A 117,549-nucleotide genomic window follows, 5' to 3' on the forward strand; every position below is an offset into this window, starting at 1 on the left:
AAAAATCTTTTTTCTCTCAGCTACGAGAGATACGTAGAATTAAACCGGCCCAGAGCCGACCGTGTTGATACGAAGCCGCTTATTTGACATTGACACATAACTGAAGGTGAATAGGCCTACCCGTCCAGTTAATACAATGGGCAATCTCACATCGGTCCACTAAAGAGAGGCACATGCTAGTCGCCCCCTACTTCCCCAAGACATTTAGTCCAAACCTTGACTCTCATACATATAAACCATTTGGTACTACATGTACATGTATTTCGTACTTATATCATATTAAAATACAGATGTGACGTCACCCTTTGATGTTGGCGTACCATTATTTCAAATAATCGTACGGGCAACTTGCCAATAGTACTTTATTCATACCAGTGAGATATTGGACTAGTGTGACGTAAAAGCTCGTGCGGAGTGTCAGTATTTTAAGATGTTTAATGGTCTCGAGCTTACGACATTGCGTAATATATTGTAAAAACATTCGGGCCTACGGCCCTCATGTTGTTACAATATATTACTTAATGTCTCGCTCTCGACCATTAAACAATACTTAAACCCCTCGGCCGCCATGTTGAATCACACAGTATTTAACGTTCTATATCCTAACATCTTTATGAAATCAACGACAAATCTAAACTTGGGCACTCCAACCATTTTTATTTTTACATCATTCAGTTTTTTTTAAATAAGTAATTCTATCACAAATTATAGTGAAGACTGGACCACTAAACTAGTTACCCATCAGTTTTTCTTTGTGTTAATGCGTTCTACATTTTCAAAGCAATGATTCTTATAATGTGCGAGCCGCCATGACACCGGCGGATATTATAACTTCGATAGGTGAGAAACTTCAGGTAGCAGTTGGGTTTCATCAAATCATATAATTATGCGGTACGGCTTCACCTTTATTTCAATGGGAATTGGTTTATTATATGTGCAGTGCAGTTTTAGGTCAGTTTATGTGTAAATTAAGGGAGCTATACATAGGCCAGTAACCTTTTTGTAGTCATTTGACTAAAAAAAACTTGCGGAAAGGAACTCCGTAGGACAAGCCACTACTGTGGCAGGAGTAAGGCGGAAGACATCAGTAGTGGAACCATTTCTAAGTTAATCCCGAAGTGCGTTGCTATTGTAAGAATATATAAAATCGGGTTTCCGTTCCGCTTTTTTTTTGCTGTAGTTTGAGTAATGAGTTAGAACGTATATTTTGTAGTCAAAAAATCATTGCAAATAGAAGACCTCATCCCCACCACCACCAACCTGTAATACACTAGCTAGCTTGTGTATTTCCATATTCCATTTCCGAGAGATAGATAGAGAACACGCGAAATATAAAGTGATTTTTCTTACAATCAGGGACCATAATTCATGAAGTTACGATTCGATATGCGCAAATATCGAAAGGAACCATATCTTTGGGTTATAAACATGCATGTCAAGTTTCATCAAAATCTTTCACTGTGAAAAACCGGGGCTAAGTCATCTGAAATCAAACAAATTTTACAATGTAGGTAGTGAAAACAAAATGTTATGTTAAGCGTTGTTCGAGGGTGGGGTGGGTGCATAAAATTCCAAATGCAAAGGGTTATTTTTCGTGCACGCCAATATGCACACAGGATTTCGATTTTTCGTCCTACCTAAAAAAACTGCACGCAAAGTTAGTTGTCGGGCCTTCGGTCAAGAACCACAGACAAAGGGAGAGAACGGGGACCTCTGTTTTGCATACCATCCAAGCGACTAGGCACTAATCCTTGTACCATGGACGAGGGGACGGGCGTTTTTCGTCCCATCGAAACGACTAGACACAGATCCTTGCTAGGCCTTCCATACTTCACCACTGCCAACGGGGAACCACTTTGACCTCGGGTTTTCGTACCATCCAAACGACTAGACACTAATCCTTGCAAGGCCTTCCGTTCTGCAGCAAATGAGCCACGCTGGCCTCGTTTTGTCGTAACATACAAACGACTAGACAATGTTTCATAAATTAGTCATGTTCGCGTGGGTGGGTTGGCAGCAGAATTGATATGTACATGATAGTGACACGAGGAGGGGGGGGGGGGGAGCGGGGTGTACACAAATCACACAAATCAGAGCTTTGTAATACACGCATATACTTGATATACTAAATACACAAATGGCTGAATTTCGAGACATTTCTGGCACTCTTTTATCACATAATGAGAACACTGCATTAATTTCTATATATCAATAAAATATGCCTCAGACCCATTGTTTATTTTTAAATTTGAATTAGACTCGTAACAAAATATATTTTCTGGCAACAAATAGCATATAAATAAAACTAGATTTACTTTCTGATTATTTTTTTTAAATGAAATCATTCCAGGGCTTTTATTGACATTTCAGAAAATGTAGAGTTGGTCCCATGCTCTTGAGGCCAAGGTCCTTGAAGTTGTACAGCTGCACCCGGTGACCGATATTTATTTAACGGGGAATAAGTGATAATTCATATTATAACAGTAAATAATTAAAATATCCCATAGGGATTTTTATAATATGTATATCATGTAGGTGTGCATGTAGGTTAAAATTGTGACCTCTGTAAATAGGCCCGTTCCTTGCATTTAGTTTTAGAGTTAGGAGTGCTAAAATTGAGAGAGCGAAATGGGGTTGATCGACCACTCGACACAAACTAGGTCATTTCGGGACTAACGTATGGTTCAAATTTATTTCAATAATTCGCTTGCGCGTAGGGGTCTAGCAGTGGGGGGAAACCGGGTGATCCTGAAAAAATACACAGGTTGGACGGGCGACCTACTCCTTGTCACGTACGGAAAGATACCCCAGCAGTCAAAATAGGTCAAAATAGGCGATTTCGGTTTCTAGTGTCGATGCATCGTTACGGTCAGTTTAAAAAATTGTCTTTTAAGGATAATGTGTATAGTACCAATACCTATCACATACGGAAGAGGCGATAAAATCTCTTTGCATTTCCAATTTCAAAATTAATTAAAACCAATATTAAATTCCGAAAATCGTTTTTTTGCTAAAACTCTTTTCTTTTTAATGTGATCAAAATGGGGGTAAAGCACAGAGTCAGGGGTGGTAATGGGCGTATTGTGTCCTAATTTCATGGTTTTCGGACAATCGGTGCCGGTGTCACGGCGAAATTCCACTTTTTTCCCCTCATGGAAGCCGTAAATTGACGCAAGGAGTAGGGTCGCCTGTCCAACCTTGTGGGTTTTCTCCGGGTCCTCCCACTGCTAAAGACCCCTACGCGCAAGCGAATTATTGAAATAAAATTAAACCATATGTTGGTCCCGAAATGACCTAGTTTGTGTCGAGTGGACGTTAAACCCCATTTCTCTCTCTCTCTCTCTCTCTCTCTCTCTCTCTGTAAATTGACTTGAGGCCAGTGTCCTTTAAGTTGTACAGCGGCACCAGGTGACCGATATTTATTTAACGGGGAATAAGTGATAATTCATATTATAGCAGTAAATAATTAAAATATTTCATAGGGATTATAATAATATATCATGTCTGGGTATTACAGGGTTAAAACCAATATTAAATTCCGAAAATCGTTTTTTTGCTAAAACTCTTTTTTTTTTAATGGGATCAAAATGGGGGTAAAGCACAGAGTCCGGGGTGGTAATGGGCGTATTGTGTCCAAATTTCATGGTTTTCGGACAATCGGTGCCGGTGTCACGGCGAAATTCCACTTTTTTCCCCTCATGGAAGCCGTAAATTGACTTAGAAAAAAAAACGACGAAAGGCAGGTGACAAGAACAAACGACTTGAACGAATGCAGGTATCACCTTGAAATTTTCAGGGTGCCTAGGTACCAACGTGAAAAGTTGCTCGCCGGAATTTAGTACTCATGGTACCGTTGGTTCCTGTGTAGCGCATGCGCGAAATCAAAACCAGCTAAACTCGAAAACAACCTTGTCGGCACGGAAAACATCAAAGGAGAAATTCGAATTTTTGAAATATTCAAATACCAAACATTCGACCATGATCCAGGCTATCCTGAAATGTAATAATTTCGGTAATAGGAGACAGATTCTCTAAGCCACGACCAATTGTGTATGTTTTCAAGCCCATAAATGTGGATTTTTCACTAATTTTCATTTTCATTTCAAAATGGCGTCCATCAGTTGACCTAAATCAAAATTCTAAACCGATAGATTTTTAGGCTTTCCTTCAAGCATTCAGAAAATGTAACTCTTATGTCTTTAAGTAAAATATTGCAAAAGCCGTATGGACTTTTCACATTTTGAGATGGTGGCACTTCCGGTTTGCTCGACAAACTCCATATTTTGTGTACTCATCAGAACTGTCTTAGCTAGTACAGAAAAAAAATTTCAAGGCAATCTGACCTATATTTCGTCGATTTTTTTGAAAACTTTGATCCTTAATTTCACCAAGGGGAGATAATTTAGAAAATTTCCAAGGACATCATTGAAGTCGCATTGGCAAGATCTACTAACATTCTAAATTTCACGAAAATCGCACAACTATTAAAGAAGTTGTCAAATTGGTAATAACTTCCGGTTCGAAATGACAGCGACGAATTTTCGAAATGCCAAAATCCGAAATTGCAGATTTGAAGTAAATGTTTCAAGATACTCAAAGAAAAAAGAATTAGTAAAATAGGTCAAATAGTCACAGAGTTACAGCATTGTAGGTCAAATGCATTCCTTCGTAAAATTCGGTGATTTCGGATTCGTAAAACGTTTTGAAAATATATTTAATCAACAGCCACCACCCATTTTTGGGGGGATAGGTAAAAGTTTCAGAACGATCCTATGGTTAGATTCTGAGAAATCCGATTTGTGGACAAAACACAAAAAAAAAATAACAACTAGATCTGCATAGCAGATATCAAAGCTTTCATATAAACTTCAAAAGGGGTTATTATAATCTATGAATCAACAACCACTCTGACGGAATATATCCTCTGGGCTAAAAAATCTTTTTTCTCTCAGCTACGAGAGATACGTAGAATTAAACCGGCCCAGAGCCGACCGTGTTGATACGAAGCCGCTTATTTGACATTGACACATAACTGAAGGTGAATAGGCCTACCCGTCCAGTTAATACAATGGGCAATCTCACATCGGTCCACTAAAGAGAGGCACATGCTAGTCGCCCCCTACTTCCCCAAGACATTTAGTCCAAACCTTGACTCTCATACATATAAACCATTTGGTACTACATGTACATGTATTTCGTACTTATATCATATTAAACCCCTCGGCCGCCATGTTGAATCACACAGTATTTAACGTTCTATATCCTAACATCTTTATGAAATCAACGACAAATCTAAACTTGGGCACTCCAACCATTTTTATTTTTACATCATTCAGTTTTTTTTAAATAAGTAATTCTATCACAAATTATAGTGAAGACTGGACCACTAAACTAGTTACCCATCAGTTTTTCCTTGTGTTAATGCGTTCTACATTTTCAAAGCAATGATTCTTATAATGTGCGAGCCGCCATGACACCGGCGGATATTATAACTTCGATGGGCGAGAAACTTCAGGTAGTAGTTGGGTTTCATCAAATCATATAATTATGCGGTACGGCTTCACCTTTATTTCAATGGGAATTGGTTTATTATATGTGCAGTGCAGTTTTAGGTCAGTTTATGTGTAAATTAAGGGAGCTATACATAGGCCAGTAACCTTTTTGTAGTCATTTGACTAAAAAAAACTTGCGGAAAGGAACTCCGTAGGACAAGCCACTACTGTGGCAGGAGTAAGGCGGAAGACATCAGTAGTGGAACCATTTCTAAGTTAATCCCGAAGTGCGTTGCTATTGTAAGAATATATAAAATCGGGTTTCCGTTCCGCTTTTTTTTTGCTGTAGTTTGAGTAATGAGTTAGAGCGTATATTTTGTAGTCAAAAAATCATTGCAAATAGAAGACCTCATCCCCACCACCACCAACCTGTAATACACTAGCTAGCTTGTGTATTTCCATATTCCATTTCCGAGAGATAGATAGAGAACACGCGAAATATAAAGTGATTTTTCTTACAATCAGGGACCATAATTCATGAAGTTACGATTCGATATGCGCAAATATCGAAAGGAACCATATCTTTGGGTTATAAACATGCATGTCAAGTTTCATCAAAATCTTTCACTGTGAAAAACCGGGGCTAAGTCATCTGAAATCAAACAAATTTTACAATGTAGGTAGTGAAAACAAAATGTTATGTTAAGCGTTGTTCGAGGGTGGGGTGGGTGCATAAAATTCCAAATGCAAAGGGTTATTTTTCGTGCACGCCAATATGCACACAGGATTTCGATTTTTCGTCCTACCTAAAAAACTGCACGCAAAGTTAATTGTCGGGCCTTCGGTCAAGAACCACAGACAAAGGGAGAGAACGGGGACCTCTGTTTTGCATACCATCCAAGCGACTAGGCACTAATCCTTGTACCATGGACGAGGGGACGGGCGTTTTTCGTCCCATCGAAACGACTAGACACAGATCCTTGCTAGGCCTTCCATACTTCACCACTGCCAACGGGGAACCACTTTGACCTCGGGTTTTCGTACCATCCAAACGACTAGACACTAATCCTTGCAAGGCCTTCCGTTCTGCAGCAAATGAGCCACGCTGGCCTCGTTTTGTCGTAACATACAAACGACTAGACAATGTTTCATAATTTAGTCATGTTCGCGTGGGTGGGTTGGCAGCAGAATTGATATGTACATGATAGTGACACGAGGAGGGGGGGGGAGCGGTGTGTACACAAATCAGAGCTTTGTAATACACGCATATACTTGATATACTAAATACACAAATGGCTGAATTTCGAGACATTTCTGGCACTCTTTTATCACATAATGAGAACACTGCATTAATTTCTATATATCAATAAAATATGCCTCAGACCCATTGTTTAGTTTTAAATTTGAATTAGACTCGTAACAAAATATATTTTCTGGCAACAAATAGCATATAAATAAAACTAGATTTACTTTCTGATTATTTTTTTTAAATGAAATCATTCCAGGGCTTTTATTGACATTTCAGAAAATGTAGAGTTGGTCCCATGCACTTGAGGCCAAGGTCCTTGAAGTTGTACAGCTGCACCCGGTGACCGATATTTATTTAACGGGGAATAAGTGATAATTCATATTATAACAGTAAATAATTAAAATATCCCATAGGGATTATAATAATATGTATATCATGTAGGTGTGCATGTAGGTTAAAATTGTGACCTCTGTAAATAGGCCCGTTCCTTGCATTTAGTTTTAGAGTTAGGAGTGCTAAAATTGAGAGAGCGAAATGGGGTTGATCGACCACTCGACACAAACTAGGTCATTTCGGGACTAACGTATGGTTCAATTTCATTTCAATAATTCGCTTGCGCGTAGGGGTCTAGCAGTGGGGGGAAACCGGGTGATCCTGAAAAAATACACAGGTTGGACGGGCGACCTACTCCTTGTCACGTACGGAAAGATACCCCAGCAGTCAAAATAGGTCAAAATAGGCGATTTCGGTTTCTAGTGTCGATGCATCGTTACGGTCAGTTTAAAAAATTGTCTTTTAAGGATAATGTGTATAGTACCAATACCTATCACATACGGAAGAGGCGATAAAATCTCTTTGCATTTCCAATTTCAAAATTAATTAAAACCAATATTAAATTCCGAAAATCGTTTTTTTGCTAAAAGTCTTTTCTTTTTAATGTGATCAAAATGGGGGTAAAGCACAGAGTCAGGGGTGGTAATGGGCGTATTGTGTCCTAATTTCATGGTTTTCGGACAATCGGTGCCGGTGTCACGGCGAAATTCAACTTTTTTCCCCTCATGGAAGCCGTAAATTGACGCAAGGAGTAGGGTCGCCTGTCCAACCTTGTGGGTTTTCTCCGGGTCCTCCGGTTTCCTCCCACTGCTAAAGACCCCTACGCGCAAGCGAATTATTGAAATAAAATTAAACCATATGTTGGTCCCGAAATGACCTAGTTTGTGTCGAGTGGACGTTAAACCCCATTTCTCTCTCTCTCTCTCTCTCTCTCTCTCTCTCTCTCCGTAAATTGAAAAGAGGCCAGTGTCCTTTAAGATGTACAGCGGCACCAGGTGACCGATATTTATTTAACGGGGAATAAGTGATAATTCATATTATAGCAGTAAATAATTAAAATATTTCATAGGGATTATAATAATATATCATGTCTGGGTATTACAGGGTTAAAACCAATATTAAATTCCGAAAATCGTTTTTTTGCTAAAACTCTTTTTTTTTTAATGGGATCAAAATGGGGGTAAAGCACAGAGTCCGGGGTGGTAATGGGCGTATTGTGTCCAAATTTCATGGTTTTCGGACAATCGGTGCCGGTGTCACGGTGACAAGAACAAACGACTTGAACGAATGCAGGTATCACCTTGAAATTTTCAGGGTGCCTAGGTACCAACGTGAAAAGTTGTTCGCCGGAATTTAGTACTCATGGTACCGTTGGTTCCTGTGTAGCGCATGCGCGAAATCAAAACCAGCTAAACTCGAAAACAACCTTGTCGGCACGGAAAACATCAAAGGAGAAATTCGAATTTTTGAAATATTCAAATACCAAACATTCGACCATGATCCAGGCTATCCTCAAATGTATTAATTTCGGTAATAGGAGACAGATTCTCTAAGCCACGACCAATTGTGTATGTTTTCAAGCCCATAAATGTGGATTTTTCACTAATTTTCATTTTCATTTCAAAATGGCGTCCATCAGTTGACCTAAATCAAAATTCTAAACCGATAGATTTTTAGGCTTTCCTTCAAGCATTCAGAAAATGTAACTCTTATGTCTTTAAGTAAAATATTGCAAAAGCCGTATGGACTTTTCACATTTTGAGATGGTGGCACTTCCGGTTTGCTCGACAAACTCCATATTTTGTGTACTCATCAGTACTGTCTTAGCTAGTACAGAAAAAAAATTTCAAGGCAATCTGACCTATATTTCGTCGATTTTTTTGAAAACTTTGATCCTTAATTTCACCAAGGGGAGATAATTTAGAAAATTTCCAAGGACATCATTGAAGTCGCATTGGCAAGGTCTACTAACATTCTAAATTTCACGAAAATCGCACAACTATTAAAGAAGTTGTCAAATTGGTAATAACTTCCGGTTCGAAATGACAGCGACGAATTTTCGAAATGCCAAAATCCGAAATTGCAGATTTGAAGTAAATGTTTCAAGATACTCAAAGAAAAAAGAATTAGTAAAATAGGTCAAATAGTCACAGAGTTACAGCATTGTAGGTCAAATGCATTCCTTCGTAAAATTCGGTGATTTCGGATTCGTAAAACGTTTTGAAAATATATTTAATCAACAGCCACCACCCATTTTTGGGGGGATAGGTAAAAGTTTCAGAACGATCCTATGGTTAGATTCTGAGAAATCCGATTTGTGGACAAAACACAAAAAAAAAATAACAATAACTAGATCTGCATAGCAGATATCAAAGCTTTCATATAAACTTCAAAAGGGGTTATTAGAATCTATGAATCAACAACCACTCTGACGGAAGATATTCTCTGGGCTAAAAAATCTTTTTTCTCTCAGCTACGAGAGATACGTAGAATTAAACCGGCCCAGAGCCGACCGTGTTGATACGAAGCCGCTTATTTGACATTGACACATAACTGAAGGTGAATAGGCCTACCCGTCCAGTTAATACAATGGGCAATCTCACATCGGTCCACTAAAGAGAGGCACATGCTAGTCGCCCCCTACTTCCCCAAGACATTTAGTCCAAACCTTGACTCTCATACATATAAACCATTTGGTACTACATGTACATGTATTTCGTACTTATATCATATTAAACCCCTCGGCCGCCATGTTGAATCACACAGTATTTAACGTTCTATATCCTAACATCTTTATGAAATCAACGACAAATCTAAACTTGGGCACTCCAACCATTTTTATTTTTACATCATTCAGTTTTTTTTAAATAAGTAATTCTATCACAAATTATAGTGAAGACTGGACCACTAAACTAGTTACCCATCAGTTTTTCTTTGTGTTAATGCGTTCTACATTTTCAAAGCAATGATTCTTATAATGTGCGAGCCGCCATGACACCGGCGGATATTATAACTTCGATAGGCGAGAAACTTCAGGTAGCAGTTGGGTTTCATCAAATCATATAATTATGCGGTACGGCTTCACCTTTATTTCAATGGGAATTGGTTTATTATATGTGCAGTGCAGTTTTAGGTCAGTTTATGTGTAAATTAAGGGAGCTATACATAGGCCAGTAACCTTTTTGCAGTCATTTGACTAAAAAAAACTTGCGGAAAGGAACTCCGTAGGACAAGCCACTACTGTGGCAGGAGTAAGGCGGAAGACATCAGTAGTGGAACCATTTCTAAGTTAATCCCGAAGTGCGTTGCTATTGTAAGAATATATAAAATCGGGTTTCCGTTCCGCTTTTTTTTTGCTGTAGTTTGAGTAATGAGTTAGAGCGTATATTTTGTAGTCAAAAAATCATTGCAAATAGAAGACCTCATCCCCACCACCACCAACCTGTAATACACTAGCTAGCTTGTGTATTTCCATATTCCATTTCCGAGAGATAGATAGAGAACACGCGAAATATAAAGTGATTTTTCTTACAATCAGGGACCATAATTCATGAAGTTACGATTCGATATGCGCAAATATCGAAAGGAACCATATCTTTGGGTTATAAACATGCATGTCAAGTTTCATCAAAATCTTTCACTGTGAAAAACCGGGGCTAAGTCATCTGAAATCAAACAAATTTTACAATGTAGGTAGTGGGGTGGGTGCAAAAAATTCCAAATGCAAAGGGTTATTTTTCGTGCACGCCAATATGCACACAGGATTTCGATTTTTCGTCCTACCTAAAAAAACTGCACGCAAAGTTAGTTGTCGGGCCTTCGGTCAAGAACCACAGACAAAGGGAGAGAACGGGGACCTCTGTTTTGCATACCATCCAAGCGACTAGGCACTAATCCTTGTACCATGGACGAGGGGACGGGCGTTTTTCGTCCCATCGAAACGACTAGACACAGATCCTTGCTAGGCCTTCCATACTTCACCACTGCCAACGGGGAACCACTTTGACCTCGGGTTTTCGTACCATCCAAACGACTAGACACTAAACCTTGCAAGGCCTTCCGTTCTGCAGCAAATGAGCCACGCTGGCCTCGTTTTGTCGTAACATACAAACGACTAGACAATGTTTCATAATTTAGTCATGTTCGCGTGGGTGGGTTGGCAGCAGAATTGATATGTACATGATAGTGACACGAGGAGGGGGGGGGGGAGCGGGGTGTACACAAATCACACAAATCAGAGCTTTGTAATACACGCATATACTTGATATACTAAATACACAAATGGCTGAATTTCGAGACATTTCTGGCACTCTTTTATCACATAATGAGAACACTGCATTAATTTCTATATATCAATAAAATATGCCTCAGACCCATTGTTTATTTTTAAATTTGAATTAGACTCGTAACAAAATATATTTTCTGGCAACAAATAGCATATAAATAAAACTAGATTTACTTTCTGATTATTTTTTTTAAATGAAATCATTCCAGGGCTTTTATTGACATTTCAGAAAATGTAGAGTTGGTCCCATGCACTTGAGGCCAAGGTCCTTGAAGTTGTACAGCTGCACCCGGTGACCGATATTTATTCAACGGGGAATAAGTGATAATTCATATTATAACAGTAAATAATTAAAATATCCCATAGGGATTATAATAATATGTATATCATGTAGGTGTGCATGTAGGTTAAAATTGTGACCTCTGTAAATAGGCCCGTTCCTTGCATTTAGTTTTAGAGTTAGGAGTGCTAAAATTGAGAGAGCGAAATGGGGTTGATCGACCACTCGACACAAACTAGGTCATTTCGGGACTAACGTATGGTTCAATTTTATTTCAATAATTCGCTTGTAGGGGTCTTTAGCAGTGGGAGGAAACCGGAGGACCCGGAGAAAACCCACCAGGTTGGACAGGCGACCCTACTCCTTGCGTCAATTTACGGCTTCCATGAGGGGAAAAAGTGGAATTTCGCCGTGACACCGGCACCGATTGTCTAGCGTAGGGGTCTAGCAGTGGGGGGAAACCGGGTGATCCTGAAAAAATACACAGGTTCAAAAGGGGTTATTAGAATCTATGAATCATCAACCACTCTGACGGATGTAGAAAGGAATATATTGTTACTAAATCTGTTGTACTGTTTCTTGTTATGGTAAAGAAAACATGAATACAACTATGAGATTTGTATAGAATTGGCATTAATCAATATATTTATTGTTTAATACTACATGTATATTATAGATACAAAGTGAATTAAATGAACCCAATTACATGTACTTTATATAAGCAATGTTTTTTTATTCATCGTTACTTTGAAATCACATTATTTTCATTGATGATAAAAAGGTTGTATTTGTACCGAATCCAAAAAGTATGTTGTATGACATTGCATTATCTGCATTATTATGTTTTCATCAATCCAAGTATTTTTTTATTTGTATTACTTGATTTATACTGAATAAAGATTACACAAACATACAAAATGGTGTTGGCTGTGTGACGGAATTCCTCGTTGAGAAGTGGTATCGGGTGTCCCATAGAGAAGAAGCAAACCCTCCTTGTGATACACTTGTGAACATTTTAAAAGACCCATTTCGCTGTGTTCCAGAAAAATCCCCATTATAGCTAGTGCATTACATGGTTGTTGTTGGGGGAAAGGTGGGTCTTTTCTATTGGCAATGATTTACTTTTTATAGGCCCACATTGAAATGTGGTCGTATATTGTCGTCGCCTCCCTTTTACTGTTAATATCCGATTGACTTTAAATTTATACGCAGTGTTTAAGGTCATAAGACGAAGAAGCCTTTGATTTGCTCTGCCCAGGCAACGTTCCTGTGCTCCGATTGCCTTCAAATATGCACAGAATGTACCTTGGGATTCTAGCTATCACATATTAAAAATAGAAGAGTGTTGGATTCCGAGAACGTTCAAAATAAATTCAAAACCCGCCCCCAACAATCAAAGGTTTTTTGCTTAAAAAATTGCCGTATTTTATCGAATTTTTATTGTTCTTGATATCTGAGGATTTTTCTCAATTTAGTATGTGATAAATATCATCGCGGCGCAGCCAACCGCTAGAAATTCCAGAGATTTGGACCACCGGAATGATGCCTCAGCAGTCAAAAAAGGTCAAAATAGGCGATTTCGGTTTCTAGTGTCGATACATCGTTACGGTCATTTTAAAAAATTGTCTTTTAAGGATAATGTGTATAGTACCAGTACCTATCACATACGGAAGAGGCGATAAAATCTCTTTGCATTTGCAATTTCAAAATTAATTAAAACCAATATTAAATTCCGAAAATCGTTTTTTTGCTAAAACTTTTTTTTTTTTAATCGGATCAAAATGGGAGTAGGGCACAGAGTCCGGGGTGGTAATGGGCGTATTGTGTCCAAATTTCATGGTTTTCGGACAATCGGTGCCGGTGTCACGGCGAAATTCCACTTTTTTCCCCTCATGGAAGCCGTAAATTGACTTAGAAAAAAAACGACGAAAGGCAGGTGACAAGAACAAACGACTTGAACGAATGCAGGTATCACCTTGAAATTTTCAGGGTACCTAGGTACCAACGTGAAAAGTTGCTCGCCGGAATTTAGTACTCATGGTACCTTTGGTTCCAGCGTAGCGCATGCGCGAAGTCAAATCCAGCTAAACTCGAAAACAACCTTGTCGGCACCGAAAACATCAAAGGAGAAATTCGAATAAAAAATGATACAATGATTTCACACAACAGGCCAGCTATTAGCCTCTCGATTGACAAGAGTTTCATCGCCCTCCATTCATTATAACCAATGTCATCGTGCCCTAAAGAATCAACAAATCAGCTTGCTTATCTCTGCTTACCCTAGGCAAAAAATGCTCATCTTTGAACTCAATCATGACATTGACCTAGTGAACGCCTACACCAAGTTTGAACATTCTAGCTTAATTAGAAGGAGAGTTCTTGTGTTCCAAAGTCCCGGCCCTTCAAATTGCTTCTATTTTTCATTTTCAATTCAAAATGGTGACCATCACGTGACCGAAATCAAAATTCTGATCCGATAGATTTTTAGGTATTCCTTCCAGGATTCCGAAAATATGACGCCCGAGTCTGTAAGTAAAATAGCAAAAAAGCCTTTTTGATTTTTCACGTTTAAAGATGGTGGCACTTCCGGTTCGATCGACAAACTCCATATTTTGTGTACGAATCAGTAATTACTTGTCTAGTATCGAATTTTTTTTTTAGGTCATTCTGACCTATATTTCGACGATTTTTTTGAAAACTTTGATCCTTAATTTCACCAAGGGGAGATAATTTAGAAAATTTCCAAGGACATCATTGAAGTCGCATTGGCAAGATCTACTAACATTCTAAATTTCACGAAAATCGCACAACTATTAAAGAAGTTGTCAAATTGGTAATAACTTCCGGTTCGAAATGACAGCGACGAATTTTCGAAATGAAAAAATCCGAAATTGCAGATTTGAAGTAAATGTTTCAAGATACTCAAAGAAAAAAGAATTAGTAAAATAGGTCAAATAGTCACAGAGTTACAGCATTGTAGGTCAAATGCATTCCTTCGTAAAATTCGGTGATTTCGGATTCGTAAAACGTTTTGAAAATATATTTAATCAACAGCCACCACCCATTTTTGGGGGGATAGGTAAAAGTTTCAGAACGATCCTATGGTTAGATTCTGAGAAATCCGATTTGTGGACAAAACACAAAAAAAAAATAACAATAATAATCTTAACAGAAACAATAAGCTTTCATATGTAATATGAAAGCTTAACTAGATCTGCGAAGCAGATATTAAAGCTTTCATATTCACGGTCAGTTTCTGTCGCATCTCATGAGTTATATAAAGAATCTTAAAAAGGAAAAAGAATTATAACGAGAAACAATTCAACCGGTTCAAATTCTACCTTAATTAAAAACAGAGGTGTTATGTTCCAATGTGATCAGTCAAATTGCTTATTGCTCCTAAATCTACGCAGAAATTCTCAACATCAAACTTAGTCAAGGTAATGACATAATGAATCTATATTTGGAATTTTGTCATTCTCACTTCATTATAACCAAAGTTATCGTGCCCCAAAGAATCAATCAATCAGATTGCTTATCTCTGCTTACTGTAAGCAGACAATGCTCATCTTCGCACTCCTTCATGGCACTGACCTAATGAACGCCTTCACCAAGATTGAACATTCTGCCCCAATAAGAAGGAGAGTTATTTTGTTTCAAATTCTCGACCAATCAAATTGCTCATCGCTCTGCTTATCCAGGGCAGACAATGCTCATTGTCGAACGTATTCAAGGTATTGATGTAATGAAACTATACACCAAGTTTCATCACTCTGACTGAAGTGAAAGTGTCCGAAATCATCAACCAATCTAATTGCTTATCTCTGCTTACCCTAAGCATAAAATGCTCATCTACGAACTCCATGTTTTTAATGTATGGGGATCATGGTGGCTCAGTGATAAGAGACACTGATTAACTAACCAGTAGGTCTTGGGCTCTCTCCCGGGGTTTGACCAGAAAGTCAATTGTACGGGCTTGACTGCCCTTGTTAGCTGTACAGGACAGTAGGTCTGCCCGGTCTGACAGGGAATAGTGTCTAATTGTCAGGATGGGACGAAAAGCAATGTTCGGTGTACACATTGGCGTGCACGTAAAAGATTCCTTGATAGAGTATATCGTAATATAGATGTCCGGGCAAAATCTATCTCTTTGTCTTCAATGGTCCAGTCGGTGTATAAAGTAGGACTTTTGCCCTACTCCGTATAAGATTTCAAATCTTTGAAGTTTTAAGATAAGCATACCCGGTCCCTGAAATCTTAAATGGGACTTGCTTTTTCGCCCCTCTGTTCTGTACAGACTGGGCTAATACAGTAAAACATTGTAACAATCTACAGAGAGTAAATTTAACTTGTTGACTAAATAATCTTCAATACTTCCCATTAGCGGTATGTAGTGACAAGGATCGTGACCCAGATGGGATATACTTGAACTTTCTGGACAAGAAACCTGATATCTAATTTGGTATAGCACTAATAAGTTTCATTACATACTAAATTTTTATATGATTGCTTATCGCACTTGGCATTCATACCCATAGGTCCATCTTTAAATTTAAAACTGGTAGAAATCGAGGGTTGAACATGGTATTGCATCGTCACTGTTGTATTATTGCTTATCGCCCTTGACATTGTATTAAAGGCAGTTTTATATTCATAGGGCCAGAACGGTAAATTATAAAAAGTGTAAATTATTACCCAGAGTTGAACATTATTTGAGATTTTGCCTGGTAACGCCAAAACTCGATCATGTACTAAATAATGGCGGCACAGTAAAATTTCTTGATTGTCAAGTTTTTGGTTATAAATAAATAAACCCTCGCGATTTTTTTTTTAGTATGGAATCAAATCTACGGCTATTTCTGTAAAACACATGTTTTTTTTTTCTTTTTCAGGCTTTCGTCGCTTTCGCTGTCTGTTTGACAGTAGCTGCTTCCCAATACATCGATTCTAAAATCGGACACTGTTTCGGACATGGTGTTGGTGTCTTTGGAAACGGAAATGGTAAAGGATTTGGAAGAGGACATGCCGGTGTTGGACATGGTCTTGTTGGTGTAGGAGCTATTGGCAACGGACTCAACCATGGTATTAGACATGGTATCCAAGGAAACCGACTCAGACACGGAATAGTAGCTGTTGGCAAAGTCGGTGTTATTGGTAACGGAATTGGTCATGGTATTGTTGGTAACGGTATCGGACACGGTATTGTTGGAAACGGAATTGGTCATGGTATCGTTGGTAACGGTATCGGACATGGTATCATTGGAAACGGAATCGGACACGGACTTATTGGACATGGAAAGATTGGTAACGGCATTGGGCATGGCATCGTTGGTAACGGTATCGGACACGGTATTGTTGGAAACGGAATTGGTCATGGTATCTTTGGTAACGGTATCGGACATGGTATCATTGGAAACGGAATCGGACACGGACTTATTGGACATGGAAAGATTGGTAACGGCATTGGGCATGACATCGTTGGTAACGGTATCGGACACGGTATTGTTGGACACGGAATTGGTCATGGTATCGTTGGTAACGGTATCGGACACAGTATAATTGGAAACGGACTTGTTGGACATGGAAAGATTGGAGCTTACAAACAATCATACAACTACAACGGGTACAACAACGGGCCATACAACCGATACAACAACGGACTATACAAGTACAACCAATACAATAATAAAGGATACAATAGTTACAACGGCCCCTACAATTACAACAACGGTTACAACAATGGCCACAATAACAACGAATATGGGAAGGGATATAACAACTACAATAACAACGGATACGGTAACGGATACAACAACTACAACCGTTATCCTTCTTACAATAACTATCAAGGTTGCGGTTACAACAAATATTAAGACAATACGGCTATTTGATAGCATAATATTACCATAGCTTTAATACTTATAAATACTAGTATATAGTTTCTATTGTTCATGCATAATGTAAATCAGGGAGTTAAGGTATATATAAATTTAATAAAATAATATACATATAAACTCTTGTTATTTATCCGTTTATAGCTTACTACTAGTCCGGTCTATAGCTTGATAACCTCAATGTGCATATATACGTCACATCCTGTCTTCATTACGTTTGGTCAAAGGTCACGAGATGTAAATAGAGATATCGCTAATCCTAATCCTAACCCAAGACCTAACCTTAGCGCTTACCCTAACCCTAACCTACAATCTCGCCTGTCCAATCTCCTGGGTTTACCCCGGGACCTGCGGTTTCCTCCCACTGTTAATATGCGCAAGCAGATTATTGAAATAAAATTAAACCATATGTTAGTCCCAAAATGACCTAGTTTGCGTCGAGTGGACGTTAAACCCTCTCTCTCTCTCTCTCTCTCTCTCCGTGTCATGGTTATTCAGTGCAGAAACGAGTGAGTTACCATTACTGGAAAAAACGGTATTATGTCAATAGTACTGCTAGTTCAAAAGTGTTTTATAGCTGAGGCGCTGGAGGCGCCAGCCTCTCCGCGAAAAAAATCAAAGCAGTTGAAAAAATAAAACGGGAGAAAAATGCTACAACCGATGCGAAAAATGAAAATGTACCCTAGTTAGGGAGGGCTCTAAAGACAGACAAAAGGGTCCCACGAATGACAAAAGGGTCCCTAGGGCCAAGGGAAAGGGCCCCCGAGTCCAACTCAATCGTTTTCTATACACTGTTACTGTCGAATCCACTACTGAATGAGAATGCAGCCATTGTATTGGCATGACAATCATCAATCAAGAACCTCCCCTCGCGACAGAGGGCCCTCAAAATAGTACAGCCTCCGCCATGATAAACCTTAAAACGCCCCTATGCTAGTTCTGTAACTGAAAGTCAAAATGGTGAAAGATGTTATTTGGTCAACATTTATCTACACTAACACAGACATTTTCAGATGAGGCGTGTAATAAAGTGGCTTAAATATATGAAAATCTTGAAAGAACTGATCGCAACCTATACCCTGCATTTGTTAGGTGTGTGGTTGCGAATGGGATATAGCGTCTTGTGCCACCACCCCCACCCCACACATATACCACCCCGATTCTTCAATCCAAACTGATTAGAACCTGAATCACAATCGATCTAGTAGCAATCATACACAGTCGATATCAAAAATTGATTTCCAATCTCAAAGACGGCTTATCTCCCCTGAAACTGTTGAGTAATACCCGATTCCCAATTCACACAACTTTCATAGATTTAAGGAAATGGAATGAACTGAACAGAAATGGTTTTAACGACCTATCTGTCTGCGCCGACTGAATTAACTAAATTTTGATCGGACAGCGTCGTTACGGTCTTTTCTTTCGAATTCCAACTGTTAAGTAGTCTTTTACGGGCATGTAGATATTGTTCCTAGCCGGGCCATTTAGGTTTCAAATTTCACAGTGTATGGATAGCCTTCTGGTGGTTTCTGCTATGATTCGTTCATTGTTTCACTGTTTTTTCTACTATGAACTTGTCTACTATTAATTCGTTGATTGTTCCACTCTTATTTCGGCTATGATTTCGTTGAACGTTTCATTGTTATTTCTGCTACGAATTCGTTAATTGTTTCTCCGTTATTTCTGCTACGAATTCGTTAATTGTTGAAGTGTTATTACTGCTATAAATTCGTTGATCGTTTCATTGCTATTTATGGGAATCACGGTGGCTAAGTGGGCAAGGCGCTGGCTCGTTAGCCTGGAGGTCGGGTGTTCGATCCTTGCATTGGCCGAGAAAGCTCATCTCGATTTTCCGGCGTGGTTTCTTTTGTCAGTGATGCAGAAGGGGGGCCTGATAAGGACAGCTGCCTAGTCGTTCGGATGGGACGGAAAACCGAGGTCCCGTGTACACATTGGAATGCACATAAAAGATCCCTTGGCAGTTGGAATTCGATATAAGAGTAGACCGTAGCGCCGCTGCCCGGGCAAAAATTCCCTCATAGCACACTGTATGGCGTATGCCGCGTCTTCCATTAGCCCAGGTCAGGTGCAAAAGAGTAGGACGTAAAACCCCATTTCATTTCTGCTATTTATGCTATGAATTCGTTAAGTTTTCCACTGTTATTTCTGCTATGAGTTCGTTGATCGTTTCACTGTTATTTCTGCTGTGAACTCGATCAAGACAATGACCTAGTGAACGTCTACACCAAGTTTGCACATTCTAGCTGACCTACAGCGAGAAACATTTCAACCGGGCCAAATTTTCTATTTTAACAGTTTAATTTGCACGGTACCTTTAGTTATCAACCGAATATTACAAAACTTTTAAAAATAAGCTCCCCCTGAACAGCTTAATCGTTCGCAATAAACGGGGTTGGACATCATATTCCATGTCACGTGCAACCTGAAGATCGAAACGACGCCCGTTGACTCAATGACAGACGTTACGATACAGCGCGCACATGCTAACCATTCAGCCATTCAGCCTCCCTGAATTCGGAAAATTGCTGACTTATAGCAAGAAACATTTCAACCGGGCGAAATTTTCTGTGAACACCTCAATGACAAGTGGTATCAGATGCCTCAGAGAGAATATTCAAATGCTCCTTGTGATACGTTTGTAACACAATTATAACCTAATGTATTACACGGGAGTGGAGTGGGTGGGTCGGGGGGCTTTTCGATTGGCAGGGGACTATTAAAATGGGTAAGCAGAGATAAGCAATTTGATGAAACTTTGTGTATAGTTTCATTACATTAGTACCTTGACCATATTACCTTGACCAAGTTCGACAATGAGCATTCTCTTAGTCAGGATAAGCAAAGCAACTTGATTGGCCGGGACTTTGAATTGGTTGATGCTTTGGGGTATGATAACTTTGGTTATAATGAAGTACTGGTACATAACAACCCAGCTTTTAATTGAGCTAGAATGTTTAAACTTGGTGTAGATGTTCATCAGGTCTTGACTGAACATTTTGAGCTACAGCTTGGCAATTTCATTGGTCGATGCTTTGGGACAAGATAACCTTGATTTCTATCTGACAGAGAGGGATGAAATTTACAGTATAGTTGGATTGCTCGATACTTTTGAAAAAAATATGAAAGTGCGATTAATTAATGTGTCATCTTTTACTTTGGGGTTTTGGCGGGAGACATCAGCCATACTGTTTGCTTGTTTAATATCCCCTATACAATATACGCTCGACCTCATTACCCGAACTGGGGTAGAAAAGTGGGATCTTTGACAATGAGGCAATGAACTTGTACATTTTTTTGCAGCTGCACAAGAGGGAACATCAACGCCGGATTAACCATGGTGGTGGGGAGGGGGGCTGATACCGACCGTGAAGACCCGCAAGGGGGTCGGGTCAGGGGGTTCTCCCGCTAAGAAATTTTAATTGGAGGCCGAAAACGTGATTTCATGGCATTTCAGGCACTTGTGTCGGAGCCATTTAGAAGTACCTCCCCCAGAAAAATAAAATTCTGCCACAAAATTAGCCACAATCCATGCGGGTGCTGTGAAATTTCTAGAGGAGGGAGCTGGAACCCATGAGCCCGTTAAATTCGCCACTGTAAATGAGCAGAGCTACATCAAACCTAATTTTGAGTCCCTCAGTGATAAATAACTTGATTCAAAATCGTATTATAGCCCCAACGACGATTTGATGAATGGAGACCGTAACGTTACGACAAAGTCTAACACTGCAAGTACCAAATAGTCATACGAGATATGTGCATCTCATCAAATTCAGCTTATACCATACCCACAATAATGTTACGGAGTCAGTGAGTTCAAGTTAGACAATACGCTGACCTTCCACTGACCATGCTTATAATATAAAATCTGTCAATGACAGCTGATTCATTGTTTAGTTTTTTATATGATATATTTAATATCAATAATATATGTATATGCATGCATGTATATACGACTTTTTGGATTTCGATCTCTTTTTTTCGGCTACCCCGGACATTTTCAAAAAATGATACAATGATTTCACACAACAGGCCAGCTATTAGCCTCTCGATTGACAAGAGTTTCATCGCCCTCCATTCATTATAACCAATGTCATCGTGCCCTAAAGAATCAACAAATCAGCTTGCTTATCTCTGCTTACCCTAGGCAAAAAATGCTCATCTTTGAACTCAATCATGACATTGACCTAGTGAACGCCTACACCAAGTTTGAACATTCTAGCTTAATTAGAAGGAGAGTTCTTGTGTTCCAAAGTCCCGGCCCTTCAAATTGCTTCTATTTTTCATTTTCAATTCAAAATGGTGACCATCACGTGACCGAAATCAAAATTCTGATCCGATAGATTTTTAGGCATTCCTTCCAGGATTCCGAAAATATGACGCCCGAGTCTGTAAGTAAAATAGCAAAAAAGCCTTTTTGATTTTTCACGTTTAAAGATGGTGGCACTTCCGGTTCGATCGACAAACTCCATATTTTGTGTACGAATCAGTAATTACTTGTCTAGTATCGAATTTTTTTTTTAGGTCATTCTGACCTATATTTCGACGATTTTTTTGAAAACTTTGATCCTTAATTTCACCAAGGGGAGATAATTTAGAAAATTTCCAAGGACATCATTGAAGTCGCATTGGCAAGATCTACTAACATTCTAAATTTCACGAAAATCGCACAACTATTAAAGAAGTTGTCAAATTGGTAATAACTTCCGGTTCGAAATGACAGCGACGAATTTTCGAAATGCCAAAATCCGAAATTGCAGATTTGAAGTAAATGTTTCAAGATACTCAAAGAAAAAAGAATTAGTAAAATAGGTCAAATAGTCACAAAGTTACAGCATTGTAGGTCAAATGCATTCCTTCGTAAAATTCGGTGATTTCGGATTCGTAAAACGTTTTGAAAATATATTTAATCAACAGCCACCACCCATTTTTGGGGGGATAGGTAAAAGTTTCAGAACGATCCTATGGTTAGATTCTGAGAAATCCGATTTGTGGACAAAACACACAAAAAAAATAACAACTAGATCTGCATAGCAGATATCAAAGCTTTCATATAAACTTCAAAAGGGGTTATTAGAATCTATGAATCATCAACCACTCTGACGGATGTAGAGAGTAATATATTGTTACTAAATCTGTTGTACTGTTTCTTGTTATGGTAAAGAAAACATGAATACAACTATGAGATTTGTATAGAATTGGCATTAATCAATATATTTATTGTTTAATACTACATGTATATTATAGATACAAAGTGAATTAAATGAACCCAATTACATGTACTTTATATAAGCAATGTTTTTTTATTCATCGTTACTTTGAAATCACATTATTTTCATTGATGATAAAAAGGTTGTATTTGTACCGAATCCAAAAAGTATGTTGTATGACATTGCATTATCTGTACCAATTATTTATTTGCAAACCAATATACAATGTTTATTTCTACTCCAATATATTTGTTTCAACCCATGATAGTTTATTCACTCTTCTCACTTAAATACAAGAATAACACACGATTAAATTACTGAAACAAGTAATGCTGGTAGATTATAATTTGATATTGTATACCATTTACTCTCTGTTAGATAAGGCGACGTGGTAATCTGTTAGATAAACATACATGGAAGTATATGTTAGATAACTACAATTTATGATATATTTTAAACCAAGGAAGTGGCCTTTCTAAAAATAAAAAAAAATAAAGGAAAATATATTTCATACAATTGTTATACTGTTACTGTTATCGTGAAGAAACATGATTGTTTATTTAATGTTGTTTATGACAAACATGTAATCATGTACATTTTTTAAATAAGAACAATTATGCTACATGTATGAATAACTCTCAAAAATTATGTTTTCATCAATCCAAGTATTTTTTTATTTGTATTACTTGATTTATACTGAATAAAGATTACACAAACATACAAAATGGTGTTGGCTGTGTGACTGAATTCCTCGTTGAGAAGTGGTATCGGGTGTCCCATAGAGAAGAAGCAAACCCTCCTTGTGATACACTTGTGAACATTTTAAAAGACCCATTTCGCTGTGTTCCAGAAAAATCCCCATTATAGCTAGTGCATTACATGGTTGTTGTTGGGGGAAAGGTGGGTCTTTTCTATTGGCAATGATTTACTTTTTATAGGCCCACATTGAAATGTGGTCGTATATTGTCGTCGCCCCCCTTTTGCTGTTAATATCCGATTGACTTTAAATTTATACGCAGTGTTTAAGGTCATAAGACGAAGAAGCCTTTGATTTGCTCTGCCCAGGCAACGTTCCTGTTCTCCGATTGCCTTCAAATATGCACAGAATGTACCTTGGGATTCTAGCTATCACATATTAAAAATAGAAGAGTGTTGGATTCCGAGAACGTTCAAAATAAATTCAAAACCCGCCCCCAACAATCAAAGGTTTTTTGCTTAAAAAATTGCCGTATTTTATCGAATTTTTATTGTTCTTGATATCTGAGGATTTTTCTCAATTTAGTATGTGATAAATATCATCGCGGCGCAGCCAACCGCTAGAAATTCCAGAGATTTGGATGCCTCAGCAGTCAAAAAAGGTCAAAATAGGCGATTTCGGTTTCTAGTGTCGATACATCGTTACGGTCATTTTAAAAAATTGTCTTTTAAGGATAATGTGTATAGTACCAGTACCTATCACATACGGAAGAGGCGATAAAATCTCTTTGCATTTGCAATTTCAAAATTAATTAAAACCAATATTAAATTCCGAAAATCGTTTTTTTGCTAAAACTTTTTTTTTTTTAATCGGATCAAAATGGGAGTAAGGCACAGAGTCCGGGGTGGTAATGGGCGTATTGTGTCCAAATTTCATGGTTTTCGGACAATCGGTGCCGGTGTCACGGCGAAATTCCACTTTTTTCCCCTCATGGAAGCCGTAAATTGACTTGAAGCCAGGGTCCTTGAAGTTGTACAGCTGCACCCGGTGACCGATATTTATTTAACGGGGAATAAGTGATAATTCATATTATAGCAGTAAATAATTAAAATATTTCATAGGGATTATAATAATATCTATATCTTGTCTGGATACAGGGTTAAAACCAATATTAAATTCCGAAAATCGTTTTTTTGCTAAAACTCTTTTTTTTTAATGGGATCAAAATGGGGGTAAGGCACAGAGTCCGGGGTGGTAATGGACGTATTGTGTCCAAATTTCATGGTTTTCGGACAATCGGTGCCGGTGTCACGGCGAAATTCCACTTTTTTCCCCTCATGGAAGCCGTAAAAACGACGAAAGGCAGGTGACAAGAACAAACGACTTGAACGAATGCAGGTATCACCTTGAAATTTTCAGGGTGCCTAGGTACCAACGTGAAAAGTTGCTCGCCGGAATTTAGTACTCAAAAACGACGAAAGGCAGGTGACAAGAACAAACGACTTGAACGAATGCAGGTATCACCTTGAAATTTTCAGGGTACCTAGGTACCAACGTGAAAAGTTGCTCGCCGGAATTTAGTACTCATGGTACCTTTGGTTCCAGCGTAGCGCATGCGCGAAGTCAAATCCAGCTAAACCCGAAAACAACCTTGTCGGCACGGAAAACATCAAAGGAGAAATTCGAATAAAAAATGATACAATGATTTCACACAACAGGCCAGCTATTAGCCTCTCGATTGACAAGAGTTTCATCGCCCTCCATTCATTATAACCAATGTCATCGTGCCCTAAAGAATCAACAAATCAGCTTGCTTATCTCTGCTTACCCTAGGCAAAAAATGCTCATCTTTGAACTCAATCATGACATTGACCTAGTGAACGCCTACACCAAGTTTGAACATTCTAGCTTAATTAGAAGGAGAGTTCTTGTGTTCCAAAGTCCCGGCCCTTCAAATTGCTTCTATTTTTCATTTTCAATTCAAAATGGTGACCATCACGTGACCGAAATCAAAATTCTGATCCGATAGATTTTTAGGTATTCCTTCCAGGATTCCGAAAATATGACGCCCGAGTCTGTAAGTAAAATAGCAAAAAAGCCTTTTTGATTTTTCACGTTTAAAGATGGTGGCACTTCCGGTTCGATCGACAAACTCCATATTTTGTGTACGAATCAGTAATTACTTGTCTAGTATCGAATTTTTTTTTTAGGTCATTCTGACCTATATTTCGACGATTTTTTTGAAAACTTTGATCCTTAATTTCACCAAGGGGAGATAATTTAGAAAATTTCCAAGGACATCATTGAAGTCGCATTGGCAAGATCTACTAACATTCTAAATTTCACGAAAATCGCACAACTATTAAAGAAGTTGTCAAATTGGTAATAACTTCCGGTTCGAAATGACAGCGACGAATTTTCGAAATGCCAAAATCCGAAATTGCAGATTTGAAGTAAATGTTTCAAGATACTCAAAGAAAAAAGAATTAGTAAAATAGGTCAAATAGTCACAGAGTTACAGCATTGTAGGTCAAATGCATTCCTTCGTAAAATTCGGTGATTTCGGATTCGTAAAACGTTTTGAAAATATATTTAATCAACAGCCACCACCCATTTTTGGGGGGATAGGTAAAAGTTTCAGAACGATCCTATGGTTAGATTCTGAGAAATCCGATTTGTGGACAAAACACAAAAAAAAAATAACAATAACTAGATCTGCTAAGCAGATATTAAAGCTTTCATATTCACAGTCACTGTCACATGTCATAGAAATAATATGAACAGAAAAAAAAAAAATCATTATAATGAGTAAAAATTTGGTGAAGTTAATTCGATTTTTCACTGGTAAATAATTAAATAGACAAGTGGCATAACTTGACCCGCATCCCATCAGCTATCCTGAAAAATGCTGGAAAAATTAAACAAGTAAATTGTGTTTAGTACTGGGTTAATTAAGACAGGCATATGCCTTTGCTATACAGGATGACATGAGGGAAATTTAGCTTGGGAGGTGTAGGCCTGCAGCCAAAATTTCTAGCTAGCTTAGAAACACAACTCCGCTACACGGTCTTCCATAAAAGAAAAACTATACATTTTTGGAAAGCTTATGATGCCAGGAAGACAAAATCTGGGAGTTCCAAGCAAAATGTTTGCAATTTATTGATTTAGGGCCAGATGAAATTCGTCAAAATTGTCAAATAAATGCTATTTGTGTACTAACAATTCTGAAGTTGACATAAAATTAAATAGTTGGTAAAACACCTCATGCCTTCATCCTTGGCAATGAACAGTTTATTGGACAGATTTTGATGTAAATAAAAATGCTCAAAACACAAATGTCATGGGTGAATAAAGAATTGTGGAAATCCATTAACGGTAAAAAAGAATTATCTCCCTTTCTGTCAAATGCCTGTAATTGATAGACTATCAGGTCTTGTATGAATCATAAGACCAGGTGTGGGCAAACAAGCCCAATAATTATTTTGTTTGTTGGATCTCAAGGGCCTGTTAGGGTTGGTTGTTGGATGTTTGCTCAGAAATTATCGCTTGTATGGAACATGCTAGAGTCGATTTGTAGCATATTCTAGCCAGGGGATATGTTTGACAGTAGTTGAGTGATATGCTTTTGAAATAATGGAGATCAGTAGCACTTTATAAGCATTGAACCACATGATTTTTTTCCACTAAGATAAACATTCTAAACCCACATACATGTTCCCTTTCAATTAGCCACTACAGTATTTTTACAACTGTAATGTAGCTGTGAACTACTATTTCGGATATGATTAATGGTCAAATTACAAACATACATGTAGATATAAGTTAAAAAAAATAATTGTGTATCTGGGCTGGAATGAAGGGAAAGGTTAGAAAACAGGATGAACAGTTGTGAAATTATTTATTAAAGTGAAACAATCATTGAAAATCAAAATTAAACAGTTACTCTGCACATCAAATGTCATCAAAGTTAATGTTCATTATCATCATCACTGTTACTAAATGTATTAACATCAAATTCGGTCTCTTTAACAGTTTTTTTTTTCATTTTCACATTGACTACACATGCACAGGTCTGTACAAGAAAGGGGGTTTGGGATGGCCTAGAGTGCCGCGCTTCGACCTCTAGCTGGTCGGTCACCTCTGGCTTGTGGCTGTGGCTTTGATCCCAGGTGTGAGCGTATGTGGCATGGAGATAGAGGCGTCTTCTCAACCTCGTGGGTTTCCTCCGGTTTCCTCTCACTGCTTAAGACCCATACGCGCAAGCGAATTATTGAAATAAAATTGAAACCGTATGTTAGTCCCAAAATGACCTAGTTTGTATTGAGTGGACGTTAAACCCCATTTCTCTCTCTCTCTCTCTGTACAAGACAACTTTGCTGGCCATTTATGATTATTTCTCTTATGACATCTTCACAGAATATATTGTATGTGGTTTAATATTCGACGGAGGGCTAGTCATCTTTGCTGAAAAATATAAATAAACATATACATGTACACAATTAAAACAAAATTCTGGAGCTTGGTTTACTCTCATTAATTTCGTACAACAGAGGAAAAAGACACTTGCACAGGGGTTAACATCTTATTTTCATGCAGAAACCAGCTAATGAAGACAGGAAGGCATTAGCAGTACAAGGAGAGATAGAGAGGAGAATTGCGGTTTAACGTCCACTGGACAAAAACATAGTAATTTCAGGACTCACCCATGGTTCAGTTTTATTTGAATAATACCAGTGGCAAGAAGGCGGAGAATACAAATAAAAAAAACATCACAAATATTTACCTTTCTGATAACTGTCTAAGAAATTCAGTACATGTATATTGCCTATAACATTTTTGGTGATATCTGACCTCAATGGCCACACAATCTTGCCCTCTGATATGCCTTAAAATATCTTCATCCTCTTTCAATTCAGCAGCTTTCAACAGTTGGCCTACAAACAAATTTGCAAACAAATTATACACCATATAGCGTTGAATGTTGTTTGTGCTCAAGGGTGGGGGAGGGAATGTCACTTTGAGGCCTACATGTACATGTACCTGGCTGGTCAACTCTGGCATGCGGTTTAATTCAGATCCTTTGTGTGAGCGGAAATGGTCTAGAGACAGATCGTCTTAGCAAGGCACCTACAAGTGGGCCAAGAAAATAAAAAACAAGTTAACTTCTCTATGTTTCATCCCTTGTGCAAGCAAATGTGCAACACTTTAACCAATGACTGTGCCAAATCAACAAATGGGGTAAAGGGCTTTAATGGCTAGCTTCATAACAATTTTACAGTGATTGCAGTAGCACTTCTGATTCCATTTACAACAAAAACAACAACACAATAATTAAAAACTGTAGGATGAATATATTTAATATTTATTAGTAATAATTATAAATTTAGTAAGTAACATAATATTAACATTAGGCCTACCTGAGCCTGTTTGGGTCTGAGTCTGTGTTAATACATCCTTCTTCCTATTTTCTCCAACAGTGACAAATCTGTCACGTTTTTTACATATAATACACACAACAGGCAGCACCGATTTACTCTTTCTTTTTGCTTCAGGAGCGTAATTTGTTTGGAGAGCTAGGTCCCAGATCGTCTACACTCCCGCTATTCCCTGGTTGGATTGTAGCCGGGGATTTTAATTTTTCTTTATCTATACGATTACGGGCAGACCCAATTCGGAATTTGTCTGTAAAAGGCCTGTAGCATGTTGGGTGAAATCCAGTATCTTTTGGCGCGTCGATAAATTCCTTGTTTGATTATATCACCCGAAGTCGCCTGTTCAGCTATCCATTTCGCTCGCCCATCAAGTTTTAGCCATTCATGGGCACATTCACGGAATTTATCCCAGCGAGATTTTGTAAATAATTGTTCTCGTTCCTTTCTAAATCCTTGGTAATGAATAATACAGCGTAAATTTGATTTACGTTACGACAAAGTCTAACACTGTAAGTACCAAATAGTCATACGAGATATGTGCATCTCATCAAATTCAGCTTATACCATACCCACAATAATGTTACGGAGTCAGTGAGTTCAAGTTAGACAATACGCTGACCTTCCACTGACCATGCTTATAATATAAAATCTGTCAATGACAGCTGATTCATTGTTTAGTTTTTTATATGATATATTTAATATCAATAATATATGTATATGCATGCTTTATTTTACTTTACACGACCTCTAAAAATGCCCCAAATCGTAAAAATACGACTTTTTGGATTTCGATCTCCTTTTTTCGGCTACCCCGGACATTTTCAAAAAATGATACAATGATTCACACAACAGGCCAGCTATTAGCCTCTCGATTGACAAGAGTTTCATCGCCCTCCATTCATTATAACCAATGTCATCGTGCCCTAAAGAATCAACAAATCAGCTTGCTTATCTCTGCTTACCCTAGGCAAAAAATGCTCATCTTTGAACTCAATCATGACATTGACCTAGTGAACGCCTACACCAAGTTTGAACATTCTAGCTTAATTAGAAGGAGAGTTCTTGTGTTCCAAAGTCCCGGCCCTTCAAATTGCTTCTATTTTTCATTTTCAATTCAAAATGGTGACCATCACGTGACCGAAATCAAAATTCTGATCCGATAGATTTTTAGACATTCCTTCCAGGATTCCGAAAATATGACGCCCGAGTCTGTAAGTAAAATAGCAAAAAAGCCTTTTTGATTTTTCACGTTTAAAGATGGTGGCACTTCCGGTTCGATCGACAAACTCCATATTTTGTGTACGAATCAGTAATTACTTGTCTAGTATCGAATATTTTTTTTAGGTCATTCTGACCTATATTTCGACGATTTTTTTGAAAACTTTGATCCTTAATTTCACCAAGGGGAGATAATTTAGAAAATTTCCAAGGACATCATTGAAGTCGCATTGGCAAGATCTACTCACATTCTAAATTTCACGAAAATCGCACAACTATTAAAGAAGTTGTCAAATTGGTAATAACTTCCGGTTCGAAATGACAGCGACGAATTTTCGAAATGCCAAAATCCGAAATTGCAGATTTGAAGTAAATGTTTCAAGATACTCAAAGAAAAAAGAATTAGTAAAATAGGTCAAATAGTCACAAAGTTACAGCATTGTAGGTCAAATGCATTCCTTCGTAAAATTCGGTGATTTCGGATTCGTAAAACGTTTTGAAAATATATTTAATCAACAGCCACCACCCATTTTTGGGGGGACAGGTAAAAGTTTCAGAACGATCCTATGGTTAGATTCTGAGAAATCCGATTTGTGGACAAAACACAAAAAAAAAATAACAATAATAATCTTAACAGAAACAATAAGCTTTCATATGTAATATGAAAGCTTAATAATCTTAACAGAAACAATAAGCTTTCATATGTAATATGAAAGCTTAATAATAATCTTAACAGAAACAATAAGCTTTCATATGTAATATGAAACCTTAATAATAGGAAAAATGAGCAGAGCTACATCAAACCTAATTTTGAGTCCCTCAGTGATAAATAACTTGATTCAAAATCGTATTATAGCCCCAACGACGATTTGATGAATGGCGACCGTAACGTTACGACAAAGTCTAACACTGTAAGTACCAAATAGTCATACGAGATATGTGCATCTCATCAAATTCAGCTTATACCATACCCACAATAATGTTACGGAGTCAGTGAGTTCAAGTTAGACAATACGCTGACCTTCCACTGACCATGCTTATAATATAAAATCTGTCAATGACAGCTGATTCATTGTTTAGTTTTTTATATGATATATTTAATATCAATAATATATGTATATGCATGCTTTATTTTACTTTACACGACCTCTAAAAATGCCCCAAATCGTAAAAATACGACTTTTTGGATTTCGATCTCCTTTTTTCGGCTACCCTGGACATTTTCAAAAAATGATACAATGATTTCACACAACAGGCCAGCTATTAGCCTCTCGATTGACAAGAGTTTCATCGCCCTCCATTCATTATAACCAATGTCATCGTGCCCTAAAGAATCAACAAATCAGCTTGCTTACCTCTGCTTACCCTAGGCAAAAAATGCTCATCTTTGAACTCAATCATGACATTGACCTAGTGAACGCCTACACCAAGTTTGAACATTCTAGCTTAATTAGAAGGAGAGTTCTTGTGTTCCAAAGTCCCGGCCCTTCAAATTGCTTCTATTTTTCATTTTCAATTCAAAATGGTGACCATCACGTGACCGAAATCAAAATTCTGATCCGATAGATTTTTAGGCATTCCTTCCAGGATTCCGAAAATATGACGCCCGAGTCTGTAAGTAAAATAGCAAAAAAGCCTTTTTGATTTTTCACGTTTAAAGATGGTGGCACTTCCGGTTCGATCGACAAACTCCATATTTTGTGTACGAATCAGTAATTACTTGTCTAGTTTCGAATTTTTATTTTAGGTCATTCTGACCTATATTTCGACGATTTTTTTGAAAACTTTGATCCTTAATTTCACCAAGGGGAGATAATTTAGAAAATTTCCAAGGACATCATTGAAGTCGCATTGGCAAGATCTACTAACATTCTAAATTTCACGAAAATCGCACAACTATTAAAGAAGTTGTCAAATTGGTAATAACTTCCGGTTCGAAATGACAGCGACGAATTTTCGAAATGCCAAAATCCGAAATTGCAGATTTGAAGTAAATGTTTCAAGATACTCAAAGAAAAAAGAATTAGTAAAATAGGTCAAATAGTCACAAAGTTACAGCATTGTAGGTCAAATGCATTCCTTCGTAAAATTCGGTGATTTTGGATTCGTAAAACGTTTTGAAAATATATTTAATCAACAGCCACCACCCATTTTTGGGGGGATAGGTAAAAGTTTCAGAACGATCCTATGGTTAGATTCTGAGAAATCCGATTTGTGGACAAAACACAAAAAAAAAATAACAATAATAATCTTAACAGAAACAATAAGCTTTCATATGTAATATGAAAGCTTAATAATCTTAACAGAAACAATAAGCTTTCATATGTAATATGAAAGCTTAATAATAATCTTAACAGAAACAATAAGCTTTCATATGTAATATGAAAGCTTAATAATAATTTTAGTAAAAACAATAGTCTTTCCTAATAATTTTAGTAAAAACAATAGTCTTTCAGACAAAGCCTAATTAAAAGTCGTTATAAAGAAACTAAATATACTATTCAAAAAAAGTAGGGGATATTTGATTTTGGGGGCATAATACTAAAATATGCAAATGACTACGAAAAAAGTCACTATAGAACCTAACAGAAGAAACATTTCCAGTTACATGTGACGCCCAAACGCACCAATAGCTACCGCATGGAATGCAGGTGATGCTTGGGATCATCATGGGGGTCCAACGACTCTGACTTTGAATGTTACAGTCATTGTGGCATTGAATTCCAGGGTGGAAACATCAGTTTAATTGTTTTAGTGACCAGAAAACAAATTTTGATATGCGTCGGCTTACCCAAAATGAAAGGTTACGTGCCCTTGGCATGCTACAGATCGGCACAACACAGGCGGTTGTGGCGCGGACGATGAATGTTTCTCAGTCTGTCATAAGCAGGCTATGGTCCAGATACCGTGATACACAATCTGTACAGGACAGACCACGCTCAGGTCGACCAAGGGCGACAACTCAAGCCCAGGATCGATTTATCCGTACCTTGGCCTTGAGAAATCCTGTCATCACAGCAAATCAGATCAGCGCTCGTCTTCAAACAGACACTGGTGTGAGAGTGAGTGGCCAGACGATTCGGAATCGACTGCATAGGGGTCACCTTCGCGCCCGACGTCCTCGCGTGATCACTTGTTTGAGAGATCATCACATTCAGGCAAGACGTCGTTGGTGTAGGGATCGTCAACACTGGGATAATCGACGCTGGAGCAATGTGATGTTTTCAGATGAGTCAAGGTTCACTGTTGATTTTTTGGACAGACGTAGGAGGGTGTGGCGTCGTCGAAACGAGCGCTTCCAAGACGTTAACGTCATCAGACATGATCGATTTGGGGGTGGTTCTGTTATGGTTTGGGGAGGCATCACTGTTGCTGGAAGAACGGCTTTACATGTTGTTGCAGGGCGTGTTATAGGCCAGTACTACCGGGACAACATCTTGGCAGTCCATGTTGTGCCGTTCGCACGACGTTCATGGCCGCCGTTTCATCTTCCAGGATGACAACGCAAGATGTCACAGGGCCAGGATCGTTACAGGTTACCTCCAACAACAGAACATCACCACATTACCTTGGCCAGCACTGAGTCCCGACCTCTCCCCCATCGAGCATGTCTGGGACATGCTTGGACAGAGGTTACGTCAACGTCAACAACGTCCTGCCAATGTCCAAGAACTTGCTGCTGCGTTGCAACAGGAATGGGACAATCTGGACCAAAATGACCTTAGACGTCTCATTAGGTATATACCACGTCGGATCAATGCTTGTTTGGCAAACAGAGGAGGATTTACCCGTTACTGACTTGGTTGTGATGCTGTGGTAACTTTGCTGTTTGACCCCGGGTATCATTTTACCCTTATAATGGTCAGTCTGTGCCTTACTTAGTCTAACGATCATTTGGAATAAATCGATGAATGTGAACTTCATTTCATTTTGTCATTTGTTTCTTCGTCAGTTTCATTAGGTGACTTTAATAACACTTAAAAATCAAATATCCCCTACTTTTTTTGAATAGTATATATGGAGACTTGTCTGTATTTGTGTGCAAGCTTTGTTTCCATATTCCAGGCAAATTAAAAAGTGAATGCTAATGTGAATTATCGACTCTTATATAAAAATAACACCAACAGTTATATATCACGGTAATTGAACTCTTATTATTCAGCAGTTAAGAGGGCGGTATAATATTAGTGTTGGAGTTGTTAATTGCGAAGCTGACATTTCCAAACTATATCCGAGAAGTAGATAACTGACTGAACCAAGAAGAATCGTACAATACAAACAATACGAAATGTCAAACTTACATTATGACAACATTACGCTGGGTTTTATTTTTCATTTGTTTACTCCGCTTCATTTTGATCGACCCGAGATCAAGCTTTTTTTAATGGTTTGATTATCCATGATCGGATGTCTATCAAGCTCAAAGGTACTATATATCGTCGCGTGGCTAAAACCTCGATTTTCAAGATGTTACTCGAGTGGTCAATCGTAATCGTATAAGCAGAACGAAAATAACATCCAAGAGGATCAGGATCGGGATCAACATCACAACAATGTCTGCCATTATGCAGGTACTATCTCAAGAACTTCCAAACCGTTCAATATTTACAGATTTATTTTCATACAATGTGTGATTAATATCATTTCTGTGTTTTACAACAACAATAAATATCCTAGATAAAAAAAATAAAATAAACTAGATCTGCATAGCAGATATCAAAGCTTTCATATAAACTTCAAAAGGGGTTATTAGAATCTATGAATCATCAACCACTCTGACGGATGTAGAAAGGAATATATTGTTACTAAATCTGTTGTACTGTTTCTTGTTATGGTAAAGAAAACATGAATACAACTATGAGATTTGTATAGAATTGGCATTAATCAATATATTTATTGTTTAATACTACATGTATATTATAGATACAAAGTGAATTAAATGAACCCAATTACATGTACTTTATATAAGCAATGTTTTTTTATTCATCGTTACTTTGAAATCACATTATTTTCATTGATGATAAAAAGGTTGTATTTGTACCGAATCCAAAAAGTATGTTGTATGACATTGCATTATCTGTACCAATTATTTATTTACAAACCAATATACAATGTTTATTTCTACTCCAATATATTTGTTTCAACCCATGATAGTTTATTCACTCTTCTCACTTAAATACAAGAATAACACACGATTAAATTACTGAAACAAGTAATGCTGGTAGATTATAATTTGATATTGTATACCATTTACTCTCTGTTAGATAAGGCGACGTGGTAATCTGTTAGATAAACATACATGGAAGTATATGTTAGATAACTACAATTTATGATATATTTTAAACCAAGGAAGTGGCCTTTCTAAAAATAAAAAAAAAGAAAGGAAAATATATTTCATACAATTGTTATACTGTTACTGTTATCGTGAAGAAACATGATTGTTTATTTAATGTTGTTTATGACAAACATGTAATCATGTACATTTTTTAAATAAGAACAATTATGCTACATGTATGAATAACTCTCAAAAATTATGTTTTCATCAATCCAAGTATTTTTTTATTTGTATTACTTGATTTATACTGAATAAAGATTACACAAACATACAAAATGGTGTTGGCTGTGTGACTGAATTCCTCGTTGAGAAGTGGTATCGGGTGTCCCATAGAGAAGAAGCAAACCCTCCTTGTGATACACTTGTGAACATTTTAAAAGACCCATTTCGCTGTGTTCCAGAAAAATCCCCATTATAGCTAGTGCATTACATGGTTGTTGTTGGGGGAAAGGTGGGTCTTTTCTATTGGCAATGATTTACTTTTTATAGGCCCACATTGAAATGTGGTCGTATATTGTCGTCGCCCCCCTTTTGCTGTTAATATCCGATTGACTTTAAATTTATACGCAGTGTTTAAGGTCATAAGACGAAGAAGCCTTTGATTTGCTCTGCCCAGGCAACGTTCCTGTGCTCCGATTGCCTTCAAATATGCACAGAATGTACCTTGGGATTCTAGCTATCACATATTAAAAATAGAAGAGTGTTGGATTCCGAGAACGTTCAAAATAAATTCAAAACCCGCCCCCAACAATCAAAGGTTTTTTGCTTAAAAAATTGCCGTATTTTATCGAATTTTTATTGTTCTTGATATCTGAGGATTTTTCTCAATTAAGTATGTGATAAATATCATCGCGGCGCAGCCAACCGCTAGAAATTCCAGAGATTTGGACCACCGGAATGATGCCTCAGCAGTCAAAAAAGGTCAAAATAGGCGATTTCGGTTTCTAGTGTCGATACATCGTTACGGTCATTTTAAAAAATTGTCTTTTAAGGATAATGTGTATAGTACCAGTACCTATCACATACGGAAGAGGCGATAAAATCTCTTTGCATTTGCAATTTCAAAATTAATTAAAACCAATATTAAATTCCGAAAATCGTTTTTTTGCTAAAACTTTTTTTTTTTAATCGGATCAAAATGGGAGTAAGGCACAGAGTCCGGGGTGGTAATGGGCGTATTGTGTCCAAATTTCATGGTTTTCGGACAATCGGTGCCGGTGTCACGGCGAAATTCCACTTTTTTCCCCTCATGGAAGCCGTAAATTGACTTGAAGCCAGGGTCCTTGAAGTTGTACAGCTGCACCCGGTGACCGATATTTATTTAACGGGGAATAAGTGATAATTCATATTATAGCAGTAAATAATTAAAATATTTCATAGGGATTATAATAATATCTATATCTTGTCTGGGTACAGGGTTAAAACCAATATTAAATTCCGAAAATCGTTTTTTTGCTAAAACTCTTTTTTTTTAATGGGATCAAAATGGGGGTAAGGCACAGAGTCCGGGGTGGTAATGGACGTATTGTGTCCAAATTTCATGGTTTTCGGACAATCGGTGCCGGTGTCACGGCGAAATTCCACTTTTTTCCCCTCATGGAAGCCGTAAATTGACTTAGAAAAAAACCGACGAAAGGCAGGTGACAAGAACAAACGACTTGAACGAATGCAGGTATCACCTTGAAATTTTCAGGGTACCTAGGTACCAACGTGAAAAGTTGCCCGCCGGAATTTAGTACTCATGGTACCTTTGGTTCCAGCGTAGCGCATGCACGAAGTCAAATCCAGCTAAACTCGAAAACAACCTTGTCGGCACGGAAAACATCAAAGGAGAAATTCGAATAAAAAATGATACAATGATTTCACACAACAGGCCAGCTATTAGCCTCTCGATTGACAAGAGTTTCATCGCCCTCCATTCATTATAACCAATGTCATCGTGCCCTAAAGAATCAACAAATCAGCTTGCTTATCTCTGCTTACCCTAGGCAAAAAATGCTCATCTTTGAACTCAATCATGACATTGACCTAGTGAACGCCTACACCAAGTTTGAACATTCTAGCTTAATTAGAAGGAGAGTTCTTGTGTTCCAAAGTCCCGGCCCTTCAAATTGCTTCTATTTTTCATTTTCAATTCAAAATGGTGACCATCACGTGACCGAAATCAAAATTCTGATCCGATAGATTTTTAGGTATTCCTTCCAGGATTCCGAAAATATGACGCCCGAGTCTGTAAGTAAAATAGCAAAAAAGCCTTTTTGATTTTTCACGTTTAAAGATGGTGGCACTTCCGGTTCGATCGACAAACTCCATATTTTGTGTACGAATCAGTAATTACTTGTCTAGTATCTAATTTTTTTTTTAGGTCATTCTGACCTATATTTCGACGATTTTTTTGAAAACTTTGATCCTTAATTTCACCAAGGGGAGATAATTTAGAAAATTTCCAAGGACATCATTGAAATCGCATGGGCAAGATCTACTAACATTCTAAATTTCACGAAAATCGCACAACTATTAAAGAAGTTGTCAAATTGGTAATAACTTCCGGTTCGAAATGACAGCGACGAATTTTCGAAATGCCAAAATCCGAAATTGCAGATTTGAAGTAAATGTTTCAAGATACTCAAAGAAAAAAGAATTAGTAAAATAGGTCAAATAGTCACAAAGTTACAGCATTGTAGGTCAAATGCATTCCTTCGTAAAATTCGGTAATTTCGGATTCGTAAAACGTTTTGAAAATATATTTAATCAACAGCCACCACCCATTTTTGGGGGGATAGGTAAAAGTTTCAGAACGATCCTATGGTTAGATTCTGAGAAATCCGATTTGTGGACAAAACACAAAAAAAAAATAACAATAATAATCTTAACAGAAACAATAAGCTTTCATATGTAATATGAAAGCTTAATAAAATCAGTTCGTCCCGAGGGTGCAGTTAGCTCGTTGAATAAATCGATTCTATAATTATCATTTTGTTGCATAATAACATTTTGTTTTACAGAACTGAACTTCTATTACCTGACTGTCATGACGACACTAGCAGCAACCGGTAATTCCGATATCTACAATGTCTTAAATTGGCGGAAAATGAGTTCACGTTGATTTAAATGATTTTTTTCTTAGAGCTTGGTAAAAACATTACTTTTTAATTCCCCTGCACATCTCTAAATGTGTGTGTAAGGTTCCCATTGTATGGGACAAAATGTAATTTTGGGGACAGAAACCATTCAGTTCAAAATTGACCTGAAAAGTGTTTTCTCGTTAGCTTTTTCGTTCAATCTGATTAAAACACAGATGCTATTTCGTTTCGTTTTTTATAGTTCAAAATTTCGTTTTACTTGTCTTTACAACACTAGGATCCGGAGGAGTTGTAATATAATAGGCGGTCTAGTTGATGTGAGGAATTAGCCAATGAAACGGTCTGTTACGGCGAGTTCATGGCGTGCTATGCACGGAAGTGTGGGTAAACCCCTAGAAACGTCAACGCTGATTAACCAATGTCTGACGTCATAGGGTCAAAGGCCGCTGGTATGACCCCTGACGTGACCTCCCAGTACAACTGGTCAGATCTTTATGTAGTGTAGGCCATCGAAAGTATAAAAACACGAAACGAATTATACATCTGTAATCAGATTGCTTTTTCGTTCAGTACCAATTTCATCATTCCAAATAATAATATTAAATTATAATGGTACTTTTCAAGAGATCTGGAAATATTCTTAGTCTTCATCAGAAGATTCAAAATCAAAGTTCATAATATGAGCGGTATAGATATCTTCTTGGTGGCTAATCAACAGCCCGCATATATCCTTTGGATATGCTTCAGATACCCGCTCACATTGTAAATCTTCATTCCAGCCTTGTATCGCAAGGTCATCTTGTTCGATCATTGGTTTTGCAGCCTGTTTCCATATTGTTTCAACATAGTTGTTGCGTTTAATGTGCAGTCAACATGGTAATAAAAACAAAAAGGTTTGTTATTTTTCTTCACAATTAAAATTCCCCCAGAAAATCTTTTTTCCAATGTCATCTACTGATGTAAGTCGCCTTTCGTCGTACATGGTACAAACATTTTTTTTCTTAACCAGTAATTACGTCATTAGAAACATGATTTTTTGTCCCAGTTCTTTAAAAATTGTTAGAAAGTTGAAAAAAGAAAAGACAGATTATAGTCATAACCACTGAAAGCATGTAGGCCGAGATATTCTCGACACTTTCAATACTAATCTTGATTGGATCAAAAAATATATCAAGATTAGTATTGAAAGTGTCGAGGATATCCTAGAACTGACAACAAACCACCAGGACACCAACATAGCTTACCCACTCCTCTTCGCATTGCAAATTAATGGAAGCGCTGAAACAAATTGTATTTTGCATTCTTGCTCGGGCGAAATATACATCCCAATCATTCTCCCCACAGTGATCCAAATATACGTATACATTTTGATCGATAATGAGACGGGCAAAGGAAGAAAATCTCTTTATAACCGTGTCGTAGTGGTGTTTTGCTGCATAGCTGGAATGAAGATTTGCAATGTGAATTGGTATCTGAAGCATATCCAAAGGATATATGCGAGCTGTTGGTCAGCAACCACGAAGATATTTATCCTGCTTATATTATGAACTTTGATTTTGAATCTCCTGATAGTGATGAAGACTAAGAATAAACTAATATCTAAACACGTCTCTGATTTTCTGTGTTTTTATGTACATTTCCAGATCTCTTGAAAAGTACCATCATAATTTAATATATTGAATGACAAAATAGGTAATGAAAGTAAACGCTAACGAGAAACCACTTTTAAAGTCAATTTTGAACCAAATGATTTCTGTCCACAAAACACGTTACCCCTAACCCCAACACAGTGGGAATATTATAAACACATGTTTCATCAAGCTTTAGGAAAATCATCATTTAAATCGACGTGAACCCATTTCCCGCCAATTTTAACCTCCACCAACCCACACTTGAAATCACCCACCCCACCTTGTCACAAATCCAAACAGTTGTCCAGGGGCATCATTCATATACACTAATATAGGCAAGCAGTCCTAAAAATTTATGTTTTATTAATAATTATATAACATGATCATCATTTATGTCAACATAATCACATTTTCCCCCAATTGTAGACATTGGACCCCGACCCCCCCCCCCCCCCCCCGGTCCCCAGTTTCTCGAAAACGCCCCCTCAAACGCTTGATCACCACCCAGATTCGGAATCTACGCAAAATCTCATAAATTCACAGCTCGGGTGGCGATTCCCCCCCTTTAACCACCGGACTAGTACAATATATGTGCGGATGCTAAGTGTAAGAAACTTACAAAAGTTCAATTTCTTCGCCTGGGTAACGGCCTTATATGACTATAAATCTTGTTTTCATTTATTTACTTCGGTATTGCCATTTTGTTGCCGTCCGAGTGTACCTACTGATAGTTCAGCGTATTCCTGCATCCGTTCCAGTTAACATTTTTTTCGTCTTTTCTCGTTATCTAATACCCAATGGTTGTTCGACTAATTGAGTAAAGAAGTTTTATTTGAGATTGGCAACAATAGTAAACGGGTTAAATAAAATCGACTTCGGGTTATTGAGAGTAATGAGTTAGTTCTTTTCACTGATCCATGCTGAATGCTATACAATTTCAAAGTAAGATTTTATTTGGTCAAGCAACCCGATCTTTTAATTTCTTAGCAAAGAAATAAATAAAATAACGATGCCTTAAGGCATCTATTTTTTTTTAACCGAACAACGACCTAACATCTTATCCAAATGAATAATCAGTCACAATGTTAAACTTAAAAACAAATGTCCACTTTGTTAAAGCCCACATTCCCAAAACATTAAGCGGCAAAGACCTGCACATACCACTACGTAGTCAGTCGGACTGACGAGAACTTGCCGGGTAAACCATTCTGTGCACATTATACTAGTGTTTATTGGCGATATCTAATCTTAGACAATTCGTCGATCTTCGTACGTTCGACATCGCCAGGACCCTGGGAAATTATGAAATAGTTTAGGGTCGGCGATTTGGGCTACAAAATATATGGTCGGTCGGGTAATCTTAAACACGGGTATTTTTCCAAAGACTTCAGCAAACCGTCCTGTTGCATAATTTGACACAGCCAAATGACCACAAATGCTAAAATTATCGTTAACAATTTAACATTATTTTTTAAAAAATATTATAAACATTATATCTGCCCCAATAGTACCAGATATATGGTTTATTTTGAATTGGGCCGAGTTATTTTCAATGCCATATCTATGAACATGAACCAAAAAAGACAACTTAAGATTGATTATTTTCCAATGATCGCATGAAATTCCTCTTTTGTCATTGTCCGCATGACAGACAATTGCCAATCGACATCTTATAACGATTCTTAATAAAGTCCTGGTCACATGTACTAGTGGGTTTATCTTGAGGAAATCCATATTTGATGTGAACGGCCAAGTTTTACAATATGTTTAAACTACAGATCCCACTTCGTTTCGTTATTTAAAGTTCAAAATTTCGTTTTACTTGTCTTCACTAAACGGGATTCTGGAAGATTTGTTAAATAAGCCGCGTTCTGGGTGATTTGGGGAACTGGACAAACAGATGGTCTGTTGGATCGAGCTCATGACGTCCGGTGCTCGGAACTCTGGGTAGACATTCGCAGCGATAGAAAACATATCGTGCGAAGATTGATCACTTGATACCCGAGAACAGTTCGTGAAGGGGGCAATCTGCATTTGACCTATCCAATCAACGGACTCCATGAAAAAACATACTAAAGCCTTTATTTGAGCATTATACACAGTCATGTTAATTAGTAATGGTTTTAATAATTTCTAATCTCATACTATTGACAATCAAAGTCCGTGCATTACCATGTTTAAGTATAGAATGAATCAAAACAAGAGAATGAACGGGTTATTTCTGTTTTTCTCGGTTTCTCTTATCTAGTGTCATTCTTTTTTTTTTCTTGTTTGAATTGTTAGATATTCTCTCACAGTTTTATGTAACAATTTTAACTCTTCAACTGAATTACCAGTGAGCAGAAATTCGCCCGTATCTGTTATCACTCGTTACTTCAATCAGTTATAAAGAAAGATAACTCGTGTTTTCCTTTCGTCACTTCCTTTTCTTCAAATCTTCGTCACGCAGCTATCGTAGATATGATCTCTGAGTTAAAATTATATTTGGAACGTATTTAACCAGTCCTATATAATAATGGCTGACACCAAGTTGAATAGCCAGCCAGAAAAGTAAACCTGGTATTAATTCGAGGTCAGACCTATAATCCGAGATTTCTAGGGCGAATAAATGGTTTTGTTTTAAGTGTATGAAGATATAGAGGATATTTGTCGTTTTGTCGTGAATAACATATTTTATTTCATCTCTAAGCAAGAAAACTTATATTTTCTTGCTTAGAGATGAAATAAAATATGTTATTCACGACAAATGTTCTATTTATTTTATGATTTTACAATCATTTTAGGTAAAAACAACATAGACTACTGCTAGCCAGTGGAATAACACTTTTATTTCACTGATAAAATGCGATATTCCACTACTGATCATAAAATAATACATGTTATCCTTACTATCTTTACCGTTAGGCAGTGGTTGATTACCGAGCGGAATCTCTCACCCGTATTCCAGCACCCGGATTCGAGATCTAGTTAGCAGACATAATTCTCAGCGTACTACAGCATACCGATTCGAGATCAAGTTGGTAGACATAATATTCTTTCACCGTATTCCAGCACCCGCATTCGAGATCAAGTTAGCAGACATATTCTCCCGCCGTATTCCATTTCCAGCACTCGGATTCGAGATCAAGTAAGCGCACGTATTCCTAGCGCCAAGAAAAACCTAGATATAATTATCACGAAAATAATTGTTACCTTTATATTAGAAAATAAAATTTTAAAACATATTAATGCAAAATATTATGTAATAGATCCCCCGATCCCACCCCACACAATGTACTATTACCGTAAACATACTAAAATATCGCACACTAGGCTAACTGAGCATGCAAAAAAGGGGTACGTCCATTTTGCATCAAAAAGTATCCCAACCAGCTTTGGTGGGAAAATGTTTTTTGTTTCACGGAATCAAGAGATGAATAAACTACTAGAATTCAAAATTTCAGAAGGCTCCTATGCTGGCGTTTCGAGATATTACCGTAAACATACTAAACATATGGGGGAATCGGGTTGAGGTAGGCTGACTGCGCACGTATTAACTTCTAAACTAGCTTTGGTGGCTTCAAAATCTTTATTTCACCAACTAGACAGGTGCATAAGGCATGAACATGCCAAATTTCATTAACTTTCTATGTTGGCGTATCGAGTTATACCACCGCAAAGTTCCTAGCACCCGGATTCGAGGTGGAGTTTGTGGGTTCAATAAACAACGAGCACGCCCACGTTGCGTCAAAAAACGACCCAAACCAGCTTTGGTGGGAAAATGTTTTTTATTTCATCGAATCAAGGGATGAATAAACTACTAGAATACAAAATTTCAGAAGGTTCCTATGCTGGCGTTTCGAGATATATTACCGTAAACATACTAAACATATGGGGAGAATCAGGTTAGAGTAGGCTCACTACGCACGCAATAACTTTTAAACTAGCTTTGGTGGCTTCAATATCTTTACTTCACTAAATCGACAGATGAAAAAGGTATGCACATGCCTAATTTCATTAACTTTCTATGTTGGTGTATCGAGTTATACCACCACAAAGTTCCTAGCACCCGGATTCGAGGCGGAGTTTGTGGGTTCAATAAACAACGGGTACACCCACGCTGCATCAAAAAACGACCCAAACCAGCTTTGGTGGGAAAATGTTTTTTATTTCATGGAATCAAGGGATGAATAAACTATTAGAATACAAAATTTCAGAAGGTTCCTATGCTGGCGTTTCGAGATATATTACCGTAAACATACTAAACATATGGGTGAATTGGCTTGGGGTAGGCTGACTGCGCACGCAATAACTTCTAAACTAGCTTTGGTGGCTTCAATATTTTTTTTCACTAACTCGACAGATGAATAAGGTATGTACATGCCGAATTTCATTAACTTTCTATGTTGGCGTATCGAGTTATACCACCGCAAAGTTCCTAGCACCCGGATTCGAGGTGGAGTTTGTGGGTTCAATAAACAACGGAAACCAGCTTTGGTGGGAAAATGTTTTTTATTTCACGGAATCAAGGGATGAATAAACTACTAGAGATATATTACCGTAAACATACTAAACATATTGGAGAATCGGGTTAGAGTAGGCTGACTGCGCACGCAATAACTTCTAAACTAGGTTTGGTGTCTACAAGATCTTTATTGCACCAAATCGACAGATGGATAAGGTATGAACATGCCAAATTTCATTAACTTTCATTTATGGCCGTTAGCAACGTTCGTGGGATCTTGCAGTTACCAACAAACTTCATCACATTAAGACTCTGTTAGGGGATTGTTCAAACTCCTATAGAACGAACAGGGGAGATGAAGTTGTTTTGTGTCTCTCTCGTTGTTGTTTGTTAGTTGTATTTTACGTCCGCTTCCACCGAGGTGATATCGCAAACAATAACATGTTATTTGTACAAGGTGCAATAATTTACAATGTGTTTAGTGGAAAATAGGATGATTAGGTTTTTGTATATATGTACAAAAGACAATAGGTAACAGCAACAGACATGAATTAGTAGGTGAAAGTGGACTTTTACAAAACAGACGTGTTCGTGACAAAACAGACATAAATGTGGTCGAACATTGGGACAGACATGTAAACAAAGACATTATGACAGATCAGCCAATGAATAATAAGTGGAATAAAAGAAAATAAATTGTTACGTGAATTGCAAATAAATAATGAGAAAAATAAATTACTCATGAATTATATTGATGGTAAATTTATTGTATAATTTGATTTATTAATTTTATCGAAGTTTTATTAGTAGTGTAGGGCGGTTTACGCTTCCTTCTAGAGGACATTTTTACGTTCCGCCCTACTGTTAATTGATTAATTTTGTTAATTGATTTATTAATTTTATCGGAGGTTTATTAGTGGTGTAGGGCGGTTTACGCTTCCTTCTAGAGGACATTTTTACGTTCCGCCCTACTGTTAATTGAATAATTTTATTAATTGATTTATTAATTATATCGGAGTTTTATTAGTAGTGTAGGGCGGTTTACGCTTCCTTCTAGAGGACATTTTTACGTTCCGCCCTACTGTTTAATTGATTAATTTTATTATTTTATGTATTTGGTCATGCCTAATATTTATTAGAAGTGTAGGGCGGTTTACGCTTCCTTCTAGAGGACATTTTTACGTTCCGCCCTACTGTTTAATTTTATTATTTTATGTATTTGGTCATGCCTATATTTATTAGTAGTGTAGGGCGGTTTACGCTTCCTTCTAGAGGACATTTTTACGTTCCGCCCTACTGTTTAATTGATTAATTTTATTATTTTATGTATTTGGTCATGCCTATATTTATTAGTAGTGTAGGGCGGTTTACGCTTCCTTCTAGATGACATTTTTACGTTCCGCCCTACTGTTTAAATGATTATTTTATGTATTTTGACATCCCTATATTATCTATAAAATCCCAGACAAGTTGTGATGTCCAGTATCTATCGTCAGGTTGTGGAGAGAGGAGAGATTTGAGACAGAGAGTTTTTCCCCTCTCTGCTAGATTCCTAATTACGGATTGACGTTCTTTGTCTAATTGATTACAGGTGTGACGTTGTCGCAATTTGTCCACATAGGCATTTAATTGGTGTAAAGGTGAAGTCTTTTATTACATTTATCGTTTTTAGCCTCGTGATGAGCTTGCATATTTTGGTTGAGGGATGATTGATGTAAACCTTGTCTACAAGAGTGATATCAGTTTTATAGCGATGAGTATTCTCTTGTTTTAGACGTGTTTTCCATGCATTTTTAATTTTATCTTTAGCTATCCTTATGAATTCCTGACTGCTGTATTCTAAATTTTCTATATCATTTAACGACAACCCTTCCTTGGCTAGCTTGTCAGCTTGTTCATTGCCGAAGATATTGATGTGGGAGGGGATCCATGCAAGGACTACCTCCCTTCCGTTATTCTTGATTGTTTGATTAATATCCCTAATTTGGTGGTTTATGCCCTGTCTGCTTTTAGAGTAATCTGATTCGATGGATTTGATGCTACTTAGGGAGTCTGATAGGATAACGGCTTTTTGGTGTGTTTGGGTGGCTAGCCATTCTATTGCAGTTTTAATGGCCATCAGTTCTGCGGTGTACGCAGAACAATGTTCTGGTATCCTTTTCCTGATGTTTAGCTTTGCTTTAGGTATGAAAATGCCGTACCCTGTCAATCCCTGTGTATTATTTTTCGATCCATCTGTATAGATTTTGAGATAGTCTGCCCATTTGGTGTCTATTAGTTCTAATGCTAGTGCTCTAGCCTCAATGGGATTAGCGTGTTTGTTTGTAACGTTAATCAGGTTCGTATTGATGACTGGATCGCTTAGTTGCCAGGGTGGAGTGACGGGATAAGTTTTTGTTTCTATGATTGTTCCTTTTACACCGTGCTTATTTAAGACATCGTTTGACATTTGCCCGAATGTCATGGGACTCGTACAGGTCATACCTTTTTAACACACATTTTCATCTAAAAGCGAGAGCCTCAACCGGAATATGAACACCGCCATGTTCCTTTGACAGTTAAGCACATTTTGATTGAGTGCAAGCATTTTAAAGATACAAGATTACGGTATTACCGTTGCCAATCATTACATCAGTTGTTTGCCCAACCGGGTGGGTCTATATTGTAAAGCACTAGACTTTTTAAAAGAGACAAATTTTTATCGAAAATTTTAATTGTATATATCTGATTTTCTCTTTCATATTTTAAATATATATACGTAAAGTTTATATTTATTTTTATTAGATATTTTCTGAGATAATTATTTTTATTTATGTATATATAGATAGGCCCAACATTGTGATTATCTAGTTTGTCTAGAGAAACCTCATCATATGTTTGGCGCAATATAGCCCGGTTGGAGCTGGCGTGCCATTAAAGAACATTTTATTCATTCATTCATTAATTTACAAACTACATATGATCTTTGCACACGTTCCGTTTTACTTCAAAGAATATACGTACTGGTCAGTAAGTGGAGGTCGGGTGTTCGATCCCTGCATTGGCCGAGAAAGTTCATCCAGATTTTCCGGCGTGGTTTCCCCATGTCAGTGATGCAAAACGGAGGGCCTGACAAGGACAGCTTTCTAGTCGTTCGGATGGGACGAAAAACCTAGGTCCCGTATACATATTGGCGTGCACGTAAAATATCCCTTGGCAGTTGGAATTCGATATAAGAGTAGGCCGTAGCGCCGCTGCCCTGCAAAATTTCCGCCATAGCACACTGTATGGCGTATACCCGTCTTCATTAGTCCAGTTTAGGAGTAGGACGCCAGCATAGGAACCTTCTGAAATTTTGTATTCTAGTAGTTTATTTATCCCTTGATTCGGTGAAATAAAAAACATTTTCCAACCAAAGCTGGTTTGGGTCGTTTTTTGATGCAGCGTGGGCGTGCCCGTTGTTTATTGAACCCACAAACTCCACCTCGAATCCGGGTGCTAGGAACTTTGCGGTGGTATAACTCGATACGCCAACATAGAAAGTTAATGAAATTTGGCATGTTCATGGCCTATGCAACTGTCCGGTTGGTGAAATAAAAATATTGAAGCCACCAATGCTAGTTTAGAAGTTATAACGTGCGTAGTGAGCCTACCCTAACCCGATTCTCCAATATGTTTAGTATGTTTACGGTAATATCTCGAAACGCCAGCATAGGAGCCTTCTGAAATTTTGTAATCTAGTAGTTTATTCATCTCTTGATTCCGTGAAACAAAAAACATTTTCCCACCAAAGCTGGTTGGGGTACTTTTTGATGCAAAATGGACGTGCCTTTTTTTGCATGCTCAGTTAGCCTAGTGTGCGATATTTTAGTATGTTTACGGTAATAGTACATTTTGGGGATCGGGGGATCTATTACATAATATTTTGCATTAATATGTTTTAAAATTTTATTTTCTAATATAAAGGTAACAATTATTTTCGTGATAATTATATCTAGGTTTTTCTTGGCGCTAGGAATACGTGGGCTTACTTGATCTTGAATCCGAGTGCTGGAAATGGAATACGGTGGGAGAATATGTCTGCTAACTTGATCTCGAATGCGGTTGCTGGAATACGGTGAAAGAATATGTCTGCTAATTTGATCTCGAATCCGCGTGCTGGAATACGGTGAGAGAATATGTCTGCTAACTTGATCTCGAATCCGGGTGCTGGAATACGGTTAGAGAATATATGTCTGCCAACTTGATCTCGAATCGCTGAGAATTATGTCTGCTAACTAGATCTCGAATCCGGGTGCTGGAATACGGGTATCGTTATTATGGTATTCATATGTGCTTCTCTTCCTCCATCTCCAGGCCTAGTAAAAGCATTAGTCGCCAAGTAGACGATTCCTCTATTGAGTTACAGTAGGATATACACCTTTAAATCCTTAGCTGGAACCGTTGCGAGATTTGGAAACTGTTTACAAGCTTATATATAATTCAGATATGATTTGGCCGTTGATGAATAAGATCTCAGATATCACGGAGAAAAGAGTTATCGAAATATCAGCACCAGAGAAGATTTAAAAAATAAATAGTCATTTCTTCAACGCATTGTTAGTTCAAACACTTCATATTCTGATGACAATCAGGATAATATCTGGAGTGTGTATGTTCCCGCGAAAATAATTGTATGATAAATAATCTATTCACAACATCCCAAATGTTTCCTCTACAGTCTGTGTGGAGTACATTGAAGTTGAATAGCCAGCCAGAAAAGTATCTGATAAATTCGTCCAGACGATGTTAACTTTTGTGGGGATTCAAATGTTGCAAATACACTTGGATAGCCAAATCTACCTTGTCGACCTGAGCTATTTAGGCATCTAAATAATAAGACTCAATCTTTAATAACGTCGTCGTGGAGTTTTTGTTTCAGTTGTAACTGATTAACTGGGAGGAATTGTAAACCTGGTATTAATTCGAAGTCAGACCTATAATCCGAGATTTCTTGGTCCGAAACCCCATTATGGCGAATAAATGGTTTTGTTTTAAACTCTACAATGTTAGGTTTAAGTGTATGAAGATTACATGTTATCCCTACTATCTTTACCGTTAGGCAGTGGTTGATTTATGTAATATCACACACTTTGTCACTGTATTAATCTTGAATTGCACCATGTAACCGTCAGCGTATGGTCCTTTACAATGTATCTACCATGAAAAGGGCTCAAATATGTTGTGATTGTAAAACTAAACCAGACACAACTATAGGTCAAATGTCACGAATACGATAAAACAGCAAGTGAGATATTATCGACACTTTCGGCATATCCAATTGGCGTAAGTGAAATCTATTGCCAAGATTGAGTATATCCTGTCTCAGATTGACTTGTTACTATCAATTATGATGCTGAGCTCCTTTATCTTCCTATCTGGATAAATACAGTGTAAAACAGCCTATTTGAATAGGGCTATTTTATTTTATATTAAAATGTGTATATGCATAGGGTCTATTAAACTGTGAATTCATGATTTGGTTAGAATAATGAATAAAAAGTAGAGATATAACCTACTATTTCTTACCGACTCAACATTGTAATTATTTCGAACCACCAGACTTTAAGGGCTTTATGTAGCACCATGAGTCTATCTGTCTGACGTGGAGAGCGTCTATTGGAAACCGGTCGCCACATCCTACGTATGACCCATGCATCTTTTCTTACTACATATTTCTGTAGCCTTGTGATCGTCTAGGATTTGTCTCTAGCTGTCTTTATTTCTGCTTCACGTTGTGTATTTACTTCTTCCAGTTTCTTAAGACGTTTGTCTTACCAGGAATAATAATGCATAGTTCGCTTCTACATTTTATATATATAGCATATAACTAAATACAGGTATACAAGCATAGCACAAATTACAATACTATATAGGTAAAACCACTTTTCCACCCTATCCAGCCTCTCGGCTGTCTAGGAACTCAGATGTACCCTCGATCTCTGGAATCTAATGCAAGTCTGCCTTAAAACTTTACTATGATTTATTTTATAAGACTCCTGCAGATCACGCACAGAAAGCCTGTTCATGGCCCTGAACCTGTGCAATTAACGATATGATTGGTTACTTTAAACCAAATGATGCAATTAGAATAATTCCACTCACGTGTAATTCTGGTGGTAAATGAGTGACATATGTTTTCGATAAATAGCTCTTTTTTATGTGTCAACTGTCAATTACAGACTAAGTTGATTTAAGTATTTTAAGTACATATCACATATTATGCGAATATGTTATTTCTCGAGCAAAAATTCTACTAAAAGTATTACATTTGGCCCGAATTTTATCGCAACAACGGTGCTTTTGACCTGAGCTAGGTAATTGTCATTCAGTCTAAAGACTCCAAATCTCTGTGGGCTTAACGTTACATGTTAAACTGAAGCCTTAAGTCACATGGAATCTGTACAGTCATACCTTGTTAAAGAATAATCCCATTAATCTTAAAATTCACTGTGGTCAGTTGAGAAATGTGCAAATAAGGCATTTGAGGTTTTGAAAGTTCGCCTATGGTAATGGCAAGGTCTAAATATTAAAGCCACCTGTAGATTTCGACAAGATAAACAGGGCTAGCACTAACCCTAACCTATTGTAACCCGTCTACTAAGGGAGGTAATAAGTTAACCCGGTTAAGATCTAAATATTAAGGCCAATTGCAGATTTCGTCAAGGTCACCAGATGTAAACATGGGTAGGTCATGTCATTGTTGCCGAGGATTGTCGGTTAGTGTTAGAGAAAGGGTTGGCGCTAGCTCTGTTTACATCTCTTGGCCGTGACGAAATTTGGAGGGCCATAATATTTGGATGTAACCGTAAACGAGACACCCTTATCCTTTTCTGTTTAAAGCTACACTCCGATTACAAAACTACAGAAATAATTAAATAAAAAAAGTTAACGCCCTAAAATAACTGCCATAATTTGTAGAACAAACATGGCGATCGCTTAGGGGGTAACAAAAACACAGGCAGACCATGCCCACATCGAGTATATTATGCCGTGTCAAGAAAAGTGTCAACATCCGGTTAGCTAGTCCACTACCAGTTACCTCCAGACGGATTGATTAGTAATGTCCCTTTATTGTAATTTCCCGTTTGGAGCAGAGCAGTAGGACGTTAAACCCCATTTCATTTTATTGTAATGCCCAGAAAAATATAAGTGGACTAGCTAACCGGATGATATAATTTCTAAGTAGGGACCTACCGTGTTGAGTAGAACTATGCAATTTTTTATATGCATGCAATTTCCCATTTCCATTATCTAGACTTAGTTTTCCAGTGAAAAAAAATGATACAATTTCTATGTAGGGACCTACCGTGTCGAGTAGAAATATTTTATGTGACGGCATTTTAAGTGCTAGAATGATTCCTATGATTATATAATAGTGATTTGATAACCTATTAAGCAAATATGTAATTGCGAACTTAAATTAATTCCTCCCAGTCAATTGTAAAGCGAATGATCTTATCATACAGCAGAATTTTCACTGTTTAAATTTAACGATTAATTGTTTTATTGTTTTCGAGAGATATATTGTAGTCAGGTGGTTGATGTAACCTGTCAGGCTGTAATAGGCAAATCTGCTATAAAATAAAATGAAATGGATTATTTTTCTCTAGAAACCATAAAACTGCTGCCTTTTTGACAGCAGGAGACGTATTTTAACGAAGATTTATATTGAACTATGTGCACTCGCAAATGTGAAATGTTTTTCCAGAAAGCAAAAAGTCTTAGGATATATTTAAATGTATGTTAGACCGAGTCACTTTGTAACCTAACCAATAACTGATAGCGGCTAATCAGATTACAGTAACATATAACATATCATCTGAAGGTGGAAAGAAATAATTGATCAAATATTTGAAACTTGTCTGCATTACAGAAAACGATTAAAATCAAATAATGATGTTATTGGTCTTGTCATTCGATATTGTTGCACTATAATGTTTGCGATCATCGTTTTACTCTTGTTGGTATAAACCTATATAATAAAGGGCACCCAACTTTACAAACAATACATATTAGAATATTTTATACGTTGAGTAGTAGTAGTAATAGCTCGTGGTTTAACGCCTGCTTCCAAAGTAGTGTGATCGCTGACATGTTGGTGTTTGGCAAACCCTGTTTTTATGTTGCTACAATTGTAAAATATAATTCTAGGGAGAGAGCACTGGGGATCTCTAAGACTTCGTTACTAAAGTAAATAGACCGATCGCAGCTGTCAATGAAAATAATAAATCAACCAATCAGATCTATGGTCTGACTTAAATAAAGGTATGTCCATGAGACGTTAACCACCAACCTGTCATAATGGTAAAGATATGTGCTTGGGGTACGTGTAATTTGGACAGTTCGGAGAGACTGACAGGAGGGATAACTTTTATTCCTTTCCCAAAGCATGTAAGAACACGCGATGGATAGGTTGATGCGGACGATCAGTTAAACGAAGAGATAGGCTTTGTACAGGGTGAGCGGAGAAAGGCAAACATCTTTTTGTGTGCACTAACTTACTAAGGTTATTATTTATTTATATTCTTATAGACTTTTTTGCCTACTGTTTTTTCTTCTTCTTTTTTCAAACAAAATAGATCGATACTCGACCATGTGCATTATCATTTTTCTTATGTACCGGTAGGTCTTATCTTATAGGCTAATAAATGTGGCTGTTTTTACAATGTGACATTAAAATGTCAGTATTTCCTCTTAAACATTTAGAAATTCATTCCGTTATTGCACCAGGACAGAAGTGACAACCAGTGGAAACAATCTTTTTCATAATATAATTGATCTTATTTGACTGTAACTCATATATAGGCCTATATACGTACAGAAAAGGTCTGAAGGCTAAATAGTTCGGGCATGGGCGCAGGACAAAGGGCTTGCAAAGGACAGCTGCCTAGTCGTTTGGATGGTACGAAAACCCGATGCCCCGTGTACACATTGGCGTGCATGTAAAAGATCCCTTGACAGTTGGAAATCGATATAAGAGTAGGTTGTAGTGCCCCTGTCCGGGCAAAAATTCCCTCATAGCACACTGTATGGCGTATGCCCGTCTTCATTAGCCCAGTTGGTGTACCACCATGCGTCTTTTGTCAGACGTGGAGAGAGGACGTTGAACAAACCGGTCGCCACATCATACGTGTGACCCATGCATGGTTTCTTACTACCTATCTTAGAAGCCTTGTGATGGTGTAGAATTTGTCTCTAGTTGCCATTGCTTCTGTTTCACGTTGTGTATTTACTTCTTACTGTTTTCCCCAAGACGTTTGTCCTCTCAGTAGTTATAACAATGCAACAGTTTATTTTTACGTTTTATATATCATAGCTGCTTACATATGGATACAAGCATAGTATAGATTACAATAATAAAGTCATTCTCAAACACTAGCCAGGCAGACTGGGCGAGTCTGCTGATAGAAACTGTTACATGTTTCTCCTTCTGGAATCAAGCTGTTGTCCAGGAACTTCAGATCGTAATCTCTCCGGAATCTAATGAAAATCTGTCTTCAAAAAGTTTGCAATGATTTCTTTTATAGGACTCATGGATATCACGCACAGAATAAGCTACTCATGACCTCGAACCTGTGCAATTACTGATTATGATTGGTTAGTTTAGCCAAATGATGCAATTAGTAAATTTCCAAGCACATACGTGTGACCCATGCATCTTTTCTTACTACATATCTTAGTAGCCTTGTGATAGTCTAGAATTTGTCTCTAGCTGTCATTGCTTCTGCTTCACGTTGTGTATTAACTTCTTACTGTTTTCCTTAAGACATTTGTCTTCTCAGTAGTTATAACAATGCAACAGTTTATTTTTACGTTTTATATATCACTAGCAGGATACCCGGCTTCGCTCGGGGGTCATAACTCCGAAACCGGAAGTGGTAGACTAACGCCACCTGGCCTATGTTACTCCCCGGTCCGAGCTACCCCTATACCCCAAATTTCAGACTCGGGGCAGACCTAGTGTGGCCGCCAACCCCGAACAGGCAGACAAACAGACAAACGACAGTCACAAATATTAGTATAGATAGACAGATAGCTGCTTATATATGGATACAAGCATAGTATTGAATACAATAATAAGTCATTCTCAAACACTAGCCAGGCAGACTGGGCGAGCCTGCTGATAGAAACTGTTACATCTTTCCCCTTCTGGAATCAAGATGTTGTCCAGGAACTCAGATCGTAATCTCTCCGGAATCTAATGCATATCTGTCTTAAAAGTTTACCATGATTTCTTTTATAGGACTCATGGATATCACGCACAGCATAAGCTACTCATGACCCTGAACCTGTGCAATCACTGATTATGATTGGTTACTTTAGCCAAATGATGCAATTAGTAAATTTCCAAGCACGTGTAATCTCGTGTTATTTTATTGACACAGCTATGTTTTGGTTCTATAACTCTTTTTATGTGTCGACCTGTCATTCATTCACTAAATTGATGTAAGTACATACTACATATATATGAATCTACTAACTTGCCAAAGATATTAATTTATGAAATATAATGCCATCATTAATTTCAAGAGCAAAAATTCCACAATATTAATACATTGGAGCATAACAGTAGGACGTTAAACCCCATTTCATTTCATTTCGGGCACGGGCCTTAATTTCAAGTTTGCATAAGAAGTTAACAAAAAAAGAGAAGGCGGAAGACAGACAAAGCAAATCAAGTTGATAGTAATTATCCACAAGAACGAAATGGTCACGTAATAATAATATTAATATTCTTATTATTCTTTTCATTTTTCAGCCAGATCCCATTGCTGCACTGCATTATGATCATATTGCTCAACCAAGACCACCACACAAACCCAGTTCAAGTAATTCTTTTGAGAAACATGCAGTAGTTGAATCAAAGGTTTTAAGGTTAAAAAGAAATCATTCAGTTTATTACATGCTTCTGTAAGTGTCATATCTCGAACTAAAAAGGGACATTTAATTTCAATGGGCTCAGTCTCGCCTTTATCACAAACAATTGGATCTGGTGTAGCACCTAAAACTGGAAAAGCTTGATTTATTAGTCCAATGTCATGAATATGATTCTCAGTCTGTTTGATATACATTTGTTTAGCAATTCTGGGAACAGAATAAAAATTACTTTTGTCAAATGTGGTTTTTTTCAAAATGAATCGTTTATTTCTTTCTTTTCATAACAGCTCCAAAATTTGAGGCAGTAACACCACACTTTCTTTCGTTCATCCAGGTGTTATTATTATTTCTTATGGATTTTATGGCTTCATCTTGCTTTACATCTATCTATTTCCACTCAACTTTCATTTTTTTATCTGATTTAAATCTAAAGGTACGTCACAACTGGTTTTGGAAAAACTATTTCAACACATTTATCAGAGTTCTCTGTTCTCGGTTGAGTTGTCAATTGCATAAGGGGTGCCTGAAATACATATTATCTATTTACTGTTTATAATTTTCAGGATGTCAACCGATCGACATCGTGGCCCTTGCTGCAGACAATATGAAAATGAAGAAGAATATGCAAAGTTAATTGTGGAAAATGAAAATCTTAAACGCAGTCAAGTTCATCAAGTAGATAAAGGAAATAGTATGAACCTATCAGCGCAATGTTCAACTTTAAAAGATTCATCTCAATATTATACTTGCTTTCCTTATGTCTGTTTTCTATAAGTTACCGTTTGAATTTTCTAAGAATAGTAGCAGCTTAGTGTTTATCTAGACGATCAACTTCTATTAGTGCTAATAAAATTAAGACAGGACTTTGATTTTAAACGCATATCAAATATGTTTGGAATTTCTTCTCAAGATTATAGCTGTTTCTTTAAAATTGGACCAATTATATGTTTTATAGACTTTGCTCTCTTGTTATATGGCCACACAGGAATATTATCATTGAAAATATGGCAGAACAATTTAAAACTGAGTATGGCTGACTTGTCTGTTGCATTTTAACAAATTTTATGCGCTTCCTTATTGAGAAATAAAAATGGAATATGTCTTTGTTACAGAAAATACAGAGGGATAACTAATGATATTGCTTTTATTACGGTTTTGCATCTGCGGTTTTGCTGAAAAACTTATACAGGCCCAAATCAAGTACATGCTATGCAAGTGGGGATCCAGTAAGTTGAGGGGCCAATGGGTGTTGGTATGGAGTCTGCTGTGCTGCTCACCAAGTATGAGATTGGACTGTCCTTCAAGGTTTGAAGATGTAGTATATTGGCATCTGATACTTGAATTTTTTCTGAAAAAGAAAGTATTAAGCTAAAAAAACAAGCATACCAGTATTTAAAGAAATTGCATGTGACACTCCTTGTATTTTTGGATCATATTTTTAACTGGACGATCACAATAATTACATCACTCCCTAAGAACATTTTCTTATGCGGTGGTTGCCCATACACGTCATCTGAACACTTACCTGTTGTCGTTAAAATTAGCCATCACAGGCTTTCTTCTTCGGTTTACATTCCCTGGCCTTAAATTTATAATCTGTGAAACAGGGGCTGGTTAAATTTTCACCACCCTTGGCTTATCTCACTGCTGTGGTAAACTCGTCGATGATGGTTGAGAAGGGACAGTTTTCTATCCTGCTATCTTCCATTTCAATCATTATTATTATTGCCAACACATGAGCATATACTGAAAAGTGTGTAAAAATACAGACGTGTCTGTCCAAATATAGAAATGCAACTAAAACAACAGATTTTATGGTAAAAATACAAGTTATTTCTGTGATAATACGGATAATTTCCTTCAAATAACCAAACGTAGGGATTTTAAAAACAGATATTTTTTACAGTGTAGCCATCAAAATTCAAGTACCTACAATACCCATTTTAAAAGAATGCGAACGAAAAGAATATAGATCATAATATGGTGTCAAAGTAGCGATTGTTGGTGGTAGGACGGTATTATAGTAAAGTATTCATTCCCAGAGGAAAATATATCATTAAGACATGGGCATATAAGTTGCCAGATCCAGATTCGAGTTTATTCCGAATTAGGAACTATTCTGATTCAGACAGTGTGATATAAATACCCATTTTAATAGCCCCCTCATTCGCTGAACGTCGGGAAACAAACATCACGAATTCACTTAAACGAGAAATAATGATTTATTTCCTTTTATAAAGGCAAAATCTTTGATGGAATCCTAAATCACTTCATCAAATTATGTTTTCTGATACAGGACATTCAACAGGAGTATAATATGGAAATACCGACATAAAACACGCATTTTATAATATCTAAATGTACAAAAATAATGCAGATTTTGAAACTGTAAAAGAAAAACAACAATTTCGATTAGCAGCAGCTTCGGAAAACTAAAAAACATCGTAATAAAACACAGATCTTATTCTGTTTCTTGGCTTCAGATTTTAGTTCCCATTTTACAGTAGTCATTAACCTGTAAAATACTCCTTTACATAGACCAACAATTGATGCGTGCGCATAAATCTGCACGAGATATTAATTATTGATATACGTGGAATATGTAACAAATTGGAGTGAATACATAGTTGACCATATCAACATACTAGTAAATTTATGTTCAGACGAAGAACACTAATTTAAAAGAACCGAAAGGAGCTCTAGATATGTATTGTAATTAGATTTCTTTAAAATATACCCAGACTTATACTGACTATAAAGTACACCATATATAAGGTATCATCTTATAGTTATATACTTTGGGTTGAAACATTTTTTATATTGCTTAAAGACGTCTTCCCGAGTATAAACTGTTTGATTTGATAACACATTTGGCCTTAAACATATTCAGACTAATTTATCTATCACAATTTCGCTTCAAATAACCTTCAAAACCCCTTAATTTATAACAAAACTACCCCAAGCGGTAAAGTATCTTGTTTGTAACGTGGCTTGATTGAGGAAGAATCTATTTTCGATGTGTATTTGTCGTTATATTCGCTGACCATTTACTATAAATGTCGAAGCCTAAGTAAACTGGATTATCCTCTTCATTTTCCACCGTTTAATCGCAGAGTCTGTTGTACGTTTTAACAGTCTCTCAATATTCTTAAAATATTCGATAGGTACGAAGCGACAACAAGGGATATACTATTGGATTGGTGATACCTTTGTATTATTGTCCCGTGGGCGCAACATGGGTCTTTTTCAAGGGATCAAGTATATTTTTTAGTTAAGACTAAAGTGTCTCTACTTTCCATATACCAAATATGCCATTCTTATCCTGGATAAAACTACCCTATAAATACTTTCCCGGGAAAGTATCCTTAAATGGTTTGGCGATTCGAATAGTGTTTCACCGTAATCGAAGAAAGTGTGAAAATTACACCCTGACTTCAATTACAAGGTGTCGATAACAATCCCAAAAAGTTCATAATACTGTGGTATAAATTGTAGTCTTTTCTTTTCAAATAAATACATCTGAAGAATTGTCTTTACGAAATTCTACAAAAAATATTGATCTATAAAGTAAAGGACCAGCACACTAGTTAATTCCGAGTTTCGCTACCGTCGTGACTCGATCGCCATTGCACTATGACTTTATTCACACTCATAACATAAGTCTTTGCAAGTAAACAGTAACACTATACATATACCTAACACGTTATGATTTTGTCTGTTGCTTACCTGATTCAGAATTCATATTCATATTAAACAGTGCACAGGTCACAACGTTTTTTCTTTCTTTTTGTTGTTTTTTTTTTTAAGCTAATTATCCTTAGTCTGCATGTTACCGACACCTTGTAAACACTTCATAAACCACTCGCCAGAATCCGCCGTTGACGTGGAGATCCACATTTATACCGGAACCAAGAACTTCCATATTAAGAACACCCCAAGGTCCAAATCAACGCAGCTCATTACACTCGTAATGAAACATAAAGACGGAAATAATACTGAAATCTGCGAAAAGGTGTTTCAACCACTGAAAACAACAATATAATTATTTCCAGCTGTAACTCTCGGGAATACATAGATTCCTAATAATTGCACAGCTCAGAAAATAACATATACCTCCTACCATCTTAAATCCACCACGCCACAAAACTGCAAAGCATTGGTCGAACTCAAATATTAAAGTTCGCTTAAAGGAGTGCCACCGCATACATAGATATTCATGACTGTCGGACGAGGAATGTAAAATTAATACAAGACAACAAAAGACCGACAGACATTCTTTAATCTCTGCAACAAATCTTCAGCCCCGCCCAAATAAACTTTATTGACAATGATCTTAAATCCATATCTATTCCCAACCGATAGAATTTGCTTCTGAATCAACTAAACGCGAACTTTATACACTCAGTTCTCATTTAAAAAAAACCTACATAATATCATGTAGAATAATCCACGAAAATCGAAATTTGGCGCTAAAATGACACCCTACAATACGGAAACACGTCATTAAGAAAGCGGATAAGGGCCCCTGATGTCATGATAAAGATAATTCGACATCGTCTCTTAGATTACTTAACATGATTCAGAAGAAATATCATTTGGAATGTTGACTTAGCAGCTGTTTATCAAAATTATCCGTAAAACATTAGGTTGTTCAGCTACGTCCTTTCTGCTTAGAGATGCCACACAGGAGCGACAATATTAATGTTACTTAATGTACTTGTGTTTATTTCATACGATTGAAGTAAGAAAAAAATATATCGAATCTTGTGTTTTTATTTAATAGGATTGAAGTAAAAACAATAATATCGAATCTTGCACCAAACACAACTCTAATATTTAAAATTTTGAAATGTATGAACGATTAAACACCATGGACTCTCCTACCACAATATCATATGAAATTCAGAAAGTACACAATTTAGAACCGATTCAAAATTAGATGCTAGGCTGGATTTACCTCCCTTTGGTTGTGGTTTTCTATCATTATGGACCAGTGAATAAAACGCTGACTCGCTAACCAGGTGTCTCTGGTTCGCTGTTGACAGAGAAAGTACCTCGGGATTTTTGACAGTTGGAATTCAAAATAAGGGTAGATCGTAGCACCGGTGTCCGGGCAAAATAACCCTCTTAACACAATGTATGTCGTATCCTCATCTTCTTCGGTGCCGAAAAGTAAGGTTAAACACTATTTCATTTCCTTTAGTGTTGCGTATTAATTTTGTGTAGCTGGGCGGGGCCTACGACATCCATCCGTAGATCTGACCAGGAGCTACTGTGACTAAGTGGATAAGACGCTGGCTCGCTAGCTGGAGGTCACGTGTTCGATCCCTGAATTGGTCGACAAAGTTCATCGGGATTTTCCGATGTGGGTTCCCCTTGTCAGTGGTGCAGGACGGTGGGCCTAACAAGGACCGCTGTCTAGTCGTTCGAATGGGACGAAAAACCGAGGACCCGTGTACACATTGCGTGCACGTAAAAGATCCCTTGGCATTTAGAATTCGATATAAGAGTAGGCCATAGTGCCTTTGTCCAGCCTCGCCGTATGGCGTATGCTGTTGAGGCCATTCATATAGGTTCTGCAAGCTCATTTTCAACAAGTGTCTTTTTCAGTATGGTTAATTATTTTAGGAAAGCAAGATAATAAAATATAAGACTAGGGTCACAACGAACATGCGTATCTTAGAAGTGAACAACATAATTATGGTCATAGAGCTTATTTTTTAAATTATTCCTATTCTTTGACTAGCCCCTCCACAGCTTGATAATTTCTTATCTGGATAAACTTAAAGATTTAAATATTTTTTACAGTGAAATCAAAGCCATGCCGAAGCCATCGATGGGCGAGTAGGCCCACATTGCTATTGTACAATATCTTTCCAGATGGCTGAATTGAGCATATGCGGCTAAAGAGACGAGATGTTGTCATCGGAAATCTGATTGAACCGGGCTTTGATTATGAAGGGCGATAACTCCGATTATCTTTTCAGGACTCAGACTAGCAATTATTTGCCCATTGACTTCAATGTTAAATGACTGTAACATCACAGGCTGTAGCTTTTTGCTCAACATTCCGTTGGTTCCAATCTTTATAGGCACAATGGGGACAACATTTGGCAATCTCCTCATCATAATTTTGTAGGGGGTTGACCATTTAGATTTTTTGCTACACGGATTTGAAGTTGACAGGGGTGAAAATCTCACTTCCGACACAATGATTGCTCTGCAGAAAGACACTTTACACCCCCTATCCCTCCGCTGTAATATCATCAGTATTACCCAAAACTGCTATGAAATTGCAAATTTGATCCCTTTTCTCCAATTCTAGACCAAAAAGTCAACCCAAAAATGCAGGAAGAGGGGAGAAAAAAATTAAGTTAAAAATTGTCTATTTATAACTCGCACTACATTCGTCCATCATGAAATAAGGGGAAATAATTACTAGTCTTAGTCCTATATACCTCACATGTTTCTGCAGTTTAAACAAATCTGTTGTTATCTAATAAACAAACATATATGCAATTCCCTGGCCAAAGAATATGAAAATCTATGCATTTTCAGATGAGCTGTGCGGCATTCTGCAAACACTATAATACATCAGAAAACTGCGGAATTTCAGACAGAAATTTAAAAGCACATGAATTTTGAATTAAACAGAACATTTTTATTTTTGAACATAAATGCATTCTGTAAAAAGATGAGATAAATTCAATATAAATCAAACACGAAAATACTTTAAAACAGTAATCATGATGCAATATTAGACTTTTTAACACTTTCATCGAAAACCACACAGTTTTTCTCTGTTAACGTAGTTTCAAGTGCCAAATTGTGGTCAAATCTAAAATGTTGAAACATGCAGTGCCTATCAATTTTAAAATATCTCCTATATAGCTGTATTTCCATAGGATAAGTAAGTTGAAATAATCTGATTATGTAACACTACAACAGCTTTTTCATCCCCACCCCCCAGTTTGGAATCTGATAATTTAAAAGCACATGAATTTTGAATTCCACAGAACATTTTTATTTTTGAACATAAATGCATTCTTCAAAAAGATGAGATGAATTCAATATAAATCAAACACGAAAATACTTTAAAACAGTAATCATGATGCAATATTAGACTTTTAACACTTTCATCGAAAACCACACAGTTTTTCTCTGTTAACATAGTTTCAAGTGCCAAATTGTGGTCAAATCTAAAATGTTGAAACATGCAGTGCCTATGAATTTCAAAATACCTCCTATATAGCTGTATTTCCACAGGATAAGTAAGTTGAAATAATCTGATTATGTAACACTACAACAGTTTTTTCATCCCCACCCCCCATTATGGAATCCGATACATTGCTGACCAATCATAGGTCGCCCTGTTCACTCGGGCCTGTCAAATGATTTACAATGGCGATGGTGCCTACAACTTTCCTGACCAAGAGATATGCACAACCGTCGATCAACACACAAGCCATTAATGTTATCTTCCAATATGAGAGGCCATGATAAACACACGGGCGTCCTTTTTAAGCTCGGAAATTAAGTCATCACCAAAAAGCAAAGTTTACAGAGGTCCTCGGGGCTGGAACCCAAACTGATTACGATTTGCCCTCCACTTCCACCACAGGTGTCATAGAGATCAGGGATGAAATTGATATGCATCATCGTTCTCCTAAAGCCAGTCCAGGAAGACATCAGGTTTTGAGATGTAGACCTGAAATGTTAAATTTGGATGAGAATGAGAATTCTGGGGCGAATACTATCCAGGGAAACAGTCATTGACATCCAGAAAATGGTCAAAATGTGGAATTCTGTCATTCAGTTAAATGTCAAGGGGAGAAGACAGGCCTGTGCAGTACCAAATTTCCAGCTCATTACTATTAGTGAGCAGAAGTGGGGATCAGGTTGGATGTACTTCTTAAAGTGTATGAAATGCACATTTATCTCACATGTTTTGCTTGGGTTTTTTTAATATACTATTCAAAAAAAGTAGGGGATATTTGATTTTTAAGTGTTATTAAAGTCACCTAATGAAACTGACGAAGAAACAAATGACAAAATGAAATGAAGTTCACATTCATCGATTTATTCCAAATGATCGTTAGACTAAGTAAGGCACAGACTGACCATTATAAGGGTAAAATGATACCCGGGGTCAAACAGCAAAGTTACCACAGCATCACAACCAAGTCAGTAACGGGTAAATCCTCCTCTGTTTGCCAAACAAGCATTGATCCGACGTGGCATACTCCTAATGAGACGTCTAAGGTCATTTTGGTCCAGATTGTCCCATTCCTGTTGCAACGCAGCAGCAAGTTCTTGGACATTGGCAGGACGTTGTTGACGTTGACGTAACCTCTGTCCAAGCATGTCCCAGACATCCTCGATGGGGGAGAGGTCGGGACTCAGTGCTGACCAAGGTAATGTGGTGATGTTCTGTTGTTGGAGGTAACCTGTAACGATCCTGGCCCTGTGACATCTTGCGTTGTCATCCTGGAAGATGAAACGGCGGCCATGACGTCGTGCGAACGGCACAACATGGACTGCTAAGATGTTGTCCCGGTAGTACTGGCCTGTAACACGCCCTGCAACAACATGTAAAGCCGTTCTTCCAGCAACAGTGATGCCTCCCCACACCATAACAGAACCACCCCCAAATCGATCATGTCTGATGACGTTAACGTCTTGGAAGCGCTCGTTTCGACGACGCCACACCCTCCTACGTCTGTCCAAAAAATCAACAGTGAACCTTGACTCATCTGAAAACATCACATTGCTCCAGCGTCGATTATCCCAGTGATGACGATCCCTACACCAACGACCTCTTGCCTGAATGTGATGATCTCCCAAACAAGGGATCACGCGAGGACGTCGGGCGCGAAGGTGACCCCTATGCAGTCGATTCCGAATCGTCTGGCCACTCACTCTCACACCAGTGTCTGTTTGAAGACGAGCGCTGATCTGATTTGCTGTGATGACACGATTTCTCAAGGCCAAGGTACGGATAAATCGATCCTGGGCTTGAGTTGTCGCCCTTGGTCGACCTGAGCGTGGTCTGTCCTGTACAGATTGTGTATCACGGTATCTGGACCATAGCCTGCTTATGACAGACTGAGAAACATTCATCGTCCGCGCCACAACCGCCTGTGTTGTGCCGATCTGTAGCATGCCAAGGGCACGTAACCTTTCATTTTGGGTAAGCCGACGCATATCAAAATTTGTTTTCTGGTCACTAAAACAATTAAACTGATGTTTCCACCCTGGAATTCAATGCCACAATGACTGTAACATTCAAAGTCAGAGTCGTGCAAATCTTGGGTTGGACCCCCATGATGATCCCAAGCATCACATGCATTCCATGCGGTAGCTATTGGTGCGTTTGGGCGTCACATGTAACTGGAAATGTTTCTTCTGTTAGGTTCTATAGTGACTTTTTTCGTAGTCATTTGCATATTTTAGTATTATGCCCCCAAAATCAAATATCCCCTACTTTTTTTGAATAGTATACTTGTGTTGAGGTCAATCATTCCACTCTATGAAACATTACCCTGGCACCTGAAATGATAGGAGGCTGGGGATAAATATGCAATAAAAAAACAGTGAGAAAATAAGAAAAAAATATGGTTTCAACTGGAAATAGAAATAAACCTCTTTATTTCTAGCGAACAGCCTGTCACTGGGCCTCCAAAAAGAAACCAGTTAACAGGCAGTAAAAAAGTAAACCTTGAGTGTCACATAAGTCTAAGCCAATCTCAAAGGTAGATGCCATGTTTTGAGGTTTGGTCTAAATATTAAGGCCAACTGCATGTTTGGTCAAAAGTCACACAGGTGTGAATTTTGGAGTGTACATGTTAACATTTCATTGTATGATGTCAAAAACATGTTAGGTCTAAATGTTAAGGCCAACTGCAGACTTGGTTCAAGGTCGCAACATGTAAATAGGGTTAGGGCACATGATTTTTTGACACAATTGTGGGTTTGGGCTAGGGTCAGGACTAGGTCTTGGCTTAGGCCTAGGGTACATGCTTTTTGACAAGATTGTGGGTTAGGGTTAGGGTAAGGACTGGGTCTTGGGTTAGGGTTAGGGTCAGTCTTGTTTACATCTAGTGACTTTAGACCAAATCTGCAGTTGAGTTGGCCTTAATATTTAGACCTAACCATGTTTTGATATCATTGTGAACAAAATGTTACACATTTACAACCCAAAATTCACACTCAACCAACGGATACCCCCAATCATGGCTATTTTGATACCAAATAGTCAAAAAACTTACTGCTGGGCAATAAAAAAGCAGTATTCTTACCATTTCTGACACTTTCCATTCAAAACTTCGGGAAATAAGCCGTTGAAAAAATATCAACATCCCGAGTCGGCCATGCTTCTTTATATCATATATACCTCACATGTTTCTGCAGTTTAAACAAATCTGTTGTTATCTAATAAACAAACATATATGCAATTCCCTGGCCAAAGAATATGAAAATCTATGCATTTTCAGATGAGCTGTGCGGCATTCTGCAAACACTATAATACATCAGAAAACTGCGAAATTTCAGACAGAAATTTAAAAGCACATGAATTTTGAATTAAACAGAACATTTTTATTTTTGAACATAAATGCATTCTGTAAAAAGATGAGATAAATTCAATATAAATCAAACACGAAAATACTTTAAAACAGTAATCATGATGCAATATTAGACTTTTTAACACTTTCATCGAAAACTACACAGTTTTTCTCTGTTAACGTAATTTCAAGTGCCAAATTGTGGTCAAATCTAAAATGTTGAAACATGCAGTGCCTATCAATTTTAAAATATCTCCTATATAGCTGTATTTCCATAGGATAAGTAAGTTGAAATAATCTGATTATGTAACACTACAACAGCTTTTTCATCCCCACCCCCCAGTTTGGAATCTGATAATTTAAAAGCACATGAATTTTGAATTCCACAGAACATTTTTATTTTTGAACATAAATGCATTCTTCAAAAAGATGAGATGAATTCAATATAAATCAAACACGAAAATACTTTAAAACAGTAATCATGATGCAATATTAGACTTTTAACACTTTCATCGAAAACCACACAGTATATCTCTGTTAACATAGTTTCAAGTGCCAAATTGTGGTCAAATCTAAAATGTTGAAACATGCAGTGCCTATGAATTTCAAAATATCTCCTATATAGCTGTATTTCCACAGGATAAGTAAGTTGAAATAATCTGATTATGTAACACTACAACAGTTTTTTCATCCCCACCCCCCATTATGGAATCCGATACATTGCTGACCAATCATAGGTCGCCCTGTTCACTCGGGCCTGTCAAATGATTTACAATGGCGATGGTGCCTACAACTTTCCTGACCAAGAGATATGCACAACCGTCGATCAACACACAAGCCATTAATGTTATCTTCCAATATGAGAGGCCATGATAAACACACGGGCGTCCTTTTCAAGCTCGGAAATTAAGTCATCACCAAAAAGCAAAGTTTACAGAGGTTCTCGGGGCTGGAACCCAAACTGATTACGATTTGCCCTCCACTTCCACCACAGGTGTCATAGAGATCAGGGATGAAATTGATATGCATCATCGTTCTCCTAAAGCCAGTCCAGGAAGACATCAGGTTTTGAGATGTAGACCTGAAATGTTAAATTTGGATGAGAATGAGAATTCTGGGGCGAATACTATCCAGGGAAACGGTCATTGACATCAAGAAAATGGTCAAAATGTGGAATTCTGTCATTCAGTTAAATGTCAAGGGGAGAAGACAGGCCTGTGCGGTACCAAATTTCCAGCCCATTACTATTAGTGAGCAGAAGTGGGGATCAGGTTGGATGGACTTCTTAAAGTGTATGAAATGCACATTTATCTCACCTGTTTTGCTTCTTTTTTTTTAATACTTGTGTTGAGGTCAATCATTCCACTCTATGAAACATTACCCTGGCACCTGAAATGATAGGAGGCTGGGGATAAATATGCAATAAAAAAACAGTGAGAAAATAAGAAAAAAATATGGTTTCAACTGGAAATAGAAATAAACCTCTTTATTTCTAGCGAACAGCCCGTCACTGGCCCTCCAAAAAGAAACCAGTTAACAGTCAGTAAAAAAGTAAACCTTGAGTGTCACATAAGTCTAAGCCAATCTCAAAGGTAGATGCCATGTTTTGAGGTTCGGTCTAAATATTAAGGCCAACTGCATGTTTGATCAAAAGTCACACAGGTGTGAATTTTGGAGTGTACATGTTAACATTTCATTGTATGTCAAAAACATGTTAGGTCTAAATGTTAAGGCCAGCTGCAGACTTGGTTCAAGGTCACAACATGTAAATAGGGTTAGGGCACATGATTTTTTGACACAATTGTGGGTTTGTGCTAGGGTCAGGACTAGGTCTTGGCTACATGCTTTTTGACAAGATTGTGGGTTAGGGTTAGGGTAAGGACTGGGTCTTGGGTTAGGGTTAGGGTCAGTCTTGTTTACATCTCGTGACTTTAGACCAAATCTGCAGTTGAGTTGGCCTTAATATTTAGACCTAACCATGTTTTGATATCATTGTGAACAAAATGTTACACATTTACAACCCAAAATTCACACTCAACCAACGGATACCCCCAATCATGGCTATTTTGATACCAAATAGTCAAAAAACTTACTGCTGGGCAATAAAAAAGCAGTATTCTTACCATTTCTGACACTTTCCATTCAAAACTTCAGGAAACAAGCCGTTGAAAAAATATCAACATCCCGAGTCGGCCATGCTTCATTATATCATCGGGACTCAGACTAGCAATTATTTGCCCATTGACTTCAATGTTAAATGACTGTAACATCACAGGCTGTAGCTTTTTGCTCAACATTCCGTTGGTTCCAATCTTTATAGGCACAATGGGGACAACATTTGGCAATCTCCTCATCATAATTTTGTAGGGGGTTGACCATTTAGATATTTTGCTACACAGATTTGAAGTTGACAGGGGTGAAAATCTCACTTCCGACACAATGATTGCTCTGCAGAAAGACACTTTACACCCCGTATCCCTCCGCTGTAATATCATCAGTATTACCCAAAACTGCTATGAAATTGCAAATTTGATCCCTTTTCTCCAATTCTAGACCAAAAAGTCAACCCAAAAATGCAGGAAGAGGGGAGAAAAAAATTAAGGGAAAAATTGTCTATTTATAACTCGCAATAATTACTAGTCTTAGTCCATTTGGTCTGGTCATTTTCTCCACATTGAATGTTAATCTACGACATGTTATATTATAACATTTTTTGAACATCCCGATGATATAATGGGGGGGGGGGGGGCGGGGGCAACATGTCGCAACCAGTCACAATCATCTGATATTATTAATAAAGCGGGTTGACCGTATCTATTTTTGTAAGTGACTTCCCTAAATTATTATTGTTTATTTGTAACCAAATCATCAAAAACAATGAAAACTATATTTAACATTTTTTATTTAGATGCATTTCTCGATGTCTTTCTCAATAAAGGTTACCTCATATCGACTACCGTTGTTTCTATGTTTAGAATATAAATTTATAAACTCAGAAAATCTTACAAATTAAGCGGAAAGATATGGCAGAATCAGGTGATAACACTAAGTCTTGGTGCGGATTCGGTATTAGAAATCTGGTCGTCTTTTGATTAAACGACTGCAGAAGAAAGATTTTACTCTCGAAACGTCATGCTGTCTCCAGCGTTCTCTCAGCAACAGCCCAGGCGATCTTGATCACACCTAGCAAGTGTGTAGGATCTATTGCTGCAGTGAAATTTGGTACTCAGACTAGAAATACACAGATCACAACTCTATGGAATACAATTACTGCTCTAAAGTTGGCCAAAACGGCTACAGACTCGTAACTGTTGGTCAAAACTGTCTTAGACTAAGTAAAGCGGTCATAAAAAAAACAATCAAACGACTTGAATATTGTAATCCACTGATAAATATAACATTTTACAAATTATGGGCCGTTTTCGTTTATTGTCTAAGGAGAATGTTACGAAATTCAATTAATCACAATATCTTCGTAAATATTATACGGAATTGAACGATTCTAATTTGCAAGGCGATGCTCAAATAATGACGATCAACGGCACTAAGTAGTTGTAGTCTGAATATTATTATTGGAAATTTTCAGAAATCCTGTTTTAATATTGAATTCAATTGTGCAAACAAATCCATCTTCCCTCTATATATCTATTCAAAAATAAATGAATGGTGTTTAGACTAGAATTGTTTATTGTTACTATTGGCGTTATTAAAGAGAAAGCGGCATATTTATTGAACACTATTAGCAATAATTAATAGATCGATAATAATGAAGTTAATACCCCTTTTGAAGAAAAGTATTTAGAAATCATATCGATATATCCATAGTATTTAGAAGAATAGTGAAAGACAAAAACACAAACCCACCGAACCTAATAATTTGCACATAAATGACAAAATAAATGGCCTATGATAAGAAACATACATATACAATATTTAATTAATCTTTATTTTATTTCATTAATATATCGGTGAAACAGATTTTAGGCCAGATTCTCAGATTACAGGAAAATTCTATACTCGGGTTAAAACTGGATATCAAAATTACGACAAGCAATTAGGGAAAGTGGAAATAATGATAACATCGTATTGAAAACATCTGTTAAAATGTTATAAAAAGCATGGACATTTTAGTTCCACTCGACAAAACATTTACTATGGAATACGTATATCAAGCTTCAATTCCGTAAAGAACACATTTTTTTGGTGTTCGTTCTATTAGAAGATTGAAATCTAAAAACATTTCAAACATTTGCGTGCTCGCTGCAAAATTTAAAATGTGTAAACCGTTTGCCAGAAATTATTTTTTTTAAGGTCCGTGTTTAAATAATATAACTGAACTAAAAACAAAACATATTTGATATGTTAGGGTTTATATTTAAAACTAAAAACAGAGTTTTGGCTATGTGAATTTGAGCATAGTCCTATTTATTTAAAGTTTCTGGTAAACTAAACATTTATTAAAACATAATGATACCGTTTCTACAGTTATCCAGCAATGTTTTTTTTTCTAAATAGATATACATGAATGAATATTCCCCTATTGAAACTAAAAATCCACATTTGGAATTGACTCGATCTGGCCGAGAAGGGTGTACCTTTAACGTGCCAATTTCTATATTAATATATGTATTATTGACAACGAAAGCATCCCTGTGGGCAACTAAAGCTCATAGAACCATCACTGAAATGTGATTTATAACCGTAACAGGTTCCGGATTCCTGATAAAACTGTAAATATGTGCATTCACTGTTCTCCACACATATTACTGCACACTCTATTAGAGATTCGGCTTTGATATTCACACTTCGAATAATGTTGCTCAAGCTCCTGATAACCGTACATGTTGTAACTGTGTCACTACCTGAAACAAGAAATGGTGATTTGAACATTTGTATGTGTAATTTACACAATGTAACCAAGCAATCCAGAACGAAATTGGCACATTCTGAGTAAAAAGTGAAACCTGCGCATATCCAGACCATGAAAGCCTAACCGGAAATGGGCAGTTTTCATTTTCGCAAGTAAATTTGAATTGGTAGTTTTGTAAATGGAGTCTTTTACTTTTTTCAAAGAGCGTCAGCCCCAAGATCAACATGATGTGTAGCGTTTTTTTTTTGGGGGGGGGGGGAAGGAGGTGTCAGTTCATGGTCCAAAACGACTAGCATAATATTAATGGAGTGTTCTTTTTGTTCAAAACTCCAGGGATTACCAGATAAAAATAAAATAAGAGATTAATATTACCGATAGCTGCAGTGATTGTTGGTGGAGATGCATCATCCTCGCACATAAATGTAACCAAGTCATCAGACTTTTTCTTATTCCATGTAACGTCTGAGGCCGTAGCGTATATATAACCCTCTCCAGTCAATTCTTGTGTCGCCCATCGAGGTTGAGCCATCGGATACTCATTTATATCATCCACCCACAGCCATTTTTCATTTTTATATTGTAGGCTGATCCAATACTCTGGGACGAAAAAACCTAAGGTTTTGAAGAAGAAAAAAGTGGTTAACGTTTCTTTTTTTTTAATAAAGCATTAAATCGGGTTGATCTCGTGTGTTATTTGGTTAAAAGATATTTTACTGAGAGATATCAAAAGGGTTAGACAGGAGTTTCAACACAGAAACAAGGTTATATAGTTGGGCTCCAACTTTTCCTTACAATCGAAAATTTACGAAAAGAGTAAGGGAATGGGGTCGAATAGAATAATATTTGAAGAGAATGTTATCCGCCAAAGTACTATGCAAACATTCAAATATTAAATTTTCTTTTAAAACTTGCAGCAAATTTTATGAATTTGTGAAATTAAAAAAATAAGTTGTGTATTCATTTCATTTGATAGAATTGTGTTACCCTATATATGAATACCAAGATAATCTGATAAACCATTCAATTCAATAGTTCCACTAGAATTACATCATGTCGGTATGTTTCGAGAAGGGTTTCTCTAGTCGCTCCTTCGTGCGTCTGTCTGACAGAAAACTCCACCATAGTGATGAAATAGTATACAGATTAAGTAGAAATCATCTTTTTAACTTATTTCTTTTTTTAATTTTTGACTTTCATAACCTATCACTGGATTTGTCACCAGGTGTAATATTTTCAGTGAAGATCGATTATTACCGCACAAAATAAGTCAGCATAATGATGGTGACTTACCGATCATGTTTTTTATCATTTCTTGTTTGAATGCTGAATCCATAACAGGAATTCTCGTTCCTTTAGATCTACACAGTTCTGTAGCTTCTGAAAATGTTTTCACTTCTTTGAATCCATAGTAGCAAACACCATTAAATGAGATACTCATCCCCTCCCCTTGAAATTTCGAGCACTCTGCTTCCACACCTGGAAAGTGTATAAAAAAACACTGAACTAGTTGCAATAATAACGCGCGAATCGCTACGATAGTAAACTAAATTTTAGTTCACGAGGGGTGATTTCGTTTTGTTAACTGAATCAGCAGGGGAAAGATTTATTTACTAGTACCCATTATTTTTCTACATCGCTTTTTGAAATAAAGGTAGGAAACTTGAAACAACAACGAATAGCTTATCCGTGTATATTGCGATAATGCATGTACATGTATCAACGAGTTCATTTAAATTATGTTCCAATTATAAGGGGGCAAAGGGGACAGTTGTTTGTGAGGTCGTCAGAAAATGTAAAGCCCTTATTTATTGGTCACCAATAATAATTTATATGACTTTGGCCTATATTACAAATTATTTTTTTCGAACAAAATACCATATATCATTTATCTTATTTCACCATTTTAATTTGACATGTAGTTTAATTTCTATGTTGAAGGGTCCAAGAACTTGAAGTACGTGGTCTAGATCCGGCCCTGCATGTAAGAATATGGAGACATACAGCAATATCACCAACAAACTCAATTCAAAACCAACACGTGCTCAGCGTTCGATTTATTATTTAGATTAATTTTCGCAATGTTTCACATTGTGGACTTGACGTTCTGATCCGCTGCATCTATCAGTGTTGTTTAATGCACTGTAACATCGTTTGTGTTCTGTAATCAATATGACAATATTAACAGGAAATGACATACGATACCCCTAGCCATAAAACATTGTCTAGCGACAGGCGTTGTTAATATTATTGACTTTTTACTACTTTATGTTAATTTTACTTGTTATACTTCTATTGTTTATTACATTGCATTATATATCAAGATCAAATAAAACTCCAACCACTGAATTAAGCATATTAAAAGCGAGTTGTACAAGTCTATCTCAAATTTACATGCATACCAAATGTGTACTAGACTGCTTGGGGGATACCCACACCCAGCTCTATTGCATAACAACCGTCCCATTTAGAACTGAAGTAGGATATTTAAAAGTCCGACTTTATCATCGTATTACATATGGAAAAAGAACTGAATATGGAGAAAAGGTTACTTAAATGAGAGAAATAATGTAGTATTATAAGGTCCAGGGTTTGACGCAGAACCAGGCATCTCCTTTTTAACACGACGTCGCTTTTTGTAAATATAATTCCATTGATGGTGTACGCAAAACACGGTAATAATAGTTTGTATCAACTTCATTTTTACATTATTTCCAACACAACACAGTGTTTCACTTGTTTCATTGTAGAGAAATGTGACAAAACGATTTCAACCTTTTCCGTAATGAAAACAACAACCATTTAAGTTATTCTTTAGTTGAATTAATGTAAATTTCACAATTTCTTAATGTTTTACATATAGTCCGAGTATTACATCGAAAATTTTGTGTTATAAAAGTTGAATATTAGATACATGGAATATTGTAACAATTTTTTATATTTTACATTTAGCCCGAGTATTACATCAAAGATTATGAGCAAAAATTTAAAATACATATTTCGATCTCAAAAAATAATAATAAAATGACAAATTTTTAAGACAGTGTTATATATAATTCCCAGGTATCGTTCCGACAACTTAAATAGTCCAGTACCAATTTTTACCATTATTTTGATTTAACTCTAGAGGAAGGGGAGGGGCATAACGAGTGCATGTTGCACAATAAGGTCTGTCATTGAGTCAAGTGATGTGGTTTCGATTCCCCACTTGTACGTGACAAGGAGTAGGGTCGCCTGTCCAACGTCGTGTGTTTTCTCGGGGTTCCGCCCCCACTGATAAAACCCCTGCGAAATAATGAAATAAAATTGAACCATGTTTTGGTCCCTGGGTGACCTGGTTTGTGTCGATTCGACTTTACACCACATTTCTCTCCCTATGATTTTACTCTTGCATCTGTCTAAATCTTGATTTGCTGCCTAATAGGGGGTGGGGTACTAAACGAATAAAACAAACTTACCGTTAAATTTGAATAGCAGGATAATTATTGAGTTGAAAACTAAAGGCACCATTTGACAGATACCCATCTTTCTTCTATGCATTCCATTGAGCGTGTCTTAAACAATTTCTAAGTGTGGTATTTAACATGGATGATCGATTTATTGGAGACATCGATTAATGCAAATCATATCAATCATTATCGTATAAAGCAATGGTAATGGAACTTTCTTGTATAAAGAGCTACCCACCTTTCATATCTTGACAAGTAATTTATTATAAAAATAATCAGTTAATAAGTGCTATATATGAACATATAATTATCTTAATAATTATCTCTTCAGAAAATAGTTGTTCGCAGACTAGTATCCAATTTTGATATAGATCTTTGATTGTGGTCGATTTTATCCGATCAAACGATATGGTAGTTTGTATACTAGCTATAAGGTATTTAAACTCCTCTATCATTCTGGTACTCAAGAGATTTAGAGATTAAAAGAGAACAGAATTCTATTAGTTCGCCAAACATAGAAAAACATTAATTTCCGAGATCTTCATATAGCAAACCATATACAAATCATTTGTACTTGATAACGATAAGAGAATACTTGTCGAAACGTCGTCCTATATGTGTATAAACCAGTGATTGTATTCCATATATATTGTGTTGTGGGGTTTTTTTTTCATATAATTCTATATTTCACTAATTAAAAAAACCTCAGCACACAAATCTACCAACTATTTTGAAACTAGCAGAACTCTATTATTTCACCAACTACAGAAAATCATAGAAAGTTTGGGGTGGAGGCGAGGGGAGGGGGGAGGGTGGTCTTAACGACAAAGGGGTAAAATCATATAATTTGTAGCTGAATAATTATGTTAATAGATTTTGTTTTAAAATACAATCATTGTTTTCGTGATATTTTCTAGGGAGTTTGATAGGATAAATTGATCACAAATCGTACCTGTTGTATATAAGCACCATCGATTGTTTAAGAACGTGGCTCCTTTGGGGTGAAAGAACTAAATAGAATGATAATATGGAATTTATCATTACATTTAGGATCACATTTATAAAGACAGACAAATCAATACCGAATGTTCTGTAATTGCGTTGAATAATTCTATAATATACTGTTTTTGACTTACAGTCATTGTTTGGTTTCTTTTCCATTTTTCTTCCTCGGCAAAAGTGGGTAGGTGGGGATAGGACATATACAATGTTTCGCGAATCGGAGCAAGACAATGACTTTTGGAAATGACATGAAATGGAATTTGACGGACCAAACGGGTTCACGGCGATGGAAATGAGCCATGCAGTGTGATATATCAAGACGATTTTGATCTAACTGTAGCCTTTCCACCTAATACTCTTCATCGGATTCTTTAAGTACTGTGTCGAATTGTTTTGGGTTTTTTTTCAATCTCGCCTTTTCATTCAGTATGAACGACCAGACGATCAATCTTTGTCAGGCGCTCAGTCCTGAAGCACCAATGACAAGTTGATCTTTCTCGATCCAACATCGCGGAACCTTCTTGTTAACCGAAAACCGAGGTCCTCTTTAGAAATGCATACTAACTGAATGTTAATCTAATCTCTAATGACCGAGGTTTTGTGTCGACGACACTTTAAGTCCAAATCCCATCATATCTGGTGAATGTATGGCGGGTAGGACAGTTCTTTTAAGAATATGCCAAGCATTCGTTTTTACTTGGCAACCTTTCTTTTATTTGTTTTGCAAAAGCAAATACTATTGCCATAACTTTCGATTTCGTAATTTTTGTCTCGATTAATCAGTCGTTTAGCGAGACAGTAAAATGTGTGTTGATTATAAATGGTACTGTCATCTTTCCATCACAATATACACTATTTAATATATATACTTTTATTATTTCTAAATACACTTGATAACAAAATTTTATAATAAAGCAATAGATAATATACACAATATAACGTTGTAATATTGTAATATTGTAATATTGTAACGTTGTAATATTGTTTAAAGGCAATCATCAATAAATAAACCAAAAAGAAAAACCGCATTTGTGAAACTAAATGAGGCTTAACGTCCTACTGTTATGCTCCGACTGGGCTAATGAAGACGAGCATACGCCATACAGTGTGCTAAGGCCTACTCCTTTATCAAATTCCAACTGCGAAGGGATCGTCTACGTGTACGCCAATGTGTACACGGGACCTCGGTTTTTCGTCCCATCCGAACGACTAGACAGCTGTCTTTATTTGGCCCTCCGTCCTGCACCACTGACATTTTATGCAATGTTTAAAAATATATTTATAAAATAGTATTAATAACGAATAAATTAAAATATGAAAACAAAAATCTTAATAAATAAACAGATGATTCCCCAAGCTGGCCATTATTATTAACTTCAATTCCTGATTTCATTATAAAACTGCTTACCCGAACAATATTTTACTACTTTCAAATATAAACAGCGCATATCTTTTTTTCTTTGTAATGCAATTATTAAATTTGTGTATCTAGATAATATTGATGCAGGTTCACAATCGATTTATATTCTTTGACGATTCAAATAACACAACTTAGCCGGCGTAGTGACCGATATTTTGAACTGTTTAAACTTGTAAAATAAAAGCACAAGAAAGTACAAATAAAATTGACAAATGAAGATAAAAAAATATAACAATATAAGAAACTTATTTTAAAAATAATTTAATAACAAGCAATGTCATATTCCGAAAAAATACTCAAATATCCTGCAATCGTATCAAAACAAAATTTCAACTGCTCCTGAAATTAGAAATTAATAATTATCATATAGTGTAAGTGATGGAATTTAAGCGGGACTGCAAGTGAGAATAATTACTTTTTAATCAACAGCAAAGTTTTCGCAATAAATTGAAAATTTAAAAAATAAATGTACTCACATAACTTGTGATAATTTCATGTCGAGATATTCTGAGCTGATTTATGGTTGGGATAATTCTAACGGATCGTTCCTGTACTATTCTCTCTATTACAGCCGCCAATGTACAAAACACACCACTCTTTTCATTACCATCGCTATAAAACAATACTATAACAATCACTGTCGATCTTGATACTAGAAAAACTTAAATGTATTTGAATATATTACTCTAGTGTAAAGTAGATTTGCAATAGGACTATCATTATGAAGACCACCGAAAACAAACCACACATTTTTAGCTCATCAGCCAACGTTCCAGCCCCCAATAGCCTACTGGCAAATGGACTAAGACTTTTCACCATATGCCTATTTATTCCAATTCGCGCCTCCTCATCCTTTTGTGTAGTATTTTGTTAAATGTTTGGTCTAGCATCGGAGCAGGGTGTTTGAATTTACATTTCGTTTCTCCTTTTTTGTGAATAATCATGTTTGTGGCGTGCGAGAACGACTCCACTAGCGTACAGATTCCTTTAGCAAAACATCGAATTCAGATGACTGCGACATGTTCAACTCTTTAAAATCATCTGAGTGTTTAACAAATGTTATCTATCAAGAAATGTGGAGAAAATTACTAAGCTTTGTCTAAATGTCTTATACATAATACATATATTCTTCTCGACTGTTTTGATCTGTTGATGTCAAAAGACGAAATATGAGATGCATATCATCATAGCTCTGAAAAACATTTTTAAGTCCATGTCGACCAGTCTCGCGTTCAGAAGGGCTTTTCCACACGTGCGCTTTGACAATCTTTGATTAGAAATGATGAATAATGTTTAATGTAAATATTACGTTCGATTCAAGTGGAGTCTGGACAAAACTTTCAATATGTGTCTGCATTTTATATTTGAAGTCGTCAAATATTCCTGCAATACGGCTAGTGAGACTAACCGTGTTTTTATATTCAAATAACAAAATAGATAATGTTACTTACCAACAGTGAACAACGATTGGCCCATTAGTTGATGCTCGTCTTAACGTGGCAATATCTTCCAAAAGACATATCATTGGTGTGGATGATTTAGGAACCTTTAACTTTGAAGGCCAAAAACTACAACTGAATATACGTATTTTGCGTTTCAGATCCAACTAAAGATAAAAGAATACGATTTTATATTAAATGAATGCACTTTAAAAATCTCCAATCTTATTAAAGCTAGAATCAGTACCCGTTATAATAATTTAGTTACGTTGTAATTTATGTATATTACTTCAATAATATTTACAATGCATTCTTAATTTGGTTGGAGTACTTTTGCTTACATAAACAGTCTGACCAGACGCCTCATAGATGTTATAGAGGGTGAGAGAGGGGGGTTGTGCATGGTACAGGGTATTTTTACTCTTTATGCAACACTTGTTTCTGTGTGGCTCTCGATTGTAATTTAGTTTTTCCTCTTGGCTTTAGATATTTAGAATTAGACTGAGTTCAGCTTTGTGAAGTCTATTTTTGTGTCGATTTTTAGTCTGTTATAAAACAAGACGAATAACATTATCTAAAATACTAAAGACGTGTATTTAATCATCATATAAAAGGACAATATTGGTGTCAGTCATTATCACATATGTGATAGAACTAATTAAACACAACAACTTTTGGTCTTGGAAGGAATTAGTAGTGAGCAGAAATTCGCCCATGTATCTGTTATCACTCGTCACTTCAGTCAGTTATATAGAGGGATGACTCGTGTTTTCCTTTGGCGTTCGTCACTTCCGATTCAGGAAACCTGTATTACTCAGCTATCGTAGCAATGATCTCTGTGTTAAAATCATATTTAGAATGTGTTTAACCAGCTCTATCACATATGTGATAATGACTGGCACCAATATTGTCCTTTAATAGCACAGTATACTTTATCTCAGAGATTTCTATACCATAGATCTATTTCTTAAGGATATCTCTAGATTGCCAAAGGTCACGAGATGTAAACAGGTCTAGCGCTAACCCTAACCCTACTCAGTGACCTAGCCCTAACCCTAACACACAATCTCGTCAACAATCACGTGCCCTAACATTATTTACATCTCAGCGACCTTGAAGAAATCTGGAGGTGGCCTTAAGAAATAGATCCAGCCTTGTATAATATGGGTATACTGATACAAACCACATCACATTAGATTTGCGTGATGTACATTAGTATCGGTGGAAGTAATCGTGAATAGGGATGTAACTTAAATCACATAACGGATGCAGGCAGATCACGACAAAGTTTCATGTGTAATAACTCAACAATAGAGGTCAAATATGACGAATTATTTTCGGACAAGGAGACTTTTGTTCTGATTTCTTTTCATGAGTAATAATACAACAATTATTTGCATGGTCCATTCGGACAATAAGAGCTATGTATTATTAAATAGGATAAGCATATCCTTTGTCGGACGTGTTATATAAATTATTATTTAGACATTTATTCACACGATTAATATATTTTGTGGATTAGACAATACCCGCCATATCTGCATTAAATGCTTATTTGGCCAGAGAAGACTAATAAAAGGCCAGACAATCGGTATTTTCATTGACAATGATGCATGTGTAACATATCAACTATAAGGCCCATAAAATATTTTACTTACGTTAACATCACTTTTAACTTGACAAGTTATTTTAGAGTAAAATCCTTGAGAATGGTTCTCTTCTGATTCTTTGTGAATTGAATATTGTCCCGCTTTTGGAGAAAAATACTGGTCAAGATTCTAAAATATTACAATAATGATATGAGTTTTGAAAATTACTTTTGCACAAGAAATATTTGTAGGAAGAAAATAAAGTGTTGAATGGCTGATCTGTTGGTATATTTTGATAACGGATGAGAAACAATGCCGTTTAATTTGACTTATTTGTCCGGTTTACTAATTTGACAGTCCAACACGGATTATACCTCAACATTGTGCGCATATTTAAAAAAAATATATTTTTAATTAATTCGACATTTTCCATTTTTGATTTAAAGATATGTTCTGTTTAACTAGGAAAATTTAATAGCTTTATTATAAATATTTACTGAGACACTATCTTTCTTGGTATATCAAAATGACTGCTTGATGGCAATAGGTGTATATTATACGGTTACCTTGGAATTTCTCCCTTGATCCTTATCTAAACTAACAATTATCTGACAATTTGTTTCAACAATCATTCCCCAGAAGTCATCTACTATATTGGTTGTGGGTGTCTGGGTTACAATATATGCTCGTTTCGTCATATAACTCTGAAATAAAAATGAAATGGAGTTTAACGTTCTACTTTACTACACCAACTTGCTAACCATCCCTTATGCTATGAGGGATTTTTTGCTCCTGGGCACTTTCGCATGTCCGAAACTGTTGTTAGCGTTAACAACGAAGCTATATATACTTCCGGTGGTGTGAGATAGTTTCTGATCAGTGATCAGTTCAGGAAAAAGTATTACGTATTTGGTTAGAGTTTTGTCATTAACAAACATACTTGCTATCGTGATTAGCTGTTGTTTTAGTGATCAGTAAGTCACACGATCAACGGATCTAAGATGATTGGCTTGCAATTAATACTTCTATCGTTCGTAATTTGTTGCCGTTGTTTATTTTTTTAGTGATTAGTCGTTACACTTTTTGATTTTTTAACTATGTTTTGATAATTAACTATTTTGCAGATTGAATATTGGCCTTTATAAGATAAGATAAACAGTATTACAATCATCTCAGAATACACATTTACCTCAAATTGGTCTGATAATGGCACAAAATTCAACACAATTGTGATGAATGGGTATAAATAGTATAAATACATAAATAAAGGAAAGAAATATTACTTGTCTACGATATCACCTTAGGTGGAAGTAGACGTAAAACTCTAGAAACGAACGAACGAAAAGACCTATTAGTATAGGTGTTGACATGGAAATATGATATAGGAATGCTAGAACCATTACATGGATCGAGTAATAAAACATGGAATGAAATATATTAATACATGGAAATCTAGATAATAATTTTGATGCAGAAAGGTAGTAATACGTGTAGCTCTACACAATTTATCTTCTTAGATTCATTGCATGAAATACAAACGCACTAACTGGTTTTGCAACTGTTTTGGGTGGGTTGAATAGATTTTCTAGAGAATAGAGTAGATAATTATCTGTAAATGTTGGGTATATGTGAACAGTACTTAAATTTTTTATACAATGGACATTCTAGTAAAAAATGTGCTTCATTTTCAGTTTTGTGCATAGTGCATTGTTGGCATATTCTTAGATCGGGGGGGGGGGGGGTATTTTTGTATCTGCCCATTTCAATTTGAAGTGAGTGTGAACTAAGTCGGAGTGCGGTCATGACTGTTTCAAAGTTCGTAATATGTACATAACAGAGATATTCAGCAGGTTTATAGATTTTCGTTTTAAATAAGCCGTAAGTCCTAAGCATTGTCGCTTTATCGAAATAAACAAACAATAGAAACTCGACAACGTCTCCTGATAATACTGTAAATATTGGTAGATAATGTAAAAACCGATAGAATCTTAGGGGAAATTCTATCACGGGAAGTCAATGCACACCGTGTCCCAAACGGTGTGAGCTGACTCCCACAACTGCGCATGCGCTAAACCGTAATCACACACCAAGTACCATCTCACACTGTCACACCGGCCTCATCTCACAGATTCTTTTAAGGCCCGGTCCCAGTGGCCTATGGACACAACACGTATGCGAAAAGGACACAGCGGACGAGCAAACTTTCGGGGGTGGCTCCATCCGTTTTCATCCGCTCCAGAAATGGACAAAATTGACGAAAATTTGCGAAAACAGAACGGAAAAGAACGAACGTGGGAAGTATGTAGCGGGGATGTTAAATGGATGTTCATCGGAACCCTAGCGGATGGAAGTGGATGACAGCTCCGAAGGGGTTCGGCAAACTCCAGACATCCTTCAATATACCAGATACATCCCAGATACAAACGCTTTGTCCGTTTTGAAAACTTTATATACGAGATGCATACGCTTACATCATTTCTATTTCCGTGCTACTAACGATGTATAGGCGTTCCATGTACCTTATCTTTCCTCCCTCTTTCCGTTTTCAGCTGGAGCGGATGTGAGTTGCGAGGATGCCCAGAAGATGCAGAGAGGATACAGTGGACGTTTAACGGATGATAACGGACATGGAACGTTTGGTGCTCGTATATGTCGCGCATTTACATCGTACACGGCAGAAAGTTCATCCGTTATAAAAGTTTTGTGCAGCTCAAAACTTTTTGCGCGGATGAAATCAAAGTGAACGGATGCTCGATGGATAGAGCGTATGAAACACGTATGCAATGAGTACACAACGGATGCATGGCGTTTTCAAACGGAGGGCCGGGCCTTCACATGCACGTCAACGTTTGCGCACGGGACCGCCGTTATTCGTCTTACCCGACCGACTCCACGATGTTCCTTGCTAATACTCCACCGTGCATCACTGACAAAGGGAAACCACTCGGGCATAACCCGAGAAACTTTCTGTTTAGTAGCCTACTCAATAACTGATTATGACTAAGGTTGAATCATAAAAAACTAATCGGACAAAAGAAACCACGTGAGATCTTTGACAAACTAATAGTGTATATTTTCTTGTTCACTCAATGCAATGGAATTGCCAATGCTCTATATAGGAAATCATAAAGTCAAATTTGAATTCCAAGGAATGATTAACATTTTACAAACACGTATGCGTCTTTTTGCTGCATTAAAATAACGTTTTACAATTTTTCAATAAACTCAACAAAGGTTGCCTATATCGTTTCGTATGTACTTAATATTTTAGAAATTATTACACATGGAATATAATTCCTACCCTGTAAGACAATCGTATTGCAACTTTGCCAAAGGAAAGGAAAATCTAATTATGGAACATTATGAACAAATATTTGAGTGTCAGTTCCTGTTTCTGTTCAGGGCATTATTCACCAATACTGAAACCGGAATGATTTTAAGTGTGTGGTTTATAATTATATATCTACAAACAATTTCATAATACAATGTCCAACATTATAGCAAAACACTCGAGATTATTATGTCATCAAGACCTTTTAAAGCGAGCAGAATTATTTATCACTATATTAATATTACTTTTTAGCACATTGGACCATATCCAAGTTCTGAATGGATTTCTTTCAAATTCAGTAAGAATAGTATTTAGACGCCATAATTATACATAATTATTTTCTGATGACCGTCCTTCTGTCTCGATTTTGTTTCCGGGGCATATTTCATTATCCGTTCAAGAAATCTTTTTGAAACTTTGTACAAACATCAATCTCATAGTATTTAATTTTTTGATGTATAAGTTTATCGTTTAACATGCAGGATTGAAATAGGCAAAGGTTGTTGCGCAAACCTTACAGGGAGTGGCGACCGTGCCTTGCCGAGCTACTGTGATCAGAGTGTGAATCTTCTGACTAGTCCCATTCATATTCCAAGAAGTTGTTATACCTTCCCATTAAGTGCAAGGTGTCGTGATGGTGATGAATAGTCATCTTGTTTAGTCTGTGAAAGCCCATGGACAATTTTCATAATTTAAAAATTAAAACTTAGCTTGCGCTTCTTAAATTTGTTTACCTGAAACTTCTGACCTTTGTGGGACTGACGCAAGGTGGAGCTTTTTATCGAATAGTTTTGGACATATATTTTTACTTGAATATATTTCAGAAAAATGTGTTTAATGAAAAGATACCCGGTTATGCTGTTCTAGAAAAAGCCGTATTGTCGCTGGATTAATCAAGGTAATTTTCTCTATATTCATTTACCAATATATTACTTTTCATCTAAATGTTCGAACATTTTCATTTCATTTTAATTTCATGTCATTCAGAATGATGTGCTTTTTACTTACGGGCATATAAACAGCGGCGATGTAATCAGTTGAACCGGGAACAGGCGTACAAACTCGTGTGGTATTACCTAAATTATAACATTATGCAAGTGTTACATTATATTTAATACATGACAAAATTGGATCTCACCTTCATGTTTTTTATTCATTCTATAAATATCCATTCTGATGTTATTCCTCAACATTTTTAAATATTAATTTAAGATACTCTTTACTCTACATTCGGAGATATAACTAATGCAACAGCGCTTGCATGTCAGTTTGGTGCAATGGAGCTGAACACTTGGGAGAAAAAACTGATTGGAATTTGGATATTACGTTCTCTATAGAAGGCCCGTCTTCATTAGCCCAGTTGGTCAGAAAAGTAGAGTGTTAAACTATGTTTTAATTCTGTTTTTCATCTCCTAATATTCAAACCAATTCAAGAAAATGTTTAGCATTATATAATGGCATAACTGACATTGTTAGAAAGACAACTGGTCAATCAATGGCTAATTATTTCTGAATCTTGGTTTTGGTTTTTAAAATATTGAATTTGACAATTGAAAGCAAAGTTGGCATTTGAGCACACAAATTTGCATTTTATTCTGAAATTACCAAATATGTCCTTTATGATGATAAACATTTTTATGAATCTTGAAATGCTTTAGAGTGCACTATTTTCAAAGGAGAACAACATAATCTGAAGGATTTTGAAGGAGCCTCTCGATTAACCTTAACATTGGATAAATAATAGATTATCAAATCGTAACCTGTGATAATACCTACAAGCAACGATCGATGTATCTCTATTCTTACCTATATCTGACTCCGACATAGCTTCAGAAAATTGTTCCATGTTTGGTTTTATGCACATTTTTGACATCATCTAAAAACAAGGTAGTCAATGGGAATTCAGGTAACCACAAACAAACAAACAAATTGATAAAACAACTCCAATGCAAACGCAAATAAAGCATAAATAAGAATTTCCACATTTATAGGAATGTTTTTTTAAAGTTTTATTTCTGAAGCTAAAAGACCCATGTATATTTATAACGATGTATATTATCGGGTACTGTGTGTTAATTTAAATCTAAACAAAAAAAAATATTTCTAACAAAATGAAGGTGGTTAATACCTACATCAAATATTTCCCTCAGTCCATTTTTCCTGCCAGATTTCTCTACTTTGAGCATGTTCTTGTAACTATCTTTAAACGTTTCTGTAGTTGTGATTGTATCTTTAGTAAAATACCATTCAGCAATAATATCATGTAGAAATTCGTATTGTTCCTTCAACATAAATTTAATTCCAATTACATATAATTTGGTTATCAAAGTGATAGATTTATGAGAGAGACAAGTACGATAGTACCAGATGCACCAGGAATCGAGCATGGCATCATTGTCGCCATCTTGGAATGGTTCCATCATATCAAAAATCGAAGTACGTCAATCGTCCACGATACAAGCATGCCAATCCAAAACTAGGGGATATCATTACTGCTATCAAGATCAACATAACTGTTTAGGTAAATGTGTAACAACCTATAGCTTGTACCATCTGGTTATATTTTTAGGTGAACTATCTGTTTTTCTAAGTACATACCCACTTATCCGCTTCCAAGACACATGCAATGTTAATGAATTACCTTTGCCTGTACCATGTTAACTCTTTCGTATCTCATTCTTGCCACACATTGATTGACATCCACTGATTTTTCTGCTAGTCCTTCATCCATGAGATAATCTAAAGCGATAAACGTCCCTGTCCGTCCAATACCAGCACTATAAAAATAATACTATACACTTATATACTAATACGCAATGCATTCTAAAACAGATTTTGTATTGCCCTCGGGATATACTCTTGTCGTAACACAACAGTCACATTATCTAACCGTGATGTATACCAGGACAGTTGTTTACCATACCGACTAAAACAGAAATGAGAAGAGTAGTATAAAATCTGTTTGCTGCTCAGGTAATTTTTAATAACGTTGAATATATATTTTTTAATATTTGAAAAAAATAAATTTTATCTGATCAATAAAGCATACAACCTGCAATGCACAGTTAGTGGGCCGTTAAGGTCAGCCTTCATTCCCTGGACCTTAAGGTGGAATTCCAACAATGACGTCATATCTGTAGGAACACCTTTGTCTGGCCATGATGTATAGTGATATTGGTGAAGAGTCTGGGTTTCACAGTTGTCCTATAAAGTGACGGATAGCCCATGAGCATTCAGGTCACACATAATGCTTTGATTATGTCCAGGGCCCTGTTTCACGAAATTTTAACTAAAGATAAAATCCAAATTTTAGTATATACTTCAATTTTGATTGGCTAAGCACTAAAATCAATCTAATATTATCCGATCAAATTACTAAAATTTGGATTTTAACTTAGTTAAAATTTCGTGAAACAGGCCCCCGATCTTAACAAGATTTAAGATTACATTATATCGTCCTTAAACATTTCCTGTTATAACATTTAAGAAATAAATCAACATTTACAAACTAATAAATACAATCTATCGTCATCGCAGTAAGTTGCGACTTCCTCGGCGGGAGAGGCATATGTGGAGGCGGGGGCGTAAGAGAAACAGATTTTGAATAATCAGTTTCAATCTGAATAGCCATGAAAAGGCTAGGGAAAATGTAACAAGATAAATAATTAGTTTTCCATATAAATAAAGTGATCTGACCTTGGCAACTTTAAGTGTCCTAATTACATAATGGGCAAACACTTCCTCGCTTATCATAGTGATCGATATATTTCCATATTTCACCGTTTGGTCCAGATCTGGCCAATACTGAAGACATTTGGCCTAGAATGTCAAAATAAACAATACAATATATACATATAAAATTGACACTTTAATTAATAAACATATTAAATAAAAACAACAAAGTATATACAACCTGAGCATAATGTATAAAATATAAGTACTCGTGTCCTGTAGCTATTGCTCACTGTATGTGGAAAAATCAAAATAATTAATCTTGCACGAATGTTTAATTTACCATCAATTCTTTTAGTAAAAAAAATAAATTAAAAGAAAGCAAGTCTATAACTACTGTATTGATATTGGTGTAAGATAGAAATGGTAACTTGGTAATCGTTTACTTCCACAAGTGGGTCCCAATCGCTATTCATCTTGTTGTTCGTGTTGTTCTTGGGGATGACGCTCTTCAAATAAAGCCTTATAAACCCCCACACCTCCAACCCTCAATTGAAGTACGGTCGATATGAAACTGTGTTCCTTGGACAATTGCGCATGGATTCAAGGGCTTCGGTATTTAATATGACCTCACAATTCCAAGATGGCTGCGATGACGGCGTAGTTAATTCCTGACTAGTACGGTCGTACTTGTTTAATATACGATGGTTTTTTTTATCCGCATAACTAAAATTTCAAATCCGGGTTGAATGAATTGTGCAATTAATCATATACTGGTATACAAAGTTTAAATATAATCTCAATTACAAACCACAGTCATTTCCACTAAATTAGTCAGCATAACAATCTTCTTCGCTTCTACAAACCATAACATTCTCCAGAAATCATCGATGTTTTTTGCTATGGGGCCTGAAATAGCCCAAAAATAAGTGAATATCAAAAAATATAAAGTTAAGGTGATATTACAAAAGTTGCTTTTTTTCTTTTTTTTTTCTTTTTTTTTAAAATTCAATTTCGTTTAAAACATAAGTTAAAAACTTTTAAAATCCATTTCATACCAAAATATATATATAACTAGATAATATGGGGACCATCTCTAAATTTACATCAAAGGAATTCCATGAAATATAAGTTAAAGTATAAATATTTTGCCAAAGATGCTAAGTGAATTGCCCACCTTGTGAAGCTATATACTTCCTTTTTGTTCCGCCATATCCCTAACCATAAACGAAATAGTTCAAAATTTCAGTCATTTCATACAGTGTAACATACATAATATAAACAAGAGATTTAAACGATATTGATTTGTTAAAATCAAACAGGCAATTTTAAACGGTATATATTTGAGTAATGGAATCATCTAATGTATCACACATGCTGCATATAATGATTCCCTGTGAGTATCCCTCTCCTACGCCATTAAAGAACCATTCTATATTTATTTACTCTACAGAGAGATAGCAATGGGGTTTATCTTCCACTCTACACAAACTAGATCACTTCGAGACTAACGCAGGGTACAACCTTAATAATTCACTTGTGCGTAGGGATCTTTAGTACTGGGAGGTTGAGCAGACGACCCTACAGCGTGTCAATTTCACATACTCGCTTTGGATCGAAACCACGCCATTCAAATCAATGACCAGAACTTATTATCTAAAGCGCACCTTTTAGACCACCACCCCTACCCCTCCTCACTTATTATGTATTTAGAGCTTTTTTTTATCATGCTGTAATTCCAAATAACAATAAACTTACAGTTATATAACAAGCATTGTAGTAATCTGAGTTGGGATCTCCATTCTCAATATCTATCTTAACTCGTGTATGGTCAACTTAAAAATTTAAGAAAGTAATCAAAACAAAAGTTTGCTAATATTGATATGCAAAATAAGCTAGTCCCAGTTCACTTTAACTTTAAACTGGGTATGTTTTATTTTAGTTGTTCATTAAATGTTTATTATACAAAAGTTGTCCTCTAACAGACTAAATTCTGCGAATATTACAGTCAATGAATGTTTTAATAGCATAAATAACCGCTTCTGAGGTGTTTCGGTCACGTCTAAACCTCTATCAATTAGAAATTCATCTGCCAAATGATTTCAAGTGACTTTATCTGTTTTCTGTTACACTCACAGTCACTACTTACTTTTAGCCCACTATGACAATTATTACGTATATTAATAGATTCAAATGCCACTAGATGCACTGTTATTAATACAATTGCTTGCAATTGTCACTAACGGCAAAATCGCTATCAATATGCCCAAATTGAGAGGTTCAGGTCACTAATTACAAACTCCTTTTGGTAACGTAAAACTTTTATCTGTTGTGGGAGAGTTTTAAATATATTATATATTTCAGGTGATCCAAACCAGACAAATATTACCGTAATTGGCTTGTTTCCAAAATAGATACTGTATATACTTACATGCACATATGTCTTTGTATCTGTTTTTACCTTTATTAAACTCATTGAGACATAACTCATGAGGTGAACACAATCCTTTGGGCAAATCCTGCAATTAATTTGACTTTTAAGAAAGAGAAAAAAATTCTTCCAAAATGTCAGCAAATGTCAGTAAGTCCAGATTGGTTTCGATTGATTTCACGCTGCCAAATTGAATAGAGCAAAAAGTGCACTGTTGAAAGTGTCGATTCGTTCTTTCATTTCTATCAAACAGTGGCTAACAAAGGCTGGTATATTTGAAAGGGGTGTGTTTCGGTATAATTATGAAAAAGATTGTCTAAAAAAGAATCAAACCACCACGGAATTCACTTACGTCTTCAGGGGGTCCAAGACGTTTTCACGAGCGAGTTCGTCTGCCGCCGAGTTGCATGCAAAAAGGGAATCACCTCGTTCTCTTTCTCGATCTCGGAGTGCATCTGAACCGCTCTAATTTAGCAGGGGTGGGCGGAAACTTTATGCGCCATCGGCCAACGTCTAGTTCGGTGGAATCAGCTCCTGGGTTTCATCTCTACAACTTGCATACCATTGAGTGCATCGCATTAATATGTCTTTAAATGTTATTTTCTAATATAAAGGTAAAAATTATTTTCGTGATAATTATATAGGGTTTTATTGGCGCTAGGAATATTTGTGCTAACTTCATTTCGAATCCGGGTGCTGGAATACTGGTGGGAGATTCCGCTCGGTCATTTACTTTACCTGATATTCCAAATCAAATTTCTTTCCCTTCATGCCCTGATTATAATCCCACAAGTCTTTAAGATCAATTCTAGTTGGTGACCTGGACACGTCTCCAGCATTCTGATACACAGATTCTTCTCTCAAATTCTCATAAATACCCGTTGCGTCATTGACAACAGCAGGATCAACTATAAAAATAAAATGAACATTAACCCAAAATACTGTGGCTTCCTTTTTTCTATAAGGAAAAGGAATGGGGTCAAAAAGAATTTTGATTAATGAGAAACCTTCATTTTTAAAATTCTTTCATTACTATAGATCTGCGAATACAAATATTTTTATACATTGTATTTACATGTAAATATATTAGAATTGACTTACTAGCTACTAAATAAGTATCATTTTCAACAGGTGTTATGACAAATTCGTTATTTTCCTTCTTTCTCTTACTTCGTCTCCTGAAACCAATTTATTTTCGTTAAATATGTATGACATTTTCTAGAATCGCTTTAATATTTGGTTAACCAACTAAACATGTAGATATATATATTTCTAAATTATGTATAATATATTACCCTCTATTAAAAAAAATAAAACCAAATACATGTATAACAACTATATTATATCAGACTAATTAAAAATATAAATTATTACCTTATATATAAAATCATGCCAAGAACTAATATAGTTATTATAATATGTGTTTAATCAACTAAACATGTAGATAGATATATTTCTAAACCATGTATAATATATTACCTTCTATAAAAATAAAACCAACAAATATAGCAACTATATATGCTAGACTAATTTTAATATCTAAAAATACATAAATTATTACCTTTTATATAAAATCATGCCAATAACTAATAAAATAATTATTATAATAATTATAACCGCAATTATTGTGGTGTTAACCATTATTGTACCTCCAGAATCTGACTCTTTCCAAGCTGAAAAAATGTTAAAAACAGTTGCAACACTGAGGTGAATCAGCATCTGTAAATACCACTGAACGAGAAAGTATCTCATTTTCAGATATATAATATCAACCTACTAAATGACAAAAGGATTTTTTTTATCGAAGAACGTCAGAGGTTGTCTGGCGTAAAATATAAGTTTGTTTTATTTTAATTGGGTCAAATAGCCAGGTTTCGTTGTATAAAATCTCCTTTTCTTGACAACTACTGAAACACAAATATAAATCGGGATGTTTTCTCTATAACACCTTTTAAGATCGCACGAATTGAACATAAGCATAAATATGAAGTATCATTGTAGAAGTATCATCGACAACTACAAATATCATTCTGGACACCATAATATTGTACATTTGTAAGAAACCGGTAGGAAACGATATAATAATTACTAACCTGTAGTACAATTATGTCCTGTGAGGCCAGGTTGACATCCTTCAGTACATGTTCCATTATACAGATGACATACAGATATAGTTGAACTAATTCTAGGTTTACATGTTGAACTACAAGTGTTGTCACACTGTAAACCCCAATATCCTTCTGTACATTCTGTACATTTACCACTGTACTGTTCACATGATTTACACTTATTACTACATCTTTTCTGACAAGTGTTACCGTTATATCCGTCGATACATTTTATACATTTACCAGATTCCTGAATACATCCACCAACACACTTAGAACTACAGTTCTTATCACATGTCTTACCATGATAACCGCTTTCACATTTATTACATCTACCATCGTTTTGATCACATCCACTATCACATTGAGAACTACACTTCTCACATGTTTCACCATGGTAACCACTTTTGCATTTATTACATTTACCATTGGTTTGATCACACCCACCTTCACATGAAACACTACAACTAACATTACAAGCTTTACCATACCAACCTTCATTGCAACCATGTAAACATATACCGTTTTTATAACAAATTCGTTGATTTTCTACGATTTTACAAGCATCATTACATGTTCCATTACAGAAATCACCAACAAAGTTTTCTTTACAACGTTTACATTTACCATCAGATTTGATACATCCATCAAGACAGTTATCGGGACAAGTTAGGTTACAGCTTGGACCATGATACCCTGCTTTACAACTAGAACAAGTCCCATCTCTATTACACCCTTTAACGTAACAATAACCAGTACAAGCTAGGTTACAGCTTGGACCATGATACCCTGCTTTACAACCAGAACAAGTCCCATCTCTATTACACTCTTTAAAGTAACAATTACCGGTACAAGCTAGGTTACAGATTAAACCATGGTACCCTGTTTTACAACTAGAACAAGTCCCATCTCTATTACACCCTTTAATGTAACAATTACCAGTACAAGTCTGATTACATAAAATGCCGTAGTAACCTATGTTACATTCTCTACAGTTACCAGTTGACTGGTCACATTGTTTACAATTACGAGAGCAGGCTGATGTGGGACAACTATTATCAATTCTACAATCAATATCATCTCTACAATTACTATTTTCATCACACCCTCCTGTACACATTTCTGGGCATTTATGGGAATCTCTACATATACCTGTTTCATCACATTCAGTTTTACAATCAGTAGGACATGTAGCATTACAGAAGTCTCCATATCTCCTATTGTTACAACCACCAATACAGATACCTGTATCTTGATTACATCCATTTAGACATTCAATTGGGCAATCAATTCCACATATCTTACCGTATTTGTTAGTGCGACATCCATTACATCGCCCTGTATCTTGACTACATCCATTTAGACATGATGGTCTGCAATGTTTGTGACATATCTTACCGTATTTGTTAGTGCGACATCCATTACATCGCCCTGTATCTTGACTACATCCATTTAGACATGATGGTCTGCAATGTTTGTGACATATCTTACCGTATTTGTTAGTGCGACATCCATTACATCGCCCTGTATCTTGACTACATCCATTTAGACATGATCGTATGCAATATTTGCGACATTTATCACCATGTCGATTGGCTATACAATTAACACATTTTCCAGATTTTTGGTCACAGCCACCTTTACAGTTAGTATTACATGGTTTACAGCTAGTTCCAGAATCATCTTCATAATAGCCATCGCTACATCCATCATCTAGTCAAATAGTAAAATAAAAAGATGCTTATTCATAATAGTTAAAAATATATTTTCTATCTAGATAAATATAATCCTCAGTGGATGATGTAATATAATTACATATGTAATTGTGAGAGAAGGACAAACGGTGTTTCATATCAATACATTACAATTAGATTATTTTTAGTAAATTCATGGCAAATCTTTATTTTTCTATTTTGCTTCCGCGGACTGAAAATAGTAAGAGAAATGTTTACTATATGGTTTAGAAGTGCCGAACTTAAATCAAACAAAGCCAAAGTCGAACTATTCCATGATCGAATAATTTTAACACATAAATTCATTAGCCTCCATTAGCATCTTACGATGGATAAATTGCTGTTTATCAAAGCGCCTGATATCGAATAATTCGAATTTATATTGAGTTCCTTCAAGCCTCTAAGTATTACAAAATAATCACCGGTTGGCTACATTTATAATTAATTTTAGATACTGTTAACATGTTGACTTTGCTGATGTTTTCAAGACTTACGCGTCTTGAAAAAAGAAAATGATTCCAAAATATAAACGTAAATAAATGATTGGCAAAGTAATAGGTGAACGTTCATTGAATTTAGACGGGTACATATAATATGTATATAGAGCGTAAGCAAATATATTTTTCCAATTCTTTGATACCATTTTCCTATCTACTCAAACATACATTTATATGCTCTAAAGTGAACCATTTAAGAGATACAGACGGGAAAACAAGAGTTCACTGGTGGCCATCTTGGATTTATGCTAATTACCCAAAAGCCCCAGCATCTTCAGCAGGAACATTTGGGTTGGGAGTCCTACAGGTACTCTTCTATGAGAAACTGGCGAATACAATTATGTTGCAAATTGTTCTATGTAATTTCTTAGCTTTACCTGGCTAGTTTGGTTTAATTATCGGCCAGTACTGTACATGTATGGTTCCAGACTGGCTTTTTGTATTTTTTGTGTGACTTTCCTAACAAATTGACTTGACTCATCTGTATGTAAATCCATATTCATAATTTCAATAACAATATAAGACGACTATATATTTGATACCAACCTGTACATATTCCACATGTCTTCATACAATTTGTGATCCAATATTGTTCAGGGCATCTAGATTTTTTTCCCAAACAATATGTTGTCCGTCGTGTATCTTTACATACACTTAGTGCTAAAATAATCCATCATATTAACATAAATCTATCATTTGACTAATCGTTTAATTGTTATGTAATTTTAAAATATTTTATTTTTGTCGTCATATATCAAGTCACCCGTCTGCTCCAGAATTTCATAGAATGTACTCATAATAGCACATAATATACATTTCTATGAGACATGATACAAAACAATACAATACAATACGTGATTTAGAGTGACAAACCGGGGCTAATTTAGATTGGAGGTTGGACACACACCCACACCCACCCCACCCCTCCGTCGCATAGTTGTTTTATTTCACTAAAATAAAATTTTAATATGTCCTAACTATCTGACTCTCACATTTTATTGCTAATATATTTTGAGTAAATATTGACTCTGATAATGGTCCACTTCCACGTGCCAGAAACTGGCTGGATTCTCCCCTAAAAAATAACATATATATGAATGGAAAAATAAATGAAACAAAACCTACCTTTAGTAGTATAGATAAATATGCAACTAACAAAAATGAATCTGCAAACCTCCATGTTGATAGTGGTGATATGTTATTATTACTGTACATATATACTAGTCTATATTAGGAAGAAACAATTCAGTGGTGTTAAAAAGCTTCCTTGTATAGGCCTTCAACCCTAATCATCAGTATAATCAGACAGACGGACAAATCATCGTCTATAAATTTTAAGTAACTAAAATAATTATGAAAAAAAAAAGATCTGAAGAAACAATCATTGTTGGTATATAATTTTAATAATTTTACATCATTGGGATCTTACTAATCATCGAACATAACCGAAAATAGCACTCTTTTGTCAAAAACACTCAGAGTGAGCCTATTGTAAACAGTGATTTGTTAAAAACTTGACATTGTATCTTTCTTGTAAGTGAGTGAAGTTTGTATCATTACATTAAAGGCTCAATAATATGTCCCAATCTTTATTCTGGTCAACAAATCGTACTATTTTACACTATTCCAATTAATTGATGATACAAATTTCATCTTAACACACCTAATTTAAAAAATTGGAAAAATTCAACTAAATGATTTGAAAAGCCTAACGTAAACCTTTTCAGATGTGACTTGGATTTAAAAATATTTTCGAACCCTCTGGACAAGTAAAATAGGATTTAATGGATAATTTAAACAACAGGTAGGACACTAACACATCTAGTACTTAGAATAAGGCTATTTTTTTATTTCTGGAGCTGTCAAGCCAGCAAGAGTGTTATTGTCCCTTTAAGGGGACTTTACAGCGCAGAAAATGCTGATGATCGGGTCCGTTCACTTGATTTGATATAGGTTATTTATTTCATGCATTATGTGCAGTGTGTGTCTTGTCCTTGTGTTTGTCTTATTGGTTTTGTTTGTGTATAGTGCGGTCCTCCTGTACTTATTATTAAGAATGGTGAATTAAAAAAAGGAACTTACACTTCACAATTTCCCATTTACAATACACGTATTTCATCTGATAATTAGGTAAGTCCCAATTGTGAAGGTTCTAATTTCATCCCAGAGGAAGGGGATTCTGCTGTTTTTTGTGGGCTTTTTTTTTCGTTCGCCTATGTACATGCAAACATTCAAACACGAACGCCCTCTTTTAAACGCCTGGAGCGAGTGGGCTAATATCATGCAGATCGTAAGAGGCATAGCATCTATTTGGGATATGTGTTCCTACAATAGGTAAATTAATGATATAAAGAATAACCGCTTTAGTTTAAAAGGATTTAGTTGTTTTGAGCGGTTTTTAAACTATAGTGTCTGTCTTCATTTTCCATAGAAAATCTGTAAAAAGAAAACTAAGAAAAAAAGATCTTATAACAAGCTACAAAATTGTCTTAAACTTTGCTTATGTGAGCATTACTGTTCCGTTTTCATGTGCGATTGTGGGTTCCTTTTGTTCGATGTTAGATTAAGACCACTCTAGAAATTCATTATTCATCATTACAATATAGAATAATTTTTCAAGCTCACGAGAATAAATTATGTCAACTTTTCCAGAATAATTGTTGTATACTTCGTACAATTCAATAGCATCTTGAAACATAACCAATCCCAGATGCAATTGGTGTCTCCTTAACATTTAGAAACCATTACATAGGTGGTGAAATAGTTCCTAATACCAGATTATAGAGGACTGCATCCAGGGCCCTTATTCACGAAAACTTAAACTAAGTTACAACCGAAATTTTAAGAAATACTGCAACTTCATTGGATATATGCAAATTGATTTTACTGATCAGCCAAGCGAATTGCAGTATTTCTTAAAATTTCGATTGTGTCTTCGTTTAAGTTTTCGTGAATAAGGGCCCAGGTGCATAGAGAGCCAAAGTAAATTTGCGGGGCACAGGTTTCGGAATGGGATAGTGTCTGGAGAGTGACATACCGTAGATCGTAAAAATGGCGGTTGGGTTTTAATTTACATATTGGGTTCGGGTAGAGATCCATTGTCAATTATGTCTAAGCATTTAACAACACACTAACTAGACACCCACGAGACAAAGCACGGATATTGTAGGCCATTCAGGTAAATGGCGCGAGGTCATGCCATAAGCACCCACTTAACTGAACGGTGAAGGGTTTGTAATGACCAGGGTGGTATAGTTTAATTTACCTCGAATACTTTAAGATATAGTAAAGGGAAAATGGTACAAAAATTTGAAATGAAAAACAGTTACGGTTAATACATGCGTATTTATTTAGACCTAAGATTCTTTCTTCACTTACAAACTCATTTTAAAAAAAAATCAATACAATCCAGTATGAAAGTAATAATAAATCGTTCCGGTGAGAAATTATCATTGATACATATGTATTTTAATTATACATAACGCCAAAGAAAACATCAAGTATTGAACGTATTTTAGTTAGAATTTGTCAGAAATACGTCGACATATTCATTTTGAAAGTATACAAAATCAAGTCAGAAAAAATCTACCCATTTCCAGTTTTATACATTTTACTTGGTGATAAAGAAATGGATTTGGAATAACATTAAAGGTATTTTGAGTTATTAAAAAAGCAGTTGTTGTAATTAACTATGTACATGCATTCAATGGCTTGATTATTGTGAAGTTAGTTGTCGTTGGCGGAGAAATTAGATTGTTTGAAACATTTAAGACCTTATGACACATCATCGCTGAGATATATAGATGATTTGAGATTCATTACACTTAATTACGTACATGTATATTAGTTATTTGAATGGCAATTACTAAATGCAATTTTGATTATGTATATTAGTGGTTTGCAGAGCTCATTTGGATTCTTTGCTGTAAGATTAATTTGAATATGATAACCATGATATTAGATACAATAATCACATTTATTTTCTTGTTCAACGTGACACTACCCGTTAAACAGAAATACGGACACTTTACCCAAAATTTAATAGTTTAAGAATGCTTGCAAATAGATATTATTTATGATTGTAAAGTAATAAATTCATGATTATTTGTTTTTTAACTGTAAATCTTTAACTTTAAAATGATGATTAAAGATCCTGTAACTATATAAAAGGTGATTCATCATCTAATAAAATAGAAGTCAGAGCAGGTTAAAGATGCATTATGTAAGAACCAAATCTGCCTATTGCAGGTTATTTCTGGCTTCAAATCTTATTTAAATTATTTTTTAGACATTCATTCACTTGATAAATCTATAATCAACTCGCTAAACCATCGGGTGGTCGAGATTCAAATGGATTTGTACACCCGCGAGAATTTAATATTTAACGATAAACTGGATAATCGGGACTTAGTCTCGGTTGTTAAATACCGTTGCTACGATGATAAACTATCTACGCTACATCTTTAAATAGTGATAATTTCCCCAGAATAAAGTTATTTGAATGACATATTCAATATGTTCATTTTTGATAATCTATTTTTGAACTGTTATAGCAAGAACGGTCAGCTTTTTATTTAAATCTGACATAATGCATCTTTAATGTTGTATACATTTCAATAATGTTTTGCATAATATTCGAACTAGCTGTCAGATAATTCTTTTGTATCCGTACAAATATAAATTTATTTTGAGACTGTATGTAAAATATAACTAATCGTGCATGAATAATCTAAAGGTATTTAGTAACCTTTTAATGTCTTACTTAAAATAGAAAAACAAAACAAACTATAAGCCCCCTCCCCCACCTTTTCTTTGGTGGTTGATTGGAAGTCAATAGAGTTGGGGGGTTTTTGTCATTAATTTTATCTATCGTTATCATATCATTGGGCTATTGAAGCGCCATTACTCTTTTGACCTGATGGTTAAGATTGATAATTAAGGACAATTTCCAAAAAACAAACACACAAACCCGTCAGATGAAGTGTAAGCTTATAAATAGTATTTATTTTTCACGCCAATTGAAATTGACTGAAGAAGTGATTAGAAAGGAGAAAAAATATATTCTAAATGGAAAGACATTATGCCGAAATTGTCCTTTTATCAATATTCCTCTTGCAAGGTGAGTGTACTTTCAATTTCATATTTTCACATTAAATCTCAATAAATGTATCCCCATATTCCTTTTGACTGCGGGAGAGAAGGCAGGCCAGTGAGGACGACGTTGGTTCGCTAACCTGGAGGTCCCGTGTTCGATCCCAACGATGGCCAAGAAAGTTCATCGGGACGTTAAACCCCATTTCATTTCATTTTGACTGCCATATGCAATCTTCGTCTACCTCACTCTCATCATTGTACAATATTGCTAAATACACTGTGATCTTGTTTATAGCCTTAGTAAACGGTAGTTGGGAGACTTCTAAAACAAATGGCAAAAGTTTGAAGTTTCTTGTAATGGGTGATTGGGGAGGAACGTCCATCGCTCCATACACAACCCCAGTAGAGCTAGACACAGCTAACCAAATGGCAAAGATCTCTAGAGCAAGGAAGCCCAGCTTTGTCTTGGCTTTAGGAGATAATTTCTACTATAACGGTGTAAAGAATATCAACGACCCAAGATTTCAGGTAATAATTAACATTCATCGGTACTCATCTGAAATTAAATTCAACGCTTATTACCGTATTCAGGCACCCGTACCTTAATAGTACACCCTGCACGTTTCAAGTCAGTAGCTTGAAGCGTATATATGGTATTAGTGTCAGTGGCTTGTGGCACGAAGTAACAGTATATTGTCGCATACATAATATATTATGTCAACGCTTGGGCGACATAATATATTGTGTTGACGCTCCAAGCGTGTTAGCATATTAGACCTGTAGACTCAGTGGAATGTACGCGTCATCAGAGCGGATCCAGGGGTTGGACCATGGGGACCGGTCCACCCCCTTAACAATAGAAAGTGTCCCTGTAAATAAAAGAGGGCATCCTTATCAGAAAAAGGGCACCTGTGATGTCAGAATTTCAAAAAAGGGCACTTTTCTTTCGGATTAGGGTTAGGGTTAGGGTAAGGACACAGAAAAGAGAGAAAAAACAGAAAAGAAAAAAACAATCGAAACTTACCGATTCCATGATGGAAAATACCGCCAAAATATGTCTCCAAAGCATTCATTGGTTATCAAAGCGCCAATTAAATCTATCGTTGCAAGTTCATGCCTAGTCACCTCCATCCTAGTTCCAAGCGTTGACATAATATATTATATCGCCCAAGCGTTGACATAATATATTATGTATGCGACAATATACTGTTACTTCGTGCCACAGGCCACTGACACTAATACCATATATACGCTTCAAGCTACTGACTTGAAACGTATCGCCTGAATAGTAAATATGACTTCTAGGGTCACTGTTCTTTATATTTTGTTAATCAAAGCATTGTATTTATTCTACAAATATATATGCCTTAGATGCCAATTTCTTGATAGAGATAGGTGTACGTAAGCACTATAGAAAAAGAAAATCAAAAGTTCATTGTGACACGGCTGATAACGCCAATAACGAATGTATTTTACCGGGTGTGGCAAGCTACCTAATAAAAAAAACTCATTTAAATGCAAACGTACAACAGAAATGAAATATATAGTAGACTCGGCAGATGTATTTTTTTTATTTTCTTTACTGTCTACCAAACCAATTAAACTATAATGAACAAAGTATTTTTATTTGACATTTGGATGTGTTAACATTCTTTTACTGTGATTTGCCCGCTTGTTTCAAATTTGTTATTTTACAGGAAACGTTTGAAGTAGTTTATAGAGACGTATCCTTATTGATACCATGGTATGTTATTGCTGGCAATCATGACTGGAGAGGAAATGTCTCGGCACAAATAGCTTATACTAAGCTGTCAAATAGATGGTAGGAATATTGATATCAAACATTGACAACCTTTTAAAGACGCTAAACATCAAGGTCAAACTAGAGTGTTTTCGTTAAACATGCACTATACAAGAGATAAATCTGCCTATTTGCCGGTCTTTCTTTAGGCATTAACTGTTGCATAAATTAGTCATATAATTAACTCTCGATGCCATCGTTAGCCTGTGGTATTTTGTGGATTTGAATACGTTTTGTGATGGATAATTTAACATAAAATGGATAGTCGAGAGTTTGTTTAATATCGTATTATCGGAATTAATGGAGACCGAGGCTAGTCTAATATTGAATCGGTAATATTTCGGTTCAGAGTAAAGCCATTTGACTGAAACTTTCAGCATATTCTGTTTTCATTGTCTATGTATTAAATATTATAGCGAGAACTGTCAGCTGTTTATCTAATCTTACTCAATACCCATGTAATACAAAACACAATAATTTTATTTAAAACCACACTGTTCTTGCTCAAATCAAGGCAGCAATCTAAATAAATCAAAATAATTTGTATATCTCCTTAGTTTTACTAATTTAGACTATGAGAATATTGCCTAAGATAATAATAGGCCTACATATATTCCATTTGTGAAATGGATATTTCTGATCATGTAGATTACATGGATATTTCTAGCCATTTGGCTTAATGTCATTGACCTGTAATGATCCCATAATTGAAATCTTAAAAAATCATCTTTTATTTTTAAGGAAGTTTCCTTACTTCTTCTACCCACTGACATTTAAAATTCCCGAAACCTCGGATACCATTGATATCCTTATGATAGATACTACTCTTTTATGTGGTCATGTTATCGATGATTTCCACGGTTACCAACCAGATGTGCCAAAAGATGGAACAACTGCTGAAATTCAGTGGGCATGGTTAGAAAGACAACTAGCAGATAGCAAGTAGGCATATTGTCACGCTCATTATAATCAATTTGGTTTGCTTTACCATTTAAAGAAAAATCAAATACAAAACAAAAATAATACTTGTTTCTATTCTGAATGTGCAAATCCACAATATTGTTATGTTACAGTTAGACTAGCACGATTTCTTTTTAAAAGTTCGTGGTCACTGGCCTCTTCTGGCTTTTAAAATGCAAGCGAAATGCTTACAAACAGAGTTATTGCATTGTATTGGAGAGGACTCCTTTCTTTGTAGATTTTATTAACTTTTGTCCGATCCGTATATTGTAAAGTAATATGTTTAAATCAGGGTTTTAGATATGGTTTTATTAAATAAACATACGGTGATGTCAGTCCCTTAGTCTACACCTACTTTCACATCATTGTCAGGAGTTCAGTTTCGACATAATTATTAGAACAATGACTGTCGATTGTGTGCATTTTACAAAGGTAGTTAGTGGAATAGTTCTTATTGGAGTAACGTTAAATCCCAGTTGTTCCGGTTCCATATTTGTTGACCCAGGTTTAATTGTAGATTAATGATAATGATATATTACCACACTCGTATCTTACTCAAATCGAAAGTAGTGCCTCAGTTATTGTCCCTGACTGATAGATTGTTGATCAATGTATGTTAATGATTCTTGTACTGGATATAAATGGTGACCCGGTCGATTTGAGCGTGTTTAAATTCAAATACAATCTAGTACAATGGTCTAAAGGGCATTCATATTCAAAGTCCATAAATACAAAGTAACAAATTAACAGGCGTATCCATGACCAAGTATTGTCGCGTGTTTAGACAAATGTAAGAATACCCTGCCTCTTGCGCGACAATAACACATGGGCTTTTGGGAATAATTATGTAATCCTGGATGACTTTTCCGGGTGACATCATGCCATCATTATTTAGAGTGTTATGATACCTGACTCACTTAAACTTATACAAGGGAGGAAACCCCATGGAGTGGAAAATGTATTAAAGCTCCACCGACTAAGCTGCTGGTGGGCGTATGGTGCCTTGCCTAGAAAACTATCTTTTAGAATTTTTTAATTTCTATGAAATTATATTTAAGGGCTAGATATTTGTTTACTGCTGGACATTTCCCAATTTATTCTATAGCCGAACACGGTCCAACAAGATGCCTTGTTAATAGATTACTTCCCTTGTTATCAAGATATAAAGCTAATGGTCATTTTGCTGGACACGACCATAGTTTGCAAGTTAGTTATCTTTCTTAACATTATTTATTTTCTGTCCATTTATCTCAGCATTGCCATATTTTCATTTAAAATATCCGAACCACTTTAAAGGTGGACAGTGTCTAGAATTATGTAATAAGACTGGTGAAATTAAAATGTACAATACTGTTTTTACATCTGGTGACGCCTATATTGCCCTGCCCTATATCCCACTATGACCGGTGTATTTTATACAGATGTGATCGTGGGACATCACCTAGCTCTATCGGCAGATATGTACATCTTATTGATATGCATTTCGGATCCAAACGAACAATTTTATCTTCTATAAAAATCATTTTACGGAAAATCAGAACAAATCCTCCCATATCTAGCACAATCTAATACCTTAAAAGTGTCCGGGGGGATATTATGGTATTTTAACTACATAAATATCAAAAAAATTGTGAATAAAATAAATCTTAATTGCACACGTCGGTGAGAACTCTTTACAGAGCAACATAGTTATTGTTTTGCATTGCAAATTGGGGTGTAGTATCAGATTTTTAAATCACCAAACATTTTCGAATTGATTCCAATGCCGGTGCATATTTACGTTATGCATTATATGGGTCGATCCAGCTAGGTTTCCCCTAACATGAAACAGCGTCTAGGCGTTCTAGTTGGACTACACACCGTGATACTCTGTATACATCGGTCTTCACGTGAAAGAACCTTCGACATTTGGAATTCGACGACGAGTAGGCGAAAACGCCCCTCCTGTCAACTTTCCTGTCACACAATTGCTTATGATCATCTTCGCTAGCCCAGCTGATGCATAAATACATTTCATTTAAAGCGATTATCCCTTTTTTTATTTATTTAATTATCCATTTTTTTTTCTTCAGCACCTACGAACTACGCACCACGGGGTCACATTGGATTTTATAGTATCTGGAACTGCCAACTTTATAGACTCTAGTACTCGCCACATGCACTCTGTACCACAGGACTCACTTAAATTTCACTGGGCTGACACCCGCTCCAAGGGTGGTTTTTGTTTTGCCGAGGCTACACATGACAAACTTACTTTAACCTTTATTCGAGCTGATGGACATGAATTGTATAAAACAAACATAGCTCCCCGTAGGTTCTCATAATGTTTATTATGGAAGTACCACTGTAACTATGTAGAGACAATAAAGGAACTTTAAAGTAAATTCTGTGAGATTATTTTAATGAAAATGACTTAGCATTTAATGCTAGGTTCCTACTGTCGTGCGATGCGTTTCGATGGGATTGTCCCTATTGAGTCCACGATCTGATACGTGCAGATACGTTCGGATACGTTTCGATACGATCAACACGATTGCTACGACTGACCTCAATATATGATAAGGCCTGATAGTATCATTACAATGACTCCACGATTTCAATCGTAGCGCGAATCGTGACAGTGGAAACCTAGATTAATGGTTGTACAGTCTGTAGACCAGGTCCAGAAAAAGGGCTAAATTTTGGATGTTTGTATTGTGTCCAGTTCACTGACATTTAATTGGCTGGTATGCTAATCTAAACAACATGTCCGACTTGATAGCATTATTACCCTTATATGATGACAACTATAAACCTGCCTGCTATTGGGAGTATCAAATGACATCAATTATTATAATCGGTATCATTTCTGGGAAAATTAGTTGTTTATTTATTCCAAAAACCAAGTTTTATCATTAAAAAGAATGGTAGTGGATGCCAGAATAAAGAATTGACATCTTTCAATAAAGGTGAGCTATTTATAATTATAATTATATTCTTTCTGAAAACAGAACATATGTATTATGTAGTTTAATTGGATAAGGATTTGCATGTCTAAACCAGAGACAAAGTACTGTAGTAGTGGGTATTCGCACAGAATTTGCAAATACTTAAAGGGACTATCCCGATTTCAAGAGAGTCAGAAAAATAAAAGTCAGAGTACGTATGAAATTTAACCGACAAAATATAGAGGAATGATGTATATACCTTCTCTCAAAATTCCAGCTCAAAATATTGGGTCGTTTGGACGTGAACATCAAAACTGCTTATCCCGACACGTAACCCTTTTAAGATTTCGGATCAGTTTTTTCGTTGGGTGATCTGATAATCGATTTCCGTTCCTTGGGAGCTATTTATTGTGAATGACCCATGTGCGTCACTTGATAACGAAAGGTAAATTTCACCTACACATTATTTTTTATAAAATAAACGTCTGGTTTTATCCAGATACCGCATAATACATCTTGGGACACCGGTCTCCATTTCCAGATAAAGACTGACGGGTTTAAGTTGTTTTAAAACGTATCACAAATATTGTGTTAGTTGCTCGGGCCTAAGGTAGAGTATTTTAAGGGATTTTAACACAAAATTAAGCAGTTTTATTCTCCAAGAAATATCGGGATTAGCCCTTTAACTAGATAAAATTTAAAATGCTCATTTCATTTTAAAATTAAAGTAACATTTCTTAAACTGTCATTTCAAATATGGTGAATTAACTTAATGATGAAGTTGATAGATAACAGCTTATTACATATGGAGACTGTCATATAACCAATATTCTAACCAACCCAATACATAACATATTCTTTTTATTCAAGGGGGATCACGTGGCTAAGTGGGTAAGACGCTAGCTCGCTAGCCTGGAGGTCGGGTGTTCGATCCCTGCATTGGCCGAGAAAGTTCATCCAGATTTTCCGGCGTGGTTCTCCCTTGTCAGTGATGCAGGACGGAGGGGCTGACAAGGAAAGCTGTCTAGTCGTTCGGATGGGACGAAAATCCGAGGTCCCGTGTACACATTGGCGTGCACGTAAAAGATCCCTTGGCAGTTGGAATTCGATATAAGAGTAGGCCGTAGTGCCGCTATCCGGGCAAAATTTCCCTCATTGCACACTGTATGGCGTATGCCCGTCTTCATTAGCCCAGGTTAGGAGCAGAACAGTAGGACGTTAAACTCCATTTCATTTCATTTCATTTTATTCAAGGAAGAACACAGATACCAGACCAGAGCTGTTATTTTAATTTAAGAGGGATCATTTCATCCGGTCCTGATTTTTATACGACTACATGTTCTTGTGGATGTATACTGCTGTCGCCATACTGTCCACTTGTCCGGCCATAATTTGTTTGTGACACTCAACAGGTCACAATTGTTACCCGAAGTTGACAGAACTTGAAATATAGGCATTTCTCCCAAAGATCTTGGTTTCTTTCGATATTGGCATGTACCCGACTGGGTCTCGTGTTTAGCTTGTGGATCCTCTAGAGGTCACAATTTTCATCCAGTTATATATTTAAATCCCAAAGATCTGGGTTCCTAATGTTGATACTTCAGACCGTAACTTGCTGGATTATGACCACTGATTGTAAAAAAAAAACCTTTGTTAGCTTGTTCTGTCCATCTAATGAAGACGGCATATGCCATACAGTGTGCTATGAGAGAAATTTTGCCCAGGCAGCTGCACCATGGCTTACTCATATCGAATTCCTACTGCCAAGGTATCTTTTACGTGCACGCTAATGTATACTCTGGCAGTCGGTTTTGGTACCATCCGAACGACTGGACGGCTGTCCTTGTCAGTCCCCCCATCCGGCACCACTGACAAGGGGAAGCCAGGCCGGAAAATCCCAACAAACTTTCTCGACCACTTAGCAACCGTGGCTCGCAACAATTTAAGATACTGATGATCAATAAAAATGTAGGTATTTTAGAATATTTGGGAGCTTTTGTATACAATTCGTTCATGTCTTTGTAAAGTTGTGTATCTTTGTATAATAATGTACATGTATATTTATCTTTGCTTACTGCATGCATCTTTCTATTATTTTTATTTGTATATATGCACATAACCTTGTAATTTGTTTATGCAATAACGTGTCTTCTATTACATCAAATTTAAAATATAAAAAGCTTAGTATAACTTTATGTAATATTTGAATCAAATGTTATTTTTATTTATTAAATTTTTATTTTAACTTTTTTTTTCTACATTTAATTTGAATGTGAATTAAAAGTCTCATATAGAAACTGATCCAAACCCATTTAAAGTAAATTCTGTGAGATTATTTTAATGCTAGGTTCCTACTGTCGTGCAATGCGTTTCGATGGGATTGTCCCTATTGAGTCCACGATCTGATACGTGCAGATACGTTCGGATACGTTTCGATACGATCAACACGATTGCTACGACTGACCTCAAATATATGATAAGGCCTGATAGTATCATTACAATGACTCCACGATTTCAATCGTAGCGCGAATCGTTACAGTGGAAACCTAGATTAATGGTTGTAGTGATATTTTGATGTTAGTAGGCGATGGCAAATCCGGATCCAAAATACCCAGCACTATCAGTGACTGAGCCAGAATTTTTATTATGAAAGATATCTCATCTCACAATCTTAATTACACACATCTTAATTCAACATTTTCTGGGGTGGGTGGCGAGATCTGTTTAGGTACACAGGTGGGTACGTAGCCGTTGGCACCCCCATGTGCTTCTTTCATGCCAACGCTATTCGTGGACTTTTATGTATTTTGTTCAAAACCAAAGTTTCATACTGATAGTTCTACCAATTCGGCTCAAACTACAACCTATGCCAGATTACACTTGAACAGAAAAAAACAGCATACGCCTGTTTGAATGCTACTGTCGGAGATATTTCTAAGCAGATTCAGCTAATCAATACTACATTACCACATCAATTTTTTTTCGTATATTTGGTACTGCATACCTGAGTCTATTAATGCTTCATGAAACAAACCACCAAAACAGGTATATTTAGATAAACAAACTTTTTAATAATTAACATGTACATTTCAATTAATGAGGTGATATGATCTGAATTCGATACACCGTAAAGTTAGAAATCCTTTATCATGAAGTTGACTTACTAATCATTGTGTAAGGTTAGAGGAGCTGTTGGCTCACTAACCTGGAGGTCCCGTGTTCGATCCTGGTTTTGGCAAAGGAAGTTCTGGATTTTCCACCGTGATCCCCCCTTGTCAGTGGTGCTGGACAGAGCACCTGGCAATAGAAAATGTATAGTCGTTAGGATGGGTCGTAAAACATAGGTCCCGTGTACACGTTGACGTGCATGTAAAAGATCTCCGGCAGTTTGCATTCTATATCATAGTAGGCTCCGGCGGCTCAAAATTACCGTCATAACCCGACTTTATTGGCCAAGACGGAGCTGAACAGTAGGACGTTAATCTCCATTTCATTTCATTTTATACAAGATTAGAAAAGCTTCTCTGTTTAGATCTTCAACTGCAAAATCTAAGATTAGTTTGTTGACACACTGTCCTTAAAGTCGTCTTCATATTTAGGTATACCGATCTATTTCATATTTATTTGCATCGGAGTAGGATATGATTATTCACACTAAACCAACCTACTAAAACCCAGTGCTGTAGTCTGGTAAGAATCGCGAATTAACTGTAAATGAGTGTGTACTAATATCTATGATGCGCTAACTAAATTAAAAAAAATGTGCAGATTAAGATTAAGATTTTTTCCATACACAGTCTATATAGAACGTCACGAAAGTAAGTACAATAAATAACAAATATAAACAATCGAACTAAATAAATTATTAACATATTGATATAATATAAACGGGGATTTTGAACAATCCATATCTATGGTCATGGAAAATATAGACATATTTAAATGATCGATTACTCAAGCACAGCATTAGTCAATCAAATTATATAAACTAGCGCCATTGGCAGCTACTTTGGTTTATCAGCAACAGTCTTGCTCAATCATCCCCTTGAGACTTTGAATATGATATGAATAAATAAAAATATGTATTATTCCATTTCAATAATTCGGATTTTTTTAATAACTGTAAGCATGACTGGATAAGGGAAATTAAATAATAAGAACATTAAAGAGTACGAGGTTTCATTACTGTCTGATACAGTAGTTTACCATCAGCTTCAATAAATGAAAAAGTCAAATTACTGGTTGACACATCTACATAACCAAAACCTCCTAGAGACAAGAGATTAGCCCAATGAAATTTAGATGCGCCAACTGGAACCGCGTTCGCGTTTGCTCGACTTGGATCAATAAAATTTGAGGCACCAACAACAAAGAAATCCGCCGTCACCCCATTTTGGGAATCTTGCAAATGCTGTAAAATAAAGTATTATAAAATTCATAAAATTATAAAACTACATTACAATTTGATTATCATATTTTACGAGTACCGATCGTTGACGTTATACATTTTTGTTATACTCTAGATGTTGTTTCTTAGAAATTATGTTAATCTATTTCCAAGAAAATCACGAAATAATCTGCAATATTTCGATTAATTAACTTACATGTATTTTCTTTTCTACGTTAGATCAGACTTTGCTTGAAATATGTTAGGTATCAACTTTCAATTGAAGGGAAGGCAAAGTTTTGTAATGAGCATTGTCTCTTCTTCGGGCTAATTAATTTTCGAATATTGTGTGGTATCATAATCACATGTACTTAAGAAATGAAATCAAATAAAATAGGGTTTAACGTCATACTCCGAATACTTATAGCGAGATAGCAGTTTTTCCATATAAATAATATCGAAGAAATATATAGTCTAAATATTTTGAGCGATAATGTATAGCCAATTTGTCAATAATAAATATATGTGTTATCTACCTGTAAATTATGATCATGTCCAGACATATAAGCTGTAACTTTATATTTATATAACATAGGTAATAATCTATCTACTAGACATTCTGTTGGGCCATGTTCAGCTATAGAATATACAGGAAAATGACCAGCTACCAATAAATATGTTGCTCTGGAACACATTAGGAATAAAGCGTTAAAAGATTTTATTTTAATTGGGTTTCTGGTACTAAAACTTCTATGACAAAGGTGCCTTGGTGCCAACAACCGTTATACAAATAAACATTTTGAGATGTGAACAAACTGTACTTTGCTGTCTAATCACGACAAGCATACGTTGTAGTTATATTGACAAGTACATGACTATACTATGACTGGGTCGTTTCAACTGGCAATTCCCTTATTGAGCGATACTAATGCCTATACATTACCAACTATGGACTATTTTAAAAGAAATTTCGGGGATTCTTTCTGCGAGTGGAAGTATTTAAAAGTGGGGTAGCGGTCGCGGGACCGAATAAGGTAAACTGCCAACACGATTTGGTGGTCACGAATTACGCGCTTGAGTAGTAATAGATGTTAAATTACTTGCTAACTGCTAGAGATTGTTCTAACCACGCCCATTGTTGTTCAGATGCCTGGTAGTTATCAGGTTTTATGGGCTGTGAACCTTTAAAATCACTCTCTGTATTTCCACATAGAGTTATTGTATCTAACATCAGAATATCTATAGTTGAATTAGTACCAGGCAGTTTAAAAGAAAGCGGGTAATAAAAATCTGGAAAATTCCTGAAACATTCAATAAATTCTGTACTAGTAAATGCATTTAATGTATGTAAAAAAAAACCTTATCATAGTTTGTGTATCTTCGCATACACGTAGCTTAACATCAAAAATAGTGTCCCATTTGTAACTTACGTCGGTTGGCAATATACATATATAGTTAATGTAGGAGTAGGACCGATTAACAATGTATCATTTCCTTCGTAATTTGTTTATCAAAAGTTGAAGTAGTGCGAATATTGTTGTTTTCTTTGTTTTTGGAGGGGTTTCGTAGTAAGCTCTTTGTTGCAATTAGTTTTCAACATTGAATTGTGCTTATTGATATTAAATATATTAACCTTGCTATAGAAAGAATGCATTTCTCAGTTTCAAACAATCATGAGGTTTCACGAACACGATGGCGTAAAACAACCAACAATGACTATATCGTACTAAAACAAAGATGAACGTAACCCAAAGACAAAGCAGAGTCAATTGTATAACATGGACTAATTATTTCACACAGTTACTCTATTTGTGATGGGTCGTTGGATGGCCGAATGGCTAACATGTGCGCGCTGTATCATAAGGTCTATCATTTAGTCAACTGGCGTAGGGTCGCCTGTCTAACTTATAACTTATAAACAGGACTACACGCATATGAAACATGTTTTGATTCCATTCGTTTGGGAATAGAAGATCGATTTTCGAAAGTTTAATTATATCCTCGAAACCTTCAAGAACGTTTCGTTATTACCATCTCTGAGAAACTTTACTGTAAGCTATTTCTGCAGAAACATTCCCGTGGTGATCATGATTTCCTGCTATAAGGTACCATGGTCTTTTTAGAGATGGATAGTCAAATATTTTTTCATAACTTTCCTTGAAAATACAAGAGAAAAAAAAGAAAAAGTTATTTATGATCTGCTCAAGGGAAGCGAGATTTTGACATAAGCGTTTTCTAATCGTCTTTTATCTGTAAGCAATTTCACAAAATTTTTATCAAGTAAATAGTGTCTTTTATCTCTGGTATAACTGATAGTATTTATAATCTATATTGTATCGGTCACAACCCATTGGTACGTGATGAATACATGGATAGTTCATAGATAAAGTATCGAGTCACTATACCCTTATCACTGAATTGAATATCCACGTACTCACTTGTTTATCTAATAAGGTTTTATTTTGCTATAATTATTTGAAGTACTCAAGGAGGTTTGTTGATTTCAGACACACCTATTTTATGTCAAATGCATCTATGATAATGCAGCCCAAGACTACAGTCAAAATAATTATCGGTGGACTTTATTGCCTCAAGTGTGTTGATCATAGAATAACGGTGGTATGTATTTCACCAGTATGTCACCCCCGCACCACTAAGGCTTTCTATAAAATGAAAGAAGGGGTTCCCTAAAAAAAATTGCTAGTGACCAGTTTATCCATTCTTATTTTGAAAAGATCTATCTGCTTTAAAGTAAGAATGCTAAGCATGAACGGGTCTATTCCATCTTCAATAGGAGGCTTAGTCTCGCTTTAACTACGTACATCTTATCAAGGCCTTCATGGAGTACCCTGCATAATTTGGCACTAACTTCGATTGGGTACAAGCCCAGCTTGTGAGCCTATCAGATTCCTCGATCGTCGCGAATACCAAGTCTCGCGCTTTCAAGCTAAAATGTCTACCTGTGATAATCGAGTTGCAAAGTTCAAGGTTCATTCAATGTCAAGGTTTCGTGGAGGTCGCGATGTCACAACCTCTGATTGGACGCTACTGCTCACGTGTCTGTAGATAATATAACTATTAAGTTCGGGAATTGTGCAGTAAACAAGCAACGACCACATGTTGTAAAACTCGCAGTCGTTGCTTCAGGAACATGGGGTCTATTCTAATTATGCAGTACCATTTATAACTTTCAAAATATAGACATTAAAAGTATCTTTAAACATATAAACATAAAGTCATAACGGTTTTGTATGTTTCAGATAAAGTAAATTATAATGTTAAACTTTACCCACTAAAATCTCACCTCAAAACGACTGTCTGTGACGTCACGAACACCATTGAAATAAAAATTATCACCAAGCGACAAAATAAAATCTGGATTTATTTTGTTAGCCATATCCGCCATTTGTTTAGCTACCCCCATTTCTACTGGTGTGGTGTAGGGGAAGAAGGGTAAACCTCCCATATCTCCTATCACCATAAATCTATGTGCCTCGTCATTTGAAGAATATCCTGGGAATAAGAAAATATAAAGTAGCTTGACCAGACAGTTCCATCGTTAGATATGTTTCATAAGAAAGATGATGGGAATTAAAACTTAAAGAGTATGTTATAATTACATGTCATATCACCCACGCAACCTATTACTAAACTTGCAATTAGCTCCGCTTGAGAACAGATACTAAGTTTCTTGACCGACATTTTAAGTAATAAATCGACAATTTTAGTCGAAAACACCAAGTACATGTATATATCGAGAATTTGAGAAGTATGCCGGCCATGCTATAAACAAACCCGTCATGTGCTCGATAGCAAGGACCATTGTTTTTTAATTTAATTCAGGTAGGACCCGGCATTTATGTAGGCTGGCCCCTTTATGACTGGAGCTACTATGGGATAGAAATTAATCTTTCAAAGAATGCAACGTTACAAAATTTTGCGTGACCAACTCTCCGCTGCAATTTGTTGCTAAAGTATACTCATTTTGGAGCATCAAATAGAAACAAAATTCATTGTAATGATTATCTCTTTCAAACGATACCGTTTCATTTTGATTGTATGTCAGGTAATTTCAAGGGTCGTTTGTATGCAGTATTTAAATACGTTTCAAATATTTATACTGCACACAGTGTAAAAGCATAATATTCACATACAGTCGATGATCAAATCTAATTGCAACCGACTATCCAGGTTGTATATGTTATTGTATGGCCAAATATACGAATTACAATTATTAAAACAAGGGTTTAAATAAATTTTATTATAATCATCACATTTATTATAATACTGGTTAATATTACAATACGGGTTGGAACAACAGCATGGAAAGGGGCAATATCTCGCACAGAACTAAAAATAATTAAGATACAGTTAACCAGTTTAAGTCAATAAATCCTTCCAAAATACTATAGAGGAAAATAGTTGAATAGCAGTATGCAATTTTATTTTATTTCAACATACTAAACGTTTCTTACCATAAACTAGGCCAATACAAAACGTGGTTACGATAATCCAAGACATCGTTTAAACAGGGTGGAAACTATTGAATCTCTTTTTAGAAGCTATTACATTATATACATAACAAGTTGGCTCATAAGTGTAACACCCCAAACAGAATGATGGCGTTCAAACCTAAAGTGTTTCACGTGATCAGGATTGATAACCATAATTTATTAATAAACACCATTCTCTATAAATAGAACAAGAAATGATATAACAATTTAATTGGTACAAATATATATAGTTAAATCAGATTAAAATATGTCAGTTCAGTTGATTTTCTTATTTCGTCCCATCCGTTCTACACCACTGTCAATGAGAAACGACGCTAAAAAAAATCCCGGGAACTTACACGGCCAACTCCACAGTGTACACACAGGGGTGCACGTATAAGATCTCTTGGCTATTGGGATTCGTTGACGAAACAGCGCGGTTCTGGTTCATCGGGCAAAATTTTCCTTCCCCGCACTGCACACTTGAACATGAAAAACAAAAAAATATAGTCTCAGAGCTGGCATCTTTCTTCTTTGAGCGATAAAACCAAATGTGAAATATCGGCAACGACTTGTGTATTGACCCTAACTCGTGCTGAAACTCGAATTCACCCGAATTTTCAGAATGAATCAATCATTAACTAAAACGAATTTTAAAAGCTGTGATGGTTGTTTATGTTTATTTAATTACACAACTACACAACAATATGTTCCCCATTCGCTGGTGTCTGTGTCTGAAAGACGGAAATACATTGCCCGAACAATGGACGGTTCACTGCTACGTCTATGGTCCTTCGAGAAGAATTCTGACATATATTAGGCCCACAAAATAAGGAAAAGCAGAATTATTTCAATGGTCGAAATATCTATACTAAAGGCTTACCTTATTCTATTTGCATTGTAAAAATCACCGCGATAAAATACACTTTTCCTTTTTTTTATATACTCCACTTCAATTGTATTCGTGTAGCCTATAATATAAAGGATTTTAGTTGATGTTTTCAAGGGTACATATATTGACATAAAAAACAATTTATAATAAGAAATAATGTTAAACCGGTTATATACCAAACGAATAAAACAAACAGAGCTACCATAGGGTTCAACCGTATTGCAAAATAAATGAAAATTTATCAAATAAAATTATTCATCTAAAAATCAAGTCTGGTCTTCATAAGAAGCGGTCTCAGTTTTCAATGCGCGTTTGTCGGGCCCCGCGACAGGGCCTCCGGGCCCTGGGACAAACAACTCGGCAAAGCAAAGGTCACTTTGCTGAAAATCAGAAGCTGAGATTTCACACAAATGGCACACCAAATACATTTATTACGTTTAGTTTTGCTGGTGTAATAATAATCAAATGTAGGGCACATGATTGACAGGAAATTTATGCAGGCAAACAAATGGAAAAACAAACCCACGCTGTCATTGGTCGGAAAAGGGTCTGCAATTGGCAAAAATATTGAAAAACATCGATATTTGTAGCGCCTAACGAAACGAGGGCGCTTTAGTTTCTTTTTTAATGATGGGATACCATTCAACCTACTTAGAGCGATCATAACCGCGTGCATGATCACTGGCGGCAGAGCACGACACTGACGGGCTCACAATCATTGTAGCGTTCTACAGGCTCGGACTAGGCCCTGATTACCTGGTGATGCCGGATAGTCTTACCCTGAAGGTGACGAGAGTCTCAAACGGAATGAGGACGGTCCGGGAACCCACGGCGCCAAAGCCCAGTTAGGTGGCTAATAGTTTTTAAATCACCTATTATTTAAAAAAAAAGTGGACTAACAGAATTCGATTCTAAGCCTACCAAGGTCACTAGATACCCACATTCAGAAGAGTCACCGGTTTTTTCCACTTTAGGCTAAGTAGGCTAACAGTGTAGGCCCTATGTTGTTGTTTTTTTTATCAATTTATAACAACACTATTTTTAAAAAAAATTACTTGGCATAGCCTACCTTACTTGGGTGTCCCAGCTGCGTCCCCACCCTCTGACGGACCCCGGTGTTTGAAGCCAAAATGTGAAGAAATATTTTGCCTTTAGGCTTCTAATCAAAATATTGAGCTGTTTGGATTTGCAAAAAGTAGTCACGTTACTCTTTTAGAGTTAGCCTATAAGACAACCCTGCGAACAATACACACAAATAAACAATGAATAAGCTACCAAACGTAGTCTATAGTCTATAAACAACAATATCAAATCAAGCGAATGGATCTGTGGGATGTGCTGTACCGTTCCGTATCTGTAATCATAAAGGCTTCACTCAAAATGAAACAAACTAACAAAAAAAAACCCAGAAAAAGTTAGCAATAAATACAAGAAAGAGGCATTAGAATGAAGCGATAGTTCCCAATTGACGTCACATGTTCGAACGGATAAAAAAATAACAATAATAAGGGCGATAGCCCAGATAAAATTTCGGAAAACACTCAAATGGTTACAATTAACAATCAATTTGGTGATCAAAATAAATAATGAGCACACAGTGCAAATCCCAACAAAGAGAGCATTCCTCATTCCTCAGTTTAAGTGCAGATAGGCCGCACCACACGCTGTTCAAACCAGTATTACAAACATGCGGACAAGACACACAAACTAGCCTACACAGACATTGCAATCAAAACGTACATAAGACGTATATAAGACGTACATTGTTCAATAATGTGGCTTGCTAATCCAGCCATCATTACCATCACTTGTCGCATTTTGTGGGCGATATTTGATTCTGTGGCACATGTTAAGCCTAGACTCGCGTTAGCGTATATCTTTAACTATGGCAATCCATACCTGCCACTTGGTTCAGGAATTGAGACCTGAACAACCAAGAACTAAACGGCCTACAAGTAAAGAAAAAAGGGCATCAAATGGTACTGGTAGCCTAATCCTTAAAATGAACGATACCTTGCATTTGTGTCGAGAGAGAAATTATGGTGGTTGATTGGTATCATATCGTGATGTCGTGGTGTCGCCCTTCATAAGGCGACAACCCGACATCACGACATTTTAACCTGATAATGTGACATTTTCACCCTGGGAGCAGAACAGTAGGTCGTTAAACACGATTTCATTTCATTTTCCTACTTTTCTGCACCAATCGGACTATTGAAGATAGGTTAAGCAGACTGCAGAGTGCTATCACGGAAATTTTCTATTGACAATGGCAGGACGGAGGGTCTGGCAAGAGATAACGTATAATCGTTCGGGTGGGACAAAAAATCGAGGTCGAATGTTCATATTGGCGTGCACGTAAGTGTAGGCCGTAGCGCCGCTATCCGGGAAAAGTTTCCCTCATAGTACACTGTAGTATAGCGTATGCACGTCTTCACCAGCCCAGTAGGAGCAGAAAAGTAGGACGGAAATGACGGAAATTTTCTATGGACAATGTCATTTCTTCATCGAATTCCAAATGTGAAGGGTTCTTTTATGTGCACGCCGATGTGTATACAGGATCTAGTGTTTTTGTCCCATCTACACAACTAGACACTAGGGTAACGTCATATAAAGTGCTTACGTGGGGTTAAGGGCCCACCATGAAAATCTCGGATATGATTGGCAGTAGATTGTCACGTGTTATGACACGGTAGTGTTTTAATGGCGGCATGCGTCCTCCAAAATATTGAAGTTGCAGATAAAAGGGTATGTATTCTGTGTGACTTTCAAATTTTTGGGTCACTTTTTCTTAATTTGTAGATGGGGGGTCATTGAGTGTAGCTTGGTACCTATAAAAGTTACAGGAATCAAATTTATATCGATAATAACACCAGTATTTAATGCTTCATTTGGTGCAAGCCTTGTTTATCTAGCGTCGACATAACGTCGGCCACTTTCAAATTTGCGCGAGTGGTGGAAGTGGGGCAAATAGCCCACTACTGCGCGGGGCATAACGCCTATACCTGGTCGACATACCCCACCCTACTGGGCTGATTACCCCAAAATGATACAAACATTTTATCTTTTTTTTTTATTGTTTTAGAATCATGGTTCGAACATACAAAAGGCTGACACAATATGGAGCTTATGGTGATTCAAATCTATCTTCTGCCTTAGACGCTGTTAGATATGGCACACCTCTGATACGAGCTAGCAGACAGTTCGGTGTACCCACAAGAACACTAAGGAGACATAGAGATGGACTAGTTGGTCAGCCAGGTATTCTTAAATTTGGTCGCTACAGAAAAGCCCTTCCTTCACATATTGAAGAGATTCTTAAGAATCACGTTATAGATATGGAAAAACGGTTGTATGGATTGACAGTAAAAAATCTTCAAAAACTTGCCTAT

General features: G+C 36.3%; 3 protein-coding genes and 2 long non-coding RNA genes across 10 annotated transcripts; 1 reads left to right on the forward strand and 4 right to left on the reverse strand.

Annotated features, from left to right (window-relative positions):
- Positions 1 to 27,801: 27,801 nt before the first annotated feature.
- On the reverse strand, positions 27,802 to 29,445 carry LOC126818367 (uncharacterized). The gene is made up of 3 exons (XR_007679213.2): positions 28,879 to 29,445; positions 28,245 to 28,395; positions 27,802 to 27,925 (listed from the first exon to the last, which is right to left on the reverse strand). It is a non-coding gene; the product is annotated as an uncharacterized LOC126818367 (long non-coding RNA).
- A 41,010-nt stretch (positions 29,446 to 70,455) lies between these two features.
- LOC126817498 (uncharacterized) lies at positions 70,456 to 74,493 on the reverse strand. Its single transcript, XR_007679034.1, has 4 exons — positions 74,391 to 74,493; positions 72,226 to 72,411; positions 71,308 to 71,547; positions 70,456 to 70,927 (listed from the first exon to the last, which is right to left on the reverse strand). It is a non-coding gene; the product is annotated as an uncharacterized LOC126817498 (long non-coding RNA).
- Positions 74,494 to 76,244: 1,751 nt separating this feature from the next.
- On the reverse strand, positions 76,245 to 92,762 carry LOC126819175 (receptor-type tyrosine-protein phosphatase S). 3 transcript variants are annotated; one of them, XM_050547052.2, is made up of 19 exons: positions 91,359 to 92,762; positions 90,827 to 90,938; positions 90,367 to 90,443; positions 90,004 to 90,173; positions 89,266 to 89,353; positions 88,593 to 88,669; positions 88,012 to 88,051; positions 87,646 to 87,743; positions 86,859 to 86,981; positions 86,215 to 86,366; positions 85,804 to 85,939; positions 85,295 to 85,444; positions 84,969 to 85,038; positions 84,171 to 84,238; positions 80,398 to 80,535; positions 79,901 to 80,020; positions 78,255 to 78,409; positions 77,280 to 77,415; positions 76,245 to 77,142 (listed from the first exon to the last, which is right to left on the reverse strand). In XM_050547052.2, the coding sequence occupies exons 1-19, from the start codon at positions 92,491 to 92,493 to the stop codon at positions 77,065 to 77,067; spliced, it is 3,123 nt and encodes a 1,040-aa protein (XP_050403009.1). In that variant the 5' UTR covers positions 92,494 to 92,762; the 3' UTR covers positions 76,245 to 77,064. The 3 variants fall into 3 exon arrangements, with proteins under 3 accessions (XP_050403009.1, XP_050403011.1, XP_050403010.1); XM_050547054.2 differs by lacking the exons at positions 86,859 to 86,981; positions 87,646 to 87,743; positions 88,012 to 88,051; ... (4 more) ...; positions 90,827 to 90,938; positions 91,359 to 92,762 and adding an exon at positions 86,668 to 86,772 and having other exon boundaries at positions 76,251 to 77,142; XM_050547053.2 differs by lacking the exons at positions 86,859 to 86,981; positions 87,646 to 87,743; positions 88,012 to 88,051; ... (4 more) ...; positions 90,827 to 90,938; positions 91,359 to 92,762 and adding an exon at positions 86,610 to 86,649 and having other exon boundaries at positions 76,251 to 77,142.
- On the forward strand, positions 83,403 to 103,825 carry LOC126819176 (tartrate-resistant acid phosphatase type 5). Of its 4 annotated transcripts, none has more exons than XM_050547055.2 (8): positions 83,403 to 83,460; positions 83,987 to 84,060; positions 98,638 to 98,722; positions 98,993 to 99,225; positions 100,395 to 100,519; positions 101,240 to 101,440; positions 102,517 to 102,664; positions 103,531 to 103,825. In XM_050547055.2, the coding sequence occupies exons 3-8, from the start codon at positions 98,671 to 98,673 to the stop codon at positions 103,780 to 103,782; spliced, it is 1,011 nt and encodes a 336-aa protein (XP_050403012.1). In that variant the 5' UTR covers positions 83,403 to 83,460; positions 83,987 to 84,060; positions 98,638 to 98,670; the 3' UTR covers positions 103,783 to 103,825. The 4 variants fall into 4 exon arrangements, with proteins under 4 accessions (XP_050403012.1, XP_050403014.1, XP_055956565.1 ...); XM_050547057.2 differs by having other exon boundaries at positions 83,415 to 83,460; positions 98,641 to 98,722; XM_056100590.1 differs by lacking the exons at positions 83,403 to 83,460; positions 83,987 to 84,060 and adding an exon at positions 95,116 to 95,407.
- A 3,648-nt stretch (positions 103,826 to 107,473) lies between these two features.
- Positions 107,474 to 113,334, reverse strand: LOC130010353 (tartrate-resistant acid phosphatase type 5-like). Its single transcript, XM_050547075.2, has 6 exons — positions 113,248 to 113,334; positions 112,077 to 112,285; positions 110,804 to 110,928; positions 109,873 to 110,073; positions 109,309 to 109,456; positions 107,474 to 108,796 (listed from the first exon to the last, which is right to left on the reverse strand). The coding sequence occupies exons 1-6, from the start codon at positions 113,291 to 113,293 to the stop codon at positions 108,548 to 108,550; spliced, it is 978 nt and encodes a 325-aa protein (XP_050403032.1). The 5' UTR covers positions 113,294 to 113,334; the 3' UTR covers positions 107,474 to 108,547.
- Between the last annotated feature and the right edge of the window lie 4,215 nt (positions 113,335 to 117,549).

Source organism: Patella vulgata, chromosome 4 (genome assembly GCF_932274485.2).
Source record: "Patella vulgata chromosome 4, xgPatVulg1.2, whole genome shotgun sequence".
In the NCBI taxonomy this organism is placed as follows: domain Eukaryota; kingdom Metazoa; phylum Mollusca; class Gastropoda; family Patellidae; genus Patella; species Patella vulgata.

Coding starts and splice junctions, on each gene's coding strand:
- LOC126819175 (XM_050547052.2), bottom strand. CDS start 92,493: ATGTGTACAGGAGGGTGTGATGAAAATAGTAATTGTAGAGATGATATT. Junction 77,416..78,254: donor CCAATCGTTGTTCACTGTTG/GTAAGTAACATT, acceptor ATTGTTTTATAG/CGATGGTAATGAAAAGAGTG. Junction 77,143..77,279: donor ATGAAATTATCACAAGTTAT/GTGAGTACATTT, acceptor TTCTAATTTCAG/GAGCAGTTGAAATTTTGTTT.
- LOC126819176 (XM_050547055.2), top strand. CDS start 98,671: ATGGAAAGACATTATGCCGAAATTGTCCTTTTATCAATATTCCTCTTG. Junction 98,723..98,992: donor ATCAATATTCCTCTTGCAAG/GTGAGTGTACTT, acceptor TCTTGTTTATAG/CCTTAGTAAACGGTAGTTGG. Junction 100,520..101,239: donor ACTAAGCTGTCAAATAGATG/GTAGGAATATTG, acceptor TTTATTTTTAAG/GAAGTTTCCTTACTTCTTCT.
- LOC130010353 (XM_050547075.2), bottom strand. CDS start 113,293: ATGTCTTGGATTATCGTAACCACGTTTTGTATTGGCCTAGTTTATG. Junction 110,929..112,076: donor TCACAGACAGTCGTTTTGAG/GTGAGATTTTAG, acceptor TGTATTTTCAAG/GAAAGTTATGAAAAAATATT. Junction 109,457..109,872: donor CAATCTCTAGCAGTTAGCAA/GTAATTTAACAT, acceptor AATGTGTTCCAG/AGCAACATATTTATTGGTAG.